This window comes from Ambystoma mexicanum, chromosome 3q (assembly GCF_040938575.1).
Source record: "Ambystoma mexicanum isolate Mex_15411 chromosome 3q, UKY_AmexF1_1, whole genome shotgun sequence".
Classification (NCBI taxonomy): Eukaryota; Metazoa; Chordata; class Amphibia; order Caudata; family Ambystomatidae; genus Ambystoma; species Ambystoma mexicanum.
In genome coordinates, this window is record NC_090926.1 from 719,723,581 (window position 1) to 719,867,759 (window position 144,179).

At 47.1% G+C, this 144,179-nt stretch overlaps 1 long non-coding RNA gene across 2 annotated transcripts; it reads right to left on the bottom strand.

Annotated features, from left to right (window-relative positions):
• Positions 1 to 12,973: 12,973 nt before the first annotated feature.
• On the bottom strand, positions 12,974 to 113,874 carry LOC138581907 (uncharacterized). Of its 2 annotated transcripts, none has more exons than XR_011304863.1 (2): positions 113,755 to 113,874; positions 12,974 to 13,465 (listed from the first exon to the last, which is right to left on the bottom strand). It is a non-coding gene; the product is annotated as an uncharacterized lncRNA (long non-coding RNA). The 2 variants fall into 2 exon arrangements; XR_011304862.1 differs by having other exon boundaries at positions 113,708 to 113,874.
• Positions 113,875 to 144,179: the final 30,305 nt, after the last annotated feature.

Here is a 144,179-nt window from a genome sequence, read left to right on the forward strand (position 1 = left end):
CTGTAATAGCATAGTGGGTAAGGAGTTTGCCGACTTTCCTTTCAGTCATAAGGAGGTTCTAAGTGCTTACCCCACATCCCTTTTCATATATTGGTATTATTGTTTCACTCTATTTGCACTCCTGGTTTTTAGTATACGCGAGTCTTGGGTATTGTATGCACGTTGTTAGATTCAAAGTTGTTCACTGTGCGATTCCGTGCACATTTCCCTTGCCTTCTTCCTTTCTTAACAGACCTTTCTTAACACCCTGCCCTTTATCCCACTCCTAACCCAAAGGTATGAGACGTAACCAGAACTGCCATCTTTTACCTGTTCTGTGGATGTATTGTTATCTCCATGCACTGTGTCACCTTCTACTGACAATACTGCCGTGATTTTCGGTTGAATGCCTAAGTTTATGTTGTTTCACTGTTAAAATCTAAATAAACAGTGTTATTAAAAAAAAAAAAAAATAATAAGGTATGCTGTATTCTCCCTGAAGCACCCCAGTGTCCCAATCTTGTTCTGGGCTCAGCAGTCTTCGTTGGCGGATTCGGCGTCCCCCACGGCTCCCTGTTTTCTTGCCTGCTTGTTTGCTCACTGGGGGAGCGTCTCATCTGCTACTCAGTTGCTGGTTTGCCTTTTCCTTTGTTCGGCAGCTCCTGCTGTCTGTGACAACAGTGCAGCAAAAACTTCTCTGCACAACTTTCCTGCATGTTGCTCTCGACAGTCTCCTCACTCCAATCTGCATCTTTCTTTCCTCCCGTATCCCAATCAGCGTTAGAAGTGAGTCTCCTTCTTTGTTCAGCTGTGACATATTTGAATGTCCCGGCACTTGTTAATAACAGCCTCCAACTACTAGAACGCAGCGCTGACTTATCCTTATTACTCCTTCTCTCTTCCTTGTCTCGGTATCATTAAAGGGGACGGGTGAGATCTGGTAAAACACGTCATCTGAAAAAGATAGCGATTCTTTATCCACTCTACAATATGCCAAACAAGAATGAGGTAAAGGCACATGGGCGTCACCAAGAAATACAGGTAGGGCTCTGGTCTGACCTAGCGGTTTCACTTGGTCTCTCCAAGGTTTGTCCCCCCTCATGTGGTCCACCCACAGATAGCCACCACCATGGTCAGAGTCAGGTAGCTTATGTTTTTCCCTGGCCACATGAGGGAAGATTTCACCAGGGGAAGTAATGACGGCTTTGCTAGATTCATCACACTACTTAAATACAACTAAAGCGCTCCAGATTGTAGCAAGAAGGGGGGGGTTGTTTGCTGTATCCAATTTTTTTACTCATTAGCTCACAAACCTCTTTCCTTCACCCCAAACCAAAGTCATGGCTGAGCACTGGGACAATGTTGGCCTTCATTTCAAACATTCTTCTCGTCTGTCTGCAAGGAAGCAACATGGGGTTTAGTTCACACATTCAACCAACACTTTTGTGTGGACAAACAAGCAAGAGCCGATGCACAACGGGGCCAAACAATACTGAAATATCTATTTTCCTCTGTTCCCTCATCTCACCAGTCAAAGCATGTGGATGTAAACTTATTTACAGGCATTACTTACCCAGTAATAATATTGATGTGGCTTGTATCTTCTTTAAGTGAATTTGCCCTAGTCTTGCCTCCCCAAGTGGAAGCTGAAACTCATGGTTCTCATGCAACATGTTGTATGTCATGGTAGGAAAACAAAATGACACTCATGAGGGATCATATGTGCATGTACACCTAGCATAGGGATAGTGTGACAAAAACACACTGGTGGACGTCCTCTGTTGATTTAAATAAAAATAAAATGTAATACACTGAACCAACAGATTGCCGTCACGCTGCCAAAAGCTGCTCTAGAGACTTCATCTGGGCTCTTTTGACAAAAGTAAGGGCCTGATTTACTGGCAGGTCATGCTTGTCAGTAAGTCAGTGCCCCCACCAGCAAACGTGCTCCCAAACCCTTGCTTATTTAGTATATTGCTCCGACCTCTATGGACAACCTGTCCTAAGGCTTAAGGAAAGATCAGGAGAAATACTTAAGAAGGTGTAGGTGGTGGCTCTACTTCTGCAGCTCAGTTTTTGTTTTCACCATTCTCAGTGCCATGCTCATGGTCTGGCCACTAACTGCTCTGAGGTCTTGTGTCCTGGAGCACCCACCTACTAAGATACACCCCTTGTCCCTTGGTGAGATTGCGCTGTTGTGCTGCCTGCTACCAGCTGTAGATTCTTCCCTGGACATACCTGGTCCCGGAGCCTCCTTATTCTCACGCTCTACAAGGGAAAGCTGTTCTTCCATCACCTCCTTGGGCATATTTTTTGTACCTCTCTTTATGGAGTGTCTCTCCCTCTATGCCATTGGTATTAATCTCCTGCACTTCCTTCTGGTATGTCGTCTCATTGTCGTCTCATTGATGGTTCTCGTTTTCAAATCTATCCAACACTTCTTAGATGACACCAATCCTCCTCCAAATTCTGCACAGATCTTTTTTCCCTAGCTGTGGAGAGCTCTGCCTTCGTTTTGCACACATCAACCATTATAGGGTTATCAGGAGAGTACGGGTGTTTCACCTTCCTTATGTAGCAGGTCCTGGCCCATATCTTCCTGCCGAGCTCAACGATTAGGGGGGTGTCCAAGGATTGCCGGAGAGGGTACCATAGAGTTTCTTTGGGGATTAGGTTGATATGAAATTGCTTCAGTAGCCCCAATTCGGCTGATGGTTCATCTGACAACCACTTCGTGATATGGCTGAGCTGGGCGGCCAGGCAGTAGAGCTGGAGATCTGGGAGTTTTATTCCTCCCTCTTTATGTGGCAGAGTTAACGTGGCCAGTGACAGTCTGTGCCTATGGGGGCCCCACAGAAAGTCCCCGATGATAGCCTCTAATTTCTTGAAGAAGTGCGGCCGAAAGTAGTGGCAAATGTTCACAAAGAAGTACAGGAATCGGGGGAGAATTATCATTTTGGCAATCGCCGCTCTTCCCACCATTGCTAGTGGGAGTTTGGACCAGAATTTTATAGATCGCCGGAGGTTGGTGACTGCAAATTCAGTGTTGTGCTCATGTGGGAGCTGCGGAGTGTGGCCCACATTGATTCCTAAGTACCGGAACTTGTCGAGTTGCCACTTTATCCATGTAGGCGGGAGATCGTTTGCTGGAATGTCTCGCAATCTGGCTAGAGGGAGTGCAGAGGATTTGTGTCTGCTAAACTGTATTCCAGAGTATTTCGCAAAGTTATCAAGTACCTCCAGTGCTGTCGGTGCATTGACCTCGGGGTTCCTCAAGTAGAGAAGGACGTTGTCTGCATATAATGATATTATATTATAGACATTGCCCACCTTAATGCCAGCATCGAAGAACTGTTGCCGGAAGTATATGGCGATCGGTTCTGGTTCTAGATCCAGTATATACAGCATGGGCGAGAGTGGGCATCCCTGTCTCGGATCCCTCTGTATTTCCCAGGATTCCGAGACTATTCTGCCTGTCTTGACCCTGGCCGTTGGAGAATTGTAGAGTACCTGGATCCATCTAATGAATCCCTTACCAAAACCAAAATTCCTCAAGACCTCATTGAGCCACTCCCAATAGATGGAGTCGAAGGCCTTGATGGCGTCAAGTGACAATATCGCTAGGTCTTCCTCGGATTCGTAGGTTTCAGCCATGATGTGCTGACGCCTCCTCAGGTTAGCTGTGGTGTTGCGTCCAGGAACAAATCCGTTCTGGTCTTCATGAATTATGGACCCCATCACTCTAGCAAGTCTGCTGGCCAATATCGAGGTGAGAATCTTGCTGTCATAATTTAGCATGGCCAGAGGTCGATAGGAGTCGCAATCAGTGGGTGGTTTGTGCGGCTTTAGCATGGGGATGATTATATATTCTCTTTCATAGTGTTGGGCAAGATCCCGTTTGCGTAGGCCTCCTGGTAAACTTCGTGCAGGATGGGGGTGAGAATAGATTTGTATGTTTTATAAAATTCCGGCGGAAGGCCGTCGCTACCAGGGGCCTTGTTGGTGGCGAGCGACCTGATAGCCCCTCTCACATCTTCGGAAGTGATCTCAAACTCCAGTTCGTCTCTCTGCTCGCTGGATATTTGGGGTAGGCCTATCTCCTCTAGGGTTTCTATTAATGCTGCGGTGGGTATCTGGGCTTCATGGGCGTACAATTTTGAGTAGAATTTAGCGAATGCCTCGTTGATCTGCATTTGCGTCTTGTGGGATACTCCTTCTTCGTCCCTTATCCCCGTAGGCAGGTGTTTGGGGTGTTCTCGCCTGCACAGCCAGGCCAGCAATCTGCCCGGTTTGTCTGACTCTTTGTGGGATCTAGTGGTATATGTTGCAAAGTCAAATTCCTCCAATCTGTCCCAGGACATCTGACATTTTTCACATGCTACTTTCAGTTTCCCCTCGACCTCTGGAGAGATGTCTGAGGTGGATTCCAGGCGGGTGATCTCTGCTTCATGTACCTCCAGGGTCGCCTTTAACTGTCTGCGAATGCCGCCAGCTCTGGATATAATTTCTCCTCTGGTAACCCCCTTCATGGCTTCCCACAGTGTGCTCCAGGTGGACACCGATCCTTTGTTGATTTCGACGTATTCCTCTAATCTATCGGCGAGGTCTTCTCTGAACTCCGGGTCATCTAGTGTCGCGGTGGGCATCCTCCACAAGGGGATCGGGGGTTTGGGTCCCCTTAGCTGCCATTGCATGCTCAGCGGAGAGTGGTCAGAGATAGATCTCCCCAAGTACTCTGTGGCTATTGCCAGCTGAACCTGTTCCCTGTCAATGAACAAGTAATCAATTCTTGTGTGGACTCCGTGGGGGGCTGAATAATGTGAGTAGATCCTGTCAGCTGGGTGTTGTGCCCTCCAGATGTCCACCAGATTAAGTTGGTCGAGTGTTTCCGTCAGGGTGCGAGTTGCGGGATTGCTTGGTTGGGGAGGAGGGAGGGATCTGTCCATATCTGTGTCCATGACGCAATGAAAGTCTCCACCCCATATAAAGGTTCGGCCTCGATGGTGTGCCAATTTAGCACTTAATGTGCTGAGGTATGACGGGATTCCGTGCTGTGGAAAGTATGTGTTAGCCAGGCAAATCGGGGTCTGTTCTATGGTGCCCCACATTATCACAAATCTTCCTTCCTTGTCGGATTCGCACCCCTGTAGCTGGAAGGGCACGTTCGGGTTCACCCATATTAGCACGCCTCTTGCGTATTTGGAGTATGGGGACCCACTCACAGTCCCTTCCCATCGGTCTGCTAGTTTGGACATGGTGTCCTCCGTAAGATGGGTCTCTTGTAACATTGCAATCGAGACTTTCTTCCTCCTGAGGTAGGATTGTATGCAATTTCTTCTGAGGTACGAGCCCATTCCCCTCACGTTCCACGTCATCACGGTGAGATGTGACGCCATTGATTCAGTGTTCCAGATTTGGCATGAGGTACAATCCCTTTGACCTGGTGTGATGTCAGGCCGCGGATAACGGAATGCAGGCGGGAAGCCTCTGGTTCGCGATCACTTGGTTCATTTCCTGTATCCATCTTGTGTCTTTTTGGCATTAGTGAAACAAAGACTGTGAAACTAACGAAACTAGTAACATAACTCAAACTGGTGCGCCCAGTAACTACAACAATGTCGTGGTGCTCAGGCGCTCTCGAGCCGTCTGAACCCATCCGGGAATCGGGCGCGAGTTGGGTCGGGCGAAGAACTGGCCCGATTGAATTTTTCGCTGGGGGTAGGGCTGGTGCGAGGCGGCGGGGCCGAACGAGGGCCGTCTCCTATGGCAAACTGTTCATTGGATTACCTTCTAGGGTTCGGCAATGCGCGTTTCGTGTGCTCTTTATGGCCGCGTGCAGGCGGTGTGAAAGGTCTCTGGGGTTCAGTCTTCCTTCCGTGGAGCGTCCTTGCCATCAGCAAGGTTACTATCTTCTAGCCACATGTTGGCTGCCTCCGGGTTGTCAAGGAATACCACTCGCCCATTATGGATGACTCTTAGGCGGGACGGATAGAGCAACCTATATTTGAAGTTCAGTTGGCGAAGCCTTGCCTTGATCGGGACGAATGAATTCCTCTCCCTCTGCACCTTCTAAGTGTAGTCCGGGTATATGGAGATCTTAGAGTCTCCCTGTTCGATAGGACCTGTTTCCCTGGAGTGTCTCAATATAATTTCCCTGTCCTGAAAATTTAGTATCTTAGCTATTATTGGTCGTGGATGCGAGCCGGGGGGAGGTCGTTTCTGGAGGGACCTGTGGGCCCTTTCGACCGCGAATCCTTGTGACAGCTTGCCGGCCCCAATCTCGTGTATCAGCAGGGTTTCGACATAGGATGTGGTATTCAAGTCTTCGTTCCCCTCTGGGATTCCCAGGATCCTGATATTCCCCCATCTGGCCCTACCTTCGGCCTCTTCAGCCCTTTCCTCAAGGAATGCGACCTTCCTTTTCAAGTTCGAGACTTCGGACTGTAGGGCTGCGGTGGCCCCGGACGTTTCCTCTGTTGAATTCTCTATGGTCGTCACCCTCTCCGCCAAGTTGCGAGCATCTTGGCGGATGAGTTGTATATCTATCTTAAACTCGTCGATCTTGGAGTCTATATGGGTTTTCAATGAGGCAATAGCGTCAATGATTTGAGAGTGATTATCACTGGCCTCCGCCTCAGTCGGCCGAGTGTTTTCGGAGGGGCTAGTTTTGGCTTGGGTGGGGGTGTTTGCCCTAGTTGAAACAAAGGAGTCCATGGTGGCAGCTTTAGTTTTGTTTGGCGGCCATATTGGGAGAACAGTAGCGGTTGCACTGAAGCTCAGGATCTGGGTTACCGTTGGGGTAAAAAGTTGGGGGCCTCTTGCTTATGTGGCCAGAAGGGAGGGTCCCGAGTTGAGTGTGCCCAGAGAGTTCGATGACTATAGTTGGGAGTAATCTGGGGTGCTGGCCGCTGGTGTTGTGAGTTCTCCGGGCCTCCACAAAATTTTCCAGGCTCTCGCTACCACTGCCCCCACGGCGCCTGCGCCCCGGCCGCCAGCCACAGGCGTATTGGTATTGGAGCGCGTGGGGCTCAGCAATGGATTGTGACTGTGGGATGGAAATCGTCTCCCCTTTCCATGTGGGCCCAATTGGGTGCCCAAGGTGGTCCAGCCGAGGAGGCGAATGCAGGCGGTGACAAGGGGGGGTGGAACCAGGGGTCCCACTAGCGGTGTCTTGCGGTCGCACGCACCTTGTCTGCCAGGCTCCTGCGTCCCGTGTCCCCTCTGCCGTCTTGACCAGGATCTGGTCCTTTGGGTGAGCCAGCGGATCAACTTGACTCAGCCGCTGCTCCTACGTTGTCCCCGCTTCCGAAATGGCGGCCGCGTTGAAGTCAGGAGTGGCTCCTGGGGTCCAAAGGCTGGCGGCGTCAGCGTGTACTTCTGTGTGCTCCCCCGTCAGCGGGATACTTGCTGCTTGGCCGTGGTGCGGGGCTCCGTAGACTCAGGGGCCCCTGCATGTTGCGTGCCACGCCGGCGCGTAGTGCCAGCTGGAGCGATCTCTACACGGTGAAGGGGGTGTAGGGCGGGAGCCTGGGAATCCGGCGCCGGCCACAGTCGGGTGTCGCTTGGAGGTCCGCTCCGCTGGGCAATGCCTCCTCACCGAACGTCACTGGTGCCAAGTCTCGGGAGCACGCTGGTGTGGGTGCTTCACACGGAGGCCCCGCCAAGCTGTTCAGGGCGCCATCTTGGAACCGAGCCTGGCAGGGGAGGGAGCATGTTCCGGGCCCGCCACTGCCGTCCAGGGGGTCCGATAATCTGACCCTTCGAGCGATTCTTGGCAGGAACCACTACCCCCACAACTGCGTTCTTCTCAGCGGGCTGCTGCTTCACATGTGCTAGAGAAAAAGGATCTGGAAACAGCGTCTCGGCCGGAGCTCAGCGGATCAGCCGCTGCACACCATCGGCTCCAGGCCACGCCCCCATCTTTTTTCCCTGATAACTCCCTTTCTTGATGTAAGCTTCTCCCTCTAGCCTCCTTCTTGTAATTTTTCCAACATGCTCCCATCTTTCTCCTTCTCTGATGGTTTGCCTTCTCCGCTACAAACAACTTTCTTTTTTATAGTCCATATCTTTCTCCAACCTCCTTTCTCCTTCTGATGATCATCCTCCTCAAATTCCCAACAACTGTCCTCCTTATACTGCCATCTCTTCATCTTGTTTCCTTCACCTCGCCCTCTAACCTTCAGCGCTCTCCTCCTGCACTCCTTGGCGCTCCACTCTTCGCCAAACTCCCAACGCCAAATCCAACACGCAACACTGCCATATGGTTTTGACTGCCTTTTAAAAGAAGGTTTCCCCCCTCTACTTGGGTTGTGGCTGTGGATATTCAGACACCTATGTTATTGAGGGATATGCAGTTTTCTAATCCTTTACCCAAAGCATTTTTCAATTACAAAACATACAATATTAATGAATTAACTAAATAATATCTAAAAGTATAGCCGAAGAGGTGTAAAACTACAAGTCCATTCCTGATCATATCATAAGACATCAAAATCAAATTCCAGTACACAATAAGGGATCGATGAGGCACTTCTTAAATAGAGGTGAAGTAGGAATAGAACAAATCAAAAGGGGAACAGCATTCCACATGTCCTGTGATAAAAAGTGAAAAGAACGAAATCAAGAGGAAACACAGGGAGGAAATTGAGAGGAAAAAAGAAACTGAGAAGCAGAACAAAGAGGACGTGTAGAATGATGGAAACATGCCCACAGAGGTAGGAAGGAGCCAAAGCATGAACAAGTTTAAAACAATGTATACAAAATGAATATAAAATCAATACGAGCCAGAATACAAAGCCATTGAAGCAGAGTTAGGTTTGTAGATATTGAAGATTTGAAACTTTAAGACAAACAATACAACAAAATGCAGACTATAAAATAGCTTAGGTGACGGCCAGGTGCCACCCTTGATTTCTGCAGAGCCATGAGCCAATATGTATTCCCTACTCCAGAAGCTTTTCTGTGTTTGCCAATGTTAGTCTGGTTCTCCCAATTAACTGTGTGTGTGGATTGGGAATCTACAAGTCATCTGGTCAGCATGGACAAGGGATAACTGTTTGTTTGCTTCCTTCAACATGGGGTATGAGTAGATTGGTAATCCCTGCAATGCTGGGAGGCTGGATTGTTGGTGCTTGCCTTCACATGTTCCATGTAGATTATATCTTCCTGGCCAAAGTGTGGCCCTGTAATCATGGGGTTTCTGCTGGTTAGAAGAATGTGAATCATAGTATGAGATTGCTTTAATGGATTGCTTTTCTCCCGCAGCTTCCTCATCATGATAGATATCCATCATCCAGCTCTGTTGTTCAGAAACTTTTCGACAGGGGGCATAGTAGACCTCGACTCGGCCGTCGATCATCGATCCGTCTTGTCTGGGTCTCGATCGTCGGCTCCGGCCATGTCATCAGGTTTACTCAATGTTAATTTTGTACTTTTGTATGATTTTTCTTCAAAACCTTGACGCAATGTCGTCCCACAAAATGTCTGACTGACCGCCATGACGTCCCTCGTCTGGTCCTCGGAGCCTGAGACTGAGGAGACCACCCCCGACAAAGGGAAAGAACGACATCATAAGAAGACCAAGAAACATTCCAATTCTGAGAGCCTTTCATTGTCTGTCTCGCAGAAGAAGCAGTACCACCGCCATCGGCCCGATTCCAGCTCATCGTCGGAACGATGTAAGCCCTCGTCAGGGCCAACCACTCGAGAAGAGTTGGAGAGTTTTAAGACATCAATATTAGAAATGTTTAAGACACAAGCTATTGTAGGTGCGGCTCTGGCCCCCGACCGGCAAGCTTCAGTGGCAAAAGCGGTGCTCAGTGCTTCCTACCCCAAGCCAGCCACTCCTTTGACATCAAAAGCATCTTTGGATGTAACACCAGTCAGGAATAAGTTGCCGGAGGGCAGTAAGGCAGAGGCTCCCGACGCCCATTGGTTAATCAAGCGTCCCTCGGCGCCGAAAGAACCTTCAGCATCTAAAGCTTCAGCTTCAAAACCCATCCTCAAACCCTCAGTGCCATCAGTCAGAGATGGTTCATTTTTGCCACTGTCGAGATCGTGTTTCTTCGATTCCATTTTTGGAATTGAGGACCATGATGACCCTGACGACCCAGTCAACCCTGTTTACACAGGAGCGGCAGCGTTGACTATTTCGATGTCCAGAATGATTTATTGTCCTTGGCTCAGAGTTTACATGACGCCAGTGGTCTGGATACTTCTCCAGACCTGGGGTTACATCAAAAACGGCCCTATCCCCATGCTAATGTGAAGTTCAGGAACCTGATTCACAGAGTAGTTGACACCCTGGCGTTGAAGGCGTCCACTACCTCTCTTCAGGGGTATGACCTCAACCACATTCTGGATGAGAGTCCCACAGTCAAGCACAATATGCCTTTCAACCCAGCCATTGTGGACCCTTTAGCCTCCTTATGACAGTACCCTTGTACCATTCCCCCTCTGAATGCCAATTTCATAGGGACGTATAGGCTGGTATTTCCTTGCCAAACACCCTTCCCCGCAAGGGTTGGTTATACAGGCTGCCACTATTTCCACCAGACCTTCGCCATCCACCTCTAATCTGCCTATGGACAGAAGGGAAAAAATGTGTTGCTTTGGCTGGGAAGGTGTTCACTTCTGCAATCATGGTGCTCAAAGCTACTAACGTGGTGTGTGGTTTCGCCAAATACTTGTTTGGCTTATAGAAGGCAGTGGAACATGCTGCTGAATACGTCCCTGAAGGTGCCATGCAGGACAGATTTTTACAGCTGGTGGAAGATGGGAGGACAGAGACCATGGGCCGCATTCGGAGATTGGAGGTAGTCATGGCGCTATTTGCGCCATGACTGCCTCCAATAATGGTACCGGCACCGGTCTCGTTCAATGGGGACTTACCGGTGTAGTCTGACCTTTGCGGGACCGTTAAGTCCCCATTGAAAAAACTATTCCCCATTCCCATTTGAGCCCCCATAGGGCCCATCTGGGAACTGAGCTATGTGGGAGCCTCAATGTTGAACCAGCCCATTACGAAGTCCAGACCCCATATTACCTTCACATTAAGCATGAGCCAGAGGCGCCAGGACTGACTCCAGGAGAATCTTTGGCAAGGTGGCACGGCCTTTGAGGCCATAATAGGAGACCCTAACTTGGCTCCCAGGGTAAGACTAACTTGCCTATGAGGGTTGGGAGTAGGGACCATGACACATAGGTATATATTCAACCATTCATACTACTACCCCTGCATAAACCCCCACCTAACCCTCCAGCCTACTTATAAGCCAGTCTCATCTTAATTGCTTGCATCAGCATCCTCCCATCAACTTGCATTACCCACCTCTGTGACATTTGCGATCTTTGAATATCCCTGCTCGCCTCAGCAGTTTGTGACTTGAGCGCCTTCTCCCACACCCCTATTTCCGCTGTGCACCATTTTTGCCAAGTCACTCCACCATTTGACCACACTCGGTCTTCTCGTATCCTTCCACCCAATGGCTATACTGCGCTTTGCCGTGATGTACATCAGGTCTTTAAATGTATTCAGCAGTTTATCTTTCACATTTTTCTTATAGCATCCAAGCATACAGGCCTCCTGTGTCTGAACCTCAAATTCGATTCCACCTCGGGCCAACTGGGCCTCCATTTTCCTCCAGAACCCATGTACCACCGGGCACCCCCAGAACATGCGTGTGAGCCCAGCCCCCTCCTTTTACATTTTGGACACACTGTCCGCCCCAACATGAGTGACCCCGACGGATGTCTGCATTACCCACCCATATAGCAAGCAATGTGATCATTCAAACTCCACTGCCTATTACCCTCTATTGTGTAGATGAGCAATTATACAAATGTATGCACAATGCTTCTCAAACCATCACTCATGCCGTCCCTCTCTTCAACCCCCACAGGCTCATATTATGACAGCGAGGCAGAGGACTCACCCCCACAGCCAACCACACCCCGGAAGAGGACCCGGGATGAGGGCAATGGGCCTTCAACCTCCAAAGCTCAACAAAAACCTTGGCAGGCACCGCAGAGCAAAACACCTCTGGATGCCATGGCACTGGTGCCGCCAAGGGCCGTCGACACTGTACCCACAACTCCAGTCACACTGGCACAGGACATAGTTGAAACTGCACTCTCAGCAGAGAACAGTTCTGTCGGGGAGGCGACAGCTACAACACCGCTGGCTGATGACGAGGTGCAGGGGCAGGTGTGGGTGCCTATGGAGGACGACTCCTCTGACCTTCCTGGCACACCAAGTCCGGTACCATCCCCCCAGCTCACATCGGTAGACTCCGACCACGGCATCACCCCGGAGCATTCTGGGGGGGGAGTACAGCCAAGGGGCCATGAGTCCCATAGGGGACCCATTAGAAATTATGCATGACATACAAGCACCCTCCACCTCCACAGGTTTACCGGCAGGGGTGCAGCAGGCAGGGCACACTTCGCAGCGGCAGGAGGAGCTAACTCCCCTGGTGTGACAATATGTAACTGACAATGCCCAAGCAAGGCAGGAGTGGCGCGAGAACACCGCCTCTCTCGAGAAGATCATCGGGACAGCACCAGTAGACTGTGCGAGGAGGTGTCAGCCCTGCGGCAGGTCCTCAGCCGCATTGCTGATACAATGGAGGCTGAGCGTCCAGCCCCCCAAATGGAGCAAGTGGCCACCCCATCGTCCTCGAGCTCCACACAGACTAGCCCACTACGCAGGTCGGCGCCACTCTGCGCGGTCCGGACATGCCGCCACCAGGTGCAGGGAGTGGCAGGAGGTAGACTGGCCAGCCTGATGAAGGCAATAGACACTTGTTTGGACACCATGTGTGGGGGAGTTGTGGGGAGTGAGGGTATGTGGGGGAGTTGTGGGGGAGGGGGGAGTTGGTCCAGGGTGTGTGGGGGGAGGCAGAGGGGGGTCAGGGTGGTGGTGGGTTGTTGCACTTTCATCTTTATTGGACATTTAAATACACCCGTTGTGTGAAAAAAATATCTTGAGTGGACATTCTTCATTGCGCATGTTTCATTTATTCATATACAGTGCATAGTGTACATGTACTCCCACACCCAGTGCCCTCCATCCAACTATCATGTCACCCTCTGCAGCCATGTGTGTCAGAAATATTGTGCAATCACTGACTGATGCACAGCACGTCCCTCCTGTGCATCGGCACCACATTGATGCGCAGCCACTTCTTCTTCATCCCCTTCATCATCACCAGGTGGTAGCAGTTCAATGTCAGGGGCACGGTCCGTCGGATACACATGTTGTGCAGCATGACACATGCCATGATGATCTTGGCCATCTTCTCATGCCTGTAGAGGAGTGCCCCACACGACCGGCTAAGGCAGCGAAACCGTACCTTCAACAGGCCAAAGGTCTGCTCAATGACCACACGGGTACGGATGTGGGAACGATTGTAGTCCTCCTCGTGCCTGTTCTGTGGGTTTCGGACAGGGATGAGGAGCCACTTCTTCAATGGATAGCCACTGTCACCTGCATGAGAGGCAAAAAAAGGTATATGTCAGTTGATTCATGATGGACAGTTGTACTAGTCACATATCAAAATATATAAGAGACAGAGCTCAAAAAACAGGTTTCACAACCAAATGGGTTCCTAATAAACTGTATATAAACTTTAATTAAATGCACATAAAGAATCAATGATTCACATCATTAATAACAATCATCATAAATTCCTATACACAATTACAAAAAAGATCTATTAAGATCGTCACATAAAAAAGCAAGGATTTCGTCAATTACAATCGAATGGTAGGTTAACATAAAGTGCAAAATACAATCAACATAAAGCTGGCAATGTATCAATTTCTAATCACTATTAGATAACACAAGTTGTTATATTCCCGTATAAATCCAGGAAGTTGTCTCGACATTCTGTTCTTAGGGAGTAACTCAGAGAACATTCATCAGGAAGGTTGTCGTAATCACCAAAATCCCATTTAAAATAATCAACTGTTTCATTAGTGGAACAGTGTAGTGTACACGTGCAGGCTGTGAATTAAAAGAAAAGGGGGACAAATAATGAGCTGGATATAGCTAGGATACATTTGTCATATTCCCCGAAGGGTGAATAAGAGGACCAAACGTGGGATTTATATTACCTTTCATGGTGCTCATGGGGGCTCACAACATAAGTAAATCAGGTTGTGGTCAGCTATCGAGTAGCTGAAGACCTGTAATAAATACATGAAAAACCTTCATAAGAATATTCATTAGGCTCACCTGTATGGTGTTTAGTATGTACTAAACTCAGAAGAACCAGACACAGCCCTTAAAGTGGCTCCACTTCAAAACTCCGGGCCACTATTAGTGATTGTAATAGTTAAATCACAAATTCCGTGTTGGTAGGACTATGTAGTCACTATGGGGAACACTCAACATTAGGTAGCTGTTAACCCAGAATGCCTGGAATTAAAACCCGGAGAAAAGAGTGCAGATAGGCACCAAAGAGGAGTGTGGGGAAGCGCTGAGCCGCCTTGTGCTATATCAGTAAGCATATAGATAAAACTCCGATGGTCGAGAGTAGATACCGGCACCAGAAAAACAGCTGAAAGTGGACATAGGACAACATCGACACTATCATGATGTCATCTCCCCTCAATCCATAAGGCAAAAGTGGAAACCGGAGGATAGCCCATTGTTACGTATTAATAATAACCTGAGACAACCTCGGCTAGTTGATAATTCTGCACCCCTTGCCATCATGATATGGTAGATAAATAAAAGAGAAGGCCGGCACCCAGGTGTCTAATCATGACAAAGCAGGAATGTGGCTCACCGCCTTATATACTGGCTGGCTCTGACTGATCATCGGTCTGCGTGTGAAGCCTGTGGCCATGGAAACATCCACATCTGGCCAACACTCGAGTCTCAATCTGTAGGAGATACAGCATGAGTTCTCATTAACAATATCAAAAAATGATGTGGCACTGGGTTAAAACGACCGTTATTTATGCATTCAAAACCACTTTCGTACACATACCTCGGTGGCTGGAAAAAAACATCCAATCAGTACGCGGGTTGCGATATTTCAGCTAAGCTGGAGCGGCGTCTCTAACCAGGGACGCGTTACACGGAGACTAGTGTATAACCATCTCCTTGGAGACGGTACGTGAGTACGTCCGACAAACAAACGTAACTTGACGTTGTGGTGGTGTCGATCGCCCATATTGGAACTGAGTCGGGATGCGCGAATCCTATGCATTAATGGTTCATATTAACGTAACTCGAGGCAATATCAACGAAACAGTTACGTTTGTGAATAGCTATGAGAATCTCATTGAGAATCTTCAAAACTTACAGGTGTGTAAGAAAACCGGGGGCAAAACTTGGAAACCGAGATTCTACCAGCTAGGTGCATTAAAAACTGATGAGCAAAAATCTACTATGTAACTTTGGAAAAGCTCTCCAATGCGCTGTCTGGGTTACACAAAATGTAATTAGCATTGTGGCGAACTACTAAAATGGAACTAACACATCATTCAATTATCTTTCACATCATGACAGGCTATTCAAACTAAATGTATACATAGTTCAATAAACCTGGGCATTGCATCAGTGTCTCTTATAGTGCTCGTCATCCTTATGTAGTTTGCAAGGTTGTAACAAATATCTGCACATGCAATAGGTGTATAAAATGAAAGTGAACAACTTTTTAACACATAGCTCTAGAGAGTAAAAAACATTAGGATGAAGTACTCACAATCAATAGTACATAGTTCAGTTAACATGGGCACTGCATCAGTGTCTATTTTATGCTAGTAACCATTCAGCAATTTGAAGGCTTGTAACATACCAAGGGCCTCATCACGACTTTGGCAGTAACCCTTAAATCCGGCGGTCGTGCTATTACCGCCGGATTTAAGGGTCCGCCAAATCAGGACTTCGGCGGATTTCACCCCAGCTCTTGGCTGGGGGGAAATCCGCTGAAAATTTGCGCTATTACCGCCGGCGGGAAATCTGCCGGCGGTAAGAGTGCACATTTTCCCCATTGAGCCCAATAGGGAATGGGGCATTCCTGAATGGGCTCAATGGGGAATGGGGAATTACATTACTGGCGAACTCGTGATCCGGCGCTATTAACGCCGGGGAGTTCGGCATTAGGCGTTAATAGCGCCTACCGCCGGCGTTACCGCCAAAGTCCTAATCGGGCCCCAAGTATCTACCAATCAACAAGTCCTGATTTTGCAGTTACAGGGTCGCAGAATTATATCAATGTACCCTCAAAGTTGACATCAAGTACCAGGGAGTCACATCATAATGTTCCTATTGGGCTTCTTTTCTAGAAATGTTGTTTAGTTTGTAGCTTCACACTCAAACCTGCTCCATCAAAGAAATATATATCTCTAGTAGCCGATATTCTGGCCTTGACTAGGTTAGGATAGATCCTTACTATTGGCGGATTGTATGCCATTCTACAGATTCATTCATACCTCTAGTATCACTCTGTAATCTGTAAATCATTTCTTGTTCTTTCCTCAAAAAGTCTATTTTCTAGTGTTTGAGGGTTGCCACCTTTCAGCGTCAAAAGTACAGTCCATGTGAAGCCTTCAAATTCATGTTTAGCCTGGATAAAGTGTTTAACCATCGGGGCGTTATCGGTTTTGTTTTTAAGACAGCTCCGATGTTCCACAATCCGTATTTTGACTTTGCGAATGGTTTTGCCTACATACAGGAGGGCACATCTGCATTTTATTAAGTATACCACATGGTCAGTATTACAATTTGTTAGGTTTTTCTGCACCCATGGTTTGGGCAATCCTACATCGATCTCTTTACTTTTGGAGGTAAGTTTACAAGCTCCACAAGCTCCACATGGGCAGTGGCCGCTTGCAGGCGGCAGGCCCCAGAGTGTGGTTAAATTGGCTAGCGGTTTCATTCTACTCCCACTTATTCTGTTGCCAATTGTAGTGCTTCTTTTATAAGCAAACATAGGCATTGGTATAGGTGTTTTTGAAGTCTCAAAGATGTTCCAATGTTTAGCAATCACGTTTTTGACTTTTAGACTTTGGTCCGTGAAGGTGTTAACACACGCGATTCTTTTGTCCTTGGGTTTCTTGGGTTTCTCTTCTAACAAAGCATCTCTATTATTATTGAAGGCATGCTTTGCAGTTCTTTTAACCAGTTTTTTGGGGTAACCCCTTTGTTTCAACTTATTACTAAGCAATGCTGCTTCCATTTCATAAGTACTGTTGTTAGAACTATTCCTTTTAAGTAGCATAAATTGGCCAAATGGTAAATTATCCCGTAAGTGTTTTCTATGATGGCTGGTATATTCAAGCAAGGAGTCCTTATCGGTCGGCTTGTGATAGGGTTTCAATTTCAAAGTCCCATTCAAGTGGAAGATGGTCAGGTCGAGGAAATCAATGGTTTCTCTCCCAATACTCATCGTGAATTGAAGGTGGGGGTTCAGATTATTGAGCCATGCCAGAAAGTTTGCAGCTAGCTCACTTGACTCTTCCCATATCACCAAAATGTCATCTATATAGCGGTTCCATTTTCTGATGTTCAATTGAAACGAGTTAGTACTGCTATATATATATATATGGGTCTTCTCGAAGGTTTCTACATATAGATTGGCAACGCTCATGGCCATAGTGGCCCCCATAGCCGTGCCTTTGACTTGTAGGTAATACGTCCCATTGAACTCAAAATAATTTCTTTTTAGGGCAAGCTCCACACACCATAGTATGAAAGAGGTGGGTACTGGATCTTGATCTAGTCTGCTCAATAGAATTTCTTCCACCGCCTCTAGTGTTGCCTGTTGCGGTATATTAGTATAGAGTGACACAATGTCGAAACCCAGTAGTAGGGAAGTCTCAGGATTGAAATTGAGATTTTTATAGATGTTAATCACGTCCCTAGTGTCTTTAAGATATGAGGTCATCTTCTGGACATAACCTTTCAGGTAATGATCTGCAAAAGTGGAGAGGGGTTCCAAGACAGAATTAATACCTGCCACAATCGGTCTGCCAGGCAGTTTAGTAAGAGTCTTATGCACCTTGGGAAGAGTATAGAAGATAGGTGTGGTAGGTTTAGTATTAACCAGGAAATCACCCTCTTGTCTGGAAATCCACTCCCAATCTTTAGCCTTGGTGACTTTATCAGTAATCAGCCTTTGGAGTTCTTTTGTGGGGTCTTCTCTGAGTCGTCTATAGTAGTGACTATTGCCCAGTTGGTTTTCACACTCGGTGATGTAATCAGACTGGTTAAGCATCACGATTCCGCCACCCTTGTCTACCTTTTTAATTATAATGGCAGGATTATTAGCCAATTAATTTAATGCGCATTGTTCAGCTTTGGTCAAATTTTGAAAAGGTCTTTGGTGATTAGTCTCTAAAATGGCAATGTCAGCATTAACTCTTTTTTCAAAAATGAGGGATTCTGGAGAAGAACTACACACGGGGGGACAGAACGTGGTAGGATTCCGAAGTCCCGTATGGTTCATCATTCTGTTGCTGCCTATATTAGGTTCTTGTGCAAAAGATTCCCGTAAATGAATCTTTCTTAGTAGCTTATTGAATTCCATCCGGAACTCAAAAGGATCATGTTCTTTCGTGGTTATATAGCCTAGTCCTTTATTCAACACCTTTAATTCTGCCTCAGAGGGTTGTTAATCAGAGAGGTTAAACAAAAGTGATTCCCACTCCGGGTTTGTTTTGCTCCTTCATCCCAGTTGCTGCAGTTCTGGGCCTGGTATAAAAAACGGCCCTGATTGCCTCTTCTGTTCCCATTACCTGATCCTCTCGTTGGTATTCCTCGTCCTCTATTAGTCTGTTGTTTCTTACCGGTAGATGTTCCTTCTCCACTCTCATCTGCATCACTGCTATCGCTACCGGTACTGTAAGATGTATTTCTAAATCTTACTCATCTGTTATTTCTATTCGGCCCATTTTGTTATAAGGTCTTATTTATTCCTAGTCACACATGCCTGCAGATTATCGTTGGTCACATGCCCATGTCCCTGGTTGTATACACGCCATTGTTATGCCCTCAATGTGTCCTGTGCCATGGACTAATGGTGTGGGTTGCATCTTCAAGATGATACACTGTGTGCACTGCCTTCTTGTTGCTCATGCATTGTGTACGCACCCAGCTGTGTTTATGTCTAATGTGTGATGTGTTGTGTTCTGTAGGATTTTCTGACTGGGAGCGTTGGCAGTAGGCTCTGCAATGTTAGGCATTCAGCGCTGATTTTTCCCATGGTGACATTCTGCATTCCTGTGGTTGTGGCGGCCCTGTGACAGACAGTGGATTCCCTTGGTGGTTTTGTTCAATGCACTCCCATGGATGCTTGTCCTGTGTGGTGATTTGCCAGAGACAGCAACATAATGCATATTCGCTGCATGTTGCTGGATGGTGTTACGAGGGTGAGGTCTGCTGATGAGTGGTGCTCGTGTTGTGGGTTGTGGGGTGGTTTACTGTTTGTCATGTTGTGATAGGTGTCAACCTTACTTCATTCCTATGGGATTTGGTTGTCATGTTCTGTTTGGGATGCTTTGGGGCACAGTATTTAGTGATGTGCACATCGTGCTGTCACATCACCATTGACACCATGGTGTTGTGTGCATCTCTCCCCCCATTTCAGTGCCATGTGCCTGTCATGCAACTTACCAAGCAGCCAGGCACGTCGTCCAGCATATCGCTCCATGTAGCGTGGTAGCGTGGAGTTCCGAAGGACCATATAGTCATGAGTTGATCTGGGATATCGGGCACAACAATGTGTGATGATCTTGCTGGCGTCACAAACCACCTGCACATTGATGGAGTGGTATTGCTTGCAGTTGCGGTACACCACCTCCATGGCATGTGGGACCACCAACTCCACGTGGGTGCAGTCGAGGGCACCTATACAATTTGGCATGCCTGCCAGTGCATGGAGCCAACTTTTGTATCAGAGATCTCCTGGGGAGTCCGTGGTAGAGCCTGTTTGTTGAGTTACTTCACTATATGGCTAATAGTTTTGACCAGTGTTGCTGAATAAATATTCTTTAAAATGAACAATGTGCATCACATTTTATCAAAAACTCCCCCTTGGGTACTATTCAAATAGTGTCACAAAAGGAATGAATAGCCATTTGCAATTTTAGGCCACTTTTTCATTGGTGCCCGAGACAATTCTATGGCCCAGTCCGACCCTGGCTTTTCAAATTGTTTTCCCTCCTGTCTCAATTCAAACACATAGGCCATTATATGTTACATCGTTTTCTTTGTAAAAAGACATTCATTAAATAAAAATATTTAGCAGTGATGACAAATTATTTTGAGGAATTGTTGACAAATTCACATCTCAAAACTGGCCAAAATAGCCTTTGTCCACTGACAAATATTTGGATTTACAAGAACGGTTTAACATGGATTTTTCAGTGTCTCTACTAATGCCCTCAGACATCCTTTCCCCCTCCTTCGAATATAGGGTTTGCAGAAGACATGCACAGACACCAAAAATATATGTTGAATCTTTTTTCTGTAAAACAAATATTTGTCAGTTGGCAGGTGCTACTTTGAGCAATTATGGCCAATTTTGAGTATTTTTTCATGTGGACATGAATTAACGCACCACCCCCAAAATGAATGTATCTCAACATTTTCCACAATCCCTCAAAATAGATCCGACTAGTGGCAAATCCTTTTTTTCTTCAATTAAACAAGGATGTAATATAGATGTTGCAGCATTCGAATTACAATACTTTGTTCTTTTAGAAATAAAAGCAATGTAACATTCTATTTGCAGTATTTGCATTCTTGCTTGGCCCTTTGTTACTGTTCCTGCACACAAAAGGCAAGCAACAGGTGAAAGGGTGGTGGCTGTCTAAGGATTCAGCGACAAAGTGCATTTTTGCACAGCATTGTTATACTTTTAAGGCTCCTCCTACTCTGTCACATTAAGGCCCTGCCAACCCTACCTAGTCTCCAGTTCAATTCCTATGTAAAACTATGACTAATGCAGGTTACCTCATCAACATATATCATTGCACCGCAGTCTAAAAAGTACATTTACAAAAGTCAAGTCATTATTTAGTCTGGCGCTGCTTTGCATTCTGATACATTCAGGTGTCTGTTCGAGATGGGATAAACAAAGCTACAATTGTCCTATTTTTGCTTAACATATTTCTGCAAGGATGTACAAGGACATATGTTCGTCAGAGTGGTTTATTATGATATATGTATGGAGTATTCTTGAAAGACAAAAACACCTCTTTCTACAAACTACAACCTGGAAGATATATGTGCTCAACATTCTTTGGTTCAGACTAGGCTCAAAAATCCTGCATCACAGGCAAATCATTTCATCTCACTGTGAAAAGTAGAATTAACTGATTCTGTCCACATTGTACTCTAGAAACAAAATGTCACACTCATTCTATTGCTCCACAAATAATAGCAGTGACCATTCATTGAGCGCCTGGAGACCATGAAAATGGTAGTGTTGTGCGGTATAAATCAGCATAACATATTGCTTATTATTATTATTATTATTATTATTTATATATTGAACATCACAACATTTGTTTGCTTTTTGGTTTACTCATGACAATTCCTGTAATGTTGTTTTCCAAGATACCATCAAGTATCATAGCCTCATGTCACTTCCTCTAACATCATTTTCTGTGATTTCCAATGATGTCATTACATATGTTCATCAGGTACCCCTGCACGTCCTTTCTCACACAGGCCCTCACACATCATAGAGCCTGCCCAGTGTATTGTTAAAGGGGTGTTATTCTGTACACAAAATTGCCTACATCCTTTCCAGGGGCAGCATCTCACTGACATCTGTAGCCGGCTTTCTCAGTAGAAGTGTGTTAGCGAGCCCTTTTGAGAGGCTGTACCCTCAATAGTCTGTCTATTGAGAACATTGTATATCCTATGATCTTTCTACTGCAACAAGTGTTATGTTGGTGAGTGTATGTTTTTCATATACACTGGAAAAACACATATTTCCCCCCAAAAATGTATAAACACAGGTTTTTAAATTTTGTGAAAAGTCTGAAAAAACACCACTGAAATTGACAAAACATACACACTGGAATCCAGATACCATAATCTTTTTTTTTTTTAAAACCTTTCTTTTAAGTTCCACAGTAGAACCATAAAGCATTAATACGACAGATTCATTTTAACACAGGCAGTGTTATCTAAACCGTTTACAGGCATGTTACAAAGAGCATTTCACTATTTCTTCTTCGCCATTGTCCACATTGTTGCGTAGATATTGACTGAAGCCCCCCCATATGTCTCTTGGTCTACTGGTACGGGGAGGTATGCTGGAGTATACTTCTTCCTGGTCATTAGGAGAAGGTAGGAGGTCAAGGGGGGAAGTGAAGAAGAAGGGCTTTCAAGGAGATGCAGAAGGAGGTGTATGTGGGGGTGGAGCGGATAGAGAGAGGTAAGGAGTTCCAGTGTAGGGGGGCCACGAGCTTAAAGGAATGGAAGCGAGAAGCGGCACAAGGAGATGGGGGTACAGTAAGTAAAAAGAGGTGAGCGGAGAGAACAAGAGGGAGCGTAGAAGGAGAGGAGAGAAGAGAAATAGGGGGGAGCAAGGTCATGGAGAGATTTGAAGATCAAACATAGGAATTGAAATTTAAGTTGGGAGTGGAAGGGAAGCCAGCCAAGTTGAGAGAGTGAGGAGGAAATAGAGTCGCGAGAGCCGAGGAGGCAGAGTACGGATGGAGGAGTGGTAGATGGATTTGAGGGGGGGTCAGATGAGAGGCAGGGAGTCCAAAGAGGAGAAGAAGAACAGTAGAAGAGATGGGAGAAGATGAGGGAGGACACATGACCATAGCGGTTGTAGGTCATTTGGTCGAAAACCAAATGATCGAATGCCATTTGATCGCGAGTCAAATGGTCGAAAAAATGGTCGATTTTAAAAAAAAAATTTATGGGGGTGTTCCCCCCCTAACCCCACTTTTTCTATATTATTTTTTTTAACCAAACAAAACTAAAAAAATAAATAAATAAATAAATTCGACCATTTTTTTTTCGACCATTTGACTTTCGATCAAATGGTCATTCGATCTTTTATTTTCAACCATTTGACCGGACACCGACCATAGCATATGCGTCAGATCGGCTTCTTCACTCTCACATCTAGGGCATCTCTCTCTGTTTGTATAATACATTCTCTTCCAGTGTGCAGGGCAGCTATCATAATCTTAAAGTGGCCGACGGACCCGCTAAATCTAGCAACAATCCCAGAAAATAGTTTTCATAATAGTTTTTACCTTAATGGCCCATGCCACAGAAATAGCTGACATCTTATCCTCTGATAACCTCGACCTTTTGGCAGTCATGGAATCCTGGCTGCATGAAGCTGCTGGTCCAGCGATCTCCCTAGCCATTCCAGAAAATTACCAACTAATCAGAATGGACAGGCCCAACAGCAGAGGAGGTGGTCTTGTCATTATAGCAAAATCTACCCTTGCTCTACGACTACTAACTCAAACTCCCTCAAATCATGTGAACTACTCACAGCTAAATTGCCCATCTTCAACTGCTGCACCTTAACAATTTATCTAATATATAGGCCACCTGGACCCACCGGTACCTTTGAGGAGGACCTATCCAGCCTTTTAGCTAACAATACTAAAGACTCCTCACAAATTCTATAACTAGGCAATCTCAATTTAGGATTTAATGACCCTGAAAACAAATCAGCCCAATCCATAGCTATCATGCTAGTCAAACATGGCCTCACCCAAAATGTCCTTACCCCAACGCACGACAAAGGAAGGACCATTGGCTGGGTCGCCACTTTGAACTGTGATACTACCATCAATACAATGACCCCTCAGCATTGGACAGACCACCGCCTCATCGACTTTTCCCTAACTTTGGATAAGCAGATTACCAAAGAAAGTCATGGCACCCTCCTACCCACTAGATCTAAAGAAAAATCACACCAGACAACCTCCTTCCTCTCCTACTCGCTACCATTAATGCTCTCCCTAATAACCTGGACCCTGAACTCCTTGTGGACAGCTATAACAACGCTATGAATAAAGCACTGGATACTATTGCACCTTTGAAGTTATGCAAAAGTGAGCAACAAGCACAACTTAATGTCTGGTTCACCACCCACCTAAAAGAATTAAGAACGCAAAAAAGGAAACTAGAATCGCAATTGAGACCCACCTCTTCTGAATAAAACAAATTGCACCTTAAACATTTTGCAAATAACTACAAAAAATAAATCTTATTCACTAAAAAAAACCTATTCAACGAAAGGATCTCCAATGCAAGCTCCAACACCAAGGAACTATTTACTATCCTAAGGGAGCTAGAATCCCCGGTTCCTCCACTTGACAACACACCTAAAGATAAACAATGGTGCACCAGTATCCAAAATGCCCTAACCAACAAAATAGTAACAATTAACACTAAAATGACTAAAAAGAAAGCCTTCCCGACACCTAACAAGACGCCACTTACTAGCCCTATCACAGACATACCAGGCCCAGTTCCTTTCAAATTCGCCAAAGTCTCCAACCAGGAAACTGAAAAGATTATTGCCCTCCAACTGTAAGGGCGACAACTGCCCAGCCCAACTGATTAAGGATGCAGCAAGGGACCTAGCCCCCTTTATTACTAAACTGATTAATGCCTCCTTCTACACCAACACTATCCCAAGCAACTTTAAAGAGTAATGGGTTTTACCTTTACTTAAGAAGCAAACCCTAGACCCTTCTATCCCCACCAACTATAGGCCTATTACCACAGTACCATTCCTCCTTAAGATAAGAGTAGCTTACTTACAAATTCAGCTTCATCTCGAATCTTACCATCTCCTAGGTGCCCACCAATCGAGGTTTAGACCACAACACTGTACAGAGACAGCCTTAATTGATCACAAAACTCAAATTGACGAGCGCAACGACAAGGGAAACACTGATATGCTACTCCTTGACTTGTCAGCGGCCTTTGACCTGGTGGATCACACGGTCATGTGTGAACACTTGGCATCGGCTGCCCACTTCTCAAGCGAGGCCATAGCCTGGGTCCAATCATTTCTGGACAACCGAACTATGAGAGTTTTCTCCACATTGGCATCAGCGGACCCCATCAAAATAGCATGCAGTGTTCCCCAAGGCACCTGCGTCTCACCAACTATGTACAATATTTTTACCAAGCCCCTAATTGACAAATTGGATAGACTGGGTGTCATCTACAAAAACTACGCAGATGACACTCAGATCCTCATTCTCCTTTCGAGCAACTTTGTCTCTGATACGGCCTTGGTAAATGAAATATACTTCATCATTCGGGCATGGATGGCCACTCATGGCCTTTGCCTGATTGATGACAAACCCGAAATCCTACTCATTAGGGCATGTTAAGCTTTCCTGACACAAGCAAGCTGCATCATCCTCTCCAATGCCCTAACACTTTCCAAACTCGACTATTGCAATGCCTTGTATTTGGGAGCTAACAAATACATCATTGACAAAATTCAAATTTTGCAAAATAATGCCCTTAGAACTGCCCTCAACTTACCCACCAGAGAACACATCTCTAACATAAGAAAAGAACAACATTGGTTAAAAATTAGCGACAGGATTTCACTTAAAACAGCTTGACTAACCTTTAAGTGCCTTAATAATGCAGCGCCCCTCTACCTTGCGGAAAGAATAGTGAGAAGAACATCGACCCGCCCTACCAGAGCTGCCAACTCCTACTGCCTGCAGATTCCTAAATTTAGGCTTTAAAAAGAAAAAACAGGCAGTAGTAGCTTCCCGGTTAAGGCGGCCCAGTATTGGCATGCACTCCCTCTTGACATTAGAATAGATCAATCCTATTACAGTTTTAGACGTAACATCCTCGAATGGCTACATTCCAATGATCACTAGGACCATCAGCGTACCAGCTAGTCTCCGAATCTCCTCTCCTCCTGTATATGTATATTGTTGCACTATATTGCTAATCAACTATTTGTAAATATCTGTCATGTACATATGTGCCCTATTCTGTAACCAAGCTTTAAGTAACCATGTATTCTGTTCTATGTTGCGTCCATTCAACTTTGGGTTTGGTGGCCATACAAATCAACAAACAAACAAACAAACAAACATACTCTCTGAAGCATTTGACTAAACAAGATTCCTGTATAGGAGTGTACTTCCTCGGTTGTCCTAGGAGAATGAGGCTTTGCAACGCCTTTTAAATACCTTTATTTGATATAAAATAATTTAGGTATACATAAAAACACATCTCATACATTCTTATAAAACCATAGTATGACTATAAACTTGGAAAAGAGAAATACAAAACCAAAACAACACATTCCACATTATTTTAAGAATGGAGGTCATTGTTCAGTAAAAGATCAATGCAACATGATGGCATTGAACAGGAGTGAGGAGCCCAAGTGATCATCGGCTCATGACATAGTGTCTAAATAAATGTTTCTCATCGCCCAAGCTCTATGGATACATTTGGCCACCATGCAAACTTTAGACGGATCATCTTTTTTTGCATTGGAGTTTGGCATCCGACGTAGAGCGACTGTCACACTTAACAAATATGGGCCGTACATATAGCCTCATGTACAAGGGACGTAACAAACGAAAGTGACTGACAGTTTTTCTCTCCACTTAACAGAAGGGCCACTTATCAGAAATTCAGCCCCGTACGCAGCTGCCGGCCTAGCTTGCAATTCGTACACTTTTAGGATGGGTCTAATTGCCCCTTGGCCATGGACTTTTAAATATGAATTGGTAGCTGCATTATACCTGCTTAGCACCAAATGTACCTTTTCCAAATGGGCAGGCCAGCTACCATTGTTCCCACTTAATCAGTTACTTGTTGGATTGGGGTTCTTTCAAGATTATATTTAAATTGTAGGATTTGCATACAGATCCCACAGACCAGACAAAGCTCATCTCAGGGAGAAGAGGTAATGTTTAGCAAATGTATTTCATGACTGCTTTGGACATGCAGTGTTTGTGGAAAAAGACTATTTTAAAGGAACTACCTTGGGCTCCTCCTTAGGCCCCGGATGCATAACCTCCACAGCACAAACAGTGGCACCAGTGTTCACAGTGACAACCTCTCATTAGCCACCTCTACCAACGTATTTCCCTCAGCAACCCCCACCTTTATTGGTCGAGCCTCGGGCCTGAGGTTCCCCTTCTTCAGATGTCTGTAATCGTTGGCTCTCCAGATATTTTGGACTACAACTCCCATCTGTGCTAGCCAGCATAGTCATCGATGATGAGAGATTGGGATTCATATTCAAAAATGTAAGGAGAGCTGCAGGTCTCGGATGCCTTCCCTACTTGGGCAAGAGCTGCAGACTCTGTCTTGTAACACAGATAACTGAGATGGGGATGAGGAGAACAATGCATCCAGCATCAGACAATGTAATGAGTGGCTACTGTAGATCATGACATTTCTAGGACGTGCGTGCTGGCAGCAGTACTTGCATCTAAACTAGACAAAACCATCTGACTGGAGGTCATCAAGGAAGCCAGGAGTTGTGGGAGACCTCCACGCTGTGACCCCTACAAATAATGTTATTTATTTTAATTTTATTTTAACATGTGTGTAACGCCGAGATCCACAGGTATCACAGCATTTGTACAGTGAGATAAACATACGAAAAATACACAAGTCATTATATTAAGGTCAGTGCACTTGAGACAGTTCATAGTTAACAAGTTAACAAGGTGTTAGTCATACTTATTGAATAACCAAGTTTTCAATAATTTCTTGAATGCTGGGTAGGATGGCTCGTTTCTTAGGTGAGGAGGTAGGGAGTTCCACAGGGTGGGGGCCATGGAACTGAAGCTCATCGCCCTGCTCTGGCAAGTTTATATCGAGGAGTTGCTAATGTTAGCTGGTTGGAGGAGCGCAGTGGGATTCCATGCTGTTTCTTTGTGATGCAGTGGTTACGGTAGGTGGGGGCTTCATTATGGATACAGCTTTGTGCTATAGTCAGAGTTTTGAAGTCAATTCAAGCTTTTATTGGTAACCAATAGACTTCTCTGAGGGGGAAAGATATATGGTCAGATTTGCAGATACCCAGTGCTGCCCTCAGGCCTTTGTTTTGGAGTAGCTATAGCTTGGCTAGGTTGGATGAGGAGGTGCCCTTGAGGAGGGCATTGCAATAGTCAAGTCTGCTCAGAATGATAGCTCTGGAGAGCGTAAGGCAATTGTTAGGGCTCAGGAATGTTCTGCTTAAAGAAATTCATTTGGTGGTGTAGGAGGTAGTTGATGCCAGGGCGTTGGCATGTCTTGTCATGGTTAGATCCGCGTCTAAGTAGACGCTTAGTTTTTTTGTGTGCATATTTGAGTGTTGGGAAAGATTTCATTTATGTGTAATTTCATCTCCAGTTGTGGACCCCTCAAACTTTTTGCTTTTGTTGTGCTATCCTACCCAGACTTTTTTCCAGTGGAACCCAACCTTTAGATGTGCTCCTCTGGGCTTTTGCTCACTTGCTATGGGGAAACTGACACGTCCTTCAGACTGTCAGTACCGCAAAACTATTTTTCCCTTAGTCTTCGACTACGTTGACATTTCTTGGTAACTGTTTTTAACAGTGCACAATGTACCTTCCAGTACTGTGTGCTGGGGTCCTTTTGGTTTTATGGCCCTGGACACCCTCGAAGGATTTTTTGTTGATTGTATCAGTGTCAGTGTGCTTGGGATGAACTGGTGGCAGCAGTTATGATATGATAGGTTATTTATAACACGCTTAATACCCTAAGCTTTTAAAGCACGGACCCGGGGAATGAACCTGTAGTGCTCCGTGTCGTCTTGCTTTCAAGGCAAGCACAGTGCCCCTGAGCTATTCTCCCGAGATGGGTTGCCTTTTATAAATATTTTACTTCTTTTTACGTTTACCGCGTTTGGTTTAAGACTGTGGTCAGGTCCGAAAATGGGCGAGCCACAAGTCTCTTGCCTTCACCCAGGGCGAGTAACCTGGGTTTTCCTTATTTGGGCATGCAACCTCCCACGAAAGCCGATCTCTTTTGCAGGCTTCTGCCTGTCACGTGCGTGTGCCCAGGAAGCGGGTTGGGACTGTCTGGTCCCAATCCACACTACTGGTGCCAGGATGTGTGGAGAGTCTGAATGACTGGGACCACCATGGACCGTGATTGGTCCACGACTGGGATGCCTGCATGAGAGCAGATCGTTGATTGTAAGTCCTCGATTTTGGTGCAAACCTAATCTTGGATAAGAGAAGGGGCTCTGCATCCATTCCAGGTCGATCACCCGAGTTCTCTCTGAACTACAGTATCCTGCACTGAAGAAACGGACTTGTGGAACCGCTGGATACGCTTTGGAAGGTTCGCCACCTTTCACCCTCTGCTGTCCTGTCGGACCCCTGTTTTCTTCATTGATCGAGAAGGCTTCACCCCTTTGGAGTAGTGGGAACAACTATTCTCGGCACCCTCTGCTTACCCGCGGAATGAGGACCTTTGGAAGTGTCCCTGGGCCATTCAGTGAACTGTCAAGCTCTACCGCAGGGTATCCTGCAGAATCGCTGCCGTCTCACGGTGGAACTCGAGACTTGGGATATCGCTTTTGGTCCCAAGCCCTCTCCTGCCAGATTTTGCAATTCTAGCTCCTCTGTGTCCCGAATAAGGAGAGTGCGTAATGCTGCACACATCTGTGATGCCCTTGTCACTACCTTTTGGTGACGGTCACTGTAGGTGTCTTGCTGACCTGCTTTCCTGTGCCCTGAAGCCTGCTGCACCAGAATCCTCTTTGTATCTCCTTTGGAAGCCGAGAAAAGGCAACTGTCCCGTCACGGACGATCGTTCTCTCCCGGAAGCCGCTGAGAGTTGGAGCATTGCGAAACTCCAGGACTCAAACCTACTAGTGACCTCGACTAAACTGGCAAAGTTTGGTCCGGGCTGTGCTGAGGGTCGGTGAGTACGTGCATCACACACTGGTGCCCCCCTGGCACAACTGATCTCTTTTACGCTTTTGGCTGGGTTACCCTGCATTCCCTAGCTATTCTCACCTTTTGAAAACTGTTCTGCTGCCAAGGGCAGATCCTACTCGAATAGTGGGAACTACTCTTCATCGTCTCAAGCCCCTTCCTGACTTGCTACAGCTCTTCCAAGAAGACCCGCTTTTTGCTTTGCCTACCCGCCATGTTTTTTTACGCACTACTGTACTGTTGAGCACAAGGCTCTCCACTTCTTAGGGTGGGACTTGAAAGTTAGGGAACGACTCTGAAGAATTGTCTAATGCTCCTATTGTGTTCACCCACCCTTCTATTTACAGGTTGTGGCTGTGTTTTCCTCATTGGCGCATTATGAAACATTTTATATATATGTTATATAGAGTATTTTGTGTGGTAACTGTGTTCATATAACTAAAGTTTACTTGTGTCAATTGGTCCGGCCGACAAATGTATACATATTTTCCATGTACACTTGTCTAAGAGGAATTTGTGGTTCGTTACTGTGTGTGCTAATTGTGGTATTCTGATCACTTTCACCCCTCCTGAGACTTAGTCTTGACAACCTGCCAAGCTACCTAGATTGGTCTGGCTTGTCCAGAAGGTTCCCCTGTTTCACTAAACTGAGGGTGGCCTCCGAACCTTTTGCCCACCAAGTCAGAGTTTAGAAATCCATCTTAACATTGAGGATGGGGATGGTGAGCCGCCAATGATGAAGGCAGTGTTGGACGAGTCAAGGGATTTGAGGCAGGTGGGAGAGCCGACAATGAGTGGCTCTGTCTTGTCGTCCTCAAGGCAGAGGTTGTGTATCACCATCCAGGACTGCAGAAGACTTTGTTAATGGTATTATGATCTGGTATAGTTGCCAGAAAGGCAGATGCAAATTTGCATATCATCCGCAAAGTTGGTCTAGGCAATGCCTAGAGTACTGAGAATATCGACGAGGGTTTGGTGTAGGTGTTGTAAAGTCTCAGGGACAAGCAAGAGCCTTGCAGGATACCCAGGGGCATAGGGATGGGGTCAGCGGAGTGGTAATCAATGAAGACTCTAGAAGTGCAGTCACTTAGGAAGGATTTTATCCAACAGACTGTCATGGTCCACGAGGTCAAAGGCGTAGGACGGCGGCATTACCGTTGTCTCTAATACTGTCTAGTTGCATTTTGAGATCAATAAGGGACGTTTCTGTGTTGTGTTTTGGTCAGAAATCAGATTGATGCTGAGGAGTGGGTGCTGTGCAAGGAATTGCTGGTATTGTATGCAGGCTATGCAGTCTAACATTTTTAGCAGGAAGGGTACTGTGGTGATGGGTCTATAGTTAGTGGGGATAGTCGGATCCAGTGAGGGGGTGACCCAGTCTGCTTTGATAGTGGTGGGTATTTCACATGAGTTGAAAGTAGAATTAACATACTCTGTTATGATGGGGGAGAGACTTGGGGCACAGAGCTTGATGATATTAGCCAGGCAAGTATCTCCTTTGCAATTGGAGGGTCTGAGAGCCTGAATGGTCTTCAGGACCACCTCTTCCGATACAGTGTGAAAGGAAAAGCTGGGGATTGGTCCATGAGGGGAGGTGGGGGAGCTGTTAGGGGTTGGTGTGTGGGTTTGGCAACTAGTAGCACTTTCTTGTTTATTTTGCTGTAGAGTAGATTGAGTTTGGAAGTGAGTGTGGTTTGAATAGTGGTATACCATGCCTTGTTAAGTTGGACTAGGGTGGTTGATGCACTTGGATTTTCTGGTTTGTGCAAGATAGCGAAAGGTTCTTTGGAGTTGGAGCTGGCCATGATGATTCTATTGTCATAGGAGGCAGGTTTAGTCGGGAAAATCGCGTCCTTGTAGGTCTTAAAGGTGCAGATGTCATTCTTGGGGTTAGGGTATTTCTTGTGTAGATGTTCAATAGCTCTTTTCTTCCTACGGAGCAGGACTAATTAATCTGAGAACCAGATGTTGGTGAGTTTGAAAGGTTGCAGGGATTTGTTTTTGAGGGGGGCGTGCTGATCTAGCATGACTAGGAGGCTGGCATGGAAGTAGTTTGCGAGGGCCGCGGGGCTCTTGCAGCTGGGTGGCTATGATTCAATGAGAGAGACTAGGATGGGTTTGAGTGTTTCATGAGTGAGCTTCTGTGTGCTTCTCACCAGGATTTGAGTGGGTGGAGGTTGGGGTTGCTCTCTGGGTTTGAGTGGTGCAGTTGGAATTCAATCAGGTGATGTTCGTACCACGGGACTACATTTATGTGAGATACTTCGATGGTGGAGTTGGTAGTATGTATCCAGTCAAGGGTGCGCCCTTTCTTGTGAGTGGGAGCGGAGACAAGTTGTACGAAATTCATGTCGTGGAAGCCCTGGATCACAGTAGTGGCTTTATGACCAATAGGCATCTTGACTACAAGTTCAGTCATACTGGAAGAGAAGCTCTCCCTTAGCAGCAATCTAGCAGGGAATTAGCTCATTATAGAAATTCCTCTTCCAGCCCAGCTCTCCTTTGACACTGTCTGGTAAAGAAGAGAATGGCCAAGATCGTACGGGTTAAGATGGATACCTCAATAGTGTTCTTCACTTAAGACATGCAAATGGTGATGCAGTCTTTGCAGCAGACTACTTAAGATTCTGGTAAAAAAAACAATTATTTCACAGATGATTTGCCATTATAAAAAGGAGACCACATTCTTGGAAATACAGCGAGACATGTGGACATTACCACCAGGGGATGTGCCATAGCATGGCTTCTGAGGCCAAAAAGTACCACACATTTGCCTGAAGGTCAGGAAAAGGATTATTGTCTTCCCTTTGATGGTACACGACTTGTTGATGTCTCAGTGGATGAGGCCTCTTTCACAACAAAGTCACTGTGTTCCATCTCTAAGCTAACTACCAAAGCTCATTCTTCTTCCAAAGATAGGGTCAGTTCCTGTTGGACTGCTTGAGTTTTAAAGTGCGAACACAGGAATGGTGAGCTTAGACACTCTTAATCCTCACATACCCATAAAAAAACAGACATCAGCACTCCTCGTCCACTGCCTCAAGCACGTCCACAATCTGAAGTGACCACGGCCAACGACTTGTGAAGTGTGCCCCTTTGGTGTAACAACACAATTGGAGCAGACCTCACAAGACATTGGCCGCATGGCTTCCTTTGAAACAGCATGAAAGTCTATTTGTAAAGACAGATGGTAACTAGAAGGCATACGTCATGGTTTACATCTTCCTATTGCCCATCACTCTCCTCCTTCCATCCCTCCAACAACCTTGATGATCAAATCCCTTCGAGGAGATACATTTGAAGGTGATAGAATCCGACAGTAGAGGACCAACAAGGCTGAAACACGTGTATGGGGTTGCTGTTGGTACTCTTGTTCAGAAAGGAATTGCCATAGCATTTCGGTGCTGGACTATTTCCCATCTGTGAAAGGTACAGTGAGCAAAAAGCAGATGGCTGTGAACTCTCAAAGTGGTTAATAATCACTGAACAGGTTATCATGCCGTGTTCTTTTGAGAGCGGGGCGCCTGCTACCTTTTTTGTAACAACAGTGGTTTACTTCACATTCTTTGCAATCCTAAAGAAGCACAAGGCGTGTTAATGAACAATTAGGGCTACTTCATAATTTGATACCCATATGCTTCGAGAGAGGTTCAACATGGTCAATCCATCACCCAGTCTGAGGGTTTTGGAGGAGTGGGATTATCGGGAGGCATATATGTATGTGCCGGTTTGGCCCCTCATTGTAAATACCTCACATTGGCGATAAAGTTGGGTGGTTTCCAGTTCAAGGCTGAGCCTTTTGGGCTCTGTTCAGCACCCAGGGTCTTCCCAAAAGTGATGTCTGCAGGGACAGCTTGTCTTTACCAGCAAATGATGCACAATTACCCTTGTATGGCAGTTGTTAATTTGTGTGGCATCCCCTCAATTGGCCTTTAACTTGCTGAATAGAACATTGTAGCTGGTGTACTCCTTGAGACTATCTCTCAATTGGAAAATGTGACCATTCCCCCTTCACAGAATCTACAAAACATAGTGCTTCTATAGGACACCAACCATGGGAGTGTTCCTCCTAACCAGAAAAAAGCATTCAAGATATGCTGCGTTTAAGTTTGCATTGCAGTTAGACGGACATGGGTTGGCCATAGGTTGCCAGAGGCTTCTGCAGCTCATTTCTTGTTGTGTGATGGTGGTTCTTTATGGCAGACTGCACATGAGTTGCCGAAAACACCTATAGGTTAATTGATACCTAGAGATGAAACCTCAATCAACCCTGATTACAGTCAAGGGTGTGGGGCAGTGGTTGCAGGAAAGTCACTTGAGTGTGTGTACTCTCTAATGATTTCTATTGCAACTGACCTTTCGCTGCTGAGCTTGTGTTCCACCATGAGATCCTTAAAGGTCCACAACCTATTGCCTCCTTATAACCAAAAGCTATGCATGCATCTATTGGAATTGTAAAACCATCTTATCCTTACAGGCCTTCCTGCCCTTGATAAGTGGAGACAAAGTGTACATCCTAACCAACAACACTACAAGTATGTTCTGCATGAACAAGACGGGGGAACCTTATCATACAAGCTATGCATTTTAGAGCAAGAAAGTTGGTTGTAGGTATTTCAGAAGAAGATTTGTGGCCACTCATATAGCGGGATCCTTGAAAGTCAGGGGAGTTGCACTTCCTTGCAACCGGCACATACCAACACACCGTGGGTGAGCTGCACGGGCTGTAACAACCCTGTTTTTCAAGGGTCTTGTTCCAGGTACTGGATGCACTGCTGCACCATGTGGCAGAGCACATCGCCCTACCCCGAACCCCGGTCCAGGTTAATGCCACCAAAGTGGCCTTCCATTCCCTGGCAGGCATGCCCAATTGCATTGGTGCGTTAGATTGCACCCATACGGAATTGGTGGCCAGACATGCCATTGAGGCAGTGTATAGAAATTGCAAACAATTCCACTCCCTCAATGTGCAGATGGTCTGTGATGCTGAACACCTCATCACCCATTGTCATGCACGTTTCCCAGGTTCCACACATGACTCAATGGTGCTGCGGAACTCCACGTTGCCAGGGTACATGGCACGGCACATCTGAGAGTGCACCTGGCTGTTGGGTGAGTAGAATGATCAATGCATGACCTCTGTGGGCAGGGGAGGAATAGGCACTGACCAGAGTGCATATGGCTGTTGGGTGAGTAGAATGACCAATGCATGACCTTTGTGTGTGTCGGGGGAGAATAGGCACTGACCAAAGTGCACCTAGCTGTTGAGTGAGTAGAATGACCAATGCATGACCTCTGTGGGGGTGAGGTGGGATAAGCACTGACCAGAGTGCATCTGGCTGTTGGGTGAGTAGCATGACCAATGCATGTCCTCTGTGTGTGGAGGGGGGTAAATAGGCACTGACCAGAGGGCACATGGCTTTTGGGTGAGTAGAATGACCAATGCATGACCTCTGTGTGGGATGGGGGTTATATACACTGACCAGAGCGCACCTGGCTGTTAGGCGAGTAGAATGACCAATGCATGGCCTCTGTGTTGGGGGTGTTATATGCACTGATCAGAGCACACCTGGCTGTTGGGCGAGTAGAATAACCAATGTATGACCTTTGTGTTGGGGGGTTATATGCACTGATCAGAGCACACCTGGCTGTTGGGCGAGTAGAATGACCAATGCATGACCTCTGTGTGTGGGGTGGGGGGGGTATGCACTGACCAGAGTGCACCTGGCCGTTGGGTGAGTATAATGAAAAATGCATGACCCCTGAGTAGGGGGGCGTAGAAGCACATTCAGCAGAGCATGTGCAAATGTAACCTAATACACGTACATTGCATTCTTTATTCCAAAGGCATGGAACACATGTAACAAATGGGCATATGGATCACACACATTCTCTATCAATTAGAAGTCACTTGAGGCAACACAAAAGTACCACATGTACCAGAATGCTTTTACTAAAGAATCCAACCTACTAAATTGTCTGATAAAAGACTATGCACATCCCTCACTGCCTGCATCACAGACAAGTCAAATGAAAGCAATCCTACACACCATCATCAGTAAACCCCACAGCATGTATCCAGTACACATGCCTACACAGCTGTCCAGCAAGCACCAAGTGCACATCGCAGAGCATACACACACTGCAAACAATACAAAAAACTGACAATGATGACCACCGCACCCATGCTCTAGAATTAAGATCTGACCCCTCCCTCTGGTCATTCCGTAAAACACTGAAAACATGGCTTTTCAACCAACGGAACTAGATAATCTGTGCGTACCTCGCACTGCACACTGTACTGTTTCTGCATCACAGCTCAAGGCAGCCACTGTAAATGATTTAAATGTATCCATAAGCAACATATGTAACCCTGTTGCACTACAATCGTATCATTTGCAAGAGTGTACTTTATGCTACCAACCTTAACTTTGTATGTAACCATAAGTAACTAACAAAATGATCTGCAACCACTACGCTTGTAACCAGCGCCTAGATGCCTCCGGGCTAAGTGCGCTTAACAAATGCCTAAATAAATAAATAAATGCTGCATCATGTGAGATGAATTATAAACGTTTCCCTGCACACATGTTCATATATCCTAAATCCATGCACATCTGTGTGCCATCATGATACAAATTGTACCTGTGATTGCAGACATGCAAATTGACATATGAGCACTCAGAAGATGTAGAATAGCATGGCGAAGCAAGCAAAGCACACAACATGAATGAACAATGCAGTGGGTTTGGGCATCAATATGTGAGGGACATCAAAGCCAACACGCACATGGGCCACATCCGGAGGCCTGCGGGAAGCCCGACCTTGCCCCTGCTGGGGTTGTGCCGGACACCACATACCTTTCATGCACCTGGCTTACCAGTGCCATAGGGCCATTACAGGGGACTTGATTGCCTGTGTAAAGCGTGATTCCTGCCCCCCCGACCCCAGTTGCGGCTGTGTGAAGTGGGCATGGAATCAAAGGTCACATTTTATGATAAGGAGTGCCCCAGGAGTTAGGCCTAGCGCTTGGGACAGTATTCCTGAGTTTTCGCGCCCCTTGACATAATTAACAAAAATACAGCTAGGACATTTTGTGAAGTTCTTTTGGACTCAGAGAGACACCATTCTCAAGCATGAAACTGACACTTGAAGGTAGTAAGTTAATATTTTTAATATCACATCTATTTCCTACAAGCTCTGATTCTCATTGTTCATGCTATGGAGGCAGCAATTATAACATAGCACATTGCCATACATATGAAGAGTACTATTGTGTAAGCTAAGAGCATGATTTACATTAATAGAAAAAAAAGTAATCATTTTAGGGTACCGCCTTGAGTGACATAGAATGTATGTTATGTTGGTCTACATTAAGCTATGGTATGGTAGGGAGTGGTGTGACATATGAAACGCCTGTATTCCCAAGAAAATGCATACAGTTTGACTTCCACATTTAAAGTCCTGCTTTAGGTCGCGCTGTGCTACATACGATTTGACCACCCCTTCCTGTCAGTCGGGCCTGCTCGCGCCTCTCCTCTGGGACCTGCGATGGATGAACCTTCCCAGCCTCCAGTGTTCGAGTTCTCCTGGCTGCGCTGTCCCCCACTTTCCCATTTAGCTCGCTTTTATATGTAAAGCAGGGATCAGACTTGAGCGTCATATCCTGCCATATGGAAACTTAAAACCCAACACTGAAGAGCATTCCTTTACTTTGCACATACTACATTCCTATGTGCACACTTAAGAGACAGGTGCTGTGTTTGACTATTGGTTGTTTCCCTCCCTTAGAGTGACTGGGCTTCTGCTTGGGGAACAGGCAAAGCGTGTCATTTGCTCCTACACAACTTCAAACTCCATTATAGTAACTGAGCTTCTGAAGAGGTAAAGAGCATCACTCGCCTCTACACACGTTCAAATGTGTGCATGTTTTATTGGTGTCATGCTTCCTGTCCTTGGTTTCCTATCAGATCTGACTGGTGCGAAAAAGCATCTCTTAAATTTGCTAAGAGCTGTTTAAGACAGGAAGTTGCTATTTGTGTTTAGGTTTCTTCTGTTGCTGCCTTAAACCTAGCACTTGCAAATTGCTGGCTGCACTACCACTGTTTGTTGCCTTTATTATTTATTTATTGTTATTTATCTGTTTCTCCTCTGCTTCGCACTTTGCACTTCTCCCCCCTTCCATGCACTTTTCCCCCTCCCCCATGCACTTGCACGTTCTCAATGTCACTGTTTTGTTCTCCCCTGTTCCCCTCCCTTGCCTTGTCACGCTCTGAAACACTTGTGTACGAGCGTGATAGAAATAAAATATCAATATCAATAAAGGGGAAGCTCATCGGAAACGGAAAGTGTCTATGTGTGTTTCTAGATTGCAGGCTTTATTTAGTCATATTTAGTCAAGGAACTCATTTTATCAGAGGCTAGTGTCTGTTTCTGTCCTTTGTAAAAAGGCTGTACATTGGTGGGCAGTATGTGCATTTTAATCAAGGAGCATGTATAGCACATTGACTGTTTCCCCTGCGAAGCGCAAAGGCGCTTGATGTGAGCCAAATGGTTTTCTTAGACTCATATTCTTAACATAGGTTTCTGAAGCACAGGAAGACAGATGCTGGTAAATTGCAAGTCCCCCTTACCATAGAGTGCCCGAGTACGCAATGGGGATATGTACATGGGAGGATTGTCACTGTTGAAAAAGTAGCTGGTGCTCCCGTGAGCACACTACCTACCGGGCCAGCAAAGCAAAGCAGCGTCGAGCCTCTTGGGCTCTGCGGGTGCGGTAGGCAGATTGTTTGCATCGTACAAGATACAAGGCTTCTAGTAGGCAGCCACGCACCCTTGTTTCCATACTAGCAAAAAGAATGTAGAAGCATTGAAGGCCATTTCAATGTATGACTGCCGACAGTGAACACGAAAAAAAGTCTCAGATCAAATGAGTGACCAACCATTTGAATGGGGTTATGGCATTACATGTGACATTGCAGCAATCACTAGGGTCATCTGTGGCATGTATGTGCTACGTCTTGTGCTAAGTAAATGTAGGAAATGTGTACATGCACACTTCACTGACACCTCAATGATTCCACCCCCCTTCTGTCACCCCTATGCATGTGAGGCCGGATACCCCTCATGCCATGGCTGATGGCACCGGTTTGACGGCCACGGAGCTTGCATGAAGAGGCCTACAACTGTGCATGGGCACTATTGAACAGACATTTCGACTACTCAAGGCAAGGTTCATCTGTCTCAGCAGATCTTGCGGGGCCCTCATGTATAGCCCCATCAAGGTGGGCATGATTGTCCTGGCCTGTGCAATGTTGCACAATATGTGTATTAGACGCAACATTGCATTGCCCCCAGACCTGGAACCTGCTGAGGAGGAGGATGGGGATGCCGACGATGATGGGATGCCATTGCGACCCCGGCGGGAGGCCATGGATGGGCAAAATGCACGGTATGCACTGATATACAATTTCTTTTTAACACTACTCACAAGCACATGGTGCACAACTGGTGGCATGTATTTTTGAGCACTTCTATTAAACATGTAATGCTCACACAGAAACAGAATGTCCAGTTGTGATTTATATGCAGAGCCAAGTGTATTGTAAAATAAGCATTTGAACAGCAGGTTGACCATTAATAACCTCTCCAACTTACCCGCCACCCTCCCCAACTATCGCTCCCAACTATGAACGCCCCCTCCCCAACTCATTCTCCCCTCCCCAACTATCACTCCTAACTATGAACCCCCATCCGCAACTTACCCTTCCCCATCCCCATCCCTAACTAGTCACACGTGGAGTAAGTGTTGTATGCCCATGTGTGAGCCTTGCCATGTCCATAGTTCGGCCCTACTTGCGCCCCTGCTTGGTAGCATGTGTGTACTTGTGTGACGTGTCAGACAGGTGCATGGATCGCCTCATAAGGCTGCCTGGCTGGGAGCTCACAGGCGTGGAGCTGGTGGAGGGCAACAGTGTGTTGTCACTGGCGATTCTGGACATGCATGCCTGGGGGGCCAGTGCCATTTTTTCGGCAATAGTGGACTTGATGCTATTGCCCTCATGGACCCTCCTAGCCAAATGTGCAGTGGCCGCAGTTGACAACCCAAGTGCATGTGAAACCCGCCGTCCAATGGCCTGGTTACTTTCCCTCATGAGGCGGGATTCTTCCATGTGCTGCTGCACCAGTGCAGTGAAGGTGACCTGACGCCCACCATGTGTCCGAGACATGCATTCATTTCATGGACAGAGGTGTAGGGTGCGCGCTGTGGACTTGTTAGGTTCATGGGGCTGAATGTGCCTAACACATCTGGGGTGTGATCAGTGTCGTCCCCCGTGTGAAGTCCAGCATCTCCAGCTGCATCCCTATCCCTTATGCCAGTGGCATGGTAGTCGGGCCGCTGGGGTGGAGGTGGTGCATGTCCCCATGCCGTTCCCCTTGTGTGTGCCTGGGGCACTGCAGGTACTGCCAGGTAGTCCATCGCAGCTGGGGGCATCCGTCACAGGGGCTGCTGGGGCACAGGGGCAGCTGCGGGGTCTGCCACAGGGGCTGCCTGGTGCACAAGGACAGCTGGGGGCTCCACCACTGGGGCTGCCTGGGGCACAGGGGCAGCTGGGGTAATGGTCACCGGGGCTTCCTGGGGCACATGGGCAGCTGGGGTGTCTGCCACAGGTGCTGCCTGGGGCACAGGGGCAGCCGGGGTAACGGCCACAGGGGATGCCCGGGACACAGGGACATCTGAGGTATCCGCCACCCGGGCTGCCTGGTGCACAGTGGCAGTTGTCATGTGCCACCAGACGTTGACGGGTGTTATGATGTACGTCTTACACGCCTGGTGCCCCTCAATGTCTCAGGTTGGCTGCCGTCCGAGTCAGATGATATTCCTGTGGTTCAACGAAAGGCATGTCAGTGACCTGCCTGGCTAACAATTGTACAGTTACGTGCAACATGGTGATCATGCAGAATTACATTGTGGGGCATGCAGTGCTGCTTGGTATGTCAAACTCATGCATGTGTTGTGTGGCCACAGCTGCAGGCACTGTGAATGCGACACATGCAAAACACAGCTGTGCTGGGAATGCTGCCATGTACACCTGCATTTGGCTGTGGGTAGTGGGATGCCCGTCTGCTCGTGTGCAGATAGTTGGGATGTGTTGTGGGTGGTGTTTATGGGGGGGTGGAGTGTGCCTGTAGTCGATGTGTGACCTAGTTGCATGCCCAGCATGTGTGGGGGGTTTTCATGGTAGGGCTGGCAGGGTCATTTGGACATGCACTCCCCATTGGGTGGGTGCCCATGTGTGCATGCAGGTAAGGCCCTACCAGTGTTGTGCTGTGGTGGCAGTGGCAGCACGGCAGGCACACATGCAGTACTCGTGTCCAGGATGCACAGTGTCTGCGTCATGGATTCTGTCTTTTTTACTTGGCAGTAGAGGCTGCCTATGAGTTGTTCATCAGTGTTCTCAGGTGCTGGTGAGGGGCTTGGTGCGTGGTCAATGCTGTACCCATGTTGTCCATGCAGGTGTGTATGTGTGTCACTACAGGGGGGTGTGGTGCAGTGTGCAGGTGACACTGGGCCTCATTATGGATCTGGTGTTAACCCTTCCTGTGCTACCGGTGGGTTTCTGACAGACCCATTAACAATTGCCAGTGCCTGACTTCCCAGTGCCACTGGCCTAGTCATGGGGCCGGGAAGTCAGGCGCCGGAAATTTTCTTGATCCACATTACCATGGAGTCCCATAGGAATCTATGGGAGTGAGTACATGGATGCAGCGGCAATGTTGTTGATGGTGCCGGTGCTTCCATGGCAACTCAGCGTGACAGGCACGGAGCAGCTGCCAGGGACAGGTTTGTTGAGCGCTGCAGCCCTGGCAGCAAATGTAATGGGGCATCATCATGTGTGTGCCGGGCCAGTGACATGTGCGCCAGTGAACTTACAGGCACCCTTGTTTCGGTACCCACACAGTCTTGTGTGGTGCCTTGTCATGTGGTTGGGTATGGGCATGCATGGGAGGCAGGGTATGTGACTTGCTTTGCGCACCATTCACTAGGTGGGGGGCCTTGGGAGTGCTGTGTCGGGGAGATGTGGGAAGTACTATGGCCATTTCAGTGCAGTGGTGGTGCGGGGGGCAGGGCGGACAGGTGTATGCTTGATATTTGGGCACTTTCTGTACTCACCAGCCTAAACAGGTGTCCTGGCTGCCACCTCCGCTGCACTGACTCCCTCAATTCCCTCCATATGCAGCACACTGCTGCACCTCTCCCACCAGGGCAGCAGCTTGATGGGTGAGGGTGGTATGCCACCTGTAGCCGTTCAGTGCCTGTGGTGTGCAGCAAGGAGGATGAGCACCTTCAGGCGCAGGTCGTCACACCTCTGATGGCAGTTCTTGACACTGCGTGGTGTCACCTCCACAGTAGTCACCTTCCGGGCAACATCCGCCCAGATTGCCTTCCTCCAGAGTTGCGTTCTGCGGTTCTGGTCCGCTGACAAAAGCTCACCGGCATGCTCCACAATGTGATCTACCAGCATGTTGAGCTCAGGCTCAGCAAAGCGTGGCTTGCACTGGTGGGTTTGTGGAATCCTGGTTGACATGTCCCTTGTTTGGCTCAGGCACTCGGAAGGGGTGGATGGCTTCAAGCACAGGGAGATTGCAGTGGATTATGATTTTTGTAATGGCTGCCAGGCTCTTTCCAGTTCAGGCGATCATGTTATTTCCGGTTCTGGTTTTTCTGGCTCCGTGTCTGCAGTGCTGCTACGTCCGGCATGCACGTGGCGGAGGCGGATGCACCGCCAACCTTGGTGGCGTTACATCTGTCTCCACTGGTGTCACCGTGATGGGCGGTGGCACCGGTTCTGTAGATAGGAGATTTGCACGGCCGACAAGGCGTAATCCTACCCTGTTTCCGGCACCGCGCAGTGGCGTAAACGGTGGGACCGCCATCATGGTAACACCAGATTTTTTCAACCAGACTCGGAATGAGGCCCTCTGTCTCTTCATTCTAATATTCAGGACATGGTGATGGATTTCATGAGAGAGCTTGGTTTTTGCCTTCCATGGATGCGGTTCTTCAAACTTGAAAGACTAGTCCTGTGACTGCAAAGTCCTTAAGTGCTAGTCACATACGAAACCTCTACTACTTGTACAAAAAATGATATTTAAAATGATATCAATAATGCTCTATGGTTTACAGAAATCCTTATGCATGGCATAAATAACAGACAATGCAATACATCAACAATCAAACTAATGTTTACAATTTATAAAATCCTCAAATAATTTAAGAAAGTGCCGCAAAAATCAGTCATCTCCAAACACAACCTGCTCAGAATAATTACAAGTCAGTCATAGTTTATTATATTTAAAACCTCCATTAAACATTTTGAAAGTGGCAATGAAGTTGTCTTCTCATACTTTTTCCCAAAATGGATTGCTTTCAATTGAGTCAGGGTTATGTACAAAATGCCAAAAATGAATTTGCGTTTTATGCTTTAAAACTTTGGACTGCTTGTTTGAGGCCAGGCAATTGGCTATCAGCAAATCGCCCACTTTTTCTTCCTCAACACGCAGCTTTGTGAAAAAGAAAAAAAGATCTAAAAAAAAACCAAATCTGCAGTATCCTCTTCCTCCAACCACGATGCTCCTCCCCTAGAGTGCACTTGACTCCACAGTGATAATGCAGCCTCTTCCTTTTCTTCCCATGAAGTATTGCATCCCCTATCGGTAGAAGGCTTCGTCCTTTTAACAAATCCTGGACAAATATCACACAATATTCCTGGGTGTTCCAAATTATCGTCCAAGATTTTCAGTGGTAACCACCAGAAATGGTGAAAGAGATTGAACATTTTCTATTAGGTGCCATAGAGGTGGGACCCGAAAACGAGAGAGGCCTTATTTTACCTTCTTGTTATTTTACGGTGCTCAGGAAACAGGTGTTGGACCTATTCTAGAAATGACTGAGGTCCTGTCGTTGCAAGCCTGTCACCTGATCACTCTGATTCTAGAAGCCTTCCAGTTTGGGGATTGGCTATCTTCAAGACACTTATTTTCACAGTTTAATTTTAAAAAAAGTGGGCATCACCAATTTCCCAGGCGCACCTTGGACAGTGAACATTATCCATACAATTGTTTTCCTTTCAGACTAAATGCGACTTGTAGAGTGTTTCCAAAGGTGCTGTCATTCATGTACCCTCCCCCATTTGTGTCAGAGGGACTTGCGGGTAGAGACATGCCTACAAAGCTGAAGGGAGAAAAGTACACAAGAAGCAGGAGTACAATGAGTCCTTCTGACAAAGGATAGGCAACAAAGGCAGTGAACAGAAAGGGGCAGGCGGTACAAGTAAAACAAACACATTAGGTTCCCTCTTGGGGTGTACATAGAATGGGGAAGAGTTTCCCACCGAAATAGGGAAACTCCAGCCTTCTGACCTGTTTACTATTACAGGGCCCCACTCTGAATGTTCATGGAAAGGAGCAACAGTAATGAGTGTCTTTGTCTGGACCGTAAGGTACAAAGAAGGAAATAGTACTCACAAGACTGAAACCTGTACGGGTCCAGCAGGAACTGAACAATGACTGCCTCCTGAAACAGGAACCAGTACACAGTTAACAATGGCACAAGGTACAAAACTGAAACGTGGCAAAGGAAAGGGGGCAGCTATTGCCTACTGGAAACCCGGCAGCCACACACTCAACAAAGGAAAACACAAGGCACAAGTGAAGACAAGAACTGTAACAGAAATATCCAGAGAAAAAAGGAAGTCAAAGTGACTAAGGTTCAGAACCGAGAACCGGAAGAAAGAAGAAAACTAGAATTTAAATGCAGGGTTAAGGAGACTGGAAACTGCAGACTGGTAAAAAGAAACAATAACTCTGGACTGACATAACAAGGGCAGAACTGCAGAGAGAAAACAAGGAGATGGGAGCTCTGACGTGGGATAACAAGGGCAGGACTGAAGACTGGTAACAAGGAAACTGTAGGTCTGGAGTGGAATAACAAGGGTAGGACTGAAGACTCAAGAAAGCTAAAGACAGGTAACATGGCAATGGCACAGCGCAAGGAACAAGATAATTGGTGGTAGGGAGCAAGAGGCTGTAGACAGGAAACCGAGGATTGCAAGCAGGGGAGCAGGGCTGCAGTACAGGAAGTACAGGAGCAGCTACAATAATCTCAGGACACTGAATGTCTGAGAAATATCCTCCAGAAAGCCTTCAAGCCCCTTCCACAAAGGGCATGGCAACATCTTCTGCATTAGAAAGGTGGGTGCTGATGTGTGATATTTGTGTGGCAGCCACATGGTCTTCCATTCATAATTTACTGTCTGGATTCCTCCTGATGCCAGGAAGGAGGATTTGGGAAGGCAGATTTACACTCTGTCCATGACAAGTCTTAAGAGCACTTGTAAAATGTGTGCTCCCTTCTCCAAATCTGACACTGCTTTGGGAGTCTATCAAAAGATGAACAAGTTACTTACCCTTGATAACGTTCTTTCGATTGGATGTTCTTCCCACGCATTCCTCATTGCCTACCCTCCAGTAGAATTTCCATGCATTACAATTTACGCTCTTTCTAGGTCTTAGACTGCCTTGGGGACACTAATGCTGGTAATTCTACAAGAGGAAAAGGGGCATAAAAACAGAACTGAAGCTAAATGGCGCTGCTTATGCTATATGTACCATTGAGGATGTCGACATTGAGACGGATGCCCTCGAGGGACATCAAGTCAACTCCTTCAATGCACAGCGCCCTCTGCCAAAAATGTTTTACCGAAGCAGCTGAAGCTGGAGATGAATATTTAAAAAAATGAGGAATATGTTCGAGGAACATCCAAACGAAAGAACGTTACCAGGGGAAAGTAACTTCTGTGTCTAGTTTTCAAAGCTTTGTATGGTCTTTCTCCTCCTTATCTTTCTGCACTTGTTTCTTTTTATTCTCCTTCTCATTCTCTGTGCTCAATCTCTTTTTCTTTTAACTGTTCCTCGCCCACCTTGTGCCCAGTCTCGTTTTTGTTCTTTTTCTTTACTTGCTCTGTTACATTGGAACGAGCTTCCACTTTCTCTTTGCTCCATTTCTTATTACTTATCTTTTCGGGCTGCTCTTAGAGGTCATCTTCTATAATGTGGTAATTTTCATTGTGATTATTTTTATTGTACTCTGAATTGTTGATCTATACAGCGCTTCCGCATATAGCTCGCAGTCTACGGCACACTCTTGCAGTCTTTTTCCAGTTGCTGTTGCTGTAGTGGGAGGAGTGACCCACACAGCCTTCATAACCTCTTTTTGGCCGCAGAGCGGCCACAGAGCTGCTCGCTGAGGTGCTCGCAGTCTACAGCACACTCTTGCAGTCTTTTTCCAGTTGCTGTTGCTGTAGTGGGAGGAGTGACCCACACAGCCTTCATAACCTCTTTTTGGCCGCGGAGCGGCCGCGGAGCTGCTCGCTGAGGTGCTCGCAGTCCACGGCACACTCTTGCAGTCTTTTTCCAGTTGCTGTTGCTGTAGTGGGAGGAGTGACCCACACAGCCTTCATAACCTCGTTTTGGCTGCGGAGCGGCCGCGGAGCTGCTCGCTGAGGTGCTCGCAGTCTACGGCACACTCTTGCAGTCTTTTTCCAGTTGCTGTTGCTGTAGTGGGAGGAGTGACCCACACAGCCTTCATAACCTCTTTTTGGCCGCAGAGCCGCCGCGGAGCTGCTCGCTGAGGTGCTCGCAGACTACGGCAGTCCGCGGCTGCTCCTCGGCCCGTCGGGCCCCGAGATGCCATTTGGGGACACAGACTGTGAAGGGCTCTGGCTGAGAATCCAACGCACCAGAAGCGAAGATAGCGGCCTGGAGAGGCGCAGTCCCCTGAAGCGGAGGACTCGCGCCAAAAAATCGCCCTCTTCAAAAACAGCCACAGATTTTAAAAAACTTTTCGCTTCCAAAGGCCAAGCGCGACGGCTACCGGACAATTCCAACGAAATTATGGCCAACGTACCAACCGGCTTGGAAGATAGCCATATGCCTACATTACCAGCGTTATTGCCCACTAGGGAGGGGGTGAAAATTCAACCAGACCTGGCAGAGCAAACAGCGGCTACCCCTAACCAGGTCTTGCCGGCGGACTATACCATCGTCACCCCCCCGCACCCCCACACCCCCTCACAACGCCAGCGAACTTGCTTATCGGGGAGTGGGAGAGAACACAGCCAGACCCGGCTGAGCTGACAGCGGCTGCCCCCAAGCAAGTCGCGCTGAGAGATTTTATCAACATCAACATCGTCCCCCCTACCCCCAGCGCACTTGCAAACAACGCGCGGGGACTTATCTGCTTTGTTGCGTTTGTCGGTGAAACTTTTGCGGCGGACCCACCCGGCGCTGCTACCACTGAGGAGAGGGCTACTGAGGCGGAGACGGGGACTGGAGTGCTCTGTCCCGCTTTGGAGAGTCCGCCAGTTGCGACCGACTGTGGACCGCCTCCTTTCGTGCTTGGCGCCGTCGCCGACCAGGAGCTCGCCGCGAAGGTGGCGAGCCCTATTGCTGACGTGCCGCGCCCTGCCCAGAGTGAGATGGAAAACAGGAGACGGACCGGCGAACCGGATCAGGATCCCCAACAGCCCGAGAAGCCGCCTGAAACAACGTCAGACTCGAGCACAATAAGGACACTAAACTCCCCTTGCAAGGCCAGGAAGACCTCCGAAATCAGCCTGTTTCAGGGAGTTCTGAAGAAGTCCTATCCACAAAAAACAATAAGGAGTCTCAAAAACCAAGAAGGAACTCCGATCAGGGGGGACACTTTCAAACTATCACCCGAATGAAAACACAGCCCTCACAGAGGCCTTTGGTAATTACCATCTCGTCAGCTAAACCAGCCGACACTCCGGAAAAAGTAATAAGAAAGTGCAAATCCACCAGCCGCACAAACCCGAGGACTCTCCTAGCCCCGGGACAAATAATGTTGCAGACAAAAGCCTGGAGGATGACTCGTACTCCACAATCGATTACTCTGAAGATGAATTGGACGTCTCAGGAGAGGTATCCGAGCCTATATCTATCCCTTTAAGACTTAACTTCTTGGATCCTATCTCCACGCCGATAGAAGCTATCTCAGCAACTTGCCTCAACCTCAAGAGCGTAAACTACACTAAGCCCCAGTCCCAACTACGCTCAACGATGCCCCACAAAGCCATCACACAGAAGCCTGGGGAAAAAACTCAAATAAAAGGCCTAACACCATTACGAACGGGCAAGGCCCCTAAAACACCACTAAGTGGATCGATAGCCAACTTCTTCGCTATGAAAAGCAAGTCTCAGCAAGAGGAAGACAAAGCGGAGATATCGGATGCTGAATTACTAGAAGGTACCTCCCAAGAGCTAAACCGCGAAAATGACAAGGATTCTCTGCGTAAACTCGCCTTCCTGAAAAGATGGCACTTAAAAGTGGAAAGACCTGACTCTGCAAACTCTGCGGATGCTGCTAAGTCTAACCTGCCTCAAAGGTCCACGCCAATTCCTTACGACCAATTGCAGAACGCACTTAGCTTGGCCGTAGGTAAACCAACCATGGACCAGGGGCAAAGCAACATTGTACTCCATACGAAGAACCATAGTCAGAAGGATTATCCAAGTAAAGTTGCAAAAAACATCAGCGAGCTAGACTTAAGGAGAGAAGCCTCCCCTTTGGATAGATCCATGGAAAAGAACACAGTTAGTGAACGCATCACGTCCAAGCTGCGGCAGCCGACGTCTATACCACAGGACCAAAATCAAACCCCTGTCATCAATACCGCAGCAGGTCCCCAATCTCCGTCATCAAAAAGGAAACCAGATCTTATGGCTCTTATGTCGTCATTGACCATAGCCCTCGCTCCGTTCACCAAGTTATACGAAGCGCTCAATGATTCGGCTAAAGACCAAGTTACGCTACTGGCACAGATGCAAACTCGGCTTTCCTTCATTGAAGGTTACATTACAGCTAAAGTAAACAAAAAGGGATCTCCAAGAGAAGACATACTGACTCTGGGCTACCTCGTAGTACACACAATGTGCACGAGAAACACCCAAACTGAAGAAACGGTACCTAAAATCTTCAACTTTACAGGGAAATCGAACAAAGAAAGCAGGACAGTGCCTACTAACCAAGAAAAAAACGGGTCACTTGGTCGGCAAGTAGTGTCACCGTCAGAAGCGCCCTCTTTCAAAACCACCACGCGGATAGCAAAAGAAAAAGCAAAACCTTCAAGCACTAAATCACTGCAAACCATTCCAAACAAAAGCACAGGAAAAACGAGTCTCAGATCCCAACGGAAGAATGGATGCACATCCTGGGCTGATGACCAATCAATCCATAATGATGATGTCAACCTAAGAGGACCTATAAAGTGGAAGACGAGCAATCTGCCAATTAGACTCAAAATCAATGAGAGCAGCCTGGCTCCCTCCTTTAAACAATCCTGCCTACCATTCGAGCCCAAACTAAGTGACCTCACTCTCTCTCTCCGACCAAAGTCTGTACGCACATCCAATACTGAAAAGATGGTCACGGATGATACCGCATGGTCAATTACGGAAAGCGAGCTGATGGACGCAGCGCTGAATGAAACTGAAACTTGGGAAGAACTGGAAGAGGCTGAGAAGAATCCACCACAAAAAAGGAAGAGAAACACAATCTCTCAATCCCCTGTGCTAGTTGCCGAATGTACCAATAATAAATAAAAAAAAGAAAACAAAATCAAGGAAGGCTTACCGAGTCCAAACAGCCCAATCTTCCTAACACTGGAGGAAAGAAAGCTCAATATCCTGGCGAAAAACAAAGCCAAACTATCGTTCCAGAAGCTACCAATTAGGAAAATTGAAAAGACTCAGGAACGATCAAAGTCTAAGCCACGCAGGGCTGCTGGGACCCCCCCATCGAGACGAGATGCCCAAAAAGAAAACCTGGAACATCAAAGGACGCACGGGCCAGGCCCTGCTATCTGGTCCAAACCATTGAGACCCGTCCATCAAGAAGTAAAACAGGACCGTCCATTCAAAACTCTAACCCATTGGTGCTCCAGAGTCCAGAAAAGATCCTATAGAGAGGAGCGCTCAACTATCAGAAATCGGAGCCCAAAAAGACACTACAAATCAGAGCACCCAGTCAGTCCCTCGTACGTTTCAAGTGATCGACGACCGCCCAAATCTAGAAGGCCTAGATCCCCCAAACAAGCGACTACATTTGGGGAGAATAACAACGACCGTCAAACAAAAAGAGACCTTATAAGGCGCTCGGCCAGATCCACAAAGACCCGCTCTTTTGTCCTGAAAAGCATTTGGAAAGAAGACACATCTTTCATCCTCAATAGGAAAAACATCATGAAAATCTTGCACCTGGTCCCGGCGTTATCCATGCTATCGACCAATGACATTACAATTGTGGAATTTCGGGACAAGATGAGAGTCGACAACGTCTACTTACATATACGATCCGAAACCATAAAAGCCGCCTTACATAAGGCCAAAAATAAATTAAGAGCGCTTGGATATGGCCTCACAGACTACATCAGCAAAGAGGGGTACAACCTTAAAGAACAACCCTCAAATCGCCCGGAGAGGCGCTCTCCTGAAAAAAAGACAGAGAACCACGAAACAACGGATCGAACACCCAAGGGAGATCGGGCTCTGTTACTAAAAAACAGGAACCAATCAAGAGTTACTACATGGGAACAGATCGAGGGTCTTCGACCGAGTTCTCTTGAACTAGAAAGAGTACCACCAGGTCCACAGAAAAATTGGAATATCACTATTGAACAAGACATCACAACCAAAGCAAAGGAGAAGTCAACCATGGAGATCAACCATCTTGGCACAAATGAAGATTCAAATTGTTGGGCCTGGTTGCCGAAAGCCCTATCAACAAAAGAAAGATCTTAGCAACCAAATCTATGCCAGAATAACAAGGAATGCTCTGGCAAACCACGAACCAGGGAACTCAATTCTAACCTTACCTTGGGATCTTGGAACACCAGAGGTTTCAATCATCTGACGTACGCCTCAGATGTCAACTTAGGATCGTCAGATATTTGGTGTTTCCAAGAAAGCTGGATCCAAAACAAGCCTTCTATTGAGGGCTACGTAATTACCACTTCTCCAGCCCTGAGAGGCGTTTCGGGCAGACCAAGAGCAGGTCTATTATCAGCGCTGCGAATTGGGTCCAACCTGCAGTTCATCAAAGTGCTAAAGGCAGAGCCACATATACTGGCTACTCTGATTCAACATAGTAGCACCCAACAAAAAGCAACTAAACAAAAGGTAACCACTTACCTACTGGTCAATTTGTATTGGAACCCAACAGAATTTGCAACAGAGCAATTCCTACGAAAAGTTGAAAACATTTTGAAAGACACCCTATCGAACGAACTAATCGATTGTACTATCATCTGCGGTAACTTGAACGCCACAATCAAGATGAAGGAGCACGACAACCTCCAATCTAAAACTATCAAGGCACAACTGTCGGAAAACTCACTAGAAAGAGGAAAGAAATGGGCCACCTTGATGAAAAGTTTCGATCTTCACAATGCCCACTTTCTTGGCAAAGCAGTGCACCCGACCATTCCGACCTGGAAACTAGCAGGAAGACACGCAACCCTAGACCAAGTCTATCTCTCCAGGAATCTCCTGTCGAAAGTCACGGGCTTCGAGGTCATCAGAACACTCAATAGTGACCACAATCTTCTGAAAATGACACTGGCTGCCCCTAGTCTAGAAGCCCACGAGAGTGACGCCGTCCTAAGAACATCAAATATTGAGACCCATGCTAACTCGACACGCCTAAGGTTGAAAGACTCTGCTATCTCGACAATAATAATGGATTACCGTCGTGAAAAAGCTTGGGACAACGAAAAAAGGGCAGGAACCATTACGGACTACTGCCCTTTATTACAGCCTTACCATATCCAAGCAACCGGTATCCGTCCCAAAGGGAAGATCAATCACCGTAACAACGCGACACTTAGAGAAAAAAGGCTGGAGATGAGACGAGCTGTCCGAATGGCAAGACGGGCCCCCTCTATCACCAACATAGAAACAGCCAGGACCTCCACAAAGGCCTACAAGAACTGGCTAAAGGGCTTCAAACTTGAACTATATCAGGAGGACTCGGAACAAATGCTGCGAGTATTGGCCAGCAAACAAACCAAGGCATTTTGGTCACTGGTCAACTCTAAAAGTCCAGCAAGCGATGACCATTTATCATCGAGTGTGCCAGAAGAAGCCTGGATCACTCACTTCTCTGCCCTCTTTGGTCCGTCGGTCAAAAGGACGGAACATCTGAAACATCAAGGATCTCGATGGGAGACTGATCCCACACCGACCGACATCGAAGCAAAAATCAAGAAATTAAAATCATCACGTGCACCTGGCCCGGACGGTCTATCAAACATGGACCTAAAATCCAACCCAGCTAGTTGGTCCATTTTGATAGCTGAAATTTTCGAATCATGCACAACAGCTAAATCCATTCCGAAGTCCTGGAAGACAGGAAACGTGGTGCCTATATATAAATCGGGGGATAGAAGCGACCCAAACAACTATCGCCCGATTGCACTTCTTGACTGCATCGGCAAACTTTTTGGTTCCTTTCTCCTGGACAGCTTCGAAAAATGGATGCCCTCCACAGAAGGATGGGATACTTTCCAATCTGGCTTTAGAAAGAATATGAACACCATGGCCAACATATTCACCATCAACATACTGAAAGCCAGAGCCCAGGAAGGGGGGCCATCTCTCTGTATAGCCTTTATCGACTTATCAAAAGCATTCGATAAAGTAAACAGAGAGAAGCTTTGGACAAAACTTACTAACTGGAATTGCCCCCCTTCCTTATTGGAACCAATACAGGAGCTCTACTCGGAAACATCCATGAGAGTGAGACTTAACGGCTTAGGGCAACTCTCCTCCTCAATCAGCACAACTGGTGGAGTAAAGCAGGGTTGCCCCCTGGCACCGGCACTCTACAACGCCTACATAGGAGATTTTCAACACACAGAAAGGAAGGCAAAGGCTTTCCTCCCCTCTCTTGGGTCGGAAAAAGTGAGCAGACTGCTGTACGCGGACGACATCATTTTAATAGATCAAACGAAGATCGGGCTCCAACGAAAATTGGACAACTTAAACGAATACCTTCAAGTAAATGACCTAGAAAGTAACACCGCAAAAACCAAAGTGATGCAACTAACCAAAGTGGCCAAACGCAAAACTCCAGAGGCTTGGTTCTTTAACAACACCCGCCTTGAAGAGGTAGATGCCTTCAGATACCTGGGAATCATGTTCAGTAATAAAAAGAACGAGCAGCCAATGCTAAACTTCTTGATCAACAAAGCCAATACCCTGTCAAACCAATTGATCATCATGGACAAAAAATATGGCCGCTTTTCGGTCAAGGCGGCGATAAATTTCTACAGGATGAAAGCAGTTCCAGCGCTTACTTACGGCATGGCCGCAATGTTTGGTATTCCAGACTCAATTTGGCCGAAACTGGTAGGCTCACTTTGGAAAAAAGTTCTGCGACTGCCTATCTCGACTCTGAATTGGGTCTTACCTCACTCCAAGGCTCAATATCTCTAAACAGCCTGATGTTCTATAGAGAAGTTAGGTCATCGGTGGAAAAAATCTACACCCTGATTCAGGAAGAAATCGGGAAAGGGTCAAACAAAACGCTAAAAGCCTGGATGGAAAAAAACCAAACGCTGCTAAAGACAATAGGTAGCTCAGAAGAGGAGCTCCTGGATAATCCAAAAAAAAAAGCAAAAAAACTGAAAGAGCAGGTCTGGTGTGAAACACAACTGAAAGCAGCAAATTACAAGGCTACGGTACTTCTTCCACCTTTTGCCCAAAAACTAAATGAGCCAGTCAGCTACCTCTTGAAATTCCCGAACAAATCTGCCCGCTCGACGTTCCTGAGAGCTAGAATGAATACTTTAAAAACCAATGAGGTTCTGAAAATCAGAGGAAAAGCAGCATCGGATTCGTGCCGATTCTGCCGGAACCAAGAGGCCAAGGAGAGCCTAAAACATTTGATCCTCCAGTGTCCGGGAACCAGTGACAAAAGGGGAACCCACTTGGGCCACCTCCAGTCCATTTTTTCTAAACTGGATGAGGACTATTGGTGGTCATACCTAATGAACGGGCTAAATCGAAGACCAGTAATCGCAGTGGCAAATTTTGTACATAGTCTGAAGCTGGACGTCATATGCGACCAACTAGAATGAGCACTAAAGGATTTAGCCCGTTTTGGACAAGTACCTGGACAAATTCAGTTGGAAACAGGCATGCTTCTTTTGTGAAAACTGCTAATAACAGTTAAACACAATAAAAAAAAAAAATAAAAAAAAATAGCACTCAATAAATGCAAAATAAATCTGAACTAAATACGAAGATGGTTTTCTCATCTGGACATGATCATAACCATAACACAAAAATTCTTCATTTCAACACGATAGTTCAAGCTTCCACCTGTTTGAGCAGAGGACTTCTGGTCTTGTGAATACGTGCATTATGATTGTCTATCTTGCCAGGCACAGGATGAGACCCTTGTAGGTGGTATTATTTCCAACTGGAATCTGCTATCAGATTCCCAGTCCATGACGATTTCCTTCATGAAGGCGGTCCAGAGTGCACTCGTTTGGTGGAATCACAAAGAGAACCACCTCAAAGAGGCAATATTTCTTCCCCCATCTCCTCAAGTTTCATTGACAACAGACTCTTAACCCTCTGGCGAGGGGGGGCATTGCCTCAAGACCTAAATCTACAGCCGGTGGGAATCTGAGGACAGTCACAAATTATCTAGAAATGAAGGCTGCCTTTCTGAGTAAAATCTTTCCTTCCTCTCATGCAGGGGAAAGTAGTTCAAATATGCACTGACAACACAAAAGGGCATGGAGCTTCCTTCTGGGTTGGTTGGGGAAGTTCCTGTATGCATTTCACCCTTTCCTTGCCTTCATTGGGCATTGTGTGACATCATGATGGTCCTGGACAAAAGGCTGAACTAGTGACCACATATTTGCCCCATCATGCATGCTTCTTGCACCTACTTCTTTTGAATGGCATGTTTCAGTTTGTTTCCAAGATTCTGAACCTTCTGGTCCAGCAGGGGGAGCATTGCTTCACTCCTGCCTTTCACTGCTGAACTGGAGGGGGAACTGGCCTACGCTAGCTTAGGGATATCTGAAGCAAACATTGCCATTATTTTAGCTGTCTGGAATTTCAACTGACTCGGATTTAGCCATCGGGATGTCTCTGTGAGCATAAACTCTCTTAGGAGTTCGTTAGACAATGCCCTCTTTTTTTATGTTTTACATGGTAGGTACAAGCATCCAGATTCAGACTTGCAAACACTACTTTTTACCTGTTGCTGTTTACCTTGATACTCCTAAGGAGACTTGGGCCTCATTATAAGTTGTGCGGTGCAGTAAAAATGTGGCAGTAATACCGTTACTGCTGCATTACTGAACCTCCCAACTATTGAGAGGTGGAGGATTCTCCACCAGCTAAGAGCTGGGGGTAAATCCGCCACCTTTTCGTCCAAAAAACAGAAAATTCTGCAGAATTACTGCTGGCAGTAATACCACCGAAATCCCCCATGGAGTCCTATGAACTCCAATTAATGGGGAATAATTCTGCCTACCACCACTTGTAATCTGGTGGTAATACTGCCAGACAGACTGGCGGTAACGGTAATTCCATTTGGTGGTCTCTCTGCAGATTTACAACCGAGATACCACCAAACATGTAATGAGGCCCTTTCGGTCCGGCCGTCTCTTACATTAATACACTTCTTTCTGGGAGACAATTCCACAGTGAGATCTTAGGGTGGTTTTGTCAACCATTATACATAAGACTTTTGAACCTTTAGCCTCTTGCAAATTGGACCTTTCAACTTGAAAGAGCATGTCTTTTGTATTAACTCCAGTTTTTCCCCTCAAAGAATTCTTACGTCATCTTTCTTAGGGATAAGGTTATTTTGAGGACGATTTCATCCTTCATCCATAATATACTTTCTGACTTTCACTTACGTCACGAAATGTTCTTCCAGTCATCTATCCCAGCCTCACACTTCCTCATCAAAGGAGCCTTTGCACAATCTCAACGTGGTGAGAAGACTGACATTTTATTTGGATAAAGCTAAAATAATGAGATCCGACTCTCTTTTGAAAAAATTATTGTGAACTTTCTCCTGAAAATAAAGTGGTCAATGCTACCATTGCTAGATGGATAGTCTCCTGCATTTAAAAACCTTTGGAATTATCTAATCTTCAGGTTCCTCAAAGGCTTCATGCTCATTCAACCAAAGCCGTAAGGCAGCATAAATTGCCTTCGGTAGACCTATAGAGGAAATCTGTAGAGCAATCTTCTAATGAACGCTTCCTCCCACAGATATGGCCTAGTCGACACCAGATTTTCTTTTATAGCCAGTAGGTGGCGTCATTCGGCTCTGTCATGGACTGTCTTGTTGGTCGTTGCTCATGTCAAGTCGGCCTTATCAGCGTTCAAGAATGGAGTCATTTTTCTGTTTTTCTGCGGCAACACATCAGAACATTGAGAGAGGCAATCGTCAGGTAAACCAAAATTGTTATGACTTAATTATGTTATCGGTCGATGCTGGTGATGGATCCCCACTACGCATGTATTTTCTGCTTAGGAACGGACCATGAAACAGAAGAGTAGATCCTGCCAACAATGACACTGAAGATCATTAGAAAAAGATTGAAAAGTTTACACATGGCCTCTTCAAAATCGACACAGGTGAAATTGAGAGTCGAGAAAAAATCTCCTCACATCACCATCAGAACATTGAGAGGGTCTCTTGTCAGGAAAACCAAAATTGTTATGACTTCTAAAAGAAATCAGGTTTTAAAGATTATCGATCATGTCATCAGTCAGTGTTGGTGACGGATTCCCAATATGCATGTCTTTTCTTCTTAGGAAAGGACCATTAAACAGAGAAGGAGATCCAGTCAGACTATGACGCTGAAGGCAGTTCGAGAAAGATTGAAAAGTTTACACATGACCTCTTTAAAATCAAAATTTGAAAGAAATGTTTTAATAATAACTGTGCATCAATTAATAAATAAACACAAGAGTAAGTGCAAGACAATATTAATATAAAATAAAGAACATTACATAAAGTGTCAAACATTATAGGAGCTATCATCGCAGCTGCCTAAATGGAAAGTTGGGAACATGTTTCTGAATTTAGTTGGGAAAATATACATATTTGCAATAAATTGTAACATCCTTCTATTAGAGAAGGCTGACGCCAGTTCCAAACAAATGGACATAGCGCATAAATCACAATACACTCACCAAAGTGTGTAAATAGGCAGTGAGAAATGAATACAAGAGGAAACAAATAAAAGAAAATTTGTAATGGATTGTAAACAAGGGTCTGTCGACTCAAGCCACTTGAGTTTCGGCTAACTGAGTCAATGTAGGAAAGTGTGCCCAACCTTCATCAGGATGAAAACGGGATTTGAATATGGCAGCTTCATTGTGGTGTTTTTTGTGGAATATATGTGCAACGAGTCTCTGTAAATGAAAAACTAAAAATAGGAAAACATTTTGTAAGTTGCTTTGTAGGTGCATTTAGTGTAATGTATTCATTTGGAATTACTTTTCCTTTTGGTGGAGTTAATTTTAGGAAGAGGGGCGAGCTCCACACTGTTAAATCACCAGCTCCAAATCATGTAGTATGTCATTGCATAACTCACTGTCCCTGAACATGGTCACATTCTGTGTGTGAAAGATGAGAAAATAGTGCATGTATAACATTAGTGACTCGAAACACCCTAATCTTGTTCAGCATGGTTGACTGTAACTAACGCTGTCGTTTAAAATTAGTAATTTGAAGAGGGCTTACCACTAAGATCGATGGAGCTGGCCTAGGCTATTAAGATGCTGAGTGAACAGTTGCATGTTGTTTGTCTAATTTATATGGGTAAAAAATACAGAAAAGAAAGTCATGTAAATGTGACACTTGGACGCACTGTTTCTTTAACATTCTAGAGAGAACTGCCTTCCTCAGGTTTTAGATTTAAGTTTGTCCCTATTTGTGCACGCTCCCCAAATCAAATTGTAGAACTACAGTGCTGTTTCTTTGCGTCCTAATAGATTATGTGGCACTATTTACAGGGACTCATCACAATCGAATGAACATTTAATTTCAAAAACGTAGTAAGGCATGATATCCTATCACTAGAGTCAATTGTGTTTTTGAGATTGAAGCAATTACTGAATGAGTATTTAGAATGCCTAGTGTCTTTTAGTGTAGGATATCTATATACAGAATGTATATGGATGTGAATGTTTGTATGTGGACCAATAGCAAGATTCATGCACTTATTCCATTCATGTGTTATTGATTTGATCAATGGTATTTGTATCTACAGCATTGTGGTGATGTCCAGGGTAAAGCAAGAGACCACTTTTGTTTGAATTTGAGACTTTCTTCATATACATTTTGAGTTTTGAGAAACACACTATTTTATTGCTCAGAATATCGGGGTAGGATTGTATGAACTGCAATCTTCATTATTCCTAGTCCTACTCTTCCTCATCACAGTACTTAGGGTCTCATCACAATTCTGGCGGTAATCCAGCGCAATTACCGTTGGCCAGTAATAGCGTTACTGCTGGGTCACGCAGCGGTATTAGCACCACATTACAAACTGGCATGAACATGCCAACAACCCCGGCTGTAACGCTATTAGCGCCCAACGATAACTGCGCCAAAATAAGGACTACCGCCGAGAAAGCGGCGCTAATAGCACTACCGTTGGCAATCCCGGGGCATATCGCTGGTAGAAATTGCATCACTGCTGGAACGGGAAGCATCGTGGTGGCCATTTTCAAAAACACAATCCATTACAGCCATCCGGTCCTTATAAGCAGCAAAAATGTATCTGGAGAATATAAGAGGCAGGGTGGCCGAAAATCGCCTCCGAAAACCCAAATTCAGCTAGGGGGATCTTGTTCTCACAGATGAGGTAATCTCACACTGTGATGACCTCTATGGTAGTCGCCAACACAAAACCACTGGGCAGCGCAGGACAGCCATCTGGACTGCCATCTCCCAGAAGGAGGCAGCAGTATCCAGCATGCCCCGTGATGGAGAGGACTGCTGCAAGCGGTGGACCGACCTGAGGGTCGGGGTGTGGGGACTGCTGTTCCAGCACCACCAGGAGTCCCTGGTGACTGGAGGATGCACTGTAGAGCTACTGGTCCTCACCGCCTGGGACGAGAAATGTAGGACAGTGCTGGATCTTAGAGGGATAGAGGGAGTAGGCAATGCGGAGGCGGGTGCCAGCAGCCAGGAGGCAAGAGGTGAGTCAATCCTCCCCAGAGCATGCACAAATGGCAACCCATAATAAGCTGCCCAGGTGGACAGGGACACAAGTCAGCAGACCCAGAAGCTGGGCAAGCCAACAGGACAGAGTGACAAGGTGGCACATCAGCCACCCGCCACATCAGCCATGGGGAAGTTCAACAAGGTCCCCCCTGAACCTCACAGCAGCGGAATGGTCCAGCAAGTTACCAAATTAATGCCATGGGCACCACATGCCTATTGGCGCACCATGTGCCAGCAGCATTGAGGTGCGAGAGTGACCACAACACTGTGCAGCAGTCACACCAGCATGTTTTGGCCCCAGTCAGCATGGCAGACCAGACACAGGGAATTACACGTCCCACAAACCGACATGTGCCCAGCCTGCCAATCACTGTGCACCACTGTGCAGCCCTGCTGGCAGCACAGCAGTGCCCCATAGAGCCATGACAGTGCCATGGACTAAGCCACCCCTCTAGCTGAGTGCCTCCCAGGTAGGGGATGTGGGGGCCATGAAGGAACACAAGCCTGCATGCCAGACGTAAGCTGCCCCAGCCAGCATGGACACCATGGCCTACCCACACACAGGCCAAAGACCAACAGGCCATAGGTCACACACCCATTATTACAAGCAGCCCCATGATGCTGGCCCCACATACATCCTCCCATGTCCAACCATGCCCATTTCCCATTTTGTGTGGGGTTGCACTCTGTACCATAGCAATTGTGCCTTGCATGCCAACACATGTGGGTGAACCGTATCTGACATTTCATATGTCCCCTACAGGCACTCACACATTGCAAGAGGCATCAGATGGCATCTCTGATGGCACCCCAGACAGAGAGTACCGCTACCAGGCCCTCAAGATCTGCCACCACCACCCCGCAAAGGCCCACACAGACCACACCAAGACGGATGTCCCGGCGCGCAACACCGCACCTGAGCAGGGCCAAGGCAATGCCCACACCACAGGCCATCAGAAGCAGTGCAGAGTACACTGCACCCACACCTGCAGCCGGAGCCGGAGACATTGACACTGAGGCCACACCTGATGAGCTACAGAGGGACACCAGCCATCACCTGCCAAAGGGCCACACTCCCTGGAGAGCCCTTCATGCTGCCAGCACTCCACGGAGAGTCCTCCAAGCTGCCAGCACTCCCCAGAGAGCTCTCCACCTCACCAGTGCCAGCACTTGCTGGAGAGCCCTCCACGCCGCCAGTGCCAGCACTTCCCAGAGAGCCCTCCATACTGCCAGTGCGCACGGACACCAGGCCCGGACGTGGATACTCCCACATATGGCTCCTCTGCATACAGCTCTGTTCCAGTGTAGAGCCCCTCACCCCCACAGCGCACTTGTACATACAGCATGCTGTTGCAGAGGCTAAAGGACATGGACTGCAGACAGCAGGAGTTGGAGGTGGTTGGCCACACACACACCGGTTTCGGGCAGGGCTGTCTCAGTCATTGGGGGTCATAACAAGTTTGGAGGTAGCCATGGTGCTATTAGTGCCACGGCTGCCTCCAAACTCGTGTCCGGGTCCGTGTTATTTGAATGGGGACTTACCGGGTCATTGCAACCTTGGAGGACCCTGTAAGTCCCCATTCAAAATACCCATCCCCATTCCCATTCGAGCCCCCATAGGGCTCAATGGGAATGGGGAGGGAGCTAATAACGGGCCCGTTAATAGCGGGCCCGTTATTAACTCCCTGGTACCCTTGCGGGACCCGCAAAGGACGTCTGGTCTGACCAGATGTTCTGAGCGGGTCCCGTGAGGGAACCTCGTAATGCGGCGGTAAGGGGTTTATGGCACCAGCATCCTTACCGGCACCATTAACCCCTTACCGCGTACTTGTAATTACCCCCATTGTGTCATCCACCAGAAATCAGCCATCCACAACAAGAAGTGCATATTGGTCACACACTCCATTCACCCGGGTCCCACCCACAGGATGTACCCACAACATACAGTCACTGAGAAGGCACCAGCCAGTCTGGCCTGGACTTCACAACAACACCATATATGGAACTTCCACCCAACAGCCAGTCAGGGGGAAGGGACAAAGTCAGGGCTTCCCAGGACTTTGGGAAAACAAGGTAACAGGCAATAAAAAGCAAGAGGCCACATAGGCCATCTTGTTTCCTATCAGGAATCAACTGATTCCAATGGCAGGGCCCGGGTATCCCAAAATGGAGGATACTCAGAGCACCTGTCAAATTCAGCATGGAGCTGCCACCAGCCCATACCCTGCTCTGTGGGCCATGCATAGGTGCCCAAATACATACACTAGGGGCACAGGGTTGCACCCCCACCCATGGGTGCCATAAGAGTATCCCATGGGTCTGTACACCAAACCAAAAACAGGAAGAGCTGCACTGCCAGGAGTCCCACATTGACTCCTGGGCAGAAAACAATACAGAACACAAATTAAAAAGGACTACAGGACAAGGACACAGAGGCCCTGTTCCTCCAATGCATTTCCAGCATCACAGTCCCGACCCCCCCCCCAGACTGAGGTTAGGGTTCCTAAACTCCCACGAGATAGACACCTTCATCCAGACAGTCAACATACCTTCTGGAAAGGCCATCTGCATTATCGTGACTCTTCCCTGGTCTATGCTCTATGGTGAAGTCTAGCCCATGCAGGCTAATGGACCACCTGAGCAGTTTCGGGTTCTCACCCTTCATCTGCATAAGCCACTTCAGGGGCTTATGATCGGTTTGGAGCTTGAAGGTAGATCCCGTAAGGTAGGGCCTAAAATGCCTAAGGCTCCAAACTATGCTAAAACATTCCTTTTCAACATTAGCTCACCTAGGTTCTCTACCCTTGAGTTGTCTACTGATGAATATGATAGGATGTTCCCTCCCTTTGTCATCTAACTGGGACAAGACCGCTCCAATTCCGGTGTCGCAGGCATCCATCTGGACGATAAAGGGTTTTCTGTAGTCAGGCACACACAACACGGGTGCCCTACACAGACTTTCTTTAAAGCCATCAAAGGCACTCTGACAGTCTGCAGTCCAATTAACCTTCCTAGGTTGTTTGGGTGAAGTCAGAGCTGTCATTTGTGCAGCTATGGTTCCATAGTCTGCCATGAAATTGCGATAATACCCAGTGAGGCCTAAAAAGGCTGTACTTTACTGGGGAGAGGTTGGGTTTGACCCACTCCTAACTCATGACCAAGATACATGACTTTCCCCTGAGCTATCTGGCATTTTGTGGCCTTGATAGTGAGGGTAGCCCTTTTCAAGGCCTGCAACACCTTATCCAGATGTGTCAAATGCTCTTCCCAGGTGGAACTGTAGACGGCAATGCCGTCTAAGTAGGTCACACAAAAGGCTTCCAGCCCACTGAGCGCATGATTGACCAATCTCTGGAAGGTGGCAGGGGCATTCTTAAACCCAAAAGGCATGACCCTAAACTGGTAGAGTCCCTCTGGTGTTGAGAAAGCCCTCTTTTCCTTGGCATGGTCCATCAGAGCTATTTGCCAATAGCCTGAGGTAAGGTCAAAGGTGCTCACAAATTTGGCAGCACCTTTGGTGTCCACGAGCTCATCAGCCCTGGGCAATTGGTGCACGTCGGTTTTGGTGACGGCATTGACTCCTCGGTAGTCCACACAGAACCTCCAATCCTTGGTACCTGCCTGGGAACTTGCCTTGGGGACAAGGACCACAGGATTGGCCGAGGGTTCAATAACACCCAGATCTAACATCTTAGCGACCTCAGCCTGGATGTGGTTCTTAACAGTATCTCACATACGGTAGCACCCGCTTTTGACAAGCATACTGTCACCAGTGTCAATTTCGTGCCTACACCATGGTGTAAGGCCTGGTGTCAGTGAAAACAGAGAGGCATACTGCCGGAGCAAAGTCCGGCAGGCCCTCTGCTGCTCTGTCGTCAGATCGGAAGAGGGATGGACTCCCTCCACTGAGCCATCCTGAGGGTCGCTATGCAGCAAGTCAGGAAGGGGCTCACTGTCATCCTCTTCTTGTTCTGAAGCTAGCAAGAGACATGAGACATCTGCTCACCAGAAGAAAGGCTTGAGCCCGTTAACATGGAATGCTTTAGGGGCTACCCCAGAGGCTCCCATGTCAACCAGATAATTGACTTCGCCCATCTTGGAGATGATCCTGAAGGGTCCAGTCCACTTTTCTGCCAAAGCTCTAGGCTTGGTAGGCTCCATCACAAGGATTTCCTGTCCCGGAGTCCAATCCATTTGTGAGGCTTTAAGGTCATGCCAGAACTTATTCAGTTATGGGTTGGCCTTGAGATTTGCTGTCGCCTGACCCATCATCTGTGTCATCCTCCATCTGAGGCCTAACACATAGTCCCCACTTCCTTGGTGGGACCTGGAGGGGTGGCTTCCAAACCTTCTCTGATCAAGGCAAGAGGCCCCCTCACGGGATGTCCAAAGAGTAACTCAAAGGGGCTGAAACCAACACCCTCTTGAGGTACCTCTCTGTAAGCGAACAGCAGGCGTGGCAGGAGGAGATCCCATTTCCTCCTTAGGGGCTCTTCCAAAGCACCTAGCATGCCCTTGAGAGTTTCCTTAAATCTCTCAACCAGACCATTGGTCTGGGGATGGTAAGAGATGGAGATCTTGTAGGTTACCCTGCACGCTTTCCACATGGTTAGCATGTAACTAGACATGAATTTGGATCCTCTGTCAGATACAAACTCCTTAGGGAATCCAAAACGGGTGAAAATGTCCAGGAGAGCCCTGAGAACCACCTTGGCAGTAACAGTCCGAAGGGGTATAGCCTCAGGGTACCTGGTGGCATGATCAATCAAGACCAGGATGAACCAATGTCCACCTGAAGTGGGAGGGTCAAGGGGGCTGACAATGTCGATGCCCACCCTCTCAAGCGGTGGGCCAACCCCTGGCAATGGCTGCAGTGGGGCAATGACACTGCCTCCAGTCTTGCCAGATAACTGACAAGTTGGGCAGGTCCTGCAGTGGGAATCCACTTCCACTCCCATCCGTGGCCAGTAGAAATGGGAAGAGAGCCTCTGGTTAGCATTTGGGGGTCACCAGAGGTCGCAAGAGCGACCTTTGCTGATTGCCTTGCGACCTCTGTAATTATTTTGAGACCTGTGGGTTCAGTTTGGTTTAAAACTATATTTTTAAAAGCATGCTTTCCACCTCCGCATTGCTTTGTGAAGAGAGGTCTTCTCCGTCCCTAGATGGCAGCATTCCCTCTAGTGAGCCCCTCGGTGACACTCTGACCACGAAGAACACAGTGATATTTGGAACTTCAGTTGAAGAGGCTGTGAAAGAAATGCGCTTCAGGATCGAGCCGACGACGAAGCTGACAGAAAGCACAGGCACGCTCTCACAAACAATAATGCATGCTCCACAGCACAGCCTGTTCTCTTGAACAGACTGCTTCCTTGGCAGAAACGAGTTGAGTGAAAGGGTTGTTTAAACACGAGGTCACTGTGCCTTGCCTTATTGACCCTTGAAATTTTGTGAAAACACATGCTCGTGTCCACAGTCGGGTGCAGGGGAATTCAGAAGTTGTTGCAGTCCAGCTAGGACTATCATGAAACCAAACCCGCAATGCGCACACTTGGATGGAACATTCTGTGAGCACTTTCACATTTTTCGTTTTTATAATGCACAACAAATCAAGCCATCATTGCTCGTTCTGAGTTGTTGATACATTTACATGAAATACCCATACGGGTAACATCCATACACCCCAGTAACGGCATACTGTATATGTCATATTTAATTTGAAACATAAACATTGGATTTGCAAATCGTTGCTTACATTATCCATGTCTTGCGAGTTAGACAACAAAAAAGAACGTTTTTTAGAGCATAACATGGTGAAACAGGAAAGGTGGCGCTGGCAACCCAGAGTGTGTACGGGTATGGCCTTGCTTCTTGGGGCTCATGCCGGCATGGTAGCTGTGTGGCTCCAGATGGCTGAGGGGCGTCTGGAGATGAGGAATTCGTCGGAGCAATAGATGTAACCATCAGAAAGCAAATGACCGAAGTGAAGTCATTTGTCTTTAAGTTTTGTCAGAATTTAAGATTGCGATTGTGAGTTATCCATATTCGGAAAATCTATACATGCATCTTCATCAATATAGGAATTCTGAGTTTTTAATTTATTTTATTGCCTTTAAAAGAATAGATGCAAAGTGCAAAGCAAACAAATACATCTACAGATGTGCCATATGAACTGATTGGCAGAATATGGTTTGGTCAAGGTAACAAATACGTAATGTAGACGCTACTATGATATATATGTTGTTGCAGTATATTAACAAATACCTCTCTCTGAAGAAAATAGAGGACACTGTTTATGCAGCAAGGCAGGCTGCTTCGTGGGGCAAAGCAAACTCCATGATGCCTGTCTGGGAGACGGGCGCGGCTCCACTAAGTCTGGAGGCTGGCTGGAGCGTTTGTGACTAGAGTTCATGGTTGCCTCGCAACCATGAACTTTGTCTGACCTCGCCTCTGCTTTGTTGTATTCCTATGATTAGCCGTGCTTTCGAAATGGTTCTGTGAAAACAGAGCGGTACGTTTTTGAAAACCTAAATAAGCAAGTGTGCACTGGTATGCTAATGGTCAGAACTGTAATGCACACATTTGCTCTGCAAGTACACAGTCTGTAAATGCAAGTTTCCTTGTGTACTTGCAGAGCAAATGTGTGCATTAAATGCTGTGCTTCCATGTCCAAAGAGAGCCGAACATGGTCTTCCTTTGCAATAGTGGAATTTTTCTGTTTGAGGCAAGTAGAAAACTGCCGATTCCAGGCATGCTGCACAGATGAAATGGTCCAAAAGCAAATGTCGGTATGCGTAGAGACAGAATAACTGCAAGCAACATTACCAGCATGAAAAGATGTTTGTATTACTGAAGCCACATTTCCTTTTCCTCAGGCGGCAGCTGCTGTTTTCCCCGGGCACACTTGGTGTTGAAAGTAACACCTTTGTTTCACTTTCTCCAGATTGCAGGAGCCTGGGGGGGAAGCAACTTCATGTGAGGTGAGATAGCACAATTTGGCATGATGTGCTAAACGGGGGCTGCGCAGGCTGCAGGCTCTCCAGCAGAGTTCACCAGGGCGGGTGGGTGCATGCTGGCCAGCTCCCTCGGCTGTGCTGTGGACTATGAAGCTCCATGGTGTGGTGTGGCCATGGGTTCCAGATGCTGCGGACCATGGTGGGGGCCTTCGCGCCCTCGGCACTGACTACTGGCTGTTTCCACCAGATAAGGTCAGTAATAGCAGTGAGAGCAAATTGGGTGCCTGTAATAAAAGGCAGGCACATTGCTTCCTCCAGGTGGGGTCAGCAATAGCACTGTGACTGATCACATTGCTTCCTGCAGCTAGATCAGTGATATCAGTGTGAGCTCACTGCTTCCTCCAGGTGGTGTTAGCCATAGCAGTATAATTTCCTGCAGGTCCGATTATTTGCTGGTTGCGGGGTCAGTGATAGCAGTGTGAGCACTAGTTTCTGCCATGTGATATCAGCCATGGCAGTGTGAGCACATTGATTCCTCCCGGTGGTGTCAGCCAAAATTGTGAGTTCATTGCTTCCCATATATCAGTGCGTACACATTACTTCTTATAGGTAGTCAGTGGTAGTGGTGCAAGCACATTTCTCTCCAATTTTGGTCAGAAATTGCAGTGTGGGTTCTCTTTATAAAACAGGGTATTGTTGAATGCCAAACATGGGGGTGAGAAGGGTAAGGATGAGAGGACATGTGCCATCAAAGCACACCAATACTGTTTGGATTTTGTTTTCCTTGGAATATTTCATTATGAATGGTTGTGTCAGATCCTCAGAGGCAGCACAAACTCCTCCCTCCCCATTGGGTCTTGGCACCTGGGAAATAGAAACCACAGGCCACCGCAACCCTCTGGGGAAAGAGGGTTAGGGTTCGTGGAGTGGATGGGTAGAGGGAGTTCAGGATAACCGGAAAGAGGTTCCAGTGCTCCTCTTGCTGCTGGTTGTTTGCAGATGCTCACACACACTCTCTCACTACTATCATTCTCTCAGAATTCTTCCTTTGGAGGCCTTTGTATTGGAGCCTCTAACCAACTCACAACTAGATAGTATTCTCTAGTGCTGTCTTGGTTTTCTCACTGCCTTTGCAACATAAACTTCGCCCTCTTCTTCATGAAGGCAAACCCACCAACATCACATCATATCGTGGTAAATCCCCACCAATATGCAAATTACAAATTCCCCACTTCACCAAAGACAATAGTAACAAACAATAACATGCACACGAGGTGCTAAAACACTTAGCTCTGTGTTCTGTGGAATTCTAGGTCCTTTGGCCTTTTTGTGTTGATGGGCGTGATATGTCTCACCAGTCCGCTCAAACATTAAACTGCAAATAGCAAAACAAAGTCAGTGCACGTGCGTGCGAAATTGCCGTTCCAAAGGAACGTTCCCTAAGGGTAAAAGATCGTTAAAGATGCGGTTGCTTCACCGCCAAGCTAATTCCCACTCTGAGTTAGTATTCATGCTCCGCATGCAAACTTGTTTAACTCGTCTTTTCGTGCTTCCGAAAATGTCAACAGATTACTTCCTCAGCGCGTAGCGCGATTCCCTCCCACGGGCTAAATCAGCTGTCTAGTATTAAAGACGTGTACTTAGCTTTTCATGTACGCGGGGCTGGGGGTTGAGCTGGCGGGCGGTGCCCCGCGTAGGCGTGCCTGCAGGAGCTCGAGACAAACACGTCCTCACTTGCCGACGGTCAGTATTGCGAGCGTTGCTTTCAGGGCGCGGCTCGCGCATGCGCAGTAGCGCGCGTGTGTTCCTTTTCCTCCCAGCAGGCCCGTGATGCGCATGGCCTGCTGGGCAATGTAGTCTCTTGGCGGTTCTCCTTCCTTGGGCCTTTAACCTGCGAAATGGAAGGAGAACATGCCTGGACAAGGTGGTTGGACTCCCCAGGGCCCTCCCAACGCCCCCAAAAAGCCCCAAAATACTGCCAATCGTCCCAGCCCTGACAGTACTCCCCCTCCCTCCAGCAGGTCCTGATTTAGTGGGGTTTAACGCATGAAATTGGCGGAGGAGCCGAGGAGCATGAATATTACATGCGGGCTCCCACGAGCGGTCTTCTGGGCCATATCCCTTCCAGTCCACCAAATACCAGAGTGATCCCTGTCTACGGCGTGAGTCTAGGATGTTGTGGACTTCATATTCAGGGACGCCATCTCTCAAGACCGGTGGGGGTTTCTTGGTTCTTATGGAAGCTGGGGCTGGTTTTAGTAATGAGATGTGAAACACTGGGTGTATCTTCATGGATGGGGGTAAGATTAACTTTACTGCCACAGGGCCGACCACAGCTTTAATCGGAAATGGACCAATGAAACGGGGGCTAAATTTGCGGGAGCCCTGTAGGTGTAGATTGCGTGTCGAAAGCCACACTTGATCCCCCACCTGGTATTGAGGACTTGGTCTCCTCTTCTTGTCAGCATGGTGTTTGTAAGTATCTTTAGCGAGATTTAAATTGCACTGCGCAGCTTGCCAGATGCTCTCCAGATGTTTCTGTCTTTCACTGACTGCCGGAACTTCGGGCACTGGGTTATGTGGCACAGGCTGAAATCGTGGGTGATAGCCGTAGGCACAATAAAATGGGGTGACCTTGGTTGATGCATGTATGGCGTTGTTGTAAGCCAGTTCGGCCAGCCAAATTACTTCTGCCCATTCGTGTTCTTTTCCTTGAGTCAGACAACGCAAATATTGTTCCAAAGTCTGATTTAGTCTCTCAGTTTGACCATCAGTTTCTGGATGGTAACTGGTGGACAACCGAATATCTATCCCTGCCGTTTTGCAAAAGGCCTGCCAGAATCGCGAAGTAAATTGAGGTCCTCGATCTGAAACTATCCCATACGGTATACCGTGGAGCCGTACCACGTTTTGTAAAAACAGATTTGCTAGCATGCTGGCTGTTGGTGTGCCCTTGCATGGTATGAAATGAGCCATCTTAGTTAAGTAGTCCACAACAACCAGTATAGCTGAAAATCCCTGACTTGGTGGTAATTCGACAATTAAGTCCAACGATACCGTGTGCCATGGTGTTGGAGGAGTTGGAAGGGGTTGCAGCGGACCCGCAGGTTTTCTGTGTTCAGTTTTGTTCCTTAAACAGGTTTCACACCGTGATATATATTGTTTCACATCTTTTTGTACACTAGGCCACCAGAAATGACGCATGATTAGCTCCTTGGTTTTCAGTGTTCCAGGATGGCCCACGAAAGGGGAGTCGTGGCACCATCTGATGGCTTGTTGTCGAAGCGGTATAGTAGGTAAGTATAGCGCTGATTTGTAGAATGGCAACCCCTCCTTGATTGTTTGCTCTTGACCCCTGCTAGCCCATTGCACCAGATCTTGCGCTGACATGGCCTTCCGGATTTTTTCAAATATGGCGTCTACCACCACACTACCAACTATTCGTGCCGAGTCCACAATTGGTTTGGGTTCGTCTATGGTCTTTGACAGAGCTGAATTTGTCTCTGGATACCTAGAGAGTATATCTGCCTTTCGATTTTCCACTCCAGGTCGATATGTGACGACAAAGTCATATTCTGAGAACTGCATGGCCCACCTGAGTTGTCTCGGACTAAGCGCCCTGGCAGATTTCAAGAACTGTAAATTACGATGGTCGGTATAGATGGTGATAGGATGATGGGCTCCCATGAGGTGATGACGCCACTCGTCGAAGGCCACCTTAATAGCTAACAGTTCCTTGTCTCCAATTACATAATTTTGTTCTGTCGGTAACAATGTTCGCGAGTAATAGGCGACTGGATGTGTTGCCCATTGTCATCACGCTGCGACAGAATAGCACCCACCGCATAACTTGATGCATCGGTTTCTACGATGTAAGGCTTAGAAGGGTCTGGATGTTGCAACACTGGTGCTGTCACGAACGCTTCCTTCAAAGTTTGAAAGCTAGCTTCAGCCTTTTCATTCCACTGAAAAGGAACTCCTTTTCGTAATAGTTGCGTAATGGGTTGGACCTTCCTGGCAAAACCGTCAATAAACCGGCGGTAGGAATTGGCAAATCCCAACATTGTTTGAACATCCTTCACTGAACTTGGAGAGGGCCAGTTGGCTATGGCCTGCACTTTCTTTTGATCCATTGTGATGCCTTGAGGTGACAGGATGTCAAGAATCCTACTCCAGTGCAAGCAGCTGGGGCATACACTGTTGCCAAACTGCCTAACAGGAACAAATGCCTTTATTTCAGGGCCCTCCTGTGTCCAAAGTGCAGGCAAATGACGTGGGACCGGCCCTTCTGGCATAGAAGTCCTCAAACACCTGAAAACAAACTGAAGACTACATTTCCCAGAGGCCCCGCGCGACCGCGAGCCTCTGGGAAGCTTTGGGACCACGCCCGTCCAATCGCGCATGCGCGCAGAACCCACGTGGATCCCTGCTTGCGCTACAGACCCTCCGCCAGAGAAGACGTGTCTCCGCGGGCTCCTGCAGGCTGCTGTCAGCGGGGCCATTCCCCGCCTGCGAACACTGCAGGCCCCGCTGCTTGCTTGAGATAAGTGCTTTCACTCATTGGTTGGGAACGAGGGCGTGTGGGGGGTTTTGGTGATACTAACCCGCTCCTCGGGGCCTTGAAGGTACGCATGCATATGTAATGTTGTGCTCACACTTGGAGTTTGTACTAATCACCATATGCGTTAAAAGAATGTACCCTTTTGTTAAAAGAAGAGGCATTCTCTTTATACAGCGGCGTTTAAGACCTGCTGACCTGGCAAGAACTTGTTTTTAACAGAAGAATTGTGTTTGGTCACTGTATGTCGAAGCATGCTGAGCCTGCTAAAACTATCTGCAGATTACGGGTGGGGGAAGGAATGAGTAAGCATAGCCTTGAGCACAGAGATACGGGCACAAAGGGGCACGAAAGAATGTGAAGACCGGGATAACAGGAAACCACGATAGACCACGATAGCAAATGTGCAATGGTTGTTCGTTAAACTCCAACTGGATACTTCAGATAAGCTCCAACTGGAGATCCGCCCTGGGGTGGACGTGTTCTATGTGCAAGGCAATGTAAACAGGAAAGTATAAAAGAGCATGATGTGTAGAGGAAGGCGCGGCACTTCGACGACTTGCTTTGCGAGACGTTTGAACTTGCAGCCCATTCGCGGATGCTTGTGCATTAATAAAGTAATGTTTACTTGGCTCTTTTCTGTCTGAGTTATTGCAGGGTCCCCTCATTGTACTGGTTATGGTGATGGCGAGAAATCGCACCCACAATTTTGGTGTCAGAAGTGGGAGGCGAAGGAGCGACAGTCCGTCACTGGGTGAGGAACGCCGCGGCGGAACCGGAGAAGGAATTGATCACGGGGCCCCAACAACTGAATCCGCACCTTTGATTGCAACCAACGCGTCATCCTTGTTTTTCCGGCTCCGTCGGTGGTGGAACAGCAGGCTGTCGCCCTTCGGGTCCGGAATACTCTGGCGGGACCCTTAAGGTAAGTGGTATGGATGGATGCATGATGGAATAAGGAAATAACGATTTAGGGTTTATGAAGAGGACAGTGGTATGTCCGTCTATGGAATAATAATGATGAAACGGTGATGTATTGATATTGGTATGGCGATATATGTCAGGAGGATGTACTGTTAATGTTAGCCTATTAATGCACATTTGGGAAAGGTGAGTGTTTTTAGGCAATTGTGGTATACCAACAAAATGGGTCAAGCGGCTTCCAGCAAGAGTGGTATAGGCAAGAGACACTATGCCCCTCTTGAAGGAACCCCTGCATTTGATATGTTGATTAAACATGGATTGAATTCAACATTGTTCTTAAGAGAATGGTCTGAATATACAAAAGATTCGATTGAGCATAAATGGCCAGACACTGGGTCCTTTGATGTGGACCGCATATCCAAAGTAGAAATAGAATTAGTAAAAAGACGGGTCAGACCCGCACAGTTTGAGGCTATACGACTATGGAGGGTAGAAGCAATGCGCAGGCGCAATGCTCAGAACAAACAAAAGGCAAAGGGGAAGAAGAGAACAGTAAATCAAAAATTACGTGACCTAGAGATAAAAGAGAAGGATGAGAAACTAGACCAGTTGGATAGACGTATTATGATTAAGAATAGCGGGGGTATGTATCCTGCCTTGCCGGCGCCTCGGTATGAAGATGTGATAGGACTAGAAGCAGAACAAACAACGACTGAATTGTTATTTCCAGGGGCTACGGCTCCTTCGAGAGAAGGTGAGGGTGAGAGGGCGGAATTCCCAATGAAGTATGGAGACCCAGATAGGTTGATAGACCATAGGAGAACGACTACTGTAGAAAAGGATAGAGATGGAGACTTGCAAATCCTTATGACCGGGCTGTATGGCACACCCCTCAATGACAGCCTACGGGACCAATTGGGGCGTTTGACACCTTTGGAATTTAGGACAGTGGCCACTAAACTGTATACCTTTTATGAGGGTAACTGTAAATTGAGAGGACAGAGTACTGCGGATCTGCCCTCAGCATATCAGGACGCTGTCGCATTACTACCAGTGACTGCGTCCAGTGTTCAGTTATGGGGATGTATGTCCGACATAATAGCGGAAGTAATAAGGGGAGGTGTTGAATGGGAGAAGGAAAAGAGGGCATGGGAAAGAGAGGTGAAGGAAAGAGAGGCTAAACTCAAAGATGCAGACCAGGCGGGCCAAAACGTAGCTAATCGTATGATAGCATCCATACACTCGCAGTCCATGTCCACCCTGGTGAGTCTGATGGAGGGCCTTGGCTGGCCTATACAAGTAAACGTAATTAAATATCTTCTTATTAGGGTGGAGGATATAGAAGAGGAAAAGGAGCCTAGATATGTGTCCCAGTGGAATAGGATTAAGACAGAATTGGATAAGAAACTGCTATCTAATATAAGAGTGGATGATTCTGGGGCAGAAGAATGGAGAATGGCTAAGGTGGAGAAACTGTTAAAAGATTATAAAAAAATAAAAGAGAAAAACCTTAGTCATCAGTCCTCTGCTTCATCACCAGTGCAGGCCCTTGTAAGTGAACAAACAAACATGGAAAAGTTACTATCAATGCCAATGAGAGAGTGTCAACCCACCATAGATGCAGTTACTGGTAACATGATGCGCACCTATGTGTATGTCCCCTTATCTCGAATAGAATTGATGCATATCACCAAGTCCATCCCCGACCCCCGTATAGACCCGGCAGGATTCTACAAAGAAGTGGGAAAGCTATTCAGACCCGGGTTATTTACTGTAGAGGATGTAGATAACATATTGTTAGCTATTGTCCCAGAGGAGATATGGACCCACTTTCGTGCCAAAGACAATGATACAATAAAATGGAAAGATGTAATGGAGGCGAGTAAAAATAGGAAACTGCATGAGGAATATCCCGAACCCCTAAGGAGGCATGGCATGGCAGTCCTGAGGGCTCTAGAAAAGGTATTACCCCCATTTGATGTGAATGTGGAGAAACTGTCTGCTGTGATACAGGGCGCAAGTGAGGAAGTAGCACAGTACTTCCTGCGTTACGAAGCAGCATTTGAAGCACACAGTGGGCTAGAGATAGGGTCTGAGACGGGCCAACGGTACTTTGCCACAAACTTTATAGAAGGGCTCCACGGGCCAATCCAGGAGAACATTAGGAAGGCAGAAAGTACGTGGATGACTAGAAACCCCCGGGATCTCCTCGAAATGGCCAGGTATTATGAAAGAGGAGAAAGAGTAAAGGGACAACAAAAGGCACGACAAGAGAAGGATCTAAAAACCAAAGTGTTGATGCAACAGTTGCATCAAGGGCCCCAAGGCAGGTATAACTACAATAATAATGGCCCGTCACAGGGCTATAGTAGCAACATGATAGGAGGCCAAGGGACAGGTAGAGGTACAGTGCAAGGAGACGCGCTATATGGGAGGAGGGATGGGCTACCGCAAGATGTATGTGCCTTCTGCAGAGACCCGGACACTGGAAATCCCAGTGTCCCCAGAGTGGTGGGAGAGGAAGGGGCGTACGGCCCCCTTTACAGACAACATTTGCCCCAGGAAATAGGACTGGTGGGTACGGCAATCAAGACAATAGAATGTTTAAACCCCCTCAACCCAATGCCTTTGACGGACAAGCAAGAGGGGATGTTCCCTGGCCGGCCCCGCCTCCCCCCAATCTACTGTATCATCCACAACAAACAACACAAATACAAGGTGTATGCCAGGGCAAAGGATGTGGGGAAGGGGTATACTATAATGACGACTTCCAGGATAACACAAGTGATATGTCCTGAGGAGGCCGAAATGAGACAGCGGGAGTGGTACAAGTACCTATAGATCAGAGGGGGCCTTATGCCTCCATTAGGATCGGCCCCCACCGAAACTTGAGATGTCTGGTAGACACGGGAGCTGGAAACAGTTCCGTGAATATCAGAGCCGTCCCCGCTGTCCCATTATCGGATAAAAGCAAGGTATCAGTTGGATTTGGGGGAAATCCAATAAAGACTCCTGTAAGTGAAATAGTAGAGGCGGAACTTCATGGGGTAAAATGGGAGAATGGGTGGCTATTGACCAATCACTGCCCAGAAAACTTGTTAGGTATTGATGCATTAAAGAAACTAGGGGCCACAATATATTGCTCCCCTCAGGGGGTGAGAATGACTATAAGCAAACCTATGGGTATGATAGGAGTAACGCAAACCCTGCCCCCGGAACTCCAAGACATCCCGAATGAACTATGGGCCACTCATGGGAATGATGTAGGGGTGTTGGATGTTTCCCCAGTAGTAATCAAATTAAAGCCCGGTGCCAGGTTGCCCAGGATAAAACAATATCGCATATCACACGAGGGAGAGCAGGCACTATATCAAATAGTACAGGATATGATACGGTTAGGGGTGGTAGAGCCAACAAATGATAGCCCTTGTAACTCTCCGATCCTTCCAGTACACAAGAAAGGTGATGAAGCGGTACCCTATCGTTTCATTATTGATTTGAGGAAGATAAACAAAATAGTAGAACCCAGATATCCAGTTGTCCCTAATATTGCAAGTGTACTCACTTTAATTCCCAAAACAGCGAAATGGTTTACGGTAATTGATTTGAAAAATGCCTTCTTCAGCATTCCTATTGCCGAAGAAAGCAGGTACCTGTTTAGTTTCACTCTTCGAGATAGACAGTACCAATTAACTAGAGCCCCGCAGGGATATACAGAAAGTCCCGCTATATTAAGCCAAGCACTAAAAACACAGATGGATAACCTAGCCCTACCCGCTAACACTGCTCTGATACAATATGTTGATGATTTGCTATTATGTGCAGCCACCGAAGAGGAATGCCATTATGTGACCAGATTGGTGCTAATGCACTTAGCAGAAAATAAGCACAAGGTAGCCCTAGCCAAAATGCAGTATGTAAAACAAAAGGTCCATTATTTAGGCTTTGAGTTGTCCGAAGAGGGGCGAACTCTGTCTACTGATCGCATTGCTTTGATACAGTCCATAAAAGGCCCCGACACGGCAAAAGGTCTCCGAAGGATAATTGGTGTTTTATCCTATTGTAGGCACTGGATTCCTGAATTCTCTGTATTGATCCAGCCCATGCTAAAAGCCTTAAAAGAAGTACAAGAAAACGGACCATTAGAATGGACACCTGAGATGGAAAAAGCCCTGACAGCTATGAAAGATGTTTTATGCCACGCACCGGCCTTAGGCACACCTGATTATACCAAGAGATTTTGCCTTTTCGTTGATGAACAGGAAGGTTGCGCTGTGTCAGTCTTAACGCAGGAACAAGGGGGTAAACAGAGACCATGTGCATATTTCTCCAGTGCTCTGGACTCAGTAGCTCGAGGCCTACCCCCATGCATGAGAGCAGTGGCCGCAGCAGCGACAGCCCTAAAACAAAGTGCAGGTATCATCCTAGGGAGCAAAGTGACAGTAAAAGTCCCACATGCGGTGGACGTTCTCCTGAATAGAGTGCATACACAGCATTTGACCACAGCTAGACTCACACAGTATGAGATGATTCTGTTTGCCAGTAATGTAAAAATCGAACGATGTAACACTTTGAATCCAGCGACACTGCTTCCTTTGCCCGTCTCACCTAATGACATTAGGCATGATTGTGTGATCCAAATGGAAGAACACACTAAGGGTAGAGCAGACCTGCAAGACACCCCGCTGGTTGATAATGAGGGTATATTATTCTGTGATGGTTCCTGTTTCAAACTGCCAAATGGGGAGACAACAGCAGGGTATGCTGTAACCACAGGGGAGCGGTTGATTGAGATTGGGAAAGTGTGTGAAAAATCGGCCCAGGCAGCCGAATTGATTGCACTAACGAGAGCATTAGTGTTAAGCAGCGGTATGAAAGTGACAATTTATACTGATTCAGCCTACGCTCATGGGGTGGTTTCCAGTTTTGGTAAACTCTGGGGAGAGCGTGGGTTTTTAACCTCCCAAGGTGATACTATTAAACATGCCCAATTGATTGCTGAATTATTACAAGCCCTTACGTTGCCCAAGATGGTGGCCATAGTGAAATGCCCAGCGCATAAAAGGACTCTAGATTATGTCACGCAAGGAAACTCCTTAGCCGACCAGATGGCTAAACTAGCTGCCACAAGGGATACACGGTGGGAGGCCCGACAACTCATAGTGGGGAGGGATGTGACTATGGAAGGGACGAAGGAGCGCATAAAGGAAATCCAAGCAGATGCAACCATTGAAGAAAGACTATCTTGGCACAAGGATGATCAATACGAGGAGACGGTAGATGGGCTATGGGCACATACCAATACGAATACTTGGGTACTACCTGATGCATGCTTACCTGTGATAGTGAGTGTGGCTCATGGTCCAACTCACGTTAACGCAAGGACTATGGAAGAAGTTTTGAGTGCTGTGTGGTACAACAAAAGATTGGGAATGTATTGTCGTCAATGGGCAAAACAATGTGAAATATGTGTTCTATACAATGTGGGGAAAGGTGTACCAGCCCCGGCGGGCCACAGTAAGTTACCCACCTGCCCTTTTGAGGTGGTGTATATGGACTTTATACAGCTGGAGCCTGTAAATAAACATTCCTACTGTTTGGTGATGAGATGTGGGTTCTCAGGATGGGTGGAAGCATATCCCCTGCGGGACAATAGTGCCACCTCCACAGCACAATGCATATTGAAACACTGGGTGCCCTTGTATACGGTCCCCAGATATCTATGGTCTGACAATGGGACTCATTTTACTGGTGAAGTAGTACGCAAAGTTTGCAAGGCCCTTGGTATTGATCAACGCTTCCACGCAGTTTTTCATCCTCAATCAGCTGGGATTATAGAGGGAACAAATAAGGTACTGAAGAACAAACTGGCAAAGGCTTGTGCTGAAACGGGACTGAAATGGCCGGATGCATTGCCTATTGCATTATTGAGTATGCGTACTATGCCTAAGCGTACACATGGTTTATCTCCTTTCGAAATTGTTATGGGGCGTCCACCAAGTATTGGGACCCCCATATCACCTAAGAGATTGTCTGAGCAAGCATGGCCTGCATTACAACAGTATTGTATTGGGTTAACTAATAGACTGATTTCTATTAATGCACAGGTGAACGCAGTAGCTCCATCTCCTCTGATAGGAGAAGGTCACGACGTGCAGCCCGGTGACTGGGTTGTTATAAAAGCCTTCGATCGCACCAGCGGACTGCAACCCAGATGGAGGGGCCCGTTTCAGGTGCTCCTCGCAACACAAACTGCAGTAAAAGTTGATGGCAAATCGCACTGGTACCACATGAATCACATCAAGAAGACGCTTCCATTACTGATTCCTCCAGAAAAGGGAACCAACCAACCCCAGGTTGCAACAGTACTGCCAGACGCCATTAGTAGGTGTGCCCATCGCCTCCGATCCCATGACGTGTATGTGCCAAACAACGTGTAAGGACACTGTTTTGAACTTTGATTATTAGGGAGATGAACATTTGGACTCTCTTGTTGGTTTTAGCAGGATTGTGCCTTACTGAAGACAACGGGCTTGTAGCCTGAAGGGCCTCCGGCGTTCCCCTCATGGGACAGGCACTACGAGACGTGGGACAGATCGGATGAAGGTTTTCAGTGAGACCTACCACTATTAGAGTAATAAGGACACTGGTGCTTTAAATAGGGGATACAGCTATATCGCTAGATTGCATCTGATACGCATACGTACCTATAATTGAGCCACATACTGAATTATGTCTGCACCCGTATATGCTGGTTTAATCCCTGAGCAGATAAATGTATGCTCCCCAAACACAGAAGGTAAGAGAAAAACACCACTTTGCACCACAAGGAACAAAATCTTATTTTTTGTATGCTCAATAGTAGTATTAATAGCGTTCGCCATATTATTCTGGTATTTGGAACATCCATCTAGATATGAATTAAAGAACTTGTTACCCGTGTCAAACGGAACAGGGAGAATAGATCGGGTCAAGAGCAGGAATCGAGATGCCTATGACCAACACGACCCGGAAGACTATACTAAAAATGAATACGTGAAGATAATAAACACAACATATGGGGTAGTGAATAAAACTGATTGCTGGATCTGCACCCACATGCCCCGACATAGCAGTGAAGGCATCCCAGTGTACGCGTCGCCAGTTACTGAGGATGCCGGGTGTACATTAATTTACATGAGAATAGTTTCAGCACAGCAATACATGATGCCGAATACCGCTTGTTATGTTAGAGGAGAGAACAAAACCCTTCTAATGGCAAAGATACGCTATAAAATCAAAACTGAGGGAATAGGGCTTGCACCTGCTATGGTACAGATAGTAAGAGAACCTCCTCCCCCTATCACCATCACACAAGAGTTTAGGCCAAAGAATATATGTTTTAAGAGAAACGCAAGAGGTAATCAAAGAATGATCTCGGGATGCAGTCAAATGGTGAATCTAAATAACTACACGAAGGGATTGTTACAGATAGAGGGACATGCCTACGTCTGTAACAAGAGGGCTTATTTGTGGTTAGCGAGAGATTTTGTTGGGGTATGTTACATAGCCAGAATAATGCCGGCTGTGATGGTATATGCCCCGTCTACTCTGCATAAAGAAATACACAGCAGAAATAAACGAGCAGTAAACCCAAAAATTCCTACGTATCAACCTACAGGATGGGAAAAGTTTATAGATCTGATGGGGGCCCTGGTTCCTCCAGCGGGCATCTTTATGAACAGTCAAGAAATCCAAAAGCTAAGCAGGGCCCTTGAGTTCGTAATCGAAGAATCCGCAGACCTAATGGAAAACATCACTTATGAAATTAAAGCAATTCGGCTAGTGGCTCTCCAGAATAGGTATGTCTTAGACATACTCACTGCAGAAAGGGGCGGGGTCTGTTTCATGGTGGGGTCCCAATGTTGTGTTTACATACCAGAAGAAAGTACAGGAATCTTAGATGGAATAAACAAACTACATAAAATAGCGGATAGTATCCACCAGGAGGAAGGGTCAGGAGATAGCTGGTGGATGAAACTCCTAAAAGAAATCGGGTGGCAGCTCCTTACGCCCATACTGGTTCTAGCGGCAATAGTTGTAGGAATTCGTCTCTGCATCCAATGCTTCCCGGTATGTGTGTCGTGCTGTGTTTCCATGTGTTCTTCCAGCATAACGCGCCTAAATCCAATGGATAAAAGCCATGTACAACAGGAATTATTTGACATGGGAGGCCTGGAGAAGATTATGGTACAGACAGTATGTAATGATGTTGCTTTCCTGCCATCTGCTTATGCTAGGACTGTTTAGATTGATGCTCAAGTGTGAGCAAAGGGTGGATTGAAGGTACGCATGCATATGTAATGTTGTGCTCACACTTGGAGTTTGTACTAATCACCATATGCGTTAAAAGAATGTACCCTTTTGTTAAAAGAAGAGGCATTCTCTTTATACAGCAGCGTTTAAGACCTGCTGACCTGGCAAGAACTTGTTTTTAACAGAAGAATTGTGTTTGGTCACTGTATGTCGAAGCATGCTGAGCCTGCTAAAACTATCTGCAGATTACGGGTGGGGGAAGGAATGAGTAAGCATAGCCTTGAGCACAGAGATACGGGCACAAAGGGGCACGAAAGAATGTGAAGACCGGGATAACAGGAAACCACGATAGACCACGATAGCAAATGTGCAATGGTTGTTCGTTAAACTCCAACTGGATACTTCAGATAAGCTCCAACTGGAGATCGGCCCTGGGGTGGACGTGTTCTATGTGCAAGGCAATGTAAACAGGAAAGTATAAAAGAGCATGATGTGTAGAGGAAGGCGCGGCACTTCGACGACTTGCTTTGCGAGACGTTTGAACTTGCAGCCCATTCGCGAATGCTTGTGCATTAATAAAGTAATGTTTACTTGGCTCTTTTCTGTCTGAGTTATTGCAGGGTCCCTCATTGTACTGGTTATGGTGACGGCAAGAAATCGCACCCACAGCCTGGAGACACCGCGGATTGGGCTCCGGCACCGGCACCATTAACCCTTGGTTGGCAGACTTGCATGCCGGATTCCAATACTGTAGTGAACCGGGGCACCCGGCATCGTTAACCCTTGCTTGGCAGAGCAGCATGCTGGATTCTATGTTGCAGCGAACCGGCACCATTAACCCTTGCATTCTTAGTGTTGCACGCCGCATGCTGCCTCTCGCAACACTCGAGCTAGTTGAGTTCATACTTGTCTAACGCTGTAAGGCGCCAAGCTCATAGGTGTTTATTTTCTTGTAGTGGCAGAGCGCCGACTACGCGGTCTCGTTAAAGAACAGTGGAGTGATCGATCCATGACAGAATCCCGTACTTCCAAAGCTAAGTACCTTAACCTTTTGTGTGGTTGAAAAGCTCTCGTGTTAATGTTTTGGGGGCATTTACCTGTATGTCTGAATCCATGGGAAATGTGCTACGGTAAAATCTATGAATCTATGAATGTGATATGGTATTGCCTAATGCATCCAAGCCTAGAGAAGTAATCTGGGTGTTGTAATTGGTAAGCACAAGAAAGTGCAAAGTGCATGAGTCCGGCAGTACCTGAGAGTCCACGGAATGCCCAGGAGGGCAGAACGTCATTTTCCCTGAACTACCCCATCCCTATCCAAAACCTCTCCCTTTCCCTCAACCCGGTTTACCAAATTCCCCCTACCTATCCAACCCAGTGGACCCTAACCCTCTTTCCCCGGCGGGTCGCGGATGCCTGAGTGTTGAATATCCCAGGCGCCAAGACCCAACGGGGAGGCAGGTGTACGTGCTACCTCCGCGCAAGACAACGTTCCTGACAGGAGCGCAAGCCCAAGTATTGCCAAGCGCCTGGGTAGCACGTCGCCATGGAAGAGATTTTAAATGCCTTACGTGATTTGAAACACGAATTGCAAACTACTCGGCATGATTATGCAACCTTGGCGGGTCAGGTCCATGCCCTTACGGTGCAAGCCAATGCCCAAGCAGTTCCGTTGCCTCCGGACCCAACTCCACCTGCCCCAGTCCAGGTATCGGTGACCATGGAAGCCCCTATTCCCTTGTCAGCCCGCGAAAGGTATCATGGGGATCCGCAGAAATTCAATCAGTTCATCATGCAATGCCAGTTGCATTTTATTACTAAGCCAAATGTCTTTCGTACCTCCCAGGCTCGTTCAGCTTTTGTGATCTCTTACCTTGGGGGTGACGCTGCATCTTGGGCTACACCATTAGTGTCTAATGACGATGAGCTTTTATACCAATGGGACATGTTTCTTGAGGAGTTTGGGAAGATTTTTAATCGTAGGGCGGCGACCCTGATTAAAGACCGAGAGCTTCTCACCTTGCGTCAAGGAGGCAGGGATTTAGTTTCTTATGTCACTACGTTTAATAGGTTGGCAGTAGAAACGGATTGGCCCCAAGAAAAATGCCTGGCCTTATTCTACCAAGGGTTGCAGGACGAAACTAAGGACCTCATAGCACAGGTTGATCCCCAACCAGAAACGTGTTCAGCAATGATAGACTTAGCCTTACGGTTACACCAAAGGCAGAGTGACAGGAAACTAGACAGGAAAAGATGGGAGGCAAGGCCCCTAGTACGACTAGAGGTTAAAAATACCAGAGTAGAGAAACCCTCCGAAGAACCAATGCAGGTAGGAACAGTGCGAGGCCCTCTCAGTAAGGAAGAAAAAGACAAGAGACGTCATGAGAAACTCTGTCTTTACTGTGGAAAGGCAGGTCATTTTGTTCGAGATTGCACCAGCAAGCCTAAGGGAGAGCAGTCGGGAAACGAAGAAGCTCGCCTGTAAGGGTGGCCCCGGCGAGCCAATCTGAAGACACCCTGATTCAGCAATCAAAAGTCACACATGTAACAGTTTCCGGGCACATTAGTTGGGAAGATCAGTGTATACCAGTTAAGCTGATGATAGACTCAGGAGCTACTGGGAACTTCATCGACACAACCTTGGCACATCAGTTAGGTATTCCTCTAACCCTTAAGAAGCATGAGGAAGAAGTGAAATCTGTAGACGGATCACCCCTTATCTCAGGTCGCATCACTCAGCAAACCAGGTGGTTACATTTGGAATGCGATACGCAGCATCATGAGGACATCAGGTTCGATGTTATCGCAGCACCCCGATTTGGAATAATTCTAGGGTTACCTTGGTTGGGTACCCATAATCCAGACGTAGACTGGGTTCAAGCGTTGTTGTGTTTCCCGTCAAGCTACTGCTCTAAGACCTGTCTGCATGTTGGTAAGGTGTCAACAAAGGAAGAACAAGTAATAGGAAGTACCAAAACTACGTTACCCGCAGTGTACGAGGACTATAGGGATGTATTCAGTAAAACCGCTGCCGAGACCATGCCGCCCCACCGAACCTTCGACTGCAGGATAGACCTAGAACCTGGTGCATCCATGCCTTGCAGCAGAATATATGCTCTAACGGAAGCAGAAAATGAACACTTAAAAGCCTACATCGAAACTAACCTCGCCAATGGGTTTATTCGCCATTCTAAGTCACCGGTCTCGTCCCCCTTATTCTTCGTCCCAAAAAAGACCGGGGACTTGAGGACATGCATTGACTATAGAGCCATAAACCGTATAACCGTAAAGAACAGGTACCCCCTGCCGTTAATATCCACTTTGTTGGATCAGGTGCGAGACGCTAAGATATTCACCAAACTAGACTTACGAGGAGCCTACCATCTTGTGCGGGTGCGTGAGGGTGACGAATGGAAGACTGCTTTTCGGACCAAGTTTGGCCTTTACGAGTATCAAGTCATGCCATTCGGGCTCTGCAACGCACCGGCCGCTTTCCAGCACTTCCTGGATGAAGTTTTGCGGGGGTATCTAGACGTTTTTACTATGGTGTATATCGACGACATCCTTATTTATTCTCACAACCTGGAGGAACATCAAAAACATGTGGAAGCAGTCCTACAACGCCTAAGGGAACACCAACTCTACGCAAAACTAGAAAAGTGTGAATTCCATCGCTCCACTATAGAGTTCTTAGGTTTTGTTTTATCCCCAGATGGCATAACCATGGACAATAAGAAAGTGAAAGCCATTCTGGGGTGGCCTTCTCCTACGTCAGTGAAGGAAGTTCAAACGGTGTTAGGCTTTGCCAACTTTTATCGACGGTTTATTAATGGGTTTGCAAAGATGGTGCAACCTATTACCCGTCTACTCAAAAAGGGAATCACGTTCCTTTGGGATGCAGCTGCAGAGACTGGTTTCCAAGCCCTGAAAAACGCATTTGCTTCAGCCCCTGTGTTGCTTCATCCAGACCCCGATCGCCCCTACATAGTAGAAACTGAAACCTCCAGCTATGCGCTGGGTGCAATACTGTCACAAAGGGACAATTCAGGTCAGCTACATCCGGTTGCATACTATTCGCGCTCGCTACTTCCAGCAGAGCGTAACTATGTAATAGCAGACCGGGAACTTCTCGCAATTAAGGTGGCCTTCCGATGAGTGGCGTCACTACTTGATGGGTGCTCGTCACACCATCACCCTATTAACGGATCATAGGAATTTACAATTCCTGAAATCAGTCAAGGCCCTAAGCCCCAGACAACTACGTTGGGCGATGCTATTTGCTGAGTACGATTTTATAGTGACTTATCGTCCTGGAACTGAAAATAAGAAAGCCGATATCCTATCTCGCTACCCAGAACCAGATCCTAAAACACTTAAGGAGGAGGAACCAAGGCCCATCGTGCCTTCCGCACGCATCATAGGCAGCGTCACTGTGGATGACATGTTCAATGACATTAGGAATGCAATGACTGCTCAGGAACTAGTACGATGGAATGACCCTAAGAATTCACAAACCGTTAAAGAGGGACTTCCTTTCTAAGGAGCGACTTTATATTTGCCTACCACAGCCATACAACTGCAAGCTATTAAATGGTGTCATGATTCGCCATATGTTGGTCACCCGGGGGTTGCCAAAACCTGCGAATTATTGAGGCGTCATTTCTGGTGGCCTAAGCTACGACGAGACGTCCAGCGGTATGTACTGATTTGTGAATGTTGCTTGAGGAACAAAGCGGACCATCAAAGACCTGCCGGAATGCTGCAACCACTACCGACACCACCAACGCCCTGGCATACTGTTTCCTTGGATTTGATTGTGGACTTACCCGCTAGCCATGGCCTCACCACAATTATAGTAGTAGTGGACTATTTCAGCAAGCTGGCTCATTTCATACCTTGTAAGGGGGTTCCTACGGCCAAAGAATTAGTTGAGCTTTTCCTCCAAAATATCGTAAGGTTGCATGGCATCCCTCAATGTATGGTATCTGATCGGGGTTCTCAGTTTACGTCTCGTTTCTGGCGGGCTTTCTGTACATCAACTGGTATTGATATGAGACTGTCTACCAGTTACCACCCAGAAACAGACGGACAAACTGAACGAGTCAACCAAACACTCGAACAGTATTTACGATGCATGACCTATGATAGCAATGCTTCTTGGGCTGATACTCTCTGGTTGGCAGAATTGGCTTATAATAATGCCGTACATTCATCTACCAAAATGACACCCTTCTATGGTACTTATGGTTATCATCCGCGATGCCAACCTGTTCCCCATGGGTTTGTTGACATGGTACCTGCGGCTCAAACACACAGAGAGCATTTAGTAAAGATTTGGAAAAACACCCTTAGGAATTTAAACAAAGCAAAACTAGCATACAAAGCGTCTGCTGATAAGAAAAGGCGATCAGGCCCCCAGTACAGAATTGGTGATAAGGTCTGGTTGGCTACACGGAATCTCCACTTACATGGTCCCAAGAAGTTTCAGCCAAGATTTATAGGCCCATTCTTGGTAGAGAAAGTTATAAACCCAGTAGCCATCCGTCTAACTTTACCACCTCAGATGCGTATACACCCAGTGTTTCATGTGTCTCTCATAAAGCCGGCACCCGCATCCATGCGCCTAAAGAAACCTCCCCCCATCGACGTACAGGGAAACCCAGAATATGAGATACAGGCTATTTTGGATTCACGCATACAACATGGGGTACTACAATATTTAATAGATTGGCTGGGGTATGGGCCCGAGGAACGATCTTGGGAGCCAGCGACCAATGTTCATGCCTCTCGTTTGGTCCGACGGTTTCATGCCAACAACCCTACCAAACCGGGACCTGTTGGGAGGGGGAGTACTGTCAAGAATCCTACTCCAGTGCAAGCAGCTGGGGCATACACTGTTGCCAAACTGCCTAACAGGAACAAATGCCTTTATTTCAGGGCCCTCCTGTGTCCAAAGTGCAGGCAAATGACGTGGGACCGGCCCTTCTGGCATAGAAGTCCTCAAACACCTGAAAACAAACTGAAGACTACATTTCCCAGAGGCCCCGCGCGACCGCGAGCCTCTGGGAAGCTTTGGGACCACGCCCGTCCAATCGCGCATGCGCGCAGAACCCACGTGGATCCCCGCTTGCGCTACAGACCCTCCGCCAGAGAAGACGTGTCTCCGCGGGCTCCTGCAGGCTGCTGTCAGCGGGGCCATTCCCCGCCTGCGAACACTGCAGGCCCCGCTGCTTGCTTGAGATAAGTGCTTTCACTCATTGGTTGGGAACGAGGGCGTGTGGGGGGTTTTGGTGATACTAACCCGCTCCTCGGGGCCTGGAGACACCGCGGATTGGGCTCCGGCACCGGCACCATTAACCCTTGGTTGGCAGACTTGCATGCCGGATTCCAATACTGTAGTGAACCGGGGCACCCGGCATCGTTAACCCTTGCTTGGCAGAGCAGCATGCTGGATTCTATGTTGCAGCGAACCGGCACCATTAACCCTTGCATTCTTAGTGTTGCACGCCGCATGCTGCCTCTCGCAACACTCGAGCTAGTTGAGTTCATACTTGTCTAACGCTGTAAGGCGCCAAGCTCATAGGTGTTTATTTTCTTGTAGTGGCAGAGCGCCGACTACGCGGTCTCGTTAAAGAACAGTGGAGTGATCGATCCATGACAGAATCCCGTACTTCCAAAGCTAAGTGCCTTAACCTTTTGTGTGGTTGAAATGCTCTTGTGTTAATGTTTTGGGGGCATTTACCTGTATGTCTGAATCCATGGGAAATGTGCTACGGTAAAATCTATGAATCTATGAATGTGATATGGTATTGCCTAATGCATCCAAGCCTAGAGAAGTAATCTGGGTGTTGTAATTGGTAAGCACAAGAAAGTGCAAAGTGCATGAGTCCGGCAGTACCTGAGAGTCCACGGAATGCCCAGGAGGGCAGAACGTCATTTTCCCTGAACTACCCCATCCCTATCCAAAACCTCTCCCTTTCCCTCAACCCGGTTTACCAAATTCCCCCTACCTATCCAACCCAGTGGACCCTAACCCTCTTTCCCCGGCGGGTCGCGGATGCCTGAGTGTTGAATATCCCAGGCTCCAAGACCCAACGGGGAGGCAGGTGTACGTGCTACCTCCGCGCAAGACAACGTTCCTGACACAGGATAAATCCTAAGAACTCAACTGTGGTTTGATGAAATTGACACTTCTCAAGTTTGGCATACAACTTATGTTCCCGCAATCTTTGTAAAACAGCTTTCACATGGCCCTGATGTTCTGCAGCATTGCGAGAATAGATTAAGATGTCATCGATGTATACGATGGCAAAAACATCTAGGTAACCACTTAACACCTCGTCTAAAAAGTGCTGGAATGCTGCGGGGGCATTACACAGCCCGAAGGGCATGACCTGATATTCGTACAGACCAAACTTGGTCCGAAAGGCCGTTTTCCACTCGTCGCCTTCTCTGACGCGTACCAGATGATACGCGCCTCGCAGGTCTAACTTCGTGTAAAAGGTGGATCCTCGTTCTTGGTCCAACAACACAGGGATTAAGGGCAACGGGTAACGATTCTTGATGGTAATGCGATTTATCGCCCTAAAATCGATACACGTCCTCAAGTCTCCCGTTTTTTTTGGTATGAAGAATAAAGGGGAGGACACTAGGGACGTAGAATGCCGTATGAAGCCGTTTGCCAAATTGGTTTCAATGTATTCCTTCAAGTGTTCATTCTCGGCTTCAGTGAGTGCGTATATCCTGCTACAAGGTAGCACAGCGCCCGCTTCCAGGTCTATGCGACAGTCAAAAGGCCTGTGTTGGGGTAGAGTCTCGGCGGCCACCTTACTGAAGACATCCCGATACTCCTCATACTCTTCAGGTAAAACCACATCTGTACTGCCTCCGATGAAGTGGGGACAACACTTCCCCGTACTACAATTAGTCTGGCAATGCATTGATGAAAACTGTAGTGTACCGGCGGCCCAATCCACGGCTGGATTGTGGAGTCTTAGCCAAGTTAGGCCCAAAATGAATCCAAATTGTGGTGCAGAAATCACATCAAACTCAATAACTTCTTGATGTCCCTTCCCACACTCTAGTTGCATGTGCTGTGTATGCTGGGTGATCGGCCCTGAAACTAACAGTGATCCATCCACTGATTTCACTTGTTCTGGCTGTTCTTTAGTCACCAAGGAAAGACCTAGTCTTTTAGCTACTTGATCATCTACGAAATTACCAGTGGCCCCCGAGTCGACCATAAGTGACACTGGTATACGCCTTCCTTGTACGTCCAGATGACCAGCTAGCATAATGTGAGCAGACGGAGTGTGATGTACATTTGCTAGCATCTTTGGGGTATCTTCAGATTCGCTCGCCCTCACCCCCCTCATGGACGAGCTGGGGCGTTTCCCAACAGGGTTCCTTTGGCGGGTGGTTTATTGGTGCATTCTCGGACGAAGTGGCCCGACTTTCCGCAATAGAGACACAACTTTTCTCTCCTTCTTCTCTCTTTCTCCTCTTTCATCAAGGGGCCTCGTATGGTCCCAATCTGCATTGGTTCCTCGGTTCCCTTCTCTGATAACTTGGTGTTTCTCTGTTTATCCAGCTGGACCATAGGCTTATTGTCCCATTTTCGACGGTCTTGGCGACGTTCACTTTGTCTCTGATCTAATCGTAGTGCCAGATCAATCATGGTGGAGCAGTTCTCTGGTTGGGGGTCTACTTGCGCTACTAAATCTTTCAACTCCTCCCTTAGACCCTGATAGAATAGGGCCATTCTCTTTTCCTGGGGCCAATCGGTTTCTACTGCCAACCGGTTAAAAGCTGTGACATACGAAACCAAGTCTCTGCTTCCTTGCCTCAGCGTCAGCAATTCTCGATCTTTAATCAATGTTGCTGCCCTACGGTTAAATATTTTACTGAATTCGTCCAAGAAGGTATCCCAGTCGTACAATACGGCATCATCCTTGCGAACCAGTGGTGTTGCCCAAGAAGCTGCATCCCCCGTGAGATAGGATATTACGAATGCAGTGCGAGCTTGTGCGGTCCTAAAAACTCCTGGCTTGGTGAAGAAGTGCAACTGACACTGCATGATAAACTGGTTAAAATTCTGTGGGTCCCCATGGTATCTTTCTGGGGCAGCTAAAGGCAAGGATGGTTCAGTGGCTACCTGCACTTGTACTGGCACTGGCTTGTCTGGGCAAGGGCGTTGCTTTGGCTTGAGTCTGGATAGTCAGGGTATGGACTTGACCTGCTAAATTCTGATAATCCTGTCTGGTTGCTGCCAATTCAGCCTTCAGATCCTGGAGAAGAGCTACTACGTCTGCCATAATTGTGCTGCCTAGGCGCCGAAAGAATACGTGGGCTCGCAATTCTGTCAGATCCTCACTCCTCTTGACAGGTGCAGAGGCAGCACAAACTCCTCCCTCCCCATTGGGTCTTGGCACCTGGGAAATAGAAACCACAGTCCACCGCAACCCTCTGGGGAAAGAGGGTTAGGGTTCGTTGAGTGGATGGGTAGAGGGAGTTCAGGATAACCGGAAAGAGGTTTAGGGAATCAGAATGGATGGGCAGGGGGTTTTTAGGGAAACATGCTCCTCGGCTCCAGTGCTCCTCTTGCTGCTGGTTGTTTGCAGATGCTCACACACACTCTCTCACTACTATCATTCTCTCAGAATTCTTCCTTTGGAGGCCTTTGTATTGGAGCCTCTAACCAACTCACAACTAGATAGTATTCTCTAGTGCTGTCTTGGTTTTCTCACTGCCTTTGCAACATAAACTTCGCCCTCTTCTTCATGAAGGCAAACCCACCAACATCACATCATATCGTGGTAAATCCCCACCAATATGCAAATTACAAATTCCCCACTTCACCAAAGACAATAGTAACAAACAATAACATGCACACGAGGTGCTAAAACACTTAGCTCTGTGTTCGTTAAAGATGCGGTTGCTTCACCGCCAAGCCAATTCCCACTCTGGGTTAGTATTCATGCTCCGCATGCAAACTTGTTTAACTCGTCTTTTCGTGCTTCCGAAAATGTCAACAGATTACTTCCTCAGCGCGTAGTGCGATTCCCTCCCACGGGCTAAATCAGCTGTCTAGTATTAAAGACGTGTACTTAGCTTTTCATGTACGCAGGGCCGGGGGATGAGCTGGCGGGCGGTGCCCCGCGTAGGCGTGCCTGCAGGAGCTCGAGACAAACACGTCCTCACTTGCCGACGGTCAGTATTGCGAGCGTTGCTTTCAGGGCGCGGCTCGCGCATGCGCAGTAGCGCGTGTGTGTTCCTTTTCCTCCCAGCAGGCCCGTGATGCGCATGGCCTGCTGGGCAATGTAGTCTCTTGGCGGTTCTCCTTCCTTGGGCCTTTAACCTGCGAAATGGAAGGAGAACATGCCTGGACAAGGTGGTTGGACTCCCCAGGGCCCTCCCAACGCCCCAAAAAAGCCCCAAAATACTGCCAATCGTCCCAGCCCTGACAGGTTGGGTTTAAAAGGTGAGCACCTTTTATACTTTGCCCGCATACTTATTGGAAATTCTCCTCTCTCATGTTATTTTTCCAGTGTTGATTACTTTTTTTGAATACTCATTTGTCTTGTGCCCTTTCTTCTTAATGGATAGCTCAATTGAACGAAATTTGTATATTTCACTACACAATATGTTCTCTTACTGTGCATGTATTAATGGGTGGCAGCTTTTGATTGTTGCAACAGGGGAAGAGATTCCCCCACTGAGTGATGCAAGGGAGCTTTAACCATCTCTGGGTTAAAACAGCACATTTTACAGCACCTTTTGCAACGGGAATAGAAAAAGGCCATTTGATTTAAACTCTCTGAGCTATCAAATAGTTACAAAATATGCTGTAGAATCAATTGTGCAGTTCAAAATAAACATTTATGAGGCTATCTACCCACCAACATTACAAAGTTTACTAATGCAGCAAGACATATCCCTGCTGCTTCTAAGCACTCTAATAATACGTGTTATGTTAATAAGAAATGTTACCCCTATAGCTAACACATTACCAGATGATGTGGAATGCACATTTAAGGACAGATAGCTGGTAAGATAACCCACTGAGCTAAGTGCTCACTGCTGGGGTACTTTGCTGCATACTACCTTACCTCTTTTATTTTGTTAGGTACATGTTGCATAAGTTTAAGTGTAATTGTGCAACATGACCATGCGTTGCTATTTTCTTCTATGCCAGGTTTCTGCATCCTGTGGCACAGTACTGGGAGCAGGATGGTCGGAGAACACCAACACCAAGAAGGAGCAGCTTCTACTGCCTTGTCCGGAACCTCGAGATGACCGTAACTGCAGGCAAGCCAAGGTAACTGTAAATGCTTACATTCACAGTCATTTGGTAATATGGGCCTATACACACTGACATTAACGCTGTATATGGTGATCATTGCTTGTATGAAATGTATATCATTTTACAGTGATATAACCATGTTTCTTAGTGTACTGAGGAACAGTAATATGTGATGCCACTTCCGGTGTTGTCAAGGGGCGAAAGGTTGTGTGCCATCACTTCCTGGGATGTCACATGGGGGTGTGGTCAAATGACATCACGTCCTGTGAAGTCATCAGAGGTCAAGGGTCATGTGATGTCACTTCCGCTACCCCTGGCATTTTGGTGAAATGACGTCCCTGAGTCTTCTTGGTACCAAGATGACCAGCAAAGGGCACCTCATGCGCCAACTGCAGCAGGAAGGGCCTGTCAACCTGGGGTACCACCAACCTCTTGAGGGCACCAGGTTCAGGCTTAGTGGGCTCACTAACAAGGAGCTCACCCTCCCAATAGATCTGTAATGTCCTGGGCACTTTTCCTTGTGCCTGCGACAGGGCCTGATCCCTCAGACCCTCGAGAGAGTGGCACTCTCTCTGTCCCTTACAGAAGTCCGCCCAGGAGGGTCCCCCTTCAGCCAACAGGCATTGAAGGTCGGGGTGGTCCTCCGGGTTGAGAGCCTCTCCCACAGGAGAGTCTTCTGCCTCTTCTCCCTCAGGAGTTGAGTTTGGGTTTTCCACTAGACCCAGTCCGTCCGGAGCATGGATCCCAATGGGTGCTGTAGGAACAGCAGGAAGAGAAGTGGCCCCCTTCATAGAGGTGGCCCGCTTGGTCTTCCGTCTTCTTGCCTTAGGCCTCGCCTTTGGCTCGGGTACCTGACTCACGGCCAGACCCTGTGTCACATGTGACCTAGTGACTGCAGCAGCTGTCAGGGGTAGACCATCCGAGATCAACCCCAACTCTACTAGATCATTTCCTAACAGAATGTTAGCAGGCACAAAGTGTGACTAAGCCTACAGGTGATAATTTGGGAGGCCTACCAGCTAACCTGGTGGTTCTCAGAGGAGCACCTACATAGTCCTCTGGCTTGAGCAGGGTCCTGTCCACCACTGTCATGCTTGCCCCAGTGTCTCTCAAACCAGTAGAAGGCTGGCCTTTCAACAGGACACTTCTCAAAAACCTATGGGTGTTCTGTGGGATAGTCGCCAGTACTTCCGCATACTGGTCCCAGGCCCTAAGGGCCACTAAGGAAATCTCTACAGGAGCATTGAAGATGATCCCTGTAGAGGAGGGGAGGACAGTGGCCTCCAACCCCAGATATGGGGTAAGGGTAGCTCAGGCTGACAGACTGTACTCCAAGTGCCTTACCTTTACACTTGGAGTCACCCTTCTTTTGATCCAGAGCCCCACGTTCTCAACAGGTGCCAGGAATGAGGGGTACGGTACTTGAACCACTAGGAGCCTGTTTTGCAGCAGGTGGCCCACTACTCTTATTCTCATCCACAGATGACTTATCCCCACTAGATATTTGGGTCTTCGGAGAGGAAGGTTTTGGTTTACCCGACTGTGACTGCTTCGGGGACTCCTCAGCTTTCTGAGAGATCCCCTTTTCTTTGTCCTTGTCCTTCCCACTGGAGTCCTTAGGGGACACCCGGGGGAAACCCACTTGTCAGACAACCTAGCCAGCTTAAAGGGATCCAAAATGTTCTGGTCAGCAACATACTGACGCAGCTCTGGTGAACAGGCTTCAAAAAAATGCTCAAAAAACAACAGGTGGGACAATTCAACAAATGTTTTCACCTTATATCCATCAATTCACCCCATCATGTTCATGTGCGCATTCTCTCTTTTCTTAAAATCCATGAACCTTTTAAGGTATTGGGTAGCTCCCTTGCCAAACTTGGCAATCAAAGCAGACTTAATGCACTCATACTGACCCCATTCTTCCACACTCAGTTTCAGACTACAGTCATATCCGGACTGAAGGACTCTGCTTAACAAACACTTAGCCCAATCTCTCTCTTATCAACATCATGAATTGCACAAGCCATTTCAAACGCTTCAATCTATTGGCGGATATCCAGAGGTCCAAGTGGGCGGGAGCGGTCGGGAGCGGTGCTCCTATACTTTTTATTTTTACGTTTTACCGTTCCTATACTTTTATTTTAAAAAGAAACCGTTCTGGAATAGTTTCATTTTAAAATAAAAGTTTAGGAAGAAGTTGAAGCTTGCACTTCAGTGCACTTCACTGAAAATTCTTTTAAATAGCAGGTGTGTGTTAGGAATCCACCTACCACTAAGCTCCGTTCACGCACACGGGGTTTAAGGGGCTCTGCTAAGCTACCAGATACCTCGCAATATAGCAGAAAACATACTCTTTTCGCACCAAGGTCTCACGTACATGCCAAACGCCTCGTTCTGCATAAGAACCTGCGCCGTTTTACACATAGTGCTAACGTACACTACATTTCCCAGAAGGCTCAAAATATGGGACGCTACGGGCGTTCCTGGCGGTTGGCCTGGAAACTGTGGCGCCCGTGATGTTTTTGTCATCACGTTTGAATTCCTGTCATGTGACTTGGTCTTATTTAGTTCCCGTTTGCCTTGGATTCAGCGCTTCTGATTAACGCGGAAGTGCGCCTTGTTTCCTGTTGTGAAAACTGTTTGGATTTCTGCTGCCTTGACCCTTGATTTCGTTTTTTGGAATTGTCCCTGCCTTATCCTTGCCTGCCTTGTTGCCTGGATTGTTTTGGATTCTCTGGCTCATCGACCTCGGAACGTTTTCCTGGACTGCCTGGCTACTTCCTTGTCTGCTTCGTGTCCTGCTCGTATTGTGCAGTGTTTTCTGTGCTTCCTACGGATCAAGTGTACCGGACCTGTTTGACCTTCTCTTCACTACGACCTTTCAAGCAAGGTGCCTGTATCCCAGCGTTACTTCAGCCCTTACCGCCTCCCTCAGACATACACCTTGGACTAGAGACTTCTTTGGGTGCATTGCCTGTGCGTCCTCGTTTCGTTGGGTTCTCTATCTGGAACTAGTGACTCTACGAAGGCGTCCTCGTTTCGTCGGGCACAGTTGGGATGTGGCTACCTGGGTACGGCATCTCTTGAGTAACCTCTCTTGCTGACTTCTTGGAGTTCCATGGTAAGGTACATCACACACTACATACATTGTTCACTCGAAGGTGTAGGATTTCCTCCTCTTATCATAGTTGTCTTTGCTTACTTTGTCACAGAATTTTGGAGGATAGATTTCCTTGTACTTCTTACCCGGCTCCTGTGTTCCTACCTTATAAGGTTGGTTCTAATACTTAGTACTCTACGACTGTTGCATTGCATTGTGTTGATAACTAATCGGGTTTTTTTTCTATAGGTTACCGGAGTTGGCTGACATCCCTTGCTGTTTAACCCTCGGGCGTCCTCTGGTTTTCCTCCGGATTTACGTGGAATTCCATCTTTCAAAGAATGTCTCAGTCTGTCCGATATTTGGCGGCCAGTCAGTGACATTGTTGGGAAGATATCTTCGGCTACACTACGTGGTCAAGCATTTGCCGAGGAATTCTGACAGTGTGGTTGTTTGGGGGTTTGGCTTGTGTGTGGGAGGGAACGTGCCGCTGCGGTTTGGGGGGAGCGGGGCAGGCCAGCAGGGAACATAGTTACACTACTTCTTTTCGTACACTCTGACCACTGAGGATATCTGAACCCTCCACAAACACACCAACCAAATCTTTCATAAACTTGGTGGCTGGGGACCTGACACTCTCAACGGGTTTAGCTGAAGTCTCCACTCTAGCTTTCTCTAGCTGGCTTCTCTGCCATTCAGTGTCCTTGTCTTTGAGTTCAAGATCCCTATTCTTGAGTTTCACTTGCTGTGCCAGCTTCTCTTTCTTCTTTTTTTTTTTCATTTAGTTTATTACAAACTTTTGAAAAACAGTACACAATCAATTCATACAATTAAAGAAACAAAACTCCAGAACCAAAGCTCGTCACTATCACACCTTAAGATTTGCTACATTTATAAGTTCAATTTTGGTCATTTGCTTTCAATTCCACAATTGACCTTCCCCATCATTTTTAGTAGCATAGCTGCAGGGTGTACTGCTGAATTCCTTCGAGCTAATCGTTACAAAGCGGCTAAAAATTGATTTTCTAATTGTTTTAATAATAACTTTAATGCAATCGGCAATTTTTTGTTCGTACTATTGTGCATTCGGGACCACCATTCTTCAGCGCTGTATGTCATGCCTGTGCTCATCTCCGCGGCTAGATATTTGGTTCTTAGAGTTTTTAGTTCTGGACAGAATAGAACAAAATGCTTTAATGTTTCGTCTTCTTTCGACAGAACCGGCATAGGATGTCGGTTACTTTCAGGCACCTTCTATGATTTTGGATTTCTCTTGTCTCATTGACATTTAGCCTTAATTTCAAATAGTTTCTCCTTAGGATCTTACACTTCCATGTATTGGGGTAGCCCATTATATCTTTTTGCTTCAGCAGGCATATTTCCCATGCACGAGTGGGTCCTTCTCTTGTCGGAAGTCTCGATCCAGTCATGTTCGAGTACTTTCTTTTTGACATTGTTCGGGTTAGCTATTAGTGTTTCTTCCTTGGATCTCAAGTAACTCCGGATTTCTCTGCATTTATTTCTCCATTTATGAAGAGCCAAGTTGTTGCTCCCTGGTCCGCGCTCGGCCAGCATGTTAAATTGTGGAATTGATTTTTCTGTTATTTTGCCGAACAAGGTTAACATCTTCCATGTTATTCTGGCGTTCAGAGTCAGCATACTGATTTTGTATAGAACGCATGCAGTATGGTAGCTTAGGGGGATTTGAAGAACTTGTTTCCAAAACATTCCCTCACATCATGCCCAGGTCTGATTCGAACAGCCGAACCTGCTTTCTGACCCAAAGGTTAACGCAGGTGCAACCTTGCCTTTATAGAAGTTTATCACCGGTTTATATGAGAATTTCCCATATCTGCGGTCTAATCGGATGGCTTGTGCAGTCAGTTGTTTGCATTTGCTTAGCACTTTGATTATCATTGGTTCGTCTCTGATGCTTGAATTAATATGCGTTCCTAGGTATTTGCAGCAGTCTACTTGCTTTAGAGTTTCGATACCCAAGGTCCAACGAAATATTTTCTTTTTAGTAGACTTTCCTTTCAAATTTTCGGGGACCAGGATCTCCGATTTTGCAGAGTTTATTTCCAAACCAATTTCCTCGGTGTAAGACTTCATGGCATTTAATTTACGTTGCAACCCTATTGGAGTCAAGTCTAGGATAACTATATCGTCCGCATATAGTATCCAAATGATTTGCGTGCCATTCAGCTTTGGTGGTGACGATCTTACTTCTGCTAATGCTGCACCAACTTCTGAAATATAGAAGTTAAATAGCGTCGGCCCCTGAGGGCACCCTTGTTTTACGCCACAGGCTGTTGGAATTGCCTCAGAGAGATGCCCTTCGCTGTCTAAGCGAATCCTCACCTTTGTTCTTTTATTGCCCAAATTAAGCTTGCTGGACATCCTCTTTTTACTAATTTTGACCATAATATTTCACGATCTATGCCATTGAAGTCGTGGGCTAGGTCGACAAATGCCAGGTAGATTTTCCGCCCTTATCTGATGGCATTTATTTTTAGGATGTTGAGCAAAAAGAGGTTCAAGCTGCATCCAACGTCTTTTACGAACCCAGTTTGTCTAACAAGGCTATCGGCCTGTAATTTGTTGGATCCGTTCAGCAGCCTTTCTTGAAAATTGGAACGATGATGCCTTCCTTCCACGTGGCGGGTACTCTCGCTCCCTGAATTATATTTTGGAATAAGATGTTGGAAAATTCAGACCATTCATCGATGTTATCTTTCAGCATTTGGTTCGAAAGACCATCCGGCCCTGCTGCCATAGAGGAACTACAGTTTTGGATGCAATTCTTAATGTCTTCCAGTTCGAATTTTAAATCCCACGGCTGTGCTAGTGGGATATGTGTGCTTTTGAATGACAGTTTCTTCTCAAAAAGTTGGCTATAATGTTCTACCCACTGATTTTCATTGACCATGTTCTTCATTGATCTATTCGAAGGATTATCAAGATCGTTAATCAGCGTCCAAAAACCTCGCAAGTTCCTTTGCGATAAGGCCTTCAGGACGGCTTCAGCATCATTTTGCTCCATTGTTGTTCTAAATGATTTTAACCGTTTTTTTATATGTGTTTTTTATTTATTTTATTCTTTGGTTTCTGTTTCCTTGGTTATCTCTTCGTATTCTCCTGCATGTTTTCCTTAGTTCTCTTTTCTTATCACCCACTTGTTTGTTGAATTTATGTTTCTTAAATTGTGGTGTCCATGGCCCTGTTCTTTTGACCATGTAAATTTCCATAAATTCTCTGTATTCTGTCACATATACTTTACTTGTGCCAGCCAGCGGTCTGATAGCACCAACTAGGGAGGTTATGTCTTGATTGTTCATTCGCAAGCAGCAGTTCTTACCTGGCTCTAGCGATATATTTTGCGTCCAGATTTTTTTCAATTGAATCATTGGTTGATTCCAGGTGAGCTTCACTAAGTTGTGGTCACTTTCAGGTGTCTTAATGACTTTTAAGTCTGTAATCTCTGCTGACATTGTCTCAGATATAAAAAAGTTGTCCAGTATCGACCTCTGGTTGCCCCTCTCCCATGTCTCAACTGGGGGCATGTAACCACTCGTGTTTCCATTCATCATGTTAATTGATCGATCATTCATTTCGTCTAACCATTGACGTTTAGTTGTTAGCTCTTTCCTTGCTACTTTCACTTTATCGAGCTTATTTGAATTAATCTCGATCAATTTCATATTTAGATCTCCACATATCACTATGTTGGGGGCTGCCGTATCTGCTAACACACCGTCAACAAGATCAAGTAGTTCTTCAATTAGATTTCCTTGATTTGGCTCGGCGTGATTCCAGTATACATTAAAAATGTGCACCTCTTTTGTCGTTTGAGAAGTCATAATGGTCGCTTCCAGCTTTACATATTGGATGTACGGAGTGTGATTCTTGGTTGTTTTAATACTATACCCACTTTGTCGTTTTACTAGGGTTAGTTGGCCAGACATTGGCCATCCTATCTTTTGCACCACAGCTGGATTCATCGCGACCTCATAGCCTTCAATGCATGGACAATTAGACAACCAAGTCTCTTGAAAGCATAAGATATCACATGATCGGAGTTCATTTCTTGGCCGGTCTATCAAATGGGCAAATCCTTGTGTATTCCACGTTGCGAGCACCACTTTATTATTTGAGTCTTGGCATTAGCTTTTATGTGTACAGTTTATTATCTTCACGAGCCAATCCCAACTTCCTTCAGCTTCACCTTTGCTTGTCCCTTGCTTTGCAGTCCCGTTTACGGAGCGCTTAGGATGTGAGTTTTCAACCGTGATTTCAATTTTTCTTCTTTTCCAGTCCCCATTTTGCACTGCTTCATCTCTACTTGGTTGTATGTTTTCGACATCGGTGCACCTGGCTTTGGCTGGTTCTGCATTCACCAACTTCAATTTCATTTGTGTCTCTTGCTGACTAACTACCGTTGTGATCACATGAGGTAGGGCATTATCGACTTTGTAGACCTGGAAGCCCTTGTTCATTAGCATTCTTTCGCACATCATGACTTGTTTCGCTACTTTTGGCGAGTCGATGTGCAACAATGCTCTTGCTTGCCCCGATTCATCAAGGAGTTCCACCCTTTTGATTTCTGCACTTTTTACCACCCTTAGGGCCACAATTGTGTAGAATAACTGGAAAACCAGTTTTCTATTTGTGGGGAGTTATGTTTTTTCACCTCTATCTTTCGATCAACAGTCTGTAACTTAAGCTTGATGTCTTCTCTCGCAGCACTTCGGCTTCACAGGCAGAGCCTCGATACCTTGCTTCCGGCTTCTTCTTTGGGGTAGTAGGAGTCACTTTGGCTAACATTTTGCCTCTCTTTCGTGCTTGCATGCTGTCATCCTGCGGAGTCTTTTCACTCAGTAGTTTGCCTTTGTTGGCTTGATTTTGCGAGACCTTATTCATCAACAATTCCTCTTTCCAGAGACATTGTTTCAGTTCTTCTTCGATTGTGTAAAATACTGTCGCCTCTGAGCTAGAGCTCATAGGTTCACTTTGAGCATCCTCACAGGGTTTTTCAGGCGATTCAATAATCCGTGTTGCTCTTTTTGATGCTTTTTCATCATTCACTGTAGCCATCACAGGAGTCGTCGACTCTTTTTGGGGCTCCTTATCGGCATCTAATCCGATCTGGTCATCATTGGTGGCGGTAGATCCTTCAGTGTTCGCATCAGGCACACTATATGTTGATAAGTTCATTAGATCGGCAATAGCGCCTTCATCGTCACTACTCTCTATGACTACTATTCCCCTCCCATTTTTCAGATGTGAATTGTTCATCATTGAGGAACTGTTTTTCTGTTGCTCTTCATCAGTGATCCTTGTCATTACTTCCTTATTTGTATCAACGTTATTAATTGTAACATTTAGCTCTTTTCTGTTTCTAAAGAAGTTCGATGTATTTTTTGTGTTTTTATTTTTTGGAACAGTCATGTTTTTTGTTTTCCGTTTGCATTTGCCTTGCTTTGTGGCCACTCCTTCAGTCTTTTTGATTTCTTTTGATCGGCTTGAGGTTTCTGGTTTTTCAAATATTTCATACCAATCTTGCTCATTCGACTGATATTTATTTAAAATGCCTTTCAACAGAGATTTCCCCTTTCCTTTTCTTTTCCTTGCTCATCATCCTTTGTTGTTAGGTCTATTGTGAGTGGCATTTGCTTTAAAGAGGGAGTTGTGGTATTCTCTGAGGAGGAGATTACCTCACACTCTGGAAGAATAGATGGCATCGCAACTATCTTCGCCGGGCCATCTTTTGTCGTTCGATCGGTCTCGAGCACGGTCTCATCAACCTTTGCACTGGTTGGGGGGATCTGGCTATCCTTCTGAGCTGTATCCTTCTCGTTATAGTGATTACAGTCAGTAGAACTTAAATCCGGGTCCAGTTCCTTTGACCTCGATTCACCTGCGTCTCTTGATTTTGTGATTTGAAGGTCCTGAGACCGCATGGATTGCCTCGTGCTAGCCAACGGTTGTGAATTTCTAAGATCGCTCTGAAGCGGTCTTGGAAACATCCTACCTTGATCCTGCACTCCCTGATTACTATATCATATGACTCTTTGGTCTTGTTCCTTGTTTAGAATGTTCAAAGCTTGCCTTGTAACTTCAGCAAAAAGGCGTTTGTCTTCCGCGTTGTTTTTAAGTGCTTCTTTTAATAAAGCTGTTGATGAGTGTATCATTCGAGTTTGAGAGGCCATTTTGGCCAGGTCAACCTCCAATTGTATCATTTTTGCATTAAGTAGGGCTATCAGGGTATTTTGGTCCTTGCAGGATTCATGTAGTTGTTCATACAATTTTGTTAAAGGCGCCACTGCAATCGTAGTTGCTGACGTTAGATTTGGTTGTAGGCTATTTATCACTTTTTCGATTATTGGTGCACTTGCACCATGCCCATCACGTGCCTTTCTGGATTGACGGTATAATACTTTGTTTTTCCGCTTACAAGGGGCTGTACTTTCATAATCAGATTCTGTTAATGTCGTTGCAGTAGTTGTTTCCAGCACTAGGCATCGCGATGCCACGGTCTATTGCTTTTTCTGTCCTTGTAGGCCTTGTTTATTTTCATGCTCACTTCCTTTGCTTCGTTTCTGCGAATGACGGAACTCGTTTTCCGAGCTCGCCTCATTTCGTGTCCTTTTCAAGCATTTGTTATCCCTCATTTTGGCTGGCCTCAAATTTGGATGGCTCATGCTGGCCATGTCACTGTTCTTTCTTTGCCATTTGTCATCTTTTGGCTTGTTCATTTGAGCCAACGGTGGAGTTTTCTGCTCGGGCCTCGGTAGGGCCAACTTTGCATTCATTTGTAATAGCTCCCGAATTACCTGATCAGCAATCGCAATTGAATTCTGACGTGAATGGGTGGCATTAGCAGCTGACTTATCAATCTGTAAGTTCAGACATGTGGCTGGCTTCCAAATTTCATCAACAGCTTTCTTGAGCTTGAAGCGGGTTATTCGGACAGGCCGGGTCAGCATCCCTGTTGCTGCCATCTTGGGGGGCCCCCTCATTTGAGCACTGATCAGGTTGTGGCCGCGGGACATGCTTGTATTAATTTCATGCCAATTCGCAATGCCCTGTGGCGTTACAGTCAGCTATTGAACTTTGTCGGGTGTTACTTTGCAAACACCTGTCCCTTTCCCATTGACCCCCTGGGCCGACACGCTGCGTTTCTTTTGCGCCCCACCCGGATACCACTGCAACGGGAGATTGGATTGTTTATTGTTCCCGCTCTCCATCATAGAGGGACTCTCTTCTTCTGCTCTTAGGTAACTTTGACAAGCTGCTTTGGCTTTAGCGGATGCTGATTTCCCCGCTCTTGCAACAGACTTCCATGTCAACAATTTCAATGAGGTTTCTATAACCTTGCCGTTCATTCCCTTTACAGATTGCGCTAAATTGATTTGCGGGTTCAGACACTCATGGTCATTTAACGAGTCAATTACCCGGCAATTGTCTTTTAAATTCTCGTCACAGTTTGTATACTCATATAAACCACTGGCGGCCCCATTCAGTAGATCTTTGTCTGAGGCGGACTCTGCCTCTCGGCCTCCATTCTCTACCGAGACATTACAGCTGACCAAAGGCTCTACAGCTGCGTGTTCGCGCTGGGAGGCGCTGTGTCTGAGTTTGTTTGAGTTTGCCGTCAACAACAACGAACACTTTTCATCGAAGAGGAGAGACGGGGGGACAGCGGGTACGGGGGGGGACAGGGGGAGGGTGGGGAGGGTGGAGAGGGGCTCATGTGCATATGTACAATTACATTGCGGGCACCATCACAAGCAGCAACACGTTCCGGCGTATCGCTACTGCCACAGCTTCCTACAAGCTCCACCAACTTCGAGATTCCACTCCCCCACCACCCTCGCAATTTCCTCGCTCGCCCCACAGTCACTTACTTCGCATGTCATGTTTACAACTTTGCAGCCGCAGGACTCTTCACTCATAGGGTTCTTCGGCTTCTTGGGCGTCAACAGGAGGGCAGACACACTCGTTCTGCATGGCGGGCAGAGCTTTTTACCAACCAGAGCCTCAGACTGCTCAGTTTGCTTGAGCTGTGCACGCATTAGCGGGATGCCTGTCCTCTCAGCCATGCTTGACTGCGGGCGCCTTCCACAGCCTCCACAGGAAACACAGGCAACGCACTCCTGCCACACTCCGCGATGCTCTGCGTCTGGCAGGGGGTTTTGCCAAATTTGCTCCGCCTTCTCAATGGAGCTAAAGAAAACACTCTGGTTCTGCAGGGGTCCACACAGGCAACACACTCCTGCCAGCTCCGCTTTCTTAAGCTCAACTTCTGTTTCCAACGTGTGGTATTCAAAGGCCAATTTCATCCTTGGCCATCCTTAATAACTCAAGTTCCACAGAATTGCTGGGGTTTGGAACAGAGGCAGCAGGAATTTTGGCATTCCCAGAAATAGATTCAGCAACAGCCCCAGGGGCAGAGTCCTCATTGGTTGCATCCCCCCTTCAAGAGTTTCACCGGCAGTCTGGTAGTCCACCAGGGCAGCTATCAGCTCAGCCCTAGACTTATCCACAAAGTCTAACTCCCTGGCTACACAAGCACTTTGGAGAGCCTCTAAGCTCATCCTAGTCAATTTACCATTTGCAATAGACTCCATTGCTTGTAATGCAGTTATCTTGTACACAACTGAACCTCAATTTAACAAAGTGCAGATATTTTGTAAGTGGCACGGTTATACACTGAGTCTTAAAAACATAAGCATCCCACCGCTGCCACCAGTGTAAAGCTGGAGGCGGGGTCTGTACTTCGGCTCTCTATATAGTAGAGGAGAGGCACAGAGGACCCAAGCCAAGATTCTCTATTACGGTAGCAATGAATGAGCAATCAAGGCCTAGCTTCTCAGGAGGTGATGCAGGCTGGTTCTTAAGTACAGTGTAGTCCCCAAGCCCCCACAAAGGAATGTCCACACACTGTATTAGTTAAAACACAGTCTTTATATAATTAAGTTCAAGGTTATATACAATCACAATAACTCACGTTGTGCTTAGTTAATCTATAATGGCAAATATATACAGTTCTAAGTGGTACCACAATTATTATTAGATTTCATTAAAGTGCATCAACTGTACTCTGGTTAGATGTCACACAAATCACTTAATAAATGTAACCAACAATAGACATAGGAGGAAAGCAGTTGGTTAGAACAATTGGCAGACTACTGGCCCCTACCACTAGACACCATTCTGTGTGGGGATCCCCCCACCTGGGCAACTTGTAAAGTAAAGATATACCACAACCCCAGTCCATATATTGTTCTAAAAGTCATATTTCATTCTATAATGTTTCTACCACCCCAAAGTACCTGGAATATCAGAGTTAGATGACGAGTCATCGATGGAGCCTTCTTCAGTGGCTCCCTTTAAAGCAGGAGCTGTGGATTTCTGAGATCCCTCGAAGAAAGTTAACTCGGCATCGAGGTGGCAGCTTCGGTCCCAGCGGTTCTTGTCGACGACGGAGCATAGGTGTTCTGCAAGGAGGAGGCGTGCGGGGCACCTCGATGTCGATAGTTCAGGACCGCAAAGAGATTGTGAAGAACTATGGCCCAGCAAGGGCATCGAGTCGTCCAGCATCTCTACGGTCGTTGGGTGGCGGGAATCCCACCAGCGATCCTCCTCGGTGTGTCAACGGCCTGGCCTTCTCCGGCAGGAAAAGGCGGTTGATGGTGCAGACGAGGGTGTCCGTAAATCAAAAAGTCTTAGGCAAAGGAGCGTTTGTCTCTGGTGGTTGGTGACACGAGGTCAAGCGGTCCCCTCTTCTGGGCAACACGGCTTCGATGGGCCTCCAGCGGTTACAGCAAACTTGTGAACCCTGGTCGACAACGGCGGATGGAATGTCAGGTGTTGGTCTTCGTTCTCCTTGGCGGTCCCAGTCTCCAGTAGGCAGCCTTTCAATGGTCTGACTTCCAGGATGCTTCGGCAAAGGTAAGCGTTGCTCGATGGTCGCTCGGAGCACCGGAAGAGGGCACCTGACCAGGTCCTCTCTTGGATCAGTCTCAACGGCTTTCAGATTTCGGCGAAGGGAGACAGCAGTCAACCTTATTCTTCAGGCTCGGCTTTGAGATTAAGCGTCAGTTTCAACTTCAGCTTCTGAACGATTTCTAGCAGTGAGAGGCCCCTAGATATACTAGTTGATCTCCCATTCATTCTGCTGGGTGATACTCAGGCAACCAATCACTCAGAAGGGCATTCAGCAGTCAGACAGCCAATCAAGCATACATTGCATTCAGGCCATACTCCTCCCTTTTAGACACTCAGAACAAGGAATGTGCATTGGGACAAGTACCCAGCCATTCAACACTACACACTGCATTTATACCAGTTTTGGGCTGGGCTGTCTCAGTCATTGTGTCAAACACCAGAAACCAGACATCCACAACAAGATGTGCATATTGGTCACACACTCCATTCACCCAGGTCCCACCCACAGGATGTACCCACAACATACAGTCACTGGGAAGGCTCCAGCCAGTCTGGCCTGGACTTCACAACAACACCATATATGGAACTTCCACTCAACAGCCAGTCAAGGGGAAGGGACAGAGTCAGGGCTCTCCAGGACTTTGGGAAAACAAGGTAATAGGCAATAGAAAGCAAGAGGCCACAGGGGCCATCTTGGTTCCTATCAGGAATCAACTGATTCCAATGGCAGGGCCTGGGTATCCCGAAATGGAGGCTACTCAGAGCACCTGTCAAATTCAACATGGAGCTGCCACCAGCCCACCAGTCCATACCCTGCTCTGTGGGCCACACATAGGTGCCCAAAAACATACACTAGGGGCACAGGGTTGCACCCGCACCCATGGACGCCATAAGGGTATCCCATGGGTCTGTACACCAAACCAAAACAGGAAAGGCTGCACTGCCAGGAGTCCCACATGGACTCCTGGGCAGAAAACAATACAGAACACAAATGAAAAGGGACTACAGGACAAAGACAGGGAGGTCCTGTCCCTCCAATGCATTTCCAGCATCACACACTCGACTATGGCTTTCTCTACCCCTGGCATTCGGTTCCAGCAGCAGCAGCAGCAAAGCAGTACAGCCAGTTGGAGAAGGTCTTCCAGACAAGTTTGTCTCACGGTTAGTTGGTCACACTAACCCAAAGGAAGAAGTCATCCTCTCTGGAGCTTCTGTTGTCGATCAGAAAAAGGAGTTTCAGCACAGCAGCAGGGTTTCACCAGGCAGTTCAATGGTCGAGGAGGATGCAGCAAGCTTTGTTCATGGTTTCTTCATTGGGGTGTTCTTCCCAGTGGTCGACTCAGTCCAAAAAGCAGGTTTCTCCCATTCACGCACAGCCTAGCTGTCACTCACACAGCAGGGTGGCTGTCCTCCAAGGACAGCCAGCAAACCAATCCAGACTGGGCGCATTCAGGTAACCATGGAAGCAAAGGAGAGGGGAGTTTTGGGCACCTCCCTCACTTCCTGCCCTTGCAGACACACTGGAGCCAGAGGCAGGTTTTAATCCTGATGCCCGCCAAAGGCAAAATGAACAAAGTGCTCAAACCTGGTTTGGCATGCAGAGTAAAATCCAAGAAAAACCTCACAAAATAGAAATGGTGAAAAAAGAACACTGGGGCCATTTTGACAGAATGGTCACCCACGGGTGCTATTCTGCAGCTGAGGAATTGGCATGCGTTAGAAAAGCACAATGGTAGGAAAATTAAACCACTGGCACCAGCCATTTAAAAATAGTTATGGTAAAATAAACATTTTTACATGAGTAAGTATGAAAAGGGGCTACTAAATAACCCCCCAGCACTCCCCATAAAATGGGGTGTGCTTGGCCTACAAGGAGAAAAGGTAAGTACATTAAATTTCACTTTACTACTCTTGGGAACTGTAGTTCACCCAAGAAAAGGTATTTAAACCTTATGAGAAATCTAAAGGATTTCCCTGTGACACTGCACTGAGGGTGCTGTGTGTCACCATGTAAAAAGTAGATGGCTGTAGAGTTTGTCAGACTCCAAAACAAGGGACACACATTCCAAATCAGATAAAAATGCATGAGAGAGTGAGAAAAGGGCTCACTCACTCCAGGGTTAAAATCAAAAAGTCCCAAAGTCCAGTAAAAGAGCTGGGGGTCTCTAAGGTGGGAGGAATTAAGCACTAAAAATGAAAATTCTCCCCAACACAGAGCCTTTGTAGGGCTGAATACCCATCAGGTCTTTTTGGGACGGACAAATATCCACCACGCAGTCCAAACTAAGCATATCTCCTACTCTCTCTCTGACGCTTCTCGTCCCCTCCGTCGTCCTTTTCTCAGCAGGACCTTCTGCTCTCCCTTCTTCCATACCTGTTTGCCTGAGGCAGCCGAGGCCCTTGTCCCTTCCTCACTGCCTTGTTCGCTCCCGTGCATCCCCCGCCTCACACTTGTGACTGGCTCCCTTGGCGCTGTTCCATCAGCTGCAGTAAATATTACCGTTCAGCCCTGAAAAGGGCTGACGCGTCCCTGTAAACCACCTCACAGGCAGCCAGTCGCATGTCCTCTCACACTTCCTAGTTCCCCCCTCTTTATGCTCACGTCACCAACCTATGTTCTCCTCTATGTGCTTCCCTAGAAGCCCCCTTTCTCCACTATGTTGACTCCTCTCTTCCTGTGATCCCCGAAGAAGCCCTTTCCTTATCTTTGTTCTGGCGTAAGCCCCATCTGACCGGTCTGTGTGTCTTTTTCATGCTCCCTTTGTGCTCCCACAGACGCTCCCTGTCTCCTCTTTTGGGATGCATTTAGAAGCCCTCTTTCAGTGCGCATTGCAGAGGCCCCCATTGTCCACCCTGCGCTCACTGCATATACTCTCCTGGGAACCCAATCTCTGTGCACCCTCGGAATCGCCTACCCTCCGCTTCATGCTCCCTGCTGAAAGGCCTGCCTTCCTCCACCTTCTCACTCCCTCTTCCTGGGCTAGGCATAGGCACTTCTTTTCATATTCTGATGGACCCTGCAGAAGCTCACCCACTTCTCTCTTTACTCCCCTCACTAACACTGTCGTGTCCCCCACTCTAGTGTTTCTGTGGCAGCCCCATGGCCAAGAGGGTTCCCTGGGCGAATAGAAGAGGGTGTCTTAGTGTAAGCTCAACAAGCTGTAGCCTAGCGCTCAATGCATCCTACCCTGCTGCTTTCAAGCAGGAACAGGTCAAAATCCTCATTGTAGCATCCTTGGCTCACCTATAAGTAGCAGGGTCAAGCTCGGCCTCTACCTCTACCAGACGTTACAGGGACATTGCTATCAAACACTAGCAACGATAAGGACACAATAAAACAAGCAACATGATTGATACTAACGCTGAAAATGTATGAAGTAGTTAACCCCAGAAAGGTCAAATGGGAAAATTCTGGAAAATTAAAAACCTCAGTTATATTGGAAAGTGATTACATATCAAAAGGCATTAAAATAATGTCATTGGGATTAAAGAAAGATCCACAGAACTCTTGCTAAAACATTTAAAACCGAAATCAAGAAGAAAAAAAAAGCATAAATAGCCTGTAATATATTTAAACATCCGTAGATGGTCTCGGACAATTGGATTCTAAAAATAGCCGTCCAGGCTGGGGAGAAGTTGGCAGCAGCAGGCTGACTACTCACACGGGCTACTTTAGGGGGTTGCAACTGCTTGCTGGTTGATGACGTTTTCTGCTTCCCTTTTTTTTAAACGAAGAAGAAAACGACTCAGTTCAGGCTTAAAGATGATGAAAACCTTTCCCTCTTGGATAATTCACTTCTCACTAATCATCCATTTGCATATTTAGCTCTGGCTGTTCTTAATTACAATTTTTTCCATGGGCTCCCTGATGACCTTGCAGAGCGCCGTTGGTGCTGGCTACCTCCAACTGGCCCCGACCTCGGTGTATAGAGGTCATGGCTCTCATCTTTGAGTACCTCTTCTCTTCTGCTAGTCTCTACGAAAAACCTATGCATGCTCTGATCAAATCCATGAGTTCCTTTTTACCTTGAGGGACTCTGCACACTGCTGCCAAAGTTGGCTTTTTTTTTCAATGGGGTGGAGCTCTTTAACGCGTGGTTGTTTTTCCTCACACACCTCATATGTAGGATGACGTAAAAGGTGTACCCAGGCAGACAGCGTCTCTTAATATCGCCTAACGACGGGAGCTGCAGTTAGGCAGTCAGTCGGCAGCGTTTGCCATTTGGTCTAGTAATAAGCGCCCCTTATCCCAATGAGTCCTGCTCTCCTGTTTGTGACATTTTCTCTGCTTTTCTCCGGAGTTACGCAGCCTCTCCTTAGAAGAATGGGCGTCCTTTCCGTTTCAGTTTGCCGGTGCCTGCAAGCGGTCGGTTGTGGGTGGTGTGCGTGGGGGCAGCAGCTGGGTTGTGCATAGTTTATCTTGTAATGGCTGGCCTATCTTCGTGCATGCGTGTGATTAAGCAAATGGCTTCAATCTGACGTAACGTGCAGTGGACATACTGTGGGGATTTCTAGGCGCAGATTTTCTGGGTGGTCTTGGGGTTCTATGGAAGTGCTTTCAGCTGCTGCTTCCTCAGCAGGCCCAATGAGAGTGCAGTCAGAAGGTCAGGTGCCCTGCCAGGCATATCATGGAAGGAATAGGGAGAGATGTACTATTTTTAATACTGTCCCCTACCAGCAGTATTTGGACTGATGGACAAGTGATTCTGCTGTAGAGTTTTAATTAACAAACTGGTGAATTCTGGGAGCTGCAATCCCAGTTAACTGGAATTGAACAATGTATAGTAAGACACCTACTCATTCTAGCAAGTATTTCTAAAATATAAAGCCTGGGACAGTTGCAGGAGTGTGCCACCGGGCCGGTGCAAGGTATTTTGATGCACTAGGCGAACTGTCTGATAGGCGCCCGCCAACTTGACCCCACTCCAGCCTCCAACCCTCTGTAGATTTCCACAATTAAGGCTGGGATGACGGAAAGGAAAGTAGTTACATACAGTAATTTACTAGAGAGGTGTGAAGTATGCGCAGTCACCATATGCATGAATTGGTGAATGATGAGATAAGGGTATGACTTAGTGTACCAATGTGAATTGTCGGTAAAGGGGTGGGAGGAAGATGAGATATTTGGGTAGTAGAAGATGAGAAACGTGGGGCGAGAGAATGGGAACGTGATGTATGGAGAGTCTCTAGGTGTACATCAAGTGGCGAGGGAGACGATGGGCTATGTGTTAGTACAACAATGATGAAGGAGTGGACGCATGGCTGGAGGCACAAGAGAAAGGGAGGAGAGAATATATTAGGAGATGGAGTTAGAGAAACGAGTACTGAGCGAAGAACTGCAAAGTGTTGCGCGAGGGTGAGGGGAAAGGAAGGAGAAATGATGGATAGCAGAAAGGAAAAGAGTCTCATGGTAAAGACGAGGAGCAAAACAGACCTAAGGTCAGAATCAGTGAACACAAAAGAACACAGTGCTCAAACGTTGTCAAAATGAAGAATGACAGCAGTGCTCCGTGGCACCTCTTTCATGTGCACCTTTAACAACGCCACTATATCACTACCACATGTGATTCTGCATAGCAGTCACTTAGAGTCACGGAAAGTACCTATTAGATCCCAGTCAACAATGCATTGGACGTCAGAGATGAAAAATCATCATAAACAAAAAAACATACTTCCAAAATGAACACAGTTGTGAGCATCCCAAACATGTGAACATATGTATAAACACAAAGTTCTAACTCTTGCCCTAAATTAGACTACATGGTTTTTGTCCAAAACATTGACATCCAAATGACTGTCTTAGAAGTTAATGGCAATCCTAACTGAGAGAAACAGAATAATTTATCTGAAAAACATGCAAATTACACTAGGATCAATCTGAACTGATCAGTAAAGCTATTGGAGGCCTGATCCTGATTGGTGTCTGTCACTTGGGAAAGACCCAAAACATTTTCCTTTGAACCCTAACGTGATGATATGATAAGCCATTTATAGCGTCGATGTACACAAGTGTTTCTAGGTGCGATAAAACAAGGGAGGGAAGACAGATGGAGGACAAGAAAAATAATCTTACTAGGCCGTGTGTCTATTTAGATCGTACGAGAAGTGCAAGGGGAAAAGGGAAAGGAAGGGGGAGTGCAAGGGAGAGGAGATGGGAAAACAGAGCAGCAATGCTCTGAGTAAGTGCAGCCAGCGCAGCGCGGCTCTGGGTAGTGCAAGGAGAACAAGGGTTTGTAGGGTTACAGTTACAGCCCCTAATTGCGTGGTAGGCCCGGAGGCAGTGCAAGGGTGACTGATCAAGAAAGGGCCTGGTACCCAGTGAGACTTTGAGGGTAGCTAGGCAACCAGTCAGCACAGCAGACAGGTAGGTCATGTAGGTCAGCAGGGGAGGGACAAAGAGAAAGCAGAGGAGAAGAGAAATGTTTTGAGCTGCTTCCGGAACTTCAGGCGGTCCGGCTCAAGTTTAAGAGGAGCAGAGAGACCATTCCAGAAGGAGGCACCTGCAGAGGAGATAGATCTACCCTCCACTATCTGCCTGGAGAAGCATCTAACCCTTAGAGAGTTGGAGGTAGCTGAGCGAAGGGCTCGAGAAGGAAGGTATTTTGGAAGAGAGTGTTAGATGTAAACCTCACCAAAAGCTCAGACTTGAGGAAGGGCAACAACAGTGTGAAGGAAGATCTGCTGCTATATTATGCATATTTCAACTACCAACGTATGTTCTGCTCTTTGACATATCAACACTAAACAACTTCTTCATGACCCAGTGGGCACAAACAAGCTTGACTCGTTTTTTTCAACGTGCTTATGGAGTTTAGTCGCAAGTAACATGTGAATTCTATGTGCAATTCTTTGTACTGTTTCATATATATATATATATATATATATATATATATATATATATACATATATATATATATATATATATATATATGTACACTTTTCTTAATTTATAAAGTGCACACACACCCAGCATCTTCGAGGCGCTGTTACAGAGACCAGTTACATGAAGACAGAATATCAATTACAATTACACACAGGCAGAATTAAACAGGAGGTAGCTTTTGTTGGGCTCCCCAATTTAGGAGAACATCCACATTTTGAGCGCTCTCTGGAAGACCCAGTAAGATTCTTCAGCTCTCAATGCAGGTGGGCGGAAGTTTCAGTTTTTGGCTGCCATGGAAGAGAAACCCTTTTATCTGCCATGGAAGGGCAGCCTGCAATACCAGTATAAAAGCCTGTAAATATTTGTCTTAATACAGACTAGTTGCAACATCACTACTGACCTGTAATAAGAAAATGGCATCAGAGCTGCTCTGTAATAAGTTATTAGGCCTCACTTGTGATGTCACAATACCTGCTGCTTCAAACCACACAGCAGAATTCAATCTGCCACTGCAGCAGTTAATTAAAGAAGTGACAAGATTTACAAATCCCTTTCTAGTATACTCGTTTTCTGTGACACTTTACATGATAAAATGATAAGGAACTGTTATGGTAGTGTGTTTATTTTGTACAATGCTGGAATTTAACACATGAGATCGGGACTCTGCAAGGTATTGCTTATTGTAAACCACAGAACAAAACGATATGTATTTTTTTAAACTGCTCAAACTATTTTTCTGGAACACATTAGAAGCTGCATAATAGATGTATTTTAATTCAAAATGTTCCTACATTTATTAACTGTATCAGCAACTGGAAGAGATCTTACAATACATTAAGCACAAGGGCAGGTATAAAAGGGGATGGCAGTGTATGGACATATATTGCAATTAACAAAATACCCACTTCCATACGTTAAAAGGATATTGCAAGTCACCTTGAAGATCCACGATCCTATAAAGGAACTCAGCCTTTGTCATGCTTCCTGTTTGGTCTCAGAACTCCTCAGTGACTTACAGTATCTCTATAAGGTAGGTAGGGGGTAATTTATCTCATATATGATATTGCTCCTTGTTCACAAGAGATATTCTTTAATGTGTGACACACATGGTCACTGGGTACAGGTATAAAAGTTGGTGCTGTTGCACCTGTCACCTTAGAGGTTAAAGAGTCATCAAGCTCCAGGGATAACGCTCAAGACCAGGCTCCAGCTGGAAATGATAGGCCCCATTCTGCATGCCCTCGTCATGCACCGCCCCTTCCCATTTAAGGAAGACTCAAACCCCAGGGGCAGCGCAAGCAGGGCCATGTTCGTCACCATGTTCACCTCGCTGTAGATGTAGTTAGAGTGCTCTTCCGGCCCATCGTAATAGCCTTTCAACCTTAGCACTAGTAATTGGCTCCCACATCTTGGGCGCATGGGGGGGAAGCAGTGACTCTGACAAAGAAAGCTTAATAACTTTTACTAAGTGGTCATTTACTGTTTCAGCTCCCCATTGGCTACCTTCCTTTGTTCTGCTATGCAGAGGCTGATGAACCTGCCCAGTGATTAACTGTAGCCACTCACTACTCACTCCATTGCTGTAGCTAAGACTTTAGCACAATGGAGCTGATGATAGGCGCATATTTTCTAAAGAGACACCAGTTTTTAAAACATGCACTTGCCGGCTAAACATAGCTCTCTCAAAAAGACGCTCATTAATCACGGACACGTTTCATTCTGCTTTCAACTCTATGGTGTAATGCAGTGATTATGGTTGCAGATTAATGAAGTTGAAGTTGAGGCTCCTATTATGCAACCTTAATGACGAAACCTGGTAAATTACCAATTGGAGTTTGCATTTAAGAACATTTTTCTCTATCTTAATGAATACACCACACAGCTTACCCAACTGAAGTCCTTTACCTATATTGCACTGAATTCATTCTTTCCATTGCCTATTTAACGTATTGAGCTATGTGCTTCTGGGATACAAAACTGCAGCTACTGAAACTGCTTATCCCCCAAAAACATATTTACCATTTTATGCACTGCCTTTTTCATTTTCAAAACTTAATTTCACCAGCTCAATGCATTATTGTTTGGCAGGTGGATTTTCCCAGCAGAAGTCAAGGGGACCTCAAACATAATTTTGAAATGAACCCCCACTATCTTCTGCTGGCTCTGCTGCTCACTAGCAGAAGACAGGCTGCTAATTACTCTACCTTTTCAAAAGACACTAGGCACACAGAGTATGGCTCGATCAGGCAGTGTTACAGCAAAGGCCGCGCTGTTAGACAGGATGAGTGAGGGAGGAATTAAGAGAGATGCGGGGCATAAAGGCAGAGATAAAGAGTCAGGGAAGCAATTATTGTGAGAACGAGTGAACAATATTCTTAGCTAAGGTGGAGAAATAGGAGGTGAATATAAATTGGTGCAATACAATTACAATTACAAAGAGAAGAAATACTGAGCAGGCATGTAGCAACACATAATAGGATCGATAATAGAATCAAGAAAACAGACCTACAGTGGATATGCCTTCTGCACACATCTATGCACTGCAAACAAACCTGCAGTGGCGATCACCAGCCGTCTCCTGCACACATCACAGGACTGCAGAGAAGCCTGCACGAGCAAGCCCGAGGAGGACTGGCGATGTTAGGCAAGTTTCTAAACAGCAGCAGTGTCTGCGCGTGCGTGGGCCTGAACTGGCTCCACCACGAGCTCTGACATTATTTATTGATGTATTATGTTTCCTCCTCTCCGAGGGTCCCATGACCTGCCAGTCACTTCGGATTCCTGACTGGGCCTGGCTAATTGTAATTTGCAGAGCTTGCCCTGCAAACAAATCAAGGAATGTAGCATTTTTTTTAAAACTCTGTTAACTGCTTTTGCTATTTTGAGGCCTGAGCTGCAAGCCTGCAATAACAGTGTAATCTTCCAGGTGTTCGTATGTTGGTTGGCCGCCCCTAAGCGGGCTCAGCAGCATTCACACTGAAGAAACACAGCAGAAAAGTTGTGTTCAGTGTAAAGGAGGTGAACTAAAAAACATGCTTAAATGCCGTTTTAACATTGTGCGCTCCAGGCGAATGACTAACCTCGCCTAATGGATGCACCGGCCCTGGTGTGCCAGTAACATGGGGAAATCTAGCCACCCGAAAAATCAATATCTCGTTCTTCATTGGACAGTTGTTGTGAACTGGAACTCCAAATAAAAGCTTACACCAGGATATTATGAACGCGGTTTATTTAACTACGAACTAACATTGGCAGCAAGCTACTATTCAAGAATTGAAGGTCTCTCATCACATATTTTCTCATGTTCTATGAAGCGGCGGCAGAGCTAGCGACCTTGACTGATTGCGCTGTGCTCATTCTTGTGCCTCTCGCACCTCGTGAGATCCAGGCAGGCTCTCCGGTCGTGCGAGACTGGTGCCCTGAATAACTCCTTTTCTTGAGATGCTTCCCTGGTGTCAGCTCATCACAAAGTCACTATGCCTTGTTGGACTTCTTGTCATTATTTGTGGAAGTGTCTAATTGATCCCAGCTGGACTCTTCATCAAAAACGTTGTCTCTGGTTTATATTTCCTCTTGGATCTTCTTGCTCTGGTGATGCATCCTGAAGGGCACTTGACATATGCACCTCGCCCACGTGATCAACAGTTCCTTACCAGGCCGCTCGCCCAACTTCTGGCCCCATAAAGTCCGTTCTCTTGACCCTGGTTTGTCTCATTGTGACTGTTGAGTGCACCTTTCATGAGCACAGCTTCTCTTTCTAAGTTCCATTTCTATGGGTGCACACATGGTTCGTGCTCCTTCTCCCCACATTGAGAGGGTAACTGTAACAGGACCCCGTTACTCTGTCATGTGTTAATTTGATTTTTACAATGTCTCCTTTGTTAACTTCAGTCCTCCGTACCTGTCTGCGATTAATGTACCTCACCTCCTTTCGGTCCTTGCTTTTCCTAATTCTCCACACCACATCTTCCATATCTATGGTCTCGTCCATTTTCGCACTGGAGAGTAATGTGGATGCTGCTCTTCTACCTAATAACAGATCATCTGTACAATGTAAGCTATTACATTAAAATTCCATAATTTCACTTCGAAGATCACTTTAAGATAATACATTACGGCAATAGTTCATGATATCTCGTTAGTATTTAAAATACGTTTCCACAGCCAGGACAATGAGGCATATCTCATGACGAATAGCTATTAAGGCAGAGCGTTCAATACACAAATGTTTAAGAGTCTCATTACAATAGCAACACAATCTATTTTCTTTCAGGACTTTGGCTCTGGCCCCGAGACATCACCAGTTGGATGAAGATTCTGCTTCATTCTAAGAACCAAGTTCCTAAACTCGCGCGATGGATGCTTTCAAAGATAGGGTGCTAAAATGTGAAAACCATTGATCAACCAGTTAAAATGATAATTAAAACAAGTATATCCTAATAAAACCTCCTTCTTTGAAATCCAGTCTCTTTCAAAAAATGTTTGTCTGGTTTTTCTTCGATTAGACGCCAATTTATCAAATGAGGAATTCGTCCTCACATGTAATTCCTCACATTTCTCCCTCCAGGCTACGAAGACTGGGCTTGCTTTCCTTAACATATGCTCATATATATCTGCAAGATCTTCTAGTCAACCTATGCTTAAAGGGAGACCAATCCCAATTCATGTCTCACGCCTGCCATAGGGACCAAACTGGGCAAGCAGAGGATTTTCCTCCAAACAATGGCTTCCAATTTCTACCAGTCTATACCTCTGTCACTGGTTTCAGCTCCGAAGGTCAGACGTGGAAGTATTTTCTGCTTATAAAATTTTAAAACAGGTAAAACTGAAAATCAACCAAATTTAAAATCAAATTGTAATAGCTGAGCGGCTGCTGCTAGAAACCCTGATCTAAGAGACTTAAACAATACTGCTTTATCCTTTCTTGCATACATTCAGGTGGTTACCAGACATTTGGTCGAAAAAAATTGGTCGACCAGACAAATGGTCGAACCAATTTGGTCGAAAACCAAATGGTCGAATTTTTTATTTTTTTATTTTCACCCCTTTTTTTTTTTTGGGGGGGGGGTGTCCCCCCCAACCCTCTTTTTTTTCTAAAAACCCATTTTTGTAAAAAACGAAAACCCGAAAAATAAATATATAATTAAAAAAAAACAATTCGACCTTTTGGTTTTCGACCAAATTGCGTCGACCAAATGTCATTCGACCAGTTTTAGGTCGACCAAATGTCTGGACACCATTCAGGTTCCAAGATACTTCAAATGCTCAATCACTTCCAGGTTTTATCCCTCTATTTTCCAATGAAAAGTTTTTCTTTAGGACTTTTCTACGTTCACTATTAAAACTTTTGATTTTACAATATTCAGATGCAAGTCCAGGTTCAACAAATATACATTTAGACTTGCAATCGACCGCTGCAAACCAATTGGGGTCATATCGCAGATGATAATTTTGTCTGCGCAATTTAGATAGTGCACCTTGGTTTGACCAATAGATGGAGGATTAGTCTTCACCTTGTCACAACAGAGGCCCATATCACAAATACAAAAATGTTTGTATAGGAAAGGTATAAGAAAGGTGCAAGGATGCAGCCGACGCGAAGGCCACAGTTAGTGCTAACCCATCTGTACAGCCTCCCTATTTAACCTGATCTTTATTCTGGGTCTCATGATGAAGGGCTACTAAAATACTAACCAGAGCCGGGATGCAACCATAGCGCATCATTTGTTCCGATAATTTTGCCCAGTTAACACAATCAAAGGTTTTAGATATGTCAAAGAATGCGAGAAAGATTGCTCTTCCCTGGGCCCATCCAATTACATAATCATAAAGGTGTTCAGGGTCATCCCGACACCTTTCTTGAACCTGGACTGGTACATATGAACACAGCCCGATGTGGCCACCCAACATTGTAGTTCTCCCAATGCGTCTATAACAGTGTCATGCAGGTTAATGCCCGATGCCATGGCGAGTTGCATAGCTTCCATTATAAATCAATTTGTCTGTTCAACTTGTCCATTTGGCTTTGGGTGATACATGGCTGACTTGATTTGTTCTCTGCTGACTTCAGTTGCACCGCATTATCACTTATTAATTCCTTTGGCAATTCATTCCTTTGGAACAATTACCTCAATACTTCAATCATCATCCTTGTGGTGATATCTGAGATGAACACAATTTTGATCCATTTGACATAGTCCACTATCACAATGCTGTACTTGTTCTCCATGTTCGTTGCTTCAAATGGACCTATGAAGTCCAATCTTATTGTCTCCCTGTCTCCCCTTCTTCACGGGATATTTCTTTGGGCAAAAGAGGGGCTTGCCTTACTTTCAAATGCTTGCCACCCTTTAAACATTTATGACACTGTGCCTTCAATTTATGTATATCGTGATCCAAACTGAGCCACCAGTAGGTTTCTCTTATTCCTTGACTTGTCATGTTACTCCCCAGGTGCCCTGAGTTGGCCCAGTCAATTATGATATTTCTTAAGGTTGTGGGGGGTATTATGCTGTCATTTCTGGACAACAAGCCATTCTCTTCATATATTTCATATTACCATTCAAAACGGTTGTAGGTCTTCCGGGACTGCTCTTTCATCCAAACAGCTGTTTTTCTCAATTTCTTCATTGTGGATATCCTCTAATCTTTGGCAGCTTCTGTCACCCAATGTTGTTCACTTATCTCCAGGTACTCCTTGCTTCCTAAATTGTCCACTATTGATAGTAGGCATTCATCATTTAAGAATATAAGGTTTTCCAAGCCAGATTCTGGCAGCCTGGACATACAGTCACCCTGGGATTTCTTCGATCCAGGGATGTGTAATAGTTCTTATGTGTACTACTGAAGGTTTGCAGCTATGCATGCCAATCTTGGAGTGGAGGTTTTACTGCCTCCTGGGATTAACATGTGCACAAGTGGCTTGCGATATGCCACTAGATAAAACTGTATCTGAAAGTGCCTTCGACTTATATGCAACTACCTGTTTGATACTACCCTTTTTGCATCAGGGTTGCTCCTACGCCATATGCACTGACATCCATAGTGATGTAAGTTTTCCATAGTGGTTTAAATGGCCGTAGACACAGGTCTTCTACAATCATCCTCTATCATTCCTAAAACACTACCTTTCGGGCAGTCGTCCAGGCGTATTCTGCCCCTATTTTAAAAGTGCCCTCATGGGTGCTGTTAATTCCAGAGAAGCGTTGCACAAACTTCTCATAGTATTCTGCGAGGCCAAATAAATTAATGCAATTCGTCTTTTTTTTACTTGGGGCAGGTGCATTCACAATGGGCCAGTAATGGATTTTTCTTGGGGCTGATGCCCTCCGGCAATAGCTTGTACCATAAATGCTCAACCTCCCTTGCTTTGATTTTGCCTTTTGCATACCTCAATTTTACTCCTGTATCTTGCAATTTATTCAACACATTCCTTAGCACAATGTCATGCATTTTCTGATCCTCTGCAAAGATTAGGATATCATCTTGGGAGTACAATACATTCCCAATTGTGTGTAATAATGAGTCTATTATCCTTTGGAACATGTAGACATCTGAACAAAAACCAAAGGGCATCCGGGTAAACTAGAAAGTGCTAAAAAGAAGTTATGAAAGCCGTGAGTGGTCTCGACTCCTTATATACACATCTCTCGTGTCCCTCTTCAAGGAGAATTGTGCTTCTTTCATCATTAGAATATGTTCACTTATGCTTGCGACTGGTAGGCTGTGGTTTTTTGATGAATACTAATGGGCTCAGCCACTCTGAGGACTATACTGTTTTGATGGTGCCTTTGCTCACCATCTTCTGTAATTGTTCTTGTAGCACAGCCCTTGTCATCGTCAGCACTGGCTGGACCTTGTGCTTCTCCGGGATGTCTCCCTGTCACAGGAGTATCTTATTCACGTAGTTATTTATTAACCTACTTCCTCTGAGAACAACCTTGGAAGCTCCTCTCCAGATAGTGATGTCCCTTCTGATCTTATAGGCAGCACTCGTTCCATGTGCTGGGATCTAAATTGATATTCAAACTTGCTTGATCACACCACCCCAACCACTGCTGGCCCTTTTTCTGAGAAATATACTCTTGTCTTTGCCTTTCGACCCTTGAACCTCACACATCACTTTATGCATCCCAGAAATTGGACACTATTGCCTCCAAAAACCTTGAGTTGGTGGTTTGTCTCCAGCGACGCCCTGCCACTGGGAGGGCACCCTCTGCTAATGGCTGTTTTCCTACCCAACCCCTGCGTGTTGATAGAACTGTGCTAGTGGCCTCATCATCCTGCAACTGAAATGCTTTTCACGCCCCCATTTCCTCCTCTTTCCCCTCCCCAGCGCTCTCCTTCATTGAGAGGAGTGTGCCTGTTAGCACACCCCCTCCCTGCACCCCGCAACGGGCCAACGAAACAGAAGTAGGACTAAAGTCGTATGTGTATTTTCTTTAGTCCTACTTCTATTTCCATGGCACGTCCTGTTTTTTTTTTAGAAATTCTGGTCACCCTATACACAGTGGTGGGACACATCCCCTTAAAGGGGCAACACACTTGGGAGGGTCCCACACCACAGATATCTTCTACATCATCAGCTGCTTCTGAGCCTGCAAATATTCTCTGTTCTTCTAGGCCCAGGGCCTTTAATAGCATGGCCCTTGTTCTCCCGGGGCATATTCTGCACCTCACGGTGCATCTATATACTGGTGAACACTGGTGTTCACTGGAACCAAGGAATCACTGGCTACCCGAATGGCGGAGCTTCTTGCATCGTGATGCCTGGGATATCCCTTTGCCAGTCGTGCGGACCCCTTGGCGCCAATTATGTTGTGAACTAGAACTCCAAATAGAAGCTTACAGCAGGATATTATAAACAAGGTTTATTTAACTACAAACTATACTGGCAATTGGCAACAGGCAAAGCAGTGAAGGTCTCATTATGTATTGTCCTCATGTAACATGAAGCAGCGCCCTTGTTTCGCGAGATACACAAGACTGGTGCTCTGCATCCGTGGAAACTCATGTGATTGCATTGTGCTTCTGTAGACGTCCAGTAATGAGGGTCAGGCTTCTCCGGGCCCACTCACCGGGGATGCTTGGAGTGGCTCTGTCCCAGAAGGAGCTATGCATGAATGATGGAACACATCAAGGAATGGACTAATATCTTCAGAATATAATGGGGCATGTGGGCTTGTATCTCTGCCTTAGTGGAAGTCACCGGCGGTGCATCGTAGGGGTTGCACGGATCTAATTACTAAAAGAAAATGTTGGGGTGTCTTTGTGAGTGTTAGGTGATGAGGATGGTGCCAACGATTGGCCATCATCATATAGGGCAGTAATTCTCGATATGTGGCGATGACCCAGATATTCATGGAGCACGCTGCCATATCTAATATATCATGTTATGCCAGGTGGCATATGTTCTCTCATGCTGTTCAGTCGGTCCCACTTTCTGTAAAACATTAATGCAAATGTTAGTGGTTGTTGGTTGTGGCAAGTTCTTCAAAATCTTCTATGAAATCTGTATGTAAATGCAAGTGATTGGTTAGTGGCCTGTTCTTTCAGTATGCTACCACTTCACATGCAGATGTCGCAGTGTTCACTGACATTTGAATGTAAATCATAGTGGTTGGTTAGTGTGGCTTGTTATTTCAAGGTGGTCAAACGTCACAATCTTCTATGACATCTCTATGTGAATGGGAGTGGTTGGTGGGTGTGGCTCGCTCGTTCCAGGTGGTTCAACGTCCTACTTTTCTGTGACATCAGACAATAAACGGCAGGGGTTGATGTGTGTGCTTGTTCTTTCAGGTGTGGTCCAACTTCACAATCTTTTGCGACATCTGAATGCAAATGTTCGTGGTTGGTGGGTCTGGCTTGATTTTTCACAATGGTCAAGTGTCCCAATTTTCCATGATAGTGGTTGGTGAGTGAAGTGTGTTCTTTCTGGGTGATCAAACTTCACATTCTTCTCCAATATCTCAATGCAAATGCTAGTGGTTAGTGGGTGTGTCTTTTCAATGTGATCCAACTTCACAATCTTCTGCAACATTTCAATGTATTTGTTAGTGGTTGGTGAGAGGGGCTTGCTCCTGCAGGTTTGCAGGTCCGTGACGCTGAATTGTATTGTGCCGCTGGCATGTCTGACCTGTTCTCCCAAGGTGGTCAGTCTTTTCAGTCTTCTCTGCCATCTGCATGTGAATGTTGCCGTGGCTCTGGCATGATCCTGTTTGCTGGCCTGGCTCTGGTTGAGGAATCTGGCGTGTTCTCTCTATAGGATCAGCCTTTGCATCCTTTTGCAGCATCTAAACTTAGACTTGGGGAGGAGTGTGGATGCAGTGCGAATGCAGATGTGAATGATGTTCATGTCGATGAGGAAGGTGGTGTGGAAGGATGATGGTGACATGACAGTGGTGTGCCAGGGCTTCATGATGTGGAATTGAATGGAGATATGCAAGGATTTGGTAATGTGAGAGTTGAATTTGAGAATATGGTGATGTGGCAGGTGAGCAGAAAGTAGAGGGTGATGTTGATGTGGACGTTGTCATGGAGGTTGACAAGAAAGGGCATGTGTAGGGGGCCATGTAACAGAGAGAGTGTGTTGACAGTTGAGCAAGGTGCAGTGGTGGGCAAGTGGTTGATTAGTGGGAGGTGTACTGGGAAATATAGGATAGTGAGTGATGGAGATGAAGAAGGTGAAAAGGAGCATGGGTAGTTGTAGAGAGAGTGGGTTATGGCTAAAGTAGAGCTACAGTGGGGTTGGCAAGGGGAGCCTGGGAGTTGGTGGGTGGCGGGGAGTAAAAGATAGGGAAGGGAGGTGAATGTGTGGGTATGGGCTAGGGACTATTAGTGTGAATGGTGTGTTAAAACTGTGGTGTGGTCGGGTTTGGGGTTGGCTGTGGGTAATGGCATGGTGGGTGGTTAGTGTAAGGGAGGAAGCTGAGGAGTGGAGTTATGCAAAGGGACTCATGTGGAGCTGGGGCAGGTGTGATGAGGTGGAAGTGGATTCAGGTGAGGTGTATGGGACTTAGAGATTGGGGGGTGGGTGGAGACGATGGTGCGGAGGGGTAAAATGTTAGGAGGGGTTGATGTGTAAGTGTAGAGTAATACACTGTGGTAAAACAGTGAGAACCCAGTGGAAGAGTTGGAAGAGGGAAAGGGCCTGGGGTGGAGGTGATGATCGTAGGATGAGCGGGACATTGGCAGTAGGAGGCAGAGAGGGACAATGTTGTTGAGTTGGGTGGAAGAAGGGGGTGATGATTGTCCATTGAACAGTCATGTCCTTGTTTATTTCCTGAATGTAAGGTGCTCCTGCATTTTGTGCATGTTGTGCACTTCTTTGGTGTAATACATTATTTAATTGGATGTAATCCTTTCTATTAAATGATACAAGGTCGGAATGATACGTTAGACCAATAATAGCAAATAATTCATTATGAACAGACAAAACAAAGTTCAAACACATTTTCCAAGTCACTCTTCTACAAGAATGATATGCAATGTTTGTATGGTGGAAGTCCTGACCATCGAGAATTATGTTTACTAAAAAGGCATCTATTTGAAGCTCTGCTGACATGAAACATCTGTAGTTTTGCACATTGTGAGACTCCTGGAAGAATGTATTGTATTTCTTTTAATTATTGGGTATTTATAATGTTCCTATACACAATGTGTTTCGAGTCGCAACAAGACAAGCGGGTGAGGGAACAGGGAGGACAAAAAAAAAAACGATCCTAATAGGCCTTGTGACATTTGGAAGGTGCAAGTGCAGTAAGAGAAGTGAAGAGGGGAGGGGTAAAGTACCAGTCAGGGCAGAAGGGCCTGTGAGAAAAAGCGAGTGCCAGGGGAGGTCAGGTGGACATAGCCAGGGCAAAGCAGATGGTGCAGGGGAAGGAAGGTCCACGAGCTAAGTGCGGGGTAAGGGGCTGAAAGGGCTACCGGGGTGCAGGCCCAGCCAGGCAAGTGTAGGGGGAGGGGCCCAGAAGGGCAAATGCAGGTGATTGGGGCTGGGGGTCCAGGGAGACCAAGTGCAAGGGTAGACTGGAATGGAGGTTGGGGGACTGGTGTCCTCAAGACTCTGAAGGAACCAGGCAGCTGGTCAGGAAGCAAGGACATTAGCAGGGGAGGGGAAGAGGGAAGGAAGAAGAGAAAACGAAGGTCTTGAACCTTCCGGAACTTAAGGAGACCTGGCTCAAGTCTGAGAGGGGCAGGGAGACTATGCCAGAGGGAGGCACCTGCAGAGGAGAGAGATCTACCCCCCACTCTCTGCTTGGAAAAACGTCTGATCTGTAGAGAGTTGGAGCTAGGGAGTTGGATGCAGAGGGGTCCCAGTCCCCAGAAAGCCTTGTGGATGATACAGAGGGTCTTGAACTTGATCATTGTAGCAATCAGGAGCCAGTGGAGAGATTTTAAGGGTGGAGAGAAGCGGTCCCTGGGCTTGAGGCCAAGTATAAGTCTCGCAGTCCGATTGTGGATTGCTTGAAGAGGGCAAAGGGTGGAGTTAAGGAAGAGGCTGTTGCAGTAGTCCAGCGTGGAGAGGACCAGAACTCTGGAGACATTGAGTTTCTGTGGGAAGGGGAGGAAAGGGAGAATGCCTCTGAGGAGGTGCAGCTGAAAGTGGCCCTTCTTGGAAAGGTCCGTAATGTGAGGAGTAGAAGAAGAGAGAGAGGAGTCGAAGATGACACCAAGGTTTTTAGCCTCACACGAGGTTGAGGGGAGGGGGCCTGTGGAGGGCAGCCAGAGTGTGGGTGGGAAAGAGGGAGCAGGCGTCCCAATGAGAAAGATATTGGTCTTACTGGCATTAAGGAAGAAATCGTTAGCAGAGCACCATGCCTGAATAGCAGACATACAGGAATGAGAGAAGGGAGAGGAGGCGGAGAAGGGAAGCCTAACACTGGAAGTTAGGACAGAAGGTGGAGATCAAGTGGGCTAGAGGAGCCAGGTAGATGTTGAACAGCCAAGGCAAGAGGATAGAGCCCTGAGGGACTCCACAGGTGGCGAGTGAGATTGTGGAGAGAAAAGGGCCCAGTTGAACCTGGGAAGGTCAGACCAAGAGGAAGGAGGTCAACCAGTTCAGAGCCAGGTCTGTGATTCTATGTCAAGACGGAGGCAAGCATTAAGCTTCATCTTCTTTATTCTCTACTCTCCAGCAGTTTCAACAAATATAACTTTGTAAACTTTCAATTTAAATTATTATTATTATTTTTTTAAACAAACATCAAATCCCATCAATCCTGTAGTCCCTTAGTCTCTGGCCATGTGACTTAGTCCTTCCTGTTCCTCTGTCCTTCCTCTTCTTTTCCTGCTCTCCACAAGATAAGTACCTCTTTATCTTAGCTCCGTAATATTCGCTTGACAAAACGTGTTTTATGCCATTAACGTAATTGGAATTGTACACCATGGACAATAATAGAATAAACATGTATACTAGAGCGCGCAAGCGTTAGTGTTTTAGTGTTTAAAAGGGATTCGGAGGCCCCGTGTCGTAATGTACGACACCTCAGGAGCCGGCCGTACCCCCTAGCAGAGTGCGAGTTCGCAGCCCCAACCCTTGGAAGGGCGGGGCTCTACGAAGGTGGGAAACTCCCCGCAAGCCGAGCAGAAACGGCCACGTGCAGCGAATGCGCCAATAGCAAACGCCTCCTACGCGGGGGCGTGGCTTTAGACAGCGGAGCCGCACGATTATAGAGTACTACCAGGCAAATCGGAAAGATATATCCTGCAAACATACATATTGTATAAGGAAGGTGCAGCCTCGAGCGAAGTGAATCTGTGGACGCGCCACTACACCTAGACAGGTATTTGATTCAGGCACCAGCCAGCACAATGTCGAACTTCGAGTGGAGCGAAGAGGAGCAGGAGGCAGTCTACCAAGAAGACCTAGCCTATAGCTTCAAAGAAGTGCTGGGAGATTCACTGACAGAGGCAGTGGCACAAGGAGTGCGGCCTTTACAGGAAAGGCTAGATACCATAGAACTATTCCTGAGCCAGAAGGAAGAACGCACCAAGCAGGAAGATAGCGCGTCCACAAGGGCAACGTCTAACGACCCTAAGGGGTGTAACAGGGCCCGGAAGAGCAAAAACTCTTCTGACTCCCCGGGCCAACCGACAGGGGCGAGTACAGGAGCCCCAGAGGCTACGGACGCGTTCCTCAGACTAAAGGAAGCGTTCATGAAAGATTCCCAGGTGCCGAGCCTCCGGACCCCCTACCCAGGGGAAGACAATATGGGTTGTACAGAGGAGGAACCCCCAGAAGGCTTCCCAGATGAGGAACCGCCGATATCCCCCACATCCACTCAAGCGGATGCAGATAACGAAGGGGATGAGGGGATCCAACCTCCGCCTAAGAAAAGGCAACGAAAACTCCACCACCTAGAAGAGGACGAAACGGCGGACATGTTCCAACCGGAAGAAATCAGAAATCCGAGATCCTCGGAGTGGGTGCCATCGCCGAGAGTGGCGAAATACATGACGCAGAGATTGAGGAAAGCTCTCGAAAAAGAGGTCAGACAAAGACTGAGGGCTGAATGTCCGAGGCCAGACCTGCCGGGCAAAGTGGCGGAAGCCCCGGAATTGGACCCTAAAATGTTGTCGTTCGTCTCCAAATCGAACAGAGACCCGAGAAACGGCATAGACCGCTCCTAGAGAAGCTGCCAAGAAAAACTCCTAGACTTGGCGGGTCCGCTAGCCAAAATAATGGACCTCGCCGAACGAGCAAGAGATACAGGCGTGGAGGTAGACCCAGGAGTGCTAGCGAACTGGGCCCAACGGGACGTATGTATACTAGGAAACGCAAACTGCGTGATTTCATCGGAGCGCAGGAGAGGCCTCCTCTTGAAAATAGACCGGAAACTAGGAGACCTGTCGTCATACGAAGCCGGCGAGGAAGCGCAGGGCCTATTGTTTGGAGAGATGTTTGGTAAGGAGATGGGGAGGTTCGTAGGGACCTACACCTCCCTGGAGAAAGCTCAGGCTTCGATGAAGAAAATTTTCCCAGGGAGAGTTTTTGGCGGGGCCGGTCGCTACAGAGGTCGCTCGACCGGTCGATACCAAGCATCCAGAAGGCCTCAGTACAACAGAAACCAATACTGGGAATCCAGGCAGCCTGATACCTTCTTTCCCCCAAGAGGCCGCTTCCCTAGAGGAAGACGAAGCAGAGGACAGGGATGAGGACAAAGCTTCCCCACAGGTGAGAAACTTTACATATCCACCAGTAGGGGGGAGGACAGTGATATTCTGGGAAAACTGGCGCTCGCTTTCCAGCGACGCTTGGGTCCTTCAAACGGTAAAAGGCATGTGTATAGAATTCACAGAAACCCCCGTTCAGGACCAAGCGCCACGCCCCGTAGTCACTACGCTGACCGAGAAAGAGCTGCTAGACTCGGAATTGCGAAACCTAGCAGAGAAACAGGCGATCGAACCATGCATAGCGCCCCCAAGATTTGTGAGCAACATGTTCCTGGTTCACAGAAAAGACAAAGTGAGACCAGTGATAAATCTAAGTGATAAATATTTTATTTATCACTCTCCAGCAGTGATAAATCTCCTGCTGGAGAGTAGAGAATAAAGAAGATGAACACTTGGCACATCTTATTGCAGGCATTAGTAGACAGGTGTGTGGAAATGGCCCATTTTTCTTTCAAGTCACAGCTCACTGGATGGGCTACTTAGCATTTAAAATCCTCATAATCTGCACCTACTCTAAAGTAAATACCCCACTAACAATGCATACTAGTCTGCCGTGCCTGCTTGGTTGACATGAAAACAATCTTTTTACCCTTCATGAGGCATTGCACATTTTATTTACGTCCTACATAACCAGATGCATGCCAGTGTGAAATGAATGAACTGCTTCCACTGTTGTCTCATGAGATATGTAATAATCAGACAATCCTGGCTTTCAGGCTTGCATCATAGTGCATTATGATATGCACACCTTATGTGGTGCACTACAAATACACCTAAATGAAAAATGACATGCACTGGAGATGGACTTACAGAACAGTACTTAGCTTTGTTTCTGCATATTTCCTTTTGAATAATACTGAGACCAAAATAAGTGACAGGGAAGCAAATTGTGCAAGAGTTTATCTGCATTTCTAGAATGTGTTAAAAGGCTGATGGGAAGGTGCTCATTGCACATGTTTGTTTCACTGCAGTAGCTCTTGGCCACATATTGTGGTAGAGAAACATAGAGCGAGCAAGGCAGGAAGACCTGGCACAAATGTTACTTTCCGATTAAAGGTTTCACAGAAAGGAAATCTGTATGCCTTTTCCTGAAACCAAACCTTTCATAAGAAAGAAGGTGTCATCTTGGAGCCTTGGGGGCAGGTTCATAGGTGCATGCAAAACACTTCCTTCAGAAGCACCCTATTCATGTCATGTCATTTGGGATCTGAAAATGCTGCATTCTGGTACAGTTGGTCCTGTTCTGTTGAGCAGTACAGGAACACAGAGGATAAGTATTATCAGCGAAAGGACTTGCAGGATACAATTACTTACAAACAGGAGCACTTAGGGCAAATGAAATACTCTGTTCGCTCTGGGATTTATACCCAGTGGTGGCACTTAAACTGCTTGTGGTACTCATCCTCGTCCCCAAAAATGCCTTTTTGAAGTGTAAATATAGAGATTTGGCTCCTTGAAAACCTAGCAAAGGGTTGTTTTTGCATGCTGCAGGTTGGCTCTAACTAGGGCTTTGAAGTACCACAGGCACCCAGGTAATTCCTAAAGTCTGTTTCTTTGGCGTCTTATATTTTATTATTGGGCTGGGGAAGACACAATTGTGAAATGGAGAGTGCTAATGGCCCCTTTCCCTGACAAGTCACAGCTCACTGGGAAGGGTCATTAGCATTCCAAAGCCCCTCATTTTGTGTATTCTCCACGGCACATGCCTGCATCACATAAGCCTGAGACAGTGTAATGCATGCACACTTTTACATTTTATTCAGAAGATTCTTGTGAGAAACAATTCTGTGATTTGAAGACAAATGAGATGTCTAGTTGTTTTGTGAAGGTCCGAAATGTTCAAGCATCAGGGTGTTGTAATTGTTTATGGACTCCTTGATTTCAGGAATAAGGGGTGTTTCAAATGAGAGTTAAAAACAAGGAAAGGGGGTGTTTTATAAAAATGGGGACGATCATGGGTAGACCATTAAACTGAGAGTGCCACCACTGGTGCTTTTTGGGCACTGATTGTTGTGGCGCTCTCTGGTACTGGTGGTGAAGTTCAATTGTGCATGGGGATGTGTGCTGGCAGTGCAGTGCTGAAGGAGTGGGATTTCGGAGCTCTGTTTCGGCATGTTTGTTGGGCGCTGCAGGAGTGTGGATGGGATGGTTGGTTTGGCGTGGTTGGTCCAAGGAATTCTCATGCTCTGCAGTTGTTTTGCCTGCGGATAACTGTTGAGCGGCTGGAGAGAGAATATTTGCCTTTGGTGGGTTTTATATGGAGTGAGGCTGGCTGGCTGGCAGGCGACTGTTGCACAATTACTAGCACAAGCATATTTCAAATATACAATTGTGGGCATTCTTTTGTTCCCAAAATGCTCTTTGCTTTTATGTAAATCGCCAGGCTTGAAGAGATAAGGTGTTTCGTAAACTGGCCTAGACTACGCCCCCCCTCACAAGGAGGAGGGAGTTCCTAGAATATATTGTTTCCATTTCCAGCACTGCATAGATGCACTTGGGGAAATATGCAGGCCCACAAAGCTCCTGAGAAATCCATATACATGTGAGCATGGCCCCATGGGGTGAACTTTCCCAGTCTGCTTCCTCTCAACTGGCTCTTGCTGCCGATCTATGTTCACCCCATCATGCACTGCACACAGTAACACATTAGCATCCGCTGCTGATGGGCTGCCGGGAGTGCCGGTATGCTTTTCTTTTCCACTGGCCCAAGCTGGAAGCTGATGACCCTCCTCTTTATACCATACAGGTCTCCCGCCGTGTTCTGTTACCGGGGAGGAGGTTAGTTTAGGCACTGCTCGTTCGACTGAGTTACTGCCTGCGACTAAAACACAATCATTAGATTACCTGCAAATAAATTACATGTTAGGGTGGGTTGGGTGGCACAAAGCAGACTTGCTGCAGGGGGAGCGGGCGAACAAATAGGCTGCACCCCCGGCGTGGTCCCTACTTATAGGGACCATCTTTATGGCCCCCCTTCCTGAGCCTGGCTCTTGCGGTGGCGGGCGGGGGGAGATCACCTCCTCCGCCTTGTTATGCATTGGCACAGTGAGCTCCTGCGGGACTGCGCCATGGGCTAACATGGGCAGTCGGGTACCGCTGGCCCTCCCATCCCAACCGGTGAGCTACCTACCACTTTTTGCAGCTCACCGTGTCTAACTAACTGAGGCCAGACCGACTTCTCCGTTTGTGGCATAACAAGGCGGCAGTTTTATTATCACATATATCACACTGTCACTGCAAACCAGAAAATAACACATTCAGTACTTTATTACAATCCCAGACAATCAGCAGCACCTTTTTGGTTATGCATTCCTTGGCACCCCCTTAGACCTTCATCTGTTCTTTCATTTATTTCCAGCCAGCTCTTTTTTACTTGTCTATTCCTTTCCAGCATACTTAGGTCACCACTCCCCGAGCCTCCAAGAGCCTGTCGGTCTGGGCGTAACACATTTGCATCCACTGCTGATAGGCGGCAGGCAGTGTCGTTATGCTGTTCTTTTCCACCAGTCCAAGCTGGATGCTGATGACCATGGGGAGTGCCTCTCCTCTTTATACCGTACAGGCCCCCCGCTGTGTTAAGTTACTGTGGAGGAGGTTAGTTTAGGCACTGCTCGATTGACTGAGTTGCTGCCACAGCAAAAAGGGGTTTCTGCCCCTTTGCTGCCCCCATTCCATCCAAAGCGGGCCTCCTATCCACACCTTCTTCCTCTCAGGGCGGCACCAAGTTCTGCAAAAATGTTACCAGCCCATATCCCGATCCTCTTGATACTAAGTGGACAATCCTAGATTAATTAGCCTGTGCTTGATTGTTAGAAGCCAGTCCCCTTGCAAAATGTTGCCATAGCCACGTTCAGCTTTTTCTTGGACTTTTCAACTGCTGCGCTTGACTTGGCCTCACTCCATATAAACCTAGGAATCATTTCTGACCTCATCAGTTCGCACACCCCCAAGGACTTACTCAAGGCCCATATAGTGCGGCACATTTCATGCACCAGGAACCATCACCCTAACTGGGCCACAGCATTCCCTCCTAGATGGATAATCAATATATCGGGAGAGTCCTTCTCCTCCAATAATGCTGACACTGTCTCCTCCAGCTCCTCCCATTTCATTCCTTTCTTACCAAACCAGAGAATGTCCATATTGCTCAGGGTCTTATCTCTTCCATTCCTCCCGATGTTCGACCACTCCACCGCTCTCATTATGAATGAGTGACCAATCACCCATACTACCTTTCCATCTTGCATGGCATCCCCTAGCATGAGGTAAGAGAAATATTCACAGACCATCAGTGACTAGCTGTACATTCTGTCAGTTCTGATGTGTATATTTTTTTAAAATATCTTTTTATATAAGCCCCTGGTTTCCAACAACCGATCTCCTTAATCCCCTGAATGCTGGCCCCTGCTCCCGCTGCCGTGGAGGCTACTCCTATTCTGAAATAGTGGGTGCCATACTGCCTCAGGTCCCTGCCCACTCTTTTCAATACCATGCCCAACACTGCCCTGAACTGAAAGACTGTCAGCGGCAGACTGTCGATGTATACGAACAGATTTGTTGCGCCCCTGGGCCTTGCCGCTAGGAAAGTACTTAGTAGACATACTGGGCAGCAGCTGCCCTCTCTCATGCAGTGCAGCCAGACTCATTGCCCTTTCCCAGCCTGGTATGTCTTTGACCTCTTCAGTAAAATGGCCACTTCTTGCCCCTGCAGATTCCCATCAGCCCTTATGCTTTACCTATCATAAAGCTGTGCCCTCATGTTTATTTATAGATTGTCCCAAATGCACAATGTTAATTCTCATAGCTGGGTATGCTCGGCATCGGTTGTTCCGGGAGCCAAAAGCATCTCCTAGTGCCTGTTGGTGCCAATCTGACCAGGCCCTTGTAGGACACAAGCAGGCGCTCAATAGCTTAACTTCCCTCAATTTCAAAACCTGGACACCCTTATAATACATATGAGCAGGCAGGCAAAGCATTACTCCTCCTAATGATGTGTAGCACCCACACCCCACTGCGAGTAATGTGGCACTTCTTTGCACCCTGTAAACTGCCCCAATAGCCTTACCTTCCAGGCATGCAATGCAATGTGAGCATATATATCTGCACCTAATGCATTTGTTCAGACCCCGTTCTCCATCTACATATGCCCACTTCTGTACCATGGGGGCCACCCATGTCACTCTGCCTTGCCTTGCTGAGTGCGCCCCATTGCCATTTACCACTGTATTTTTACCATTGATGCTGTTCAGCCCTCCCCCTGCTTTACCTGCAAGCAGCACATACAGCACAAAACTATCTCAACCATACCTCCTAAGTGGGCCCTAACCATGTAATCATGTTGTTCGCCCATTGTTTCTCCATGACATGGGGGGGAGGGGCATCTCCATGTCCAGATAGGGAAAACCTCTGCAGTACGATGCAACGTACAACTGGTAGCAATTATATCTCTGTGTAACGTGCAGATAAATACATACCCTATGCTCCAAAGCGATCAGCATGAAGCTGGTGCCAACCCCTACCAAGCGCACAATGCATGTAGAGCACAAGCCGCCAGAGCTTCTGGCGAGGTCCCACTGTGCGTCCCATGTTCACCAGAGAACAATGAGAGTGCAGACCCCAGGCCAATGCCAAGCCAGCACTCTATACTCTGCATCCCTGCATTGTGCAACAGCAGCAAAAAAAGCCCTGATAACTCAACCTTTCACCAAACTTTAACCTCTGCAGTGTTATTAATTAAAACTTTGCGAATGAGCCCTGCACATTGCCGTCCATGTAAATAAATGGACATGGGTGTTTCACCCTCCCCCAACTTTTGCGGCACACCGTTTTTGCCCACTCATTTGGCAGGTGTCCTTTTGTTTAGATGCAATGCCGCCCAAACAATTTCAGCAAATTTAATCCACCGAAATGAACCAAATGTGCCCTTTGCTGAAGTACATAATACTTGCTGCGTGCTAAAAGTCATCTCGCGCCACAGGGATGTGTAGAAACATCATACCGGTGCAACGCATGTTCAGAAACATCCCCAGACTTGCATTTTACGGATTCTTAAATTTAACAATACGGTGGCGGGCGAGCAATGGAAAATAACAAACGCGAGGCACTACTGTATATCTACTTCAAGGCAATGGAACACAAGAATCCTACATTCATTTGCGTGAAAAGTGGGTCTGGGGGGAACGCGTTATTTTGGGCACTGCCAACGAGCTGGCCTGTGCAAAGCGCTTCCCCAGGGGTATTTAAGGGGCAGGGAAGGTTCGGGGGCAGGCGACGGTTGAGGACGAGCTTTTGTCCTGGTCGCCCACTCCTGAGCCTTCCCTGCGTTCTGGGCCTACTAGTTGGGGTTTCAGAGGAGGTGAGGAGTTTTTTGAATACAGAGTTTAGCTGGAGGGGGCGGGCAGCAATAACGTCAGGTATATTTGTTTTCAATTGTTTTAATTAGGGATTTATTTGTCTTGGGGGTACCATAGATAAAGTACCCCCCTTACCGCATTGTTTTCCAGCGGCTCTTTTGTCAGCTAGCTGCTGCTCTCCGGTGCGGGCGAGGGTTGCTGATGGGTGGCCCCATCTGGCAAAGTCTGTGTGGGCGGTCAGTTTGAGGAAGCGGGTTCCCCATTCCAGGGACTCTATGGCCTCTGAGCAGTGTGGGGTGGGGGGCTTGTCAGGATATTGGGGCGGTGGGGGCTCAGGGTCTGGTGGGGGGCCAGTGTCAGGTCTGGCTTGCTGGGGGAAGTGCGGGGTGGGCAGGAGCGGTGTAGAAGCTTGCGGTCTGCCGGGCAGCTCCCTGCTTTGACGGAGTTGCATGCGTTGACGTGCAGTGGCTGCCAGGAGGCAGTGCAGAGCCCTTAAAGGGCCGCAGGCTTATTAAAACAGGCGAACGCCGTATGTGTATCACCATCAGTGATTTGAGGGGCTGCCGGGGGCGGCCGGGGGCGGGGGCTGTAAAAAAAGAAAAAAGAAAACTTAAATAAAAAAGATAGTGAACAGGCTATTAAAGCCTAGTTTGCTCATTGGTTATAGGGATATTAGCCTGCTTTCCTCTCCAGTGGTTTAGCTGCAATCCGGGGTAAGAGCCATAATTAAGGATAAGCAAAAGGCTGCCCTGGGGGGCAGATTTGGTAATCAGGCAGCCAGTTAATTGGCTGAAACATTATTAGGGGATCATTTTGATAAAGGGCCATCTTGGTTTCCTCTGCACTGGGAGTTCATGGGCTTTAAATAAGAAGCTTTCTTCCCATGCTGTTCAGCGCTCTATTGGGAATAAGTGGCTCGGGGTCTAGCTGTTTGGTAGGTCAGCGGGGTGGTGCACAAGTGCTCTGCAGCGCTGCTTCACCAGGATGGTGGGGCAAGGGGCAAAAAAGAGGGGGCTGATCAATGCCCAGGCAATGAGGGAGGCCCTGGCGATTATCAGCAGGGCGTCTAAGGCCCAACTCAAAGGGGCTGTGGAGGAGATTACGGGGGAGAAACAGGTGGAGGTGGGGAGGCTACAGTGGAGAGCAGCCATGGATGGGGCCCTTGCGGCAGTGGTGGCCTGCACCCATGCGGTTGGGAGTAGGGAACGTTGGGATAGGAGTTGGAAGGAGATGCCCACGAGAGCATCAAAAGGGGTTGGTGAGATTAGAGAGGGGTCCGGTAGGTTATTGGGGGATGTAGGGCCAGTGGAAGAGGTGGACGACAGGAGGTTGCAGTAAGGTGCAGGGCCGGTAGGGGGGGGTGGAGGGGAGTGCTGGGGTACAGAGAGTGGCGACAGGGCGGAGGGGTAAGAGAGGAAAATACCTGCAGAAGAGTGCAGGTGGGAGGGGGAGAGAGCAGTCCCCCTCGATTAGCGAGGAAAGGGAGAAGCACGGAACGGCCTACCCAGCTAGGAGGATTTTGGATGGAGTGCATAGTACGGCCCCCGCTGTTCCAGAGGATGAGTTGGGAGAGGGTTTAAGAACGGCCCCTCTGCAGGATTTGCGTGGACAGATTAGGGGGCGCAGTACGACCTCTAGCATGAAGGACCAAAGGGTGGAGGTGAGGACCCCTCGCCCGAGAAGAGATCAGCAGGCAGGGGTTTCCGTGGTCCCGCCAAGAAGACGGCGTTGGAGCGGCGGGGCGGACACCCCGAGCTCACCGGAAGAGGAGCCGCCCAGCCCGAGCATTTGCCTGCATCAGCCATGTTATTGCCTTAGGGATGTTGATGGGATGGAGCAGTATGGGGGGCAGTGGGAGGATGAGGGTTACAGTGTGGCGAGGAGGAGGGATAGGGTGAGAAGGGGGTTAAGGTGGGAAGGTGAAAGCCAGGAGTAAAGGAGACGGGGTGCAAGAGGTTGGTGGGGAGAATGGCTGGAGGAGACTGTTAACATGTTTTGTCCCCGCAGCAGGAGCCCATTGAGGAAGGAGATGAGGAGCGTTGAAGTGGAGGCCAGGCTGCAGATGGGCGATGGCAGTAGGGCATAGGGGAGACACAAGATCGGGGACAAGAAGTGAAGGGATAGGGGTGCAAGGGGCGAAGAGAGAAATTGGCCTGCAGGCTGTGGGGACCTTGGAGGTGGAGGAGATGGTTTCTTCAGTGGCGGTGCAGACAGACAAGGCGATTGAGCCCGGGGAAAATGAGGTGCAGGTGTCAAAGGAGAAGGATGTAGAGGGTAAGAGAAGGGAGAAGAACTTGCTATATATAGGCATCACAAAACCATTGGGTGCGCACTTGATGACATCAACAAAGGATAAGATTTGGACGGGTGAATTTGTGGGTGTGTTCAAACTATTACATCGGGAAGCCAGAGCTAAGGAGGGTTCTAAGGAGGAGGAGAGGGAGTTGGCGTCGCATCCAAAGGTGCCAGTGACAATTGAGAATTGGACGTCAGCTTTTATCATCTATGTAAGTGTTTATTGCGAGAAATTCCCGGAGAGGTGTGTGGCTCTGTTGAAATATATGGACGTGATTAGAAAGGCTTTCACTAGTTTTGGAGGTATCACGTGGGTACGTTATGATGAGGAGTTTAGAGCAAGGTTGGCGGAGGACAGCCAGGCGGTCTGGGGGGTGATAGACATGGATCTCTGGTTGCAATGGATGGCCCCGACGAGGCCTGCTCCTACGGTATACATGGCGAGTGGCTTACCCGTGCCTTACTGGCCCTTTCTTGGTCGCCCCGCCCCTGAGGGGTTGGGGGGAGGAGGCAGGGGTCAGCAATCGGCAGCTTGTTGGGCCTTCAATAAGGACGGCTGCACAAGGGCAATGAGTAGGTTCAAACACGAGTGCAGCAGATGTGAAGGGCGGCACCAGGACACACAGTGCTTTCAGCAAGAGTACAGGGCGAGGGGGTGAGGAGCGGGGCAAGGAGGAGTTGGGGAAGGGCCGTATGCCAGCTAAAGCTGGGGTTTCTGGAAGTGGTGCTCAGTTTATCAGAGAGGGTGGAGGGGGTGCAAAGGTTGGGGAAAGGTTCGTGGGGGTTTTAAGAAAGTAATTAATGGATGGGAAAAGGATTAGGAGGTGGGTGAAGAGACAGATGTTGAGGTAGGGTGGGGAGGGCTGTGGGGGGGTAAAACTGGAAAATAAATAGGGGTTGTCGCCGCCATAGGAACGCTTGTGTAAGACTGTGGCAGGACCCTCACGCTTGCCACACAACGAGGTGAGCAGGCTTGGAGGACTTGAGGGGGTGATGGCGGCACAGAGGTAATACGGAGCGACTCACAGAGGTTAAGTGGTTATCGCAATTTCAAGTGTGCGGTAGTAGCCCCGGTGCGCATGTTGGCTGGTGAAAGGATGCGAGCTAGGGCAGGGTTTTTTGGTACGCACATCACAGGATGAACTTGGCGGGTGAGGTCAAAGGAGTTGCAAGTATGGCTTGGGTTAGTGGAAATATTTGCGGGACGGAAAATAAGGGATTATATCAGAGCTGGTGTTCGAGTTGGAGCGGAAGGTAAGAGGCACTCAAGAGGATTAAGGGTGCCGGGAAGATGCATGGGGGGGCAGGTTATGAGGAACGGACTGCATGGATGGGGGTGCTCGTTGGCCCCTGGTGCAGTTGGGGGAAGGGTTGAGAGGTGACTGCATGGACCGGGGTGCGCGAGGGCCCCTGGTGCAGTTGAGAAACATGGTGTAATGGAAGTGAGATGCTGGAGGGGCAGGTTATGTGGATTGGACTGCATGGACGGGGGCGCAGGTTTGGCCCCTGGTGTAGTGGCAGGGGGAGAAATGAGGAGATGGGCCTGCATCGACGGCGGTGCACGTGGCCCCTGGTGCAGTGCAGGAAACATGGTGCAATAGTTATAAGGTGATGGAGGGTGGGGGCAAGTGAGAACAGGATGGTATTAGGATAGTGGAGGGAGGAGGGCTAAGCATGTGTAGGTGCATGTGTTAGAAGAAGGGTGTTAAAGGCAGTGGGGGAAAATGCAGATGAGCTTGGAACGCATTAATTGAGGATGGGTGCGGCATCTGAAGGTAGTAGGTGGGGGTTGTCGGAGGACAAGGTTAAGAGTTGTGACGGTGGAGGTCTGGAAAGTACAAAGGGGTATATCGGGGATCTTGGAAAGGGGATGTCTGAGGAGAGGGCAAGGGGTATAGATGTCGGCTGAGGGTTTGGGGACGTGTGTTGGGTGGAAAGTGAGAATGTAATTTCTTTTGCAGATACGGCGCAAAAGCCGGTGGAGATGCCGCATATCTAGATTGTGGGCCATTCCATTGCGAAGTGGGCGGGGAAGGAAGCTGAGAAAAGGGTTCTTTGGCACTCAGTTAGGGTGTAGTTATAAGGTGACGCTTGTGAGCTGGTCGGGTCTGGGGGGCTTCGTTGGGATCAGCTGCTGCCCATGTGGGCGGGGCTGAAGGAGTGTGACGGGGTCCAAGATGGTTTGATAATTCATGTGGGGGAAAATGACCTGGTCCGCGACACAGGTGGCTCTTCTGAAGAAAATGAAGAGGGATTTGGTATGGGTCCAGAAGATATGGCCCAAGGTAAGTGTAGTATGGACAAAGCTGTTGCCGAGGAGAGTATGGAGGGGAGCGGTAAGTGAGGGGGCAGTTGAGCAGACAAAGAAGAAAATAGAGAGATGGTGAAATGTTGTGGCTTGGCAGCAGTGAAGGTTTTGGAGCACAGTGCAATAGTATATGAGGATTTCAAGGTTTTCCGGGATGATGGCGTGCACCTGTCAATTTGTGGGAACAGTTATTACCTTGTGGATTTGACTTGGCAAGTGCAAGAGATAATGAAGATTACGCCTGCTATCTGTGCAGGGACTATTAATTCTATTAAAGATTAGGAGGCGAGCATTATGCTTCATCTTCTTTAATTTACTACTCTTCAGCAGTTTCAACAAAACACAGAAAACCGTCTGGACAGACTTTTCTTCCATTGAACTACAATCCTCTGTAGTCCATCTCACTCCATGCTCAGCTATTACCACTTCCTGTCCCTGAGCTCCTCCTCTCTTTTACTCGCTCTGAAAGTCACACTGAGAACTCCACGCTAAGTCCTGCAACAGGCAATGACTTGAACCACTCCAAACCAAATGTCGAACTTCCTCGACTTCAGGCGACTACCTCCGTTAGTCTCCTACTTCAATAGTTCTTCTGCTCCTCTCCTAGGAATAACAGAAAGCAGAGACATCTGGGTGGCGTCCATGTATTGCTAGTATCATCCCATTATAATCACATGCAATCGTCCAATGCCATGGGCAGTACACAACTTGGGTGGGAATTTAATGCTCGCCTCCTAGTCTTTAATAGAATTAATACTTCCTGCGCAGATAGCAGGGGTAATCTTCATTCTATGACAAGACTGGAGGTGAGCATTATGCTTGTTCAAAGCTTCCCAACACCGCAGCCGCTAAACTCTCATTCGGCTTGAAATAGAATTCTTTAAAAGTTTGATAATTCAACCAGTCTGCTGTCAACATAATCTCTCTAAGAGATACTCTTGTCTTAAATGCTTTAGATGCCATAGCTCCGCACACAGAATGAGCTCCATACTTCCCCACATCTATCCCTGCTGCATGCAAGACTTTTTTAACCCATCTGGCAATAGTAGCTGTGGATACGCCCTTGAAAGGCTTTCTACGCGCTATAAGCAATTGCTTAGTATTTGCTGCTCTATGTTCCGCCGTCCTGCTCTCGTACTCTCTTACACAGCTTGCTACGCACCACTTAGGTCTACTCAGGAAATATGGGTAGTGAACTGAGGATGTCCCTGTCTTAGTTCTTCCCACTATTGTAAATGTTACGCCCTCTGGCCCGAATGACTTTCTATCCACTTCTAGGGCTATAACGTTTGACATGCGTTTACAAGAAACTAGGCACAAAAGCATTGCTAGCTTCCCTGATAACTGTTTCAGAGATAAATATCTGTTCCCGGCCCAACTCTCCAGTAGCTTAAGAACTATCAGAACATCCCAAACCGTCTTATATCGTGGTTCTGGTGGTACTCTAAATTTGGCTCCTCGAATGAGCCGAACCACTGCTGGATGCTCCCCCGCTTGTATACCCTCGATAGGGAGGTGACCTGTGGATCTGGCGGACCTGTCCACTCCTATGGTGCGGAACGCTCTACTACCTTGCAATAACTGTGCTAAAAAGTTCAAAATCATCACTACAGGCGCAGAAATGGGATGAACACCTCTCCCTCTGCACCAGCTCGTCCACTTGGCCCAAGACGCGTCGTAGTTCCTTCTCGTGGATGGAGCCCAGGATTCTACGATGACCTGAGCAGCCTGAGACAAAATGCCTGGCAACGCCCAGCATCTCCTGATATCCTGCACGCGATGAGCGGGAGTGTCCCCCTCACTCTCAGAGGGTGATACGATCCAGCTGGGTCTGTGAGCAGGTGCTCCCCTTCTGGCAGAGTCCTCGGGTAATCCACTACCAGTTCCATAAGAGTTAGGAACCACACTTGTGACTTCCAGCACGGTGCTATTAATAGCAACTCTGCTTTCTCCCTCCGACACTTCACTAGAACTCTGCTCAGCATCATGAATGGGGGCAACGTGTAGGTCGGTCCTTCGCTCCATTCTTGTAGGAATGCATCGGTCCCTCGAGCTCCCGGGTCCAGCCTCCAGCTGAAATTATCTGCTGTTTGGGCGTTCAGCTGGGACGCGAAGAGGTCTATGTGTACTGGGTCCCATCTCTCGGTCATTCTCTGAAATGCTGCTGGATCCAGCCTCCAATCGCTGGAATCCATGAGGTAGCGAGAGTTCCAGTCCGCTATTACGTTCAGCGTTCCGGGAAGGTACTCCGCTGTGACTGACGTCTCTGACTGCAGGCAGAAATGCCAAAAGTCCTTAGCCAGCTCGGCTAGCATTCTGGATTTGGTGCCGCCTAGATGGTTTATATATCACACTGCCGATATGTTGTCCATCTTTAATAGGATGCACGATCTCATCTTCCCTTTCGTGAAGGCTCTGATCGCAAAAGATCCTGCTAGCAACTCTAGGCAATTTATGTGTAATCGTAGTTCCTCTTCGCTCCATTTCCCCCCTGTCTGCAGGTCTCTGTACATTGCCCCCCAGCCCAGTCAGCTGGCGTCAGATTTTATAATCATATCCGGTCTGTCCCCGAAAATGGCACGATCATCCCAGGCGTCCATATTCTTTAACCACCATTCCAGCTCCGTCTTGGATTGGTGATCCAACTGCATTGATTGATGGTATCTCGGGCCCTGCTGCAGATGCCTTATCTTCAACCTCTGCAGAGCTCGATAATGTAAGGGTCCTGGAAATATGTCCTGAATAGAAGCTGCTAACAGCCCCACAATCCTTGCTAGTGTACGGAGGGACACTACCTGTTTCTGCAGGCATTCTCTCAATTCCCTCTTGATGTCGCGAATCTTCTGAGCTGGAAGTTCAAGCGTTGCTTTCCTGGTATCCAGGATGAAGCCCAGAAAGTCTAGCCTTTGCGCTGGTTCGGTGTCTGACTTCTCTATATTTACTAAGAATCCTAGGGATGACAGTAGGTCCTGGACCCATCTTGTCTGGTACCTGAGGGTCTCTCAGTCCTCGGCTAGCAGCAGGAGATCGTCTAGATAAATAATCAATCTCATCCCTTTCTCTCTTATCGCTGCTGCTATAGGCTTCATCACCTTGGTAAAGCTGAAGCAAGCCTGAAGGGCATAGTCTTGAATCGCCAGAGCTGTCTTTTCCAGCGAAAAGCTAGGAAAGTTCTGAATTCTACTGCTATTGGGATCGTTGGGTAGGCATCCTTCAGATCCAGCCTCGTCAGCCAATCCTTCTCTCTGAGTGAGTCTCAGAGTTGATGGATGCCCTCCATCTTGAAATGTCGGTAAACTATCCAACCGTTCAGCTCCTTTAAGTTTATCACTGGACGCACTTTCTCTTTGCTGTGCACCAGAAACATATTGCTTATAAATTCGGGGTCTCCCGGGCACCTTTTGATGGCATTCTTTGCTGCCAGCAGGTCTAGCTCTTGGTCTAGAAGCTTCTGCTCTGTGTGCTCTAAATGCTGCTGGTGAGGCCTGCGCCCTTGCACGGGCGGTTGTATAAACTCTAGGTGCATACCCAAAACTGTTTGTAGCACCCAGGCATCGCTGGGAAGCGCACGCCAGTTTCTCAAGAACATACCAGTTCTCCCCCCCACTGGGGGATAATGCGCTGCTCTCACCTTGAGTGAACCCTTGTCCACGGCCAGATCCTCTTCCTCTGCGCCCTCTTGGAAAGCGTCCCCTGGACGGGAAGGAGTCTTGCTGCCTATTCTCCGAGTATTGAGCTCTGGGATTCTGGGGTCTTCTTCCACCCTGGTTGCGACCAGTCAAACGACCCCTGTGACGACTGGTCCCTCCAAAAACTCGGTTGGGAAAAATCTTCCGGATGGAAGCTTGTGCCTTCTCCAGAGAAGTGTAGGTGCCGACAAAGCGGCCCATTTCTTTGCCGAAGGTCTCTCCGAAGAGGAGTCCTTGCGCTGCCTCGCCGGCCTCGTATGAGGCTAGATGAGTGAGCTTCGGGTCAATTTTCAATAATAGGCCTCTCCGGCTTTCTGAGGCGATGGCGCAGTTAGCATTCCCTTAGAGACATACTGCTCTCTGCGCCCAGCCTGCCAGGGCGTCGGGGTCCACCTCTTCCCCCGTATCTCTGGCTCTTTCTGCCAGGTCCATGATCTTCGCGAGTGGTCTGGCCAGGTCCAACACTTTCTCTTAGCAACTCCTCCAAGATCTATCAATACCTTTACGGGGATCTTTGTTTGTCTTCGAAACGAAGGTCAACATTTTGGGGTCTAATTCAGGCGTCTCGGCCACTTTCCCTGGGAGGCGCGGTCTCTGGCATTCCGCTCGAAGTCTCTGGCGAACCTCTTTGTCCAGCGCTTTTCTTAACCTCTTGGTCATGTACTGTGCCACTCTCGGCGAGGGCTGCCAGTCTGAGGATCTCGGGTTCCGGATGCTGTCCGGATCAGACATATCCTCCTCCGCCTCATCGAGGTGCTTCTCTTTTTGGATTCTCTTGCCTCTGCTGGGTCTGATTTCCTCCTCTTCCCTTGATTCCTCCTCATCTTGGGAGGGAGATTTGCCTTCCTCTGGCTCTTCTTCCAAGCCTGGGTTCTCTACTCCATATCCTTCCTCCCCTGGAGTGGGGTTTGTGAGGTCTGGCACAGTCTGACGCTGCAAATACGCTTCACGGAGCTTTGCGAATTCGTCGACGACCTCCGGGGCCTTATCTTTTGCCCCATCTGAAGGGCCCTGGGGGTCGAGTGGGGCTTTCCTCTTTCGGGCCTTAGTACTCCGCATTGACCCTGATTCAGAGGGTTCTGCGGGCGTGCGCTCTTTCCGTCCGGCGCTGTCCATGGGCTGGTTTAGCATAGCCTCTAGTGACTCCAGCCTATCTTGTAGGGGTTTAACCCCTTGAGCCACCGCATCTATAAGTGAACTCCCCAGCACCTCCTTGAAGCTGGCAGCGAGGTCTGATGGCTGCTCCTCTTCACTCCACTCAAAATCCGACATTATGGGAGGGTGCTGTGTGCATGATGTACTTGTGAGGGTGTCACTGCACGTCCTTTCACTATAGGTGCTTCAGATCTTTAAATAAAATCCTCTTTATTATTATTATTTTTTTTTTTATATTCGCTCCTTTTTTTATGTGACTGCACCGGACTTAAATGATTCTTAAATGAGCCTGGTATGGGTGTTTTTTTTTTCTTTTCGTATTGTCCTCACTGCCTGTGAGGAGCGCTGTATTAAGCTCAAGCAAATGCCCTGCCTCGCTATGCGAGGCTGCCGTTTCCTCAGCAGCTGATTGCTGATTGCCTCTGCGCTCCGGAGCGTGTGTCCTGATTCGAGCTTCTCGCTCGGAATTTCGGTCCTCGTTGTTACAGCGTAGCTTATTATAAAATCACCGCCGGGCCCGGCTTCGTAATGTACTCTGCTCCGCGTTGCAGGGATTAATGCGATCACGGGAGCTTCCTGCCGTTCCGCCCCACCCCTGCAAAGGCGGGGGCCGTAGGGCCTCAGCACACCGAGCGCTGCCAGCTCTGCCTCTCCGAGGGAGGGGGCCACAATCGGGCACCTGGAGTCCCCACTGCCTCGCCTCCGCGTTGAAGGGACTGGGCCTCCAAACCGCTGCTCGGCTCCACGGGCTGCAGCGAACTCCTTTGACGACGGGCAGCCACCCCTAGAGAGCCTTGAATACAGCACGGGGCGGACGTGTCTAGGAGCAAAATACTCGCACGAACGGCTCGCTTGTTGGTAATAAATGTCGCGCTCCTCGCACCAATAAATCAGAGAATTATACTCCGCCGACCAATAATATATGTACCCCTGCGCAATAAACCGTGCGCCTGTCGCACTCTGATAAGAAATGTTAATCACTCTATCCAACTCTACATGCTGAAACTATTACATTTCCACATTAGGTAGGAGGATAACTAAAATAGTACTTATCTGCTTGAAGAGCAGTAAAAGAAGAGGAGGAGCTCAGGGACAGGAAGTGGTCGTAGCTGAGCATGGAGTGAGATGGACTACAGAGACTATGGGGATTGTAGTTCAAAGGAAGAAAAGTCTGTTCAGACGGTTTTCTGTGTTTTGTTATGGTTTTATGAGTTTTGTTGAAACTGCTGAAGAGTAGTAAATTAAAGAAGTTGAAGCATAATGCTCGCCTCCAGTCTTGTCATAGAATGAAGTGTTTGGAAGTAGAAGGAAGCATGGTAGGGGCGGGGCTGAAAGAACACCTCAGTGCAGGGTTTTTCTGTTGCCGGGGGCATGGCCCCTTTAGATGAGGGGGAGTGAAGCACAATGGGGTAATAGCGCATGAAATGATGGGGGTGGTGCTGTTTGCACAAACTGGCTACCCCGGCGGAACAGGTATTGAAGGTGGAGGGGCATGGCCCTGGGGAGAAAGCGGGAAGCCTGGAGAAGATGGTAAGGAGACGGTAGGGAGCAAGGGATAGGTAGGGAGGAAGTTGAACTGATTTAATTATTTAATTTTTGGGGGAATTGAAAGTATTTAATTATTACATTTGTTTGGTTGTTAAAACATTTTGTGTTAGTCTGTAAGGTCAGGGAGCCAGGTTAGGGGTTATTTGTGAGCTTTGGCCTATCACATTAAAGCGACCTTTTCCACTACAAGCGAGTCTGGGTGTTTTGTGCAGTAAGCCCAAAGAGATCTGCACACACATTGTCCAATGCCAAGTGCAAAAGAACGAGCGCTCTCAGTTGCAGAGTGCAAGAACCCAGATTACCAGCGCAGCTGCTGTTGGAGGAACTAATAAGTACCCCCCTGGCCCTGCAGAGGCCTGTTGCGCATGTTCCTGTAAGACTAAAGCCACGTTTTGCAGTTGTGCACCACCGGAACCCTCCTTTAAACATAATAGTCCATTGGAGTAATATATATA